The sequence below is a fragment of the Equus asinus genome, chromosome 21 (assembly GCF_041296235.1).
Source record: "Equus asinus isolate D_3611 breed Donkey chromosome 21, EquAss-T2T_v2, whole genome shotgun sequence".
NCBI lineage: Eukaryota > Metazoa > Chordata > Mammalia > Perissodactyla > Equidae > Equus > Equus asinus.
This window is the reverse complement of record NC_091810.1, coordinates 58,295,378-58,415,073: the sequence shown is the minus strand read 5'-3', so window position 1 is coordinate 58,415,073 and position 119,696 is coordinate 58,295,378. Positions and strand designations below refer to the sequence as shown.

Genomic DNA, 119,696 nt, shown 5'->3' with positions numbered 1-119,696 from the left:
ACATCAGCCTTGGAATTCCTGCTCCTGCCTACCTTCATGCCCAGCCTCTCAATACAGCCTGCTCTTTTGGTCATCATTCATGGAGATTATCCATTAGGGGATCCAGAGCTTCTTTTTCCAGTCCAGCCCACTTCCAGGGACCAACCCTCAGGTCATCAGAGAGGGCCAGGCAGGGTGAACCACACTTTGACTTGGGCCTATATAATTTATAGCAGTGGGGAAATGGTGGTAGGGGGGCTTCTCTTGTGTTTTTGAACATGCCAACATGGCCTAGTGTCTGGTCTGCCCCTGAGTGCACAGTACCTCTAGGGGTCACTGTGGCCTAATGCCATACTGCAAGACTCAGAATCTCAGCTGTGACCCCACCTCAGCACAACCTCCAGCTCTGTAAACTGCAAAAGACGTAGTCTGCCTCAGACATCAGGCTCCAGGCTCTTGACTCAATGGAACAGCAGAGGTTATCGTGTCTGGTGGGCCTCATGTTTGGCTCACATCAGAATAGCCTAGATAGCTAAGTTTCCCCCCCAATTTTATTTTGAAAAATTTCAAACCTACAGAAGAGTTGAAAGAAGAGTGCAATGAATGTAGTCTCTGTCAATATTTTGTCTTATTTGCTTTCTCTTTTTTTCTTGAACCATTTAAAAGTAATTCATTATTAAAAAAAAAAGTTATAGACATGACACCTCACTTTTTATTACTTTGACCTGTATCACCTAAGAATAAAGACATTACCCTATATTTCCAGAATGCTACTATCATATGTAAGAAAAGTATCAAGAATTGAATATCATCTACTAAAAATCTCTATTAAAACTTGCTGACCAGCCCTGATGGCCTAGAGGTTAAAGTTTGGCACGCTCTGCTTCAGTGGCCTAGGTTCCGTTCCCAGGCAGAGAACCACAACCACTTGTCTGTCAATAGCCATGCTGCAGTGGCAGTTCACACAGAAGAACTAGAAGGACTTATAACTAAAATATACAACTGTATACTGGGGCTTTGGGGAGAAAATAAAAAAGGAAGATTGGCAACAGATGTTAGACTCTCTTGGCAAAAAAAGGATTTTGATTCAGCTATAGCTGGGTTTGCTCCTTAAAAAAAAAACTTGCTTAGGTGTTCCCAAAATATCTTTCATCCTTTTTTAAAAAATCCAAGTTTTAATCAAAGTTCACATATTGTCTATTTTGTTATTATTTCTAGTCTCTTAATCTAGAACAGTCTGCCTGGTAAGCTTCAAAAAAATATAGATTCTCCAACCCCACCCTTGAAGATTTTGATTCAGCAGGTCTCATTTGAGACTGGGATCTATATTTTTTAAACAAGCAACACTGGTAATTCTGTTGATTAACCAGGATTTGGAACCAGACCATGCCCTCTGCCCTCACTCTCCCACAGCACATGTTGCCTAGACAAGAGTCCTCTGGGGAGAAGATGGTCTTTGAGCTTGTGAATATCGAGAGAACTTTGTCCCATTCCTTTGGGCCCCCAGGTACCCAATTTCCTTTATAATAGAGCTTCATAAAATTAGGCTGAAATCTTCCGAGTGACTCCTACCTGTCAATGACAGGTCCTGATGGCCATTCCAAGCTACACAGAACTGGCTGCACCCGCTTTCACCTGATAGTCCTTTAGAGATAGGAAGCTCATAAAGGTATTAGGGCATCTCATTTCATGCTCAGGCACTCATGGATTTCAGATCCTTCCTCGTGATTTTATGTGCCCTTGTGGTATGGCAGCTACATCTGGGCAAAGCACTCAGGATGCAGTGATAGCAGTGCTGAATTGAGTGGAGGGGTTGACCTCCCTTGTAAGGGACACTCTACTTTGCTCACTATACCATTGGTTCATCTGGAACTTGCTCCAACTAACTGCTCTAGGTCTTTTTCACGTGATCTACTGTCACATCACTTTCCCATCATGCTCTTACGTAGTCAATTTGTAGAACACAAATGTGGGATTATGTGTATGCCCAACTGTTAAGATTTCATTTTATTATAGTTTCTACCCATCTTCAAGTAAGTTGACGTTCTTGATGATCCTGATTTGGCCATCTGACATGTTAGGTAAGCCTCCCAGCTTTGAGGTTGCAGATTGGATAAACAAGCCTTCATTGTATCTGTTAAAAACATGGAATGTCTGAGACAGAGCTAGAGAATTTCCCTTTGGTAGAAAATTCATTTTACATGGCAACCTGCTTCACACACTCACGCAAAAAGTTTCATGTGATAATGTGCTCTGATATTTTCTGAGTTCAACTCTATTTCTTTAAAAAGGAAAACAGCACTAAATTGATTGCACAATGCAGAAATAGGTCTTCATCACAATTTGCCTGTAAGTCACTCTGGGACAGGGAGAGTGCTTGTTGCATCTCTGGGTCCACATAGCATAGCTGGACCAACGGTTTGAACACCTGCAGCACGTGGGGAGGTACACTTGGGTCCCCATTCCTGCCTTCCTACTTACCAGCCAGGCAGCCTTGGGCAATTGACTTCATACTTCTGAAAGGTTCCTCATCTGGGAGCAGGTCAAGAATGACCAGCAAGATTGAGGATTGAATAACATATGCACTTTGGCAAACCCTTAATAAATGGTAGCCAGTTACTGTGAATTCTTGGGAAGCATTATCAGAGACTACCATCGACAGTCTTTAAGTCCCCCTAAAATTCGAATGTTGAAACATACTCTCCAGTGTGATGGTGTTAGGAGGTGGGGCCTTTTGGAGGTGATTAGCTCTGCCCTCAGGAATAGATTAGTGCCCTTGTAAAAGAGACTTGAGAGCGCTACTTTGCCCCTTGTGTCATGTGAGGATACTGCGGAAAGGTGGCTGAATCAGAAAGCAGGCCCTCAGCAGACAACTAGATCTTGATCAGCGCCTTGATCTTGGACTTCTCAACGTCCAGAACTGGGAAATAAATTTATGCTGTTTATAAGCCACCCAGTCTATGGTATTTTGTTATAGTAGCCTGAACTGACTAAGACGGTGACTGACGAAGGTCATCTTGTCCTGAGAAGAAGGACAGAGCCTGATCTTAGTATGGTGTAAAGCTCTGCACAGGACCAGGTGGAAGCAATTCTGTTTCTCCCCAACCCTAAGACTATATCTGTTGCTACTAACCTTTTGACCATGTCAGTGTTTTGTAGTTTACAAAGTGCTTTCACATCAGAGCTTATTCAGTCCACCATTTGAATTGCTGCTGTTCATCCCGTCTCACAAATGAGGAAACAAACTCCAGGACTTTATGACTTATGAAGGTTTCCTGGCTCCCAGTCTAATTGCCCTCCACTGGCCAAGGTTGTTGCAGTTATTTTAATTTGCTTTGTAATTCAGTCATTTGTGCACTTACTCATCTTAGCCTTACAAGGCCCTGCTAACTTCCTGGAGGCAGAGAAATAATGGAGTTGACTCCCTTCCGGGGCCTCCAGAGGGATCTGTAAATAATACTTGCTCAAAAAATGTTTTGGAGTTACCAACAATTCAGAAAAGTTGAGCTTGTCTTGCTTGAGTCACAATGTACTCATTGTCCCTGTGAGGGACCCCGGAAAGATGGGGACTAGGGCCCAGCTGGTGGCTCAGTCCCCCTACAGGGACCATTTAGACCAGCTGAGGACAGAGTGAGAACTGCTGTGAGGAAGGCATCTCAGAGGAGGAAGGAAGGCATGTGTTGGTCTGTAAGTGTCCCGCTAGGGCCCTTGTAGGCCGGCCCGGATGAGTAGGGCCCGGATGAGTAGAGCGGTACCAGAGGTCCTGTGTCTCAGATAACCCTGGGGCACTGAGCATTGCTTCCAGCAGGCTTGAGTTCCAGGGCAGTTTCCCTAGAGCACCCTTCATCAGGCCCTGCAGGGTGTGGTTTCTGGTCTGAGGCAGCCTGCCCTGGTGCGAAGATGGGAACAAGGAGGTGGCAGGCAGAGAGTGCTGAGCAGGGGCTTTTGTGTGTTTGGCCCTCAGGGAAACAGAGCTAAAATTAGGTGTTCCAGCTGTGTGCAGGTGTGGAACCTCGCCCCCTCCCCTCCCCCCAACCAGGATCTTGGAATTATTTCTGTTCCCCTCCCCCCTCAGCCCCAGTTCTTTCACAGGCACAAGATGAGCTGTGCTGCCTTTGGTAATGCCGAGGTCCTTTCCACCCAAATGACCTCTGTGGCTGTGGACCTGGGGACAGTGGCAGGCAGTGGCCTTGAGTTTGCTGAGCCTCCCCAGCCCCTCTGAGGCCTCAGCACAGCTGGGGCCCAACTGGCTCCTCCTCAGGCCACTAGGCAGGACAAATGTTTTAGTTGCCTACCACCACCCATGATGGGCTGCTGACTTCTCCCACGAACCTGATTTATGTGCTTTGTGCCCCTCTCACCTCTCTGCCCTCCCTGCCCACCACTTCAGAAGGAACATTGACCCCTTGCCATCTTAGCATTCAGACGCTGGCAGGAGACTTTGGATCTCATCTAAGGTCAGTGGAGCCCAGGTCAATATGATGTGTTTGTGTACTCTCTCCCTCCATGAGGCTGAAACTTGAGTAGACTGGCGCTCCTCAGGGATAAATGTCCCCCTCACTCCTGCTTCACTATGGCCCTGGGACTCTGCCTCAGGGGTCCCCAAGCTGAGGCTGAGACCCTTACATGCTCTGGTCTAGGTTCGGAGCCTAGCTGGGGCTCCTATGTGTACTTGCAATATGATTTTAGGTAAGTGGCATCGCCTTACTCCTAGTTTCCCTATCTGTAACATGAGGGTTGGGCTAGGCAGTCTCCAGGGTCACTCCCTGTTTGGTGTCTTTTAACTGTCCAGGGCAGATCACCTCTTCAAGAAAGGCAGCCTGCAGGGGTGGTTTGCCGGGGAAGCATGCTGGAGCCGGGTGGAGGCCACAGGGGATAAGTGGGCTGAGGGGCCTCTGAGGAGGTGTGAATGAGGAAGGCAGAGCAGGCCGGTGTGGACAGCCCTGTCCCAGCACTATCTCCCGTCTGTGACACCCTCTCCACACCCCAGCCCTGATAAGCAGGTGTGAGCCACGGCCGCCTTGTGACAGGCCCTTCAGCAGGGAGGGGATGGTGGGGGTCCACTCCGCTTCTGAATTCAGACGTCAGCATCTTCCTCCCCTACCCCATTTCCCATCGGATTGGACAGGGCCAACGAACTGGACATCCTCCCTGCCACTCAGCCCCTGGATTTGAGACTTTGTCTCCGCTCCTAAGGCCTTAACCTCCTTAGGGGTGGTAGGGAACAGACCTCCCTCAGTCCCTTCTGGCAAAGTGCCAAGGAGGAGGATGCCCCTCCATCCCAGCCTACTCCTGCAGTGACTGTGGTGCTGGGGCCTGGCATACCCACTGCTTACCACTGGGTACACCTCAAGGCCAGTCCTCTCGTCTCCTCTCCTCACCCCATCTCCTCCAGTCCCTGTGGCCATCAGCTTTCAGTCATCCTCCCTCAACTCTGGCTTTGGGGCCATTGCTCCATCTGGGCCCACTGCTTTTCTCTAATGCCCCAACCACTGTTCACCAGAAGGCCAAGGCCAGAAACCCCTAATTCTGAGTTTGTGGTCATGGGGGTAGGGGGAGCAGGGAAGGCTGAGAGGAAGAGAAACAGTTTGGAGCTCTAGAGAAGTGGGAGGGGTGGATAAATAGGGCTGGACCAGAGGCTATAGGAAACCTCCTGGGGAGGAGAGTCTTTGCCCAGGCCTCCAAACCTAAGGTACTAAACTCAACTGCCTGCTTTCTCAGTCTCTTTTCTGTGTTCAGATCTGAAGATTATTTTGATTCTCAGGCTGCAACCATTCTGCACCAGGCAGCCCATTCAGTGGGTGTAAGTGTGTGCTCATCCTCTGTGTTCTTGTCCATGGGCCCATTCTCAGCCTCTGCACAGTTTATGAGGCAACAGAACACACTGGCTAAGAGCACAGACTCTTAAGCCAGGCAGATTAACCTGGAGTCAAATCCCAGCTCTGCCATTTTATCAGGTAGGGGGGCGTGGGCAAGTTGCTTAACTGTTCTGTGCCTCAGTTTCTCCATCTGTAAACGAAGATGACAATGTGGATGATAGTACCATATACCTTGTAGGATTGTTTTAAATATTAAACGAACACATGTAAATTAAATTAATTTACATTAAATTAATACATGTAAATTATTTGAATAGTGCCTGGCACAGAGTAAGCTCCATGTAATTGTTGGGCATTATTATTATTTATGTAAATTTTATTTTAATGTAATTTCAAACTTACAGAAAAGTTGCAAGCAATTCTCATCCTTTATGCAGATTCACCATTTATATTTTGCCCATTTATTTTATATTTCTCTCTCTCTACATATGTGTGTGTATAATACACTCTATGTTCAATATTCTATATGTATACTATACATCATATATATATACATACACACACACTTATTTTTTTTCTGAATCACTTAAGAGTAGTTGAAGACATTACCTTTTTACTCCTAAATACTTCCATGTGTATTGGTAAAGACAAGGATATTGTTTTACAAAACCACAATAGAGTTATCAAAATCAGGAAATTTAACATTGATGTACTACTATTATCCCAACCTGTATTTAAATTTCATTGATCGCCTCAATCACATTTCTTTTGTGTCTTATTTGTCCCTGTTCCAGGGTCACCCATTGCATTTAGTTGTCATGTTCCTTTAGCCTCCTTTAATCTGGAAGAATTCCTCAGCCTTTCTTTGTATTTCTTGAACTTGACATTTTTGAAGAGTTCAGGCCAGTTATTTCATAGACTGATGTCGCTCAAATTCTGTTTGCTGTTTCCTCATTATTAGCTCCAGGTTATGCGTTTTCAGCAAGATCACTACAAAGGTGATGTTGCGTCTTTCTCAGAGTGACATCAGGAGGCATACAGTGTCCGTTTTCCCATTTGTTAGAGATGTCGTCTTTGATCACTTGGGCTAGGTGGCCTGTCCCACTGTACAATTGCTGTCTTCTCTTTGCAATTAAGAAGTAATTGTGGGGAGATACTTTGAGACTACGTTCCTCATCAAACTTTTACCCACTAGTTTTCATCCATTGATGATTTTCAGCCCCATCATTCCTTCTAAACTTACCAGTTGGCCCATTCAAGCTGGCTCCTGCGTCTTTGACGTGTCTCATCAATCTTTGAGCACTCTCTTACTTTCTGGCACAAGATGTTCCAGGCTCATCTTGTATTTTCTCTTGTATTGCTCTAGCAATGAATCAGCCATTTCACCGAGTCATTTCACTTATTTTTTTTTTAATGGAGAATGATATTTAGAAACAATTGGTATTTAGAGACCAGATTTGGCTGCTGCATGTGCTCATTGATACTGGTATATATATACTCTGGTGCTTCTAGTTGACCATTTTATATCTGTTCACTTGGATGTGATGGTGTGGGGAGCACTGAAGAAACTGCAGCTTAGAGATGGAAGGGGGAAAAGGAGTGAGATGACCTGGATAGAGAGTCCCCTTTCCCTCTCTAGCTCTCTGGGTCTTTCCCGCTCTCTCTGTCCTTCCTTTCCCTCTTCATCATGACCTCATCTCCCCTTTCTTGGTCAGAATTCCTCCGCAGATTCCAGCTGTGGGAACCTCTGAAACCATTTCCCCAGCTACATGTGTGATATCAGAGGCAGACAACTATGTGACCTTTGTGTGTGAACAGCCAAAGGCAAAGATAATTTATGAGAAAGTTTTTGCTTAGAACAATCTGGTGACAAGGTGATTGGGGAAGACACATTTGGAAGATTTCCACCTGGAAACGTTCCTTTTTCTACATGAAAAGCACTCATACCAAAGCCTGTGTTGAGGTTGGGGATGGGGCACCGTGAGAGGTGTGCTCTCCAAATAAGCCTCTTCAAGGCTCTGGGGATTCATGCCCAGGACAGCCCGCTTGCCGTGGCCACAGGTAGCAGGTACAGGGACGATCTGAAAAGAAAATGCCTGGAGTCCAGTGAAGGCCACTTGACTGGCTTTCTTAGTTATGCAAATATAGGGTGAGTGGGTAGCCTTGGTTCCCCCCTTTGGAGCTGGTTAACTGAAACTAAATCTAAGGCTTCCTCTCCCTAAGATCCCTGGTACGTGAAGCTGGCTCCTGGAGGAAATGCATCAATTTACAAAAGGCACCGAGAGCCTCTGGGAGGGAAGAAAATATCCAGCCACTTCCTGAGATGTAAAGGGAAGGAGATCTGTTGGCGCGGAGGGGGCTGGCCACAATAAAGACCTTGGACCAAGGGCTTCTGAAATGAAATTTGAAATTATGTTGAGGGAAACAGGAGTCTGGGGTGGTGACAGTTTTCCAGTGAGGGCCCCCGTATGTTTCCCGGGGCAAGGCTGACTTTAGCGCAGAGTAAGGTGGCTGTGTCAGTTCTAGAGACTCGGCCGCGCTGACTGCCTGTGCTCTCGGCTGGGACTGTGGTGATTTCTGCACAGGACTGTCACCTAGAAATGAGTCCAAGTGGTGGCCCCAGGCGCCCCTTGACTTTGAGGAATGGTGCTGTTTTCTGGTAGCCTCGGCTGGACTCTGAGGCGTCCAAGTGTCCTCAACAGTGACGTGGCAGTGCTATGCAGACCCCAACCCCTATTTTGTTTTTTAAACAATTCAAGCAGAAGGTGAAGTTCTCTCAAGGGAGGAACTGGATGTGGTATGTAAATTCTTACTTGATTAATAGAAAAAATTACAAGTGGCCTTTGTGCTCTGTGCTCAGGGGACAGTTCATACAGCTGCATTCCCAGTGACCAGAGAAGCCCGTGCCTGCCCATCACCAGCGCGTGTGTGGAGGGCCTCCAGCAGGTACTTGGAACTTGCTGTCTTTCGGAGCTCGTGCTGCCCGGGGTAGATGTAGGAGGAAGGATTAAGGGAGATGGGACCTGGAATTTATTCCCCATTGGGTCATCTATCCTGCTAGCCAAGTGCTCTTGGGGCAGATGTAGGAGGTCTGAGGGTCAGCCTGGGAAGTGACCTGAGGAGGCCTCTTGTGGCACCTTCCCCACTGTGCTAGCCAGAGACCAGAGGAGCCTCCTCATGCACTCTTGGATGTTCTCTCTACCATTTTGTGTTCTAAATAGCTCCCAATTTTTTCACTCTCCACTGTCCCCATCCTGCTCCAAGCCACCATCATCTCTCCCTACAGAGGCCACCTGACTTGCTTCCCCTCATTCATTCTCATCCCCCACAAACATTCCCCTCAGAGCAGGAGGTGGGATCTTTCTAAAGGACAAACTCATTTAGCAACCATGCCCCTCCCCACAAATAAAAAAAGTACGTACGACAATAAACCTCTTCAACAGCCCCACAGTGTCTCAAGGTCATGTCCAGACTCCTTTTCTGGGCCTTGCCAGGCTGGGCTCCCCCTCACTCTCTGGGTCCAGCTACATGGGCCAACATTCCCTTCTGGAATGGGCCACGTCCTTTCCACCTCAGGACCTTCACACCTGCTCTTCCCTTTGCCTGGAAACGCCCACCTCAGGTCAACAAAAATGCCCTATCTTCAACAGAGGTCTTCCCTAGTCCTGCATATTCTTACTCATTGTGCTTGGTACTTCCCCCACATAGTTTTCTAAGTACAAACAGCCCTTGTCTGTGGATTTAGATGTTAATATCTGTCTCCTCAACTTGACTGTGAGTTACATGAGGGCACGGACTTTGTCTGTTTTTGCTCATTATTATAACTCGAGAATCTGTAATTCTCAATACATGAAATTTATGCTCAATACATGTTTGCAAAAGGAAGAATGGACAGATGCCTCAGTTTCCCCAGTTGGTCCCATGTGTAGGCTGACATCACTTAGTGGGAATGAGTGAGGAAGGAGACCCCTGTGGCTCTGGGGTCTATGGCCACTCACTCCTGGGGTGTACCGCTGGTGTCAGCCCTGCTGACTGGGCTTTGGCTCCACTTCTCAGCTTTCATTTATCCTGCAAACATCATAGTCTCCACAGGAGAGAAGGTAGCTGGATCACGGATGTGGCAGGTAGGGCTGGCGGGGGGGCAGGTGCATGGCTTCCTAGTGAGTTTATCCTTGGGGCTGGGTGGTCGTCAGCTGGGGCACACAGGAGTAGAGAAATTGGCTTGGGGAGCTGTATGGCTGGGGCCTAGCAGCAGGTGGGTGGTAAGGGCAGCACTGAGGTGGTGGCTTGCCCTGGGGAGAAGGCATGGGCTGTCAGGGTGCCAAGGGAGTCTTGCTGGGGCCTGGAGGCTGGGCAGGCTGGGTGGAGCTGCCCACAACAGAGGAGAGGCAGTGAGCGTGAAGGGCATGCTTAGTGGAAGTGAAGGACAGGGAGTGTGGGATGGCCAGAGCTTCATCTCCCTCCCTGACCTAGCGATTCTCCTTGCCTCTGATCTCCCTCACCCTTCCTGTACTTCGGTCCCCCAGTGCCTCCTATTCTCCCTGCTCTGGGCTTCTAGAACCTCCAGGACTCCAGCCTCTATAACCCTCTCAGCTCTCCCAGCCTCCCTACCCCTCAGCTCCCCTAGTCACCACCCCTAGCCTATCCTGTCAGTGGCCTGGGCCCTGTTGGCCTGTCCTTCTTTCATCAGTTCCTCCTCACTCCCTATGGTACCCTGGCGCCAGCCCAAGATCCACGTGGACTGACTTCCCAACACTCCTGTCCTCCTCCCTACCCCACTGCTGCTGGGGGAGGGGATCCCTTGGGGATCCAGCTTTCCTATAGAGGTCAGGCAGGGTGAGAGTAGGGCTAATGGAGGGCCTGGCCCACCCCAAGCTGTGGAGCTGAGCTGGGGGAGGCCATGAGGGAGAAGTGGGGGGAGAATGCCAAGTCACTGCGGGGCAGCGAATGGGGTCCCTACAGGACCACACTACTTTGTCCAGCCTCTCAGCTTCCATTGGTCTTGCCTAGTGTCATCTGCCCTTCCCAACTCTTCCTCAGTCTCTTCTGTCTCCCTTGGTCCTTCTAGTTTCTCCAGGTCCCTCTCATTGGTGACTGAGGAGCTGGGTCAGGAGTTGTAGGGGAGCTTTCTGCTGCTGTTGTATGTATAACTAGTGTCCTGGGGGTGGTGGCTGTCAGAGGGGGTGCCCCTAGGTGGAAGAAGGGACCTGTAAGGGCTGTGTAAGTAAACAGAGAACAATTCAAGAAATAGTGGATGTTACTGTAGAAGGGATTTAGAGATTGTCCCCAACCATTTACAGTTGGAAACACAGGGCTCTGAAGAGGGAAATGGTATTGACAGGAACAAGTCACATAGGGGTTAGTAATAATAATTGTCATCATCACACTGGACATTTATTAAGTACTTATTTACTATGTATCAGGGATTATTGTAAATTTTCTACATCTCTTAATTTACACACCTTCACTACCCTAGGAGGTGAGTATTGTTATGCCCATTTTACAGATGAGGAAATGGAGAGATCAGTTTCTTTAGATCATACAGTAAGCCAATGGCAGAGCAATGGCATATTTTCATACTGAACAGGGAGTCCTAGTCCTTCAAATGATGATGTAAGTATATAAAGCATTTGTTTCGAGCTCCTTAAAATCAGTAGCATACATTTCACCAAAGAAGATGTAAGAATGGCCAATAAGCACATGAAAAGATGTTCAACATCCTTAGTCATCAGGGATATGTAAATTAAAATTACGGGGTATGCCCACTCGAATGGCTAACATTAAAGGAAAAATAAAAAGACTGACAATATCAAATGCTGACATGTCTATAGAGCAACTGGAACTCTCATGGCTGGTGGGAATGAAAAATGAACACCACTTTGGAAAACGTTTGACAGCTTCTTAACATTAAACCTACACTGGGGGTTGGCCCGGTGGCTCAGTGGTTAAGTGTGCACGTTCTGCTTCGGCAGCCCGGGGTTCGCCAGTTCAGATCCTGGGTGCAGACATGGCACTGCTTGGCAAACCATGCTGTGGTAGGCATCCCATATATAAAGTAGAGGAAGATGGGCACAGATGTTAGCTCAGGGCCAGTCTTCCTCAGCAAAAAAGAGGATTGGCAGAAGATGTTAGCTCAGGGCTAATCATCCTCAAAAAAAAAAAAGTTAAACCTACACTAATCATATAATTCTGAAATTCAATTCCTGGGTATTTACCCAAGAGATAAAAACATATATCGACACAAACACCTGAACACAAATGTTCATGGTGGCTTTATTCATGATAGCAAAAAACTGTACACAACCCAAATGTCCATCCACTATTGAATGGAAAACAAACATGGTACATCCATATAATGGAGTATCACTCAGCAATGACAAGGGACAAGCCAACACATGGAGCAGCATGGATGAGTCTCAAATGCATTATGCTGAGTGACAGCAGCCAAACACAAAAGGCTGCAGTTCATTTATATAATTATTCTATTTATATAGTCTCTCCAGAAAAAGCAAATGTATAGGAATGAAAAACAGCCCACTGGTTGCCAGGAGCTAGGGTCGAGGAAGACGTTGACTACAAAGGAGCACGAGGGAACTTCGTGGCGTGTGATGGAAATGTTTGCTATCTTGATTTTGGTGGTGGTTATATTGCTTATACAGTTGTCAAAACTCATCAAACCATGCATTTAAAAAGGGTAAATTTTATTGTATGTAAATTATACCTCACTGCACCCGATTTAAGTATAGAAACAGTGGGCTGAAGAGGGTAGGAAATTGGATGGTCATGGTTGCCTCACTGCAAAGGTGACATTTGAGAAGACTTGAAAGAGGAAGGAGGGGAGCCACGCCACTCTCTGGGGGAAGAGTGTGGCAGGGTTAGGGAACAGCTGCAGAAGTCCTAGGGCGAGGTGTGCTCAGCCTGAGCAGGGACCAGCAGGGAGCCAGTGTGGCTGAAGTGGAGTAAGAGACGAGGTTGTGGAGCGGCTCAGACAGGCACCGGGGACTAGGGCAGATCGTGGGGGCCGCATAGGGCTCAGGCTGTTCTCCAAGTGAAAAGGGGCCACTTGGGGGGTGGTTCTGAGCAGGGCAGTGGCATGCTCCAACTTCCCTTTTAATAGACCCCACTGGCTGCTGAGTTGACAGCAGTTAGGAGGACTTTGCAAGAATCCAGGCAAGAGATGATGGTGGCTCAGACCAGCATGGTGGCAGTGGAGGTGTTGAGAAGTGGTTGGACTTGGGATATATTTCGAAGGCAGAGCCAACAGGATTTCCTGCCGGCTTGGATGTGGGGTGAGAGAGAGAGGAGGCAGGGATGATGCCAAGGTTTTTGGACTGAGCAGCTGGAAATCCAGCTGGGCACCGGTGTGGGGCTGTTGACGGTTTTAATGTCTGCAGGGGCCTGTGGCCGAAGTCAAGACAGAGATAGAAGGGAGGGGCTCAGCCCTGCTCCTGGCTCTGGGGCTCAGGAGATAGACTGCACATGCTGGCTGTTCCATTGCTCTTTATTTTTATTGGCCTTATTGGCTTTTGTCATTTCCTCGTTGTCTCCTGTCTGGAGAGAAGGCTATAAATGTGATGGATTGATACAGGATACAGGAGGCCCAATGATCTCTGTTCAGCCGGCCTTGCTTCTTGCAGCTTCTCCCACAGTCTTGCACGCAGAAACAGCCTGGCCTTCCAGGAAGAAGGGGTGCAGTCTGAGAGGGTGAGTGGCAGAGAGATGGTCCCCCAGGAGACAGGGCTCCAAGGACTAATACTGGAGGCAAGCTCAGCCCCCTGGCCAGTCACACCTTAAATCCCAGCACCCACTCCCCCAGGGCTGTGTCCACAGAGGCCAGGCACGGAGCAGGGCGGGAGGACAGGACGTACCACCTGCCGGTCAGCCCGCATCCGGGCAGGGGGGCTCTGCTTTGACTTGCATGCCTTTCTGGAGCGCAAGCTGGCCTGTCTCTCCACAAGCTGAGATGATGGGGTTTCTCTCTCCGGCAGCAGGTGCCTGGCAGCTGCCTGGGGATGCCAGCCCCGTGAGCTGGCATGCGAGGAGGTGCTTGTCAGGGTGGTCATTACACGTGCTGAGCTCAGGCTGGACCAGCCTCCACCCCTGGCATTCAGGCTGACTTGGGACACCCGCAAGAGAGTGATGCCCCTGGCAGGGCACCCAGGGTCCCCCTGGAATCCCCCCAGACAGAGCTTGGCAGCTGCTAGTCTTTGAGTGTTATTTCTGAATGAAGTCCCTCAGCCACCCCCTCTGGCCTGTCTGACTGCCCCTGTCCCTAGGAATGTCCTGAGGCCCCTGATCCAAGGGAGGTTGGACAGGAAGCCTAAGGTTCATTCCTGGGATTTCAGGCATCTCCCAGTGGTCATGTCCCACCCCTCTCCCCGACATGGACCCTGGTTACTGTGCCTTGAGCGTGCACTTGTGTGAATCTGTAGTGTCTCTCCACGTAGGTGAGAATCTCAGATGGCCGTGTGTCTGACCTCTTTCCAGGAGAACGAGGAATGGAAGCTGGGACCGCTGGTGAGAAAAGGGGCAGGAGGATTCAAATGGAGGAGAGGATCCTGGTGAATTCAGCAGACTGAACCACTTGATTGATTGGTTGCCTCTTCAGCAAAAATTCCCTGGCTCCTAATCTGTGCCAGGCATGGAGGTGGGGGCTGGAGAACGTGGTGTGAATGGACCGGCCTGGCCTGGCCTTATCCAGCTCTCAGACTCATGGGCCGGCTACACAATACAGTGTGCTCAGAATCCTGGGAGGGGTCTGCAGGCGATGCACCAGCATAAATGCCCCGAGAAGCAGCCCGGGGGGCAGGAGACACCAGTCCTGAGGCTTCCCTGAGCCCATCAGCGGCTGCCTTCAGTGTCTCCTTGCTTGCGGTTGCTGCCCGTTCAGTCACTGCCTGTGGGAGTGCCTGTGCTGTCTCCCCCGCCCCTCCCAACCTCTGGGCACCGAGTCTCGTGGCTGTCAGGGCTGAGGGTGGAGGAGCTGCTGGCACAGGCGCAGGGGAGCTGCCAATGCCATGGCCCCAGGGTGAGAGCTGACGTCTGTCCTGGAGCATCTCTATCCTTGCCAAGGGTTGAGATCCCTGGGCTGCATGCCTTCCCTCTGACACAGGAGCCGGCATCCGTCCCTCATAGAGCCGGCCGCTGCCTGGACCCCAGCCTCACCCCAGAGTGGCCCGGCGACAGCTGCAGCGTTGTGGCGAGCACAAGGCCCCACTTGTGCCTCCCTCCAGATCCCAGGCCAGGTGAATGCCCACCTCAGGGAAGACCTGGTACAAGGGGCCCAAGAACCCCACACTCCAAGTCTTGGCTTTGAAAACAATGGGGAAGCCACCCCACTGGCCCAGACCTAGTGGTGGTGTCCTGGACCTGGTAAGAGTGGAGGCCTGACTCCATCACAGCTCATGGTGGGTGTCACAGCCTCCTTCCCTCCTCCCCTCATGCACCCCACAAACAGTTATTCAGTTTCTGCCATTTGCCAGCTTCTGAGCTGGGTCCTGGCTGCAGTGGTGAGTAAAACAGACACAGACCCTGTCCTCATGTTGCTTTCACTCTTTTCACTGGAATTTCCAGTAAGAAATATATTTTCCATCACTACCCAGGGTCTCTATATATCTGAAATAATAGTTTCACAAAACAACACTCGTCCTTACCACCTGGGAGACACTGCTATTTTAAATTCTAATATTATTTTTTAAAAAGCTGGTCATGGCACAGTACACTGGGATGTGACCTGCCTTTGAAAGCCCTGGTCTAATTGGGGAAAGATGATTAAGCAAGTGTCACAGAAGTGTCCCTGCTCCAGTTTTGACCAAGGGACCAAATACCAAGGGTTTCAGGATTCCAAACCATGTGTCTCTCACATGCAGATGGTTTACAAAGGAAATGTGGACACTGAGGCCTGCAATCACATGAAGGATATAAAAAGGGGTACAAGAGAGCGGAGGGCTGAGGGAGCCTGTGAGTGGGTTTCTTTGGAGAGAACTGTGTATGTTGTTTCTAGGAGCTGTGGCCTTCCCTTGGGGGAGGGTTGTGTGTGTGGGGTGCCATCTTCTAACCCAGGCCTGCTGAGGGGGCTTCCAGGGCCTTCTTGGAGAGCTTTGAGATGTTGGAGGCTCAAGTGGATGGGTCACAGGACTCCTGACTCCTGCCCTGGGACCTGGAGGGAGGGTGGCGGCCGCTGCTTGAGTGGTGGCTGTGGAGCACGCTCCTGCCAGGGCATGGCTGTACCCAGAGTGGGTGGGGAGAGTGCTCTGAGTGCTTCCCGAGGACCAGAGGTGGCAGGAGGAGAGAGGGCAGGTGTGTGCCACCACGACAGGGCCACCTGGAGGGTCACGGGGCTTGGCAGGAAGTGACTAGGGGTGGATCCATAGGTGCCCATGGGCAAAGGAAGGGATCACAGGGCCACCCGGAAGGAAGTGCATCTCCTGGGCTGAGGAAACTGCAGGGAGAAGGCCCAGCAGGGAGTCTCCAAAAGCCCACAGATAAGCATCTGAGAGTCCCTGCTGGTCGCCTGCCTGGCATGGGGAGGAGGAGCCACTCAGCCACCCCATCTCCGCGTGTTCTTGGGACTGGACACTCTCAGGACGAGGCCGAGACTGTTTACAGTCTAGAGGGACTGTAGGCTGCTGTTTCACCCAGGACTGAGCTGAAAAGCCACAGGATGAGCCCGGTTTTCATCCAGGGCCAGGGAAGATTACCTCCACTGAATAAAGCTGTGAGGGCCGGGGAGAGACAAAAATAAAGGTTGGATTCGATGACACTGGGCGTCATGTTTGTTCACATACCAGCTTTGCAGGTATTTGCAATGAGGAGCGTTAAGTCCTGTGACAAGGGAAGTACCAAGAGTGAGGACAAGTGACGGAGAAGGGGGTTGGGTGGTGGTCAGGGAGGGCTCCCAGAAGAGGTGACAAGAAGGAGGCCTGAAGGCTGAGTGGAAAGAAGAATAGTGTTCTGGGTGTCGAGAACAGCAGTTGGCAAGGCTGAGAGGAGGAAGAGCCTGGGACCTTTGAGGGGTTAGAGAGATGTGGTTACAGAAGCTGGCAGGCTGGAGGCCCTGGGAGGGGTTTGCCTTGATCCTGAGACAACAGGAAGCCATTGAAAGGTTTTATCCAGGAGGCAATGATCATGGGTTGAAATACTCAGGTAGCCGAGTAGTTTGGAATGCATGAGGTTAGAGGAAGGGAAGCCAGTGAGGAGCTAGCCCTGGTGCTTTCCATGAGGCAAGATGCTGGCCTCAACCAAGGAAGCAGCAGCAAGATGGAAGCAAGTGGTGGGGCTTGAAAGATGCTGAGAAGGTAGCATCAACAGAGCGTGGACTGGGCACACGGGTGAGGAAAGCCTGCGGTTGAAGATGGCATCTGCGGGGGTACCTTCACCAATAGGCTTGAGAGCATGACAGATCAGCTCAGTGTTGGGCAGGTTGGGCTTGAAAGCTTTCGAGATGTCCCAAGTAGGCAGCTCTATGTGCTGGCCTGGGGCCCAAGGGCCTGGGCTCCAGATAAAGACTCAAGACTCTTCTTTAGAGCATGGCAGGGTATGAGAGGGTGTTTCCCACTCTCTTCCTGGGAGAGGGCCCTGGGCCTAAAGAGCTTGATCATTCAGTCCGACACTGGAGGATGTGCCCCCGAGGGTGGTGGTCCCAGAGACTGGAGGAAACCCTGGAGAGGGTGGTACCACAGAAGGCTGAGGAAGAGAGGATTTCCAGAAGAGGCTGTTGTCCACTGAGTTAAATGCTATAGAGGGGACCTGCAAGACGAGGACAAAGAAGGCTCTGCTGGATCCAGCCAGAAGGAAGCCCCTGCTGGCCAGCAGAGCACTTTTGGTGGGGTGGTGGGGCAGCAGTGAGGTGTACTGGACTGAGGGGTGAGGGAAGGTGAGGGCTAGGCAGCCAGTGTCAGGTCACAGGTCCAAGCCTGGCTTGACACACAGGTGCCACCACCTGGCTGTTTTCCATGGCAGTTGCCCCTTCCTGCTTCCACCTTTCCAAACCCTTCCCATTGTGTGAGCCCCAAATTGCGGTCCTCCCCTCCGCAGTGCCCCAGACTGGGAGTCCTGGAAGGCAGGGCCTGGGTATCCTCTTGTGGAGGACAGAGTGGTCTGCCCACACCCACTTTTCCTGGATCAGCCCACACTCCCGGCTGTCGTCCTGGGAAGACAACTGGAAGTCCCGCGTGGTTCTTGGGATGTCATCCCATGCTCCCGCATTGTCGTTCTCCAGGTTTGCTCAGGGTGAGGCCTCCTCACAGTCTCCTTGGGCCTGCCACCACCCTTGTCAAATCTCGGCACAAGAACAGAGCCCAGGCCAGCTCATGTAAGCCATTTATTGGTTTGTTTTAAAAATATGTATCTTATTTATACACGAAGTTTGGTGAGAAGTGCTCCATTAGTTCAGACAGCAGCTGGCACTTGATGCTTGTCCTTCCCTCCTTTTTCCTACCTTCTGCTGGTCACTGTACAGTTCTGGGGAAAAAAAAAAAAGAGAGAGAGAGCGAGCCACGCTAAAAGCTAAGAAGTCGGCTCTAACTCATCTCTGCCCTTGGCCACATGTTCTGCAGCCACCGGCCAGCCCTGGGCACCTGTCTCGAGGCTCCTGGGCTCTCCACATACACAAAACCACAGTCTCCTTCCGGCCAGTTGGGCTGGCAGCCCGGCCTGCCTCCCAAGCCGCATTCCTGCCCGTGCAGCGGGCGCTGAGTGCCAGGGAGGGGGCACCTCTCCAAGCCTTGAGAGCAAAGCACAGAGACCTACAAAAATAAGATTTCCACTCAGAGAAGTGTTGCTGGGACAGTTAAAACCACGTCCCACACTGGACTCAAAAGGAACAAGGAGAAGAGAAATCACTGGGGGGTGGTGGGTTGGGGTCTGGGGTTGTCACCAAGGGAACTCGGGGTGACAAGAAGAAATGTAATACTTTACTGGCCAGCAATGCCCCCTTAGCAGTGCCACGAGCTCGCGAATGTCCAGCCCTCTGACAGCTCGGCGAGGTAGGTTAGGAGCAGCCAGTTTCCAGCTTCCCGGGCTGCCCTGTGAGGTGGACGCCTGGTAGAGGGCGGCTTTGCTGGAGAGCTGGAATTGGGCAGCCGAGCCCCTGCCTGCTCAGGCTCCGCCAGCCAGCACTGCCACTTTCAGGTGACAGTTCTATGCATTAAAAGATTTGCATATGCTAAATAGGACTGTCAGCAGCTGAAGAGGCCCTGGGGGTAATTGGACTAGAAAAAGTATTTTTCCCTGAAAAGGCCTTCTCACAAGACCCATGGGACAGCCTGGACCCTGCCCCAGGAGGTCCTGCATGAAGGTATCACTAGGACCCTGGGCTGAGCTGGAGGGGCTGGTCCAGGGCCACATTACTCCCTTTCCCAAGGGGGCCTCCCAGGGCACAGGAACCGGGCCAGGTGGTCCCGAGGCCCCTTCCCTGCACAGGGCCCAAGCTGCCCTCCGCATTCCCATGACACTGCATCTGGAGAGGAGCTAGGGATCATATGGGAATCCCCTTCCTGTCACGGTCAGAGGCAGAAATGTCCAGAGAGAGAACCCTGGCAATGACGACAGGGTCCCTTCTTCAGATAGGCTGGGGGCCACCGCGGCTGAGACCTGTCGAGCTTCTTAGCCCCAACCCCACAGGACTTCTCTTCCCGGCCTGTGGCACAGGACCTGCCAGGTTTGGGAGTGAGGACAAGCTGGGTGCCAGGCCGTGAGTGGGGCTGGCTCCCTCATGCCCTTCAGTTTAACGTTAATACTCTGACAGAAGGTCAAGCTCTCCTGGGAGGAAAAGGCAACATCAGTGCCTAGGACCAGCCCTGGGACCCAGGTCACTCTCTTCTGGAAGCTTTTTAATTTTGTAGAACCAACCCAAGTATGGCCTAAAACACAGAGGAAAAACGGGACTCTGGGGACAAGGGAAGGCCAGAGTGAGCCCCTGCTGACAAGAACCCCACCCGTGGGGGCCAGGAAGAAAGGACTGTCTCCCTTAGGCTGGGCAGAGGTGGCTGCCTGACACTCGCCTGAGAGGAGCCTGGGCCACACGTGGCCTGTGTCTGGCCTGTGTGTGTGTGAGAGTGTGTGCACACGTGTGTGTGTGTGTGTGTGAGGGAAGGGGTCCAGCTCTCCTGGCACCTCAGTCCAAGCGGCAGGGGAACCCCACTCTGCCCCTGGGCAGTGAAGGCCTGTGGGAGCCAATGGATTTCACTTTTGCTTTGAGAACAGAGTTCCAGCAGCTCCACAGACACTCTTTTCAGAGTTAAGAAGAGGCAGCATGAATTGCTGCCGACGTCCTGGAAACGTCAGTTCTTTGCTCAAGTAAAAAAATATCAAATATAATAAATTTATGAAAGCCCATTCACAACATATACAGTCTCAGTTTTATATTTTGCCTCAGCAGCTGGGATGGAGTTGCTTTTCAGAGCCCCAGGGCATTGCCTGACCAGACCAGGCCACTGGTGTGTATGAGGACTCCAGGGAAAGGCCACCCTGAACGGTTGGCTCAGCCAACTGCTTCTGGCTGTCAACATGGGTGCCACAGAACTCTGCCTTGTCGCTGCATGGGGCTGAGGCTCATCTCACACTCCCGAAGCCCAGAGCAAGGAAGACCCAGCGGAAGCTGGTTTGTGGCAGTGTTCAGGTTTGCCACGATGCAACAGCCTGCCTTTCGGCGTCCTGGCCAGCCCGAGTGAGGCTCACACAATAGACTCACGGTCTCTGTCTGGGGAGGGGGGGAAGTCTGCAAGATCTTCACTGCGGCTGTAGTCAGACACCCTTGCCTGGAGGTTATCGCTGGTGGCCCTGGTCACACTGTCATAGGAGGGTGGGAAGGACGAGGAGGAGATGGAGGAGCTGGAGGGTGGGCCGTGGCGTCGGGAGAAGTTCTCATTCATCATGTAGGCAATGAGGCCCTCTTGCTCAGGGGCATCCTCTTCGGAGAGGCCGCTGCTGCCTGCCTGCTGGCGGAAGAGAAAGGAGGCATGCTTCATGGAGCGCTGCAGCAGGTGCCTCCGGAAAGCCCGCTGGATGATTGTGGCCGACACCTCCTCATGCTTGCGCCGCAGTGTGGTGGTGATGGGCTCATAGGAGATCTTGGATGGGTTGGCCGCCATAAACTTCTCCTCCATCTGGATCTTCAGAGCATCCATCTCCCCAGACTCACCCAGAACCCTCTTGGTGAAGGCAAAGAGTATGTCCATGCAATGGATACGGTCCCCGCTCACCATGGGCAGGTCCATATTGATGAGGCTTATCTGGTTGGGCTTGGCGATACGGAGTGGCTCAGACAGGGCATCAGCAAAGTCGGACAGGGCCGAATACTCAATGAACTGGGTGGCCTCTGGGTCAAACTTCTCCCAGATCTCATAGAACATGTCAAAGTCATCCTCACTCAGGGGCTCGGTACTCTCTTCCGTGGCCACGCTGAAGTTCTCCAGGATGATGGCAATGTACATGTTGACCACGATGAGGAAGGAGATGATGATGTAGGTGGTGAAGAAGAGGATGCCCACGGCTGGGCTCCCACAGTTCCCCCGGGAGCCATTGCTGTTGGGCAGATTGGGGTCACAAGAGGGGGGTCCCGTGTTGAGGATGGGGCTGAGGAGACCATCCCAGCCAGCCGATGTGGTGATCTGGAAGAGGCAGAGCATGCTGTTGGCGAAGGTCTGGAAGTTGAACATGTCATCAATGCCAGCCTCCCACTTGACATAAGCAAAGTTGGCCATGCCAAAGATGGAGTAGATGAACATGACGAGGAAGAGCAGCAGGCCAATGTTGAAGAGGGCAGGCAGGGACATCATGAGGGCAAAGAGCAGCGTGCGGATCCCCTTGGCCCCTCGGATCAGCCTGAGGATGCGGCCAATTCGTGCCAGGCGGATGACTCGGAAGAGTGTTGGGGAGAAGAAGTACTTCTGGATGATGTCTGAGAGCACAGTGCCTGTGGGAAACAACAGAGACTGTGGCCACCAAAGGCATCTCTGTCCTCCTTCTAGCCCAGCATCACTGGTGGGGTCTCTGTACAGTAAGGAGCCAAAGAGAGGAGGTCCTTCCAGGAGGATTGGGTCAAGGGGCATGAAAGGTCCCTGCCTCTCCCCTCTCTCTGTTTCCATTTCTACATCTATGATCCAGAAAATGAGGACCACAGTACCCCCATCCTTTGCAAAGTGCTTTCTCAGCCCCTTTGTTCCTTAGTCTTCTGAGAATACTTGCACAATAGAGCTGTACTAGGCCCATCTTCTAGATCATGGGTCTGATGCCTGAGCGGATTTGCTCAGCATCTTGGTGGCCTACTTTGGACCAGAACTTGGGCATTTTAGCTCCTCACTACTCAAAACATGGTCCAAGGGTCAGAAGCCTTGGGATCTCCTGGGTGCTTATCAGAAATGCAGAATCTCAGTTCCACCCCGAGATCCACTGTATTTTAACATGCCCAGATGATTCATATACACACTGAAGTGCAAGAAGCACTAGCCCAGAAGTCAGCGCGCTCCCCTACACCACACCACACCTGTCACAACCCAGCCTCTCTGAGATGGTTCCTATCACTCTCCCGACTCTGCTGGCTTCCAGGGCTTCCCCACTCCTTGGTCTCTTTAACTACCCTGGGTTTGGAGTTTTAAAGAGCAGGGATATATGTTATGGTAGAGAGAGTGAAATAAACTTGCCTCATATTGGCCCAAGTGACCTCTCCAGACTCTTCATATAATAACAATGTCACTGGCTGACAGGAGTCCAGTGTTTACTGTCAACAAGGCACAGGGCTGAGCACTTTATATCCATCCATGAAGCCCTTCCAGTCACCCTAGGAGGTAAGCTGATACCATCATCCTCATTTTCCGGAAGAGGAAGCTGAGAAGTGAGGTAACTTACCCAAGTTGCCACCTAGTCAGTGAGAAGCTGGGATTTGGCTCAGACACTCTGGCTCCAAGTTGACCTGTTAACCACGCCTCCCCGGTACGGCCAAGCACCGGGACCAGGAGGTGTCCCCGAGGTATATGCCGCACCTTCTAAGCCTCCCAGACTGTCCCTCAATGGCTCCATTTCTGCTGCTGACCTCCTACATTCTCTAAGGCCTCTCCCCAGTGCCACTGGGCACACTCTCGCCCTCACCCCTGCCTGGGACTTCCCAGAGCATTTCTTCACCCTACCTCCAGCTGCTAACCATCTCCCATCACTGAAGCCACAGCAGCCCCTGCCTTAGCCCCTGTACTTTCCTCTGAGTTCAGTGAAGGCAGGGAATGTACATGTGGAAAGATGACAGTCACCCCAAGGCAGAGTTCCATGGGGACAGGGTCAAGAGTTTGGGCTCTGAGCATCAGTGACAAAAGAAAAAAATACTGATAAATTAGATTTAATCAAAATTAAAAACTTTCTGCTTCAAGAGACAACCAAGAAAGTGAAAATACAACCCACTGAATGGGAGAAAATATTTGCAAATCATATGTCTGAGAAGGGACTGGTATTGTATAAAGAACTCTTACAACTCAAAAATAAAAACATAAATAAGCCAATTAAAAAATGAGCAAAGGACTTGAATAGACATTTCTCCAAGACATTTCTCTTCTTATATATCAAGGAAAATTACCAATGAGCGCATGAAAAGATGTTCAGCATCATTAGTCATCAGGAAAATGCAAACCAAAACCTCAGTGAGAGATCACGTCCCACCCACTAGGGTGACTATAATAAAAATACAGACAGTAACAAGTGTTGGCGAAGATGTGGAGTAATTGGAACCCTCATATATTGATGATGGGAATGTAAAATGTTGCAGCCACTTTGGAAAACAGTTGGGCAGTCCTCAGATTTTTAGATTAATAGTTTCCAGGGGCTGGGGAGAGGGAAAATGACTGCTAAATGGGTACAGAGTTTCTTTTGGGGGTGAGGAAAGGTTCTAAAATTAGATAGTGGTGATGGTTGCACAACTCTGTAAATATACAAAAGACTATTGAATTGTATACTTTAAAGGGTGAATTTTATGATATGTGAATTATATCTCAATAAAACTGTTATTAAAAAAAGAATTTGGGCTCTGAGGTAAAACAGGCATGGGTGTGTGCTATGGTCTGAATGTCTGTGTCTCCCCCAAATTCATAGGTTGAAATGCCAACCCCAAAAATGATGGTATTAGGAGGTGGGAACTTTGGGAGATACTTAAGTTGTGAGGGTGGAGCCCTCATGAATGGGATAAGTGCCTTATAACAGAGGCTCCAGAGAGCTCCCTAGCCCCTTCTACTTTGTGAGCACACAGCAAGAATGTGCTGGCTATGAATGAGGAAAAGGACCCTCACCAGAAAACATGACCATGCTAGTGCCTTAATCCTGAAATTCCAGCATCCAGAACTCTGAGAAATACATTTCTCTTGTTTATAAGTTACCCAGTCTGGCAATTTGTCCAAACAGACTAGGCGTGAATCCTATCTCTGCTCCTCTCTAGTTGTATCATCTCCCTGTCTCTGTGCTGACTATATAATGTGAATTGCATGAGGTGGGTGATGTCTGAAGGAGCCTGGCACACCCCTCGGTGGCTGGACTTCAAAATTTTCCATCTCCAGGGAAAACTTCTACCCTGGAGGGCCACCTGCCTCCCAACCCTGGAGACTCAGCTCACCCTGAGTGAGCCTCTTCCTCCTTCAACCTAAGGTGCAGGCTTTCCCTTGGAGGGCAGGGAAGCCCCCACAGCCCCAACTCCCTTTCCCAGGCTCATCCTTGAAGCTCTCCAAGCAGAGAGCTCTGTTCTAGGATTCCACAGAGGGTAGAGCCAGGAAGGAGTGCTGGGTCTTGGCCAGGTTGGTCCCCTTGGCCTATGTGGACCCTCACAAAGTTCTCTCTGAAGGGGTATGTGTGCATGTATTTGTGTGTGTGTATGCACGTGTGTGACAGAAGGACAAGTGAGGAATGCAGAGAGAGAAGAATGTAGGAGCCCAGTGTACTTGGCATTAAGTATGGACCCAGGGCTGGAGGAGAGGCCTGGCCTGGAGAAGGCTTCTCTGTTCAGCCGACTTGCATACCCACCCACGATGGAGAGGATGACAACCACGAAGTCGAAGATGTTCCAGCTGTTGGTGAAGTAGTAGTGGCGCAGGGCAGTCATCTTGATGATACACTCGCCTGTGAAGATGGCTACAAAGAGCAGGTTGATCTTGGCCAAGATGTTGACCTTCTCAGGGCTCTGGTCATCTGTCTCCACCATCATGGTCACCATGTTCAAGCAGATGAGAAACATGATGGTGACATCGAAGGCCTGCTTGGTTACAATGTCGAATAAGAAGCCCTGGTACTTGTTCTGAAAGGAAGGGTAAAGGATAGACTCAGTAGGGACCTAAGACAGGCTAGCAGACCCCCTGTTGCTGCCTCTCGGCTCAGACCACCAATCCTCCTACTCCACCCTCTGTGGCCAACACACCAGCTAGACTGTCATGGTGAGAGGAAGAAGTCAGGAGGCTGAAGCAGCCTGACTTTCCTGCTTAAACCTCCCTGGGCTTCGAGGCCCAGCCCTGAGGCTCCTTCTTCCCTGAGGCCTTCTCTGATGGATCTTCAGGAAGGGATTTCTCCTACCCTCAGTTTTGTTAGCACATCATACATTGTGCTTCTCTTTTTGTTCCCACTGTCTGAAGGCTAAAGGCCAAATTTAAAGTTTAATCCTAGTAATTGTACCAGCCCTCAGGTTCTCCACCCCTTTTATGGAATTGATTTTATTTATTCCACTAACTATATTTATATTTGTCTTCAATTGTACGCCACTCCAGATTATTTTAGGGAAAAGAGAAGATTATAAATAAGTGAAAACACACACACACACACATTTTTTTTGGAGAACGGCTTGATGGGGCCAAGGGAATCAGCCTAGCAAAGAATCCAGCACCCCTCCTGGTCCCACCCATCAGGTGACTCTACTGCTCAGGGGGTTCAAGGATGAGGTTATGAAGGGGGAAAGGGGCTGTGAAGACTGCCCTGCTCTCCTGGGGAAAGCCTGCACCCTTGCAGGGGAGGAGGGGGCTCACTCAGAGGCAGATGGGTTCCTGATTGAGGGGAATATCCCCCGGTTGCCACAGCTGTCTCCTGCCTTCCTCACTATCTCCATGAGACTGAGACTGTGTGTCAGAGGTCCCTCCTTCCCTGGACTGGCTGAGGGCCCCAGGCTTGGCTTAAGACTGTGAAGAGGCCCCAACAGCTGATTGTGCGGCATGGGGACATCCCAGGGACCCCCAGAAAATCCTCCTCACTCCTGGTGAATAGCAAGCCTGGCTCACCAGGGGCCTTGGGATGGGCTTCTGGGGCTTCTTGGAGCCCAGCTTCTTCATGGCGTTGTAGTACTTCTTCTGCTCCTCTGTCATGAAGATGTCCTGGCCCCCTAAGTGCAGAGAGACAGGCACCAGCCTCATTTTAGGGTTCTCAGGGGCTCCAGCAGGGGGGGCAAGGGATCTTGCCTCCTTGATGAGGGTGCCAGGGTTGGCCGCTTCCTCTCCCCGTGGAGGAAAGTATGTCCCTATTCTGCACCAGAGATTCCTCCTCAAATCTGCTTTACCAGGGTCCCTGTCCCCATTCACCTTGAGATCTTTCTGGCTTTGGGACCTGCAAATCCAGTCCACACGCACCATGCTCTCTCCTGCCCAGTTCAGCCAGGCTGGAGGTTCTCTCTTCCCACTTGGTTTGCCTGCAACCCAATCATGGCCCATCCGATGGAGCTCTGGGAAGACCCTAGCCTCTACACAGGACCCCCTCATTGTCCCTGATCATGGACTAGGTCAACAGTCCCAATCCTCACCCCTGCTTCTCAGGAGCCTCATCTCTCAGGTAGACTAGGGCAGGTGTGGGGCCCCTTGTTACACTCTCACAGGCCAAGGCATGTGACATCATGGACACACCCCTCTCCACTCTATTCCAGCAGGAGCGAGAAGAGGACCATGCCCAACAGGAAGACAAAATGGGGCCAGGAGCCAGAATGACTCCTCAGTGCCCTGCACCCTGCCACGCCATGCCAGCCCAGGGGGAGGCTGTGATCTACGTATCTTTTTCTTCTGCTGGTTGAAGTTGTCAATGATGACACCGATGAAAAGGTTCAGGGTGAAGAAGGACCCGAAGATGATGAAGATGACGAAGTAGATGTACATGTAGAGGTTGTATTCCCACTGGGGCTGCTCTTCAAACTGCGGGGGGCAATCAGACAGCGGCGTCACACAGGCAGGATGGGGGGGGGCGGGCTGGGGGCCCACTCTGTGGGAGAGAGGGTGTGTCCAGAGGAAGGTCACTAACACAGGGGTGTGTGTCTGTGAGCACAGAGCAGGGCCAGGGATGGGTGGGAATGGAGTTGAGAAGAGTGCATGATGACAGTTGAGGAGAGGAGGCATGCTGGGCTCAGGGCTGGCATAGCGTCACTGTACGGCTTCTGCCCCGGGCCATTGGGAGGTTTGAGTATATTGGGCATCTCCCAATCTTCAATGAACTGTCAGTGTGACTGGGTGGCATACAAGGACAAAGAAGAAACTTGACTTGCGTCTCTGTTGCTTCCACCCCATCCTCCTGGTGTAAGACTTTAAGATTCAAGTAAATTATAGTGAATTTAATTTGAAAGATATTAGAGAATTTTGGGATTCCTTGGGAGACCACACAGTCTTGCCCCAGGGCCAGGCCTGGGCATTCCAGAGAGGCTCAACTCCAGGTTGACACAAGGGATCTGGCCCCTATGGGGTGGGCTTTCAGACGTGGACACTGATTCCCTGGCGGCCCAGCAGCCGGGAGCCTCAGGTGCTTGACTTGGTGGGAGAAACCAGTGAGGCAACGTACCCCCCTGGAGTCCACAGCCGCATACATAATGTCCATCCAGCCTTTAAATGTTGCCTGGAAAGAAAAGACAGGAGTAAGAAAATTATTTAACTCGGCACCTATGGAGCTCCTTAGGGTTCCTGTCTGCACAGATGAGGCCAGGAAATAGCCTCCTACAAGAAGCAAGCAGCCCACCCCACCCCTTCAGCCGTGTCCGAATAGCTGGGAGTCAGGGAAAGGCCTTCTTGTTCAGGGCAAGGGGTGGAGGGGAAGCCAGCAGAGCAGATACCCCAAGAAGGCCACACAGTGGGGGAATAAGCTTCTTGATGTCGGCCAAGAGACTGATGAGGTCTGCCCTTCAGATCCACATTCATTTCAGATTCTAAAATGATGAGAATCCTATAAGCAGGTGTCAGAGCCAGAGAGGTGGGGTTTGAGCTCTCTGTTCTGGCTTAAGGTGGATCCCAGGCTGACCTGGTCCCCTCTGTCATGCACCTCAGAGAACCTTGTGGCTTCTGCTCCATGGCCTTTTAAAGGAAATCCCTGAAGAATTCCAACAGTCCCTGCACTTAAGGGGGTCCTTTGGCCAGTGGTGTGTTGGTAAATAGCTAACAAATGGCATTCCAGAAGAGAAAAAGCCCTGATTGTTGTGTCTGCCAACTTCTCTGAGTAAACAGTCCCACCCTGGCTGGTTTTAGGTGGCCAGTTTGTCATCACTGAACACGGAGTTGGGAAGAGACGCCTCGGAGCACGGCATTGCAGTATTTCCACTGTATGGGTACAAAAAATGTAAACAACCTCAAGAGCACAGATAGTAATAAACGGGAATGATGAGTTGTGATTTTGTTGTAATATTATTTAGTTAATTTTAAGTTTATAAAATCTAATTTTTAATAATGGCTTGCAAAATATCTGAAAATGTAAGAATCAGCTCTTGTGAGCCCACACAAGCTGGCTCTAGCACACCACACCAAGGCAGGAGAGAGGGAGGTGGAATGCGATGGTGCTGGCTGCACTGTCTGCCCGTCTGGGCTGCTGTGAAGACTCAGAAAGAGCCTGAGAGTCATGCTTGGTGGTGAGACCAACTGTCCAGTGGGTCCCACTTGTGTCCTTGGCAAAATCCAATCCTGCCCCGAGCCTCCTTTCAGGGCACAAGCTCGTCCACACAAACTTTCCATGTCTGAGAGTTTTAGGAGGCAGGCAGGGCACATGGGGAAACAGAAGCTGCTCCAGAGAGCGCAAGCTACTTCAGCTCCCTGTGCCACGGGGCCCTCACCTGTAAAGAGAGGCCTGGAAGTGCTTTGGAAACTGCTGGGGAGCCCCAATGTCACGAGGTATTCGTGACTGAAATCTTTCCAGCCACTGTGCGGTTCTCAGCCTACGAAGGGGCCTTTCCTTCCAAGTTCTGACATTCAGAGGGACAGTCACAGGGATGGGAGGCTCTCTCGGTTTGGCTCTAATCCTGTTCTCCACGAGGCATTTCAGGGAAGTCTCTGGAGAAAGCTACTACTGGGATTTAAGGGGCAGGTGGAAGTGGAGTGGATCAACATTAAGTTTTCAGGGAAGAGTCCACTGAGTTTTCCTTTGCTTTGGGGACTAGCGACAGACGCCTGGGTTTAAGATTGGGAATGCAAGAAAAGCAAGCCGCAGCTTTGTGCGTTATGGTTCTGTTTGCATTTCTGTTGTCAGGGATATTTGTTGGTTAATTTTATGGCATGTGTTATAATCACTGAAGCCACCATGCTAACAAATCAATGGAAACTCTAAAAAGACTAGGTAGGGCTGTGTGTGTTTAAAGATCACGCATCTTGCACATCAGAGTTGGAAGTAAATATATTCTTTTAAACAACGCAGGAGGTATCACAACCTTTTATAAAAGAGGGGTGGCCAGAGTCACAATTTGCTACTAGTTCAGTCTCTGGGTGGCTATGGTCGTTCATTTTTAACCTGTGTCATTACACTGCCAAACTGAGAGCGTGAGGAGGTCAGCCTGACTCCTGGCTGCGGAGCTGGTTCTGCCACAGTGCTGACCCCCATGCCAGGCATCCTGGAGAATGTGGCATCAGCTCTAGAACGGAAGATCTGGGGACATCCCAAGCAGCCAAGAAGCGTCTGGAAAATTCTTAGCCTCCTTTGGGCAGTGTGACTCTGTTGTGAGGATTCAGAGTGGCCTCACTGTCCCCCTCCTGCCCACACCACGAGGGAAGGCGCCTGTTGCTGGAGAGCCAATGGGAGGAAGCAAGTCCCTCCTCTCCAGGACTTACCACCTGCAGAAGGGCCAGGTACCCGGCCCCCACGTTGTCAAAGTTGACTTTCACCTTGGTCCAGTACAATTCGCCAGTCACGTTGAAAGACTCACAGTCGCTCTTATTGTTCACGATGGTGTAGTTCAAAGGCAGGTCTCCCTCAGTCTGGTTGATGCACCTCCCAAACTTCCCTGCGAATAGGTTCACGCCCATGATGCTGAAGATGAGCCAGAAGATGAGGCAGACGAGGAGGACGTTCATGATGGACGGGATGGCGCCCACCAGGGCATTGACCACAACCTCAAGTGGACGGAGAAGAGGCTCAGTTCTTGGGGGTGCCCAGAGCATATGCCCTGTGTAAGAACCCCCTCCACCTGCTGAACTCCCTGGCTGCAGGTCCCTGTGGGGGCAGGGGTATAGAATACTTCCTGTCCCCAGAGAAGGGCAACCCATGGCTGGAAGCCGTGGTGGGGAGTGAGGGGAGTCAGGGAGAACACACAGCTTTTTCTTTGCACCCTAAAGTCTGACACAACTCCAGAACATCTGCCTTTCCCTTCTTGGGCCTGCCCTGAATGCATGACATTCAAATTTAATTTTCAACTGGGTCTCTGCTGCTTGAGTATGCCAGAAACTGATGGGAATGCCTCTGGAGACACATTCTCTGAGCTAAGTCTCTGGTTTATTTTGGGGCTGCTGCTACCAGGATGGATGAGCGTTTTTCCCCTAAAGTATGCCCAGGGGACCTCATGTGTATGTCTGGAGGGTGCTGACAGTTCTTCAACGCTGTGGTGAGAGCAGAGCTGGGAGAGCATGTGCTGTGGGTGCCCCCCTGTGCCTCTGCCCTCCCAGGGAGTGGCTCTCCGACCCCACAGAGCCACAGCCTCATGCTCTGCATCTAAACTCACAGCACCCAGGAGAAGCTTCCTTGGCAAAGGCATATAGGGCGCTCTACTCCACTGAGGAACCAAATCCCCAGGTGTCCAGGAGCCAGGAACATGTTTGCCATGCAGACTGGAAGTGAAGCTGGTGTAGTCTGCGTGGTAGGCATGGTGCCAGGACGGGTAATGCCGACACAGGCAAACAAGAGGGGTTCCTGGTTCCCCGGCAAGCACGATGAACCCAGAAACGAAGTGGGAATCCCAACTCTCAAGTTTGCCCTTGGCTGGCTCTGTAGCCGAAAGCCATGACAGAGGCATTCCTGGCAATGAGCATCTCCCCCATGTCCTTCTGGAATCAAATAGCCTTGCTCCCAAAGATACATTTAACTTGGGTCAGACTGTTCACTTGTGAATGATTTTCTATGAGGAGTGAGCGATTCGTTTCTCCATGAGTTGGGGGTGCGGGCAAAGTTCACAGCCATCAACCAAATGGGGGCTGCTGAAGACACAAGAGAACTGTGGACATTTTGCAAAAACAAAAATAAAAAATGCACGCACACAAACACACACACGTTTGTTTTCTTGCTATAATTATGAGTAATGTTTTTTCTTGGTGGGCTTTTAAATTTGCTTTATATGTGCACATTCTTTGGTAAAATTTGGTGACATGAAAAATGCATAGGGCTCTGCACTTAGAAAATAGTGAAGAAGAGTTTCCTAAGCAAATGCAAACTGGTATCTGACGGTGAGAATATAGCTTGCTCCTTCCTTGCTCCCTTTGCCCTCACTATCACTCCTGCATCGCAGACAACAGGAAAGTGGCCTGGAGGGCACGCGGAGCTGGGCACACACAGAGACGAGGCCCTGCAGGAGAGCAGAATCAGAGGGGCCTGGGGCCAGTGGGGCTGGGCTGCAGCTGAGACACCTGCACCCAGCGCCTCACTTCCTCTCTTTGATCCACCACTCTCCTGGCCTCATGGAGCCCCTGGGGCTGGAGATGACAGGCCTTGGGGGAGGGTTCTCATAGCTCTCCAGCCTCTCAGTGCCTCCAAACTCACCTGTGCCTCTCCAGCAGATGCTGTACCATGTTCCTATCAAGTCATGGGGGCCCCAGACCCAGCTCCAGGCTGGGCCGCTTGCTCAGCAAGCTGAGACCGGGGGTCCCCTCAGTGGAGTCACCTCCTGCTGCCCCTGCAGGAAGGGACAGCTACTCCTCTTACCCTCATGCCCTCAAAGCGGGACAAGGCTCGCAGGGGTCGGAGCGCACGCAACGTCCGCAGCGACTTGATGGGGCCCATCTCAGCAAAGCCCAGGGTGTTGGCCACCAGGCTGATCAATGAGACCTGTGGGAGGCAAAGTGGGGTGAGGACATCAACATAGCTCCCGAGACAGGTAGTGGGGCTTGCGTGAGAGAGCCAGCAGGCCTTCCCCATGTCCAATCTTTACCATTCCTGGCTGGATCGTCTTCACAGGCCGTCATGCACTGGGCAAGCTTCCTGGGGCCCAAGAGGCTGGGGGTGAGCCAGTGCATCCTGGCTGTCAGACCTTTACCGAGAGCTTGCTATGGGCACTTCACATGCTTGTCTGCAATAGCCCCACTACCCCCCAGGACTAGGAATGCATCAAACCTTTTCCACAGGTGAGCAAACTGAGTTCCGAAGCCACCCACTGGTGGGGAGGGGCAGGGACACAAAGTCTGGGTTTCTGGTCCCCACGTGCTTCCTTTCAAGTCAAACTTGTGCCTTTCCCTTCCCTCCCCACAAAAAGCCTCTTTTTGGAAGAAAAGATCATCTTGGTTGAGTATGAGCAGACAATTTCCCCAAAGCTGGACTTCGCCACATTCCAACATGGTCAAAGAAGGGAGACACAGGGGAAGATGCTGTTGGTAACGGGAGCCTCAGCTCTCTGTTCCCTCTGTCCCATCCCCACTGGGGCATTTCCACCCCGTGAACTTTATCCTTCTAAAGCTCTGCGGGCATCCAGTCCCCGCTTCCTTCACTGCTGGCCTGTGATCAGAGGCTGGAAATGGCCTCCTGCCTGACCTCCCCTGCAACCGCTGTTAACACTACCCTGGCACTCAGGGCAGCCTGGGGGTGGAGAGGGCGGGCAGGGACCTGACTTCCACAGCCTCCTCCCAGGCTTAAGCTTGGAAGCACTGCGTTGGGAGAAGGCTGGGCAGAGGGGCTCAGAGGAAGACTCCCAGGATCAACTTCTGTGCTGCCCCCACTCACCCCTCGAGGATGCTGGGTTGGTGGTCCCCATTCCTAGAGAGGCAGAGGGACATCTCTCAGAGACCTCTTCCTGAGGGCAGGGCCCCAGAGACCAGGTCCGGACAGTCAGCCTGCCTAGTTCCCAGCAGGCCAACCTTGTCATCTCCATTCTTTCCAGAGCTTCCCCCACCTGCTCCACCCACGGTCCCCCCATCTCGGTTGATGGCAACTCCATCCTTCCAGCTGCTCAGGCCACAAGCCTTGGCGTCATCCCTGCCTCCTCTCTGTCTCTCACACCCTACATCCAACCCATCAGGATTTCCTGTTGGCTCTGCCTTCAAAATACATCAGAAGTCCAAAAATTTCTCACCACTTCCACTGCCACCATGCTGGCCAGGCCACCGTCATCGTTCCCTGGATCACTGCCACAGCCTCCCAACTCTTCTCCCTGCTTCTGCTCGAGTCCCCACCGCCACCTCCCACCCCCACCAAGGATTAAAAGGTCACCCTTTAATAACAGGAGTCAGTTGATGTCACTCTTCTGTTCAAAGCCCTCCAAGGGCCCCCCATTTCATGCTCAATAAAGGCCCATGTTTTCCAAAGGCTGCACCCTTCTGCCCCAGGCAGGCCGGCCTCATTGCCTGCACTTCCCTTCCTCATTCACTCTGGCCTCCTTGCAGCTCCTCAAGTATGCCAGGCAGGCTCCCACCACTGGGCCTTTGCACTGCTGTGCCAACTTCTGCTTGGAATGTTCTGCAGGCATCTGCCTGGCTAACCCCAACTTCCTTCAAATCTGCTCAAATTTGGCCTCAGCAGGCCCACCCTGGCCAGTCTATTTAAAGTCGTAATGGATACCTTCCCCTTCCCCTGAGTCTGGGCCCTCCTAATCCCTTCCCTTCTCCAATTCCTGTTGCTCCACGGTTCACATCACCTTCTGACTTAATAGAAGACTAGCTTATGACGATCTGACCGTTCGCAGTCGCCTTCCTCCCTGCAGGCAGGGGCTTTGTCTATTTTGCTCCCCAACACCCCCGGCACCGACAGCAGCGCTTGCACACAGTAGATGCTCAATAGTATTTATTGAAAAAGTGCCTGAATGGATCCTGGAAACACCCTTCTCCAGCCCGGAGGCCTGGAGTCCACCTTTCCCACCAAGTGTGGGGTGGGGGGGGCAGCGTGGCCAGCATCAGGAAAGCTGGATTCCAGCACCTACTTCCTTCTGCTTGACCCTGGGCAAGACCCTTCCCTACTGTGGGCCTCAGTTTCCCTCTCCACAGCCTCGTTCTCTGAGATTGGGACTGGGCAGGACGCACTGACCATCTCCTTTGCCCAGCCTCGGCTCTGAGTTCCGCAAGGTGGCAGGTGGTGGGGTGTTGGTGGGCTTCCCCCGAAATCTTTGCAAACTCCCTCTGGACTGCCTGGGGGAGTCCCTCCGCAGGCCCAACTTCCAAAGAAGCTGCAGGAACAGCTGGGTGAGCGGGCATCGGGGCGGAGATGCCAGGATCCCAGGCCTCCCCGCAGTCCCTCAGCAGGGAGGCCTCAGGGGTCCCTCCTTCATCTCAGGGAGACTGGAGGGCTCCAGGCTGTCAGGGCATCTAGAGCTCCCTCCCTCCCTCCCTGCCACCCAGCACCCCTCCCCCCAGCATTAGCATCCTCTCAGCCATTTGCGGTGATAGAAGGAAGCCTGGACTGGAGACCCAATGATCTGGCTCTGTGTCTCCATGCCCATTCTAGCCCAAGGAGCCTCTCCTGCCACAGCCACTGATGGTTGACCTCCCACCCAGGCCTAGACCCTGGCCGGGGCTCCTGGGGGCTGAGCTCCTCCCTTTGGCCTCTGAGTGGGGTGTCGGGACTGAGCACAGGCCTGAGCCTGTTATATAACCACAGGAAGGACAGCCCCTGCTGGTGGGCAGAGCCTGATGCCAAGCCTAGAAGCCATGGGCGCCTTCTGGAAAGCTCTTCCCAGTCTGCAGATCCTGACCCACATTCTGTTCTGCAGGACCCACCACAACCTGATGGTGAGCCCTCACCTGAGCCTTTGCCCTTGCTGTGCTCCCTCTGCCCTCCATGAGTGCGCACCTGAGGCTGCTCCCCATCTGGAGTCTCACTTCTTCCCTCTCTGGCTGCTCTCCCACTTGACCGTGCTCAGGAACCCCGCTGGACCCTACACTCACCCTGCTTTGGCACCCAGCAGTGTCCTGGGGTCCAGGAAGCTGTGGGGCAGGGCCCTCCCACTCCATCTGCCAACTGGGTAAAGAGAGGACATGCCAGCCTCCTCCCCAGGCCCTCCCCGGACACACCCCGGGCAGGCAAGCCCTGCCAGCTACCTGGTTGTCCAGGGCAGCAATCCAGAACCCCTCAGCCAGTGTTCATGGCTTTCCTCCTTCCCTCCATCCCCTGGCTCATCCTCCCTAAGTGATATCTTCCACCTGAGCCAGGAGGCTCTCCCCTGCCTGCCCAGCATCCCCTCACCAACCCTGTCCCCTCTGGCCTCGGGCTCACCCTCTGCGCTGTACAGACAGCCTCCTCCTGGGTGTGGGCATGGAAGCTCTTAACTGGCCATCTGTCTAGTGGGCCTGGCAGACACTTCACAGCACACCGTGGTGAGTGCTGCAGCACAGGCTTGTCTGCTCCCCGCTCTTCTGGCCACCCTGAGATGGTGAGCACCCATTCCTGCCCTGGCTCACGTGCCTGCCTGGACTGCTCTTCATTGTCCCCCATGGTGGGTCTAGTCTCCCCCAGAAGCCTGGGGGCTCCTGAGGCAGGGCCCAGGTGACCCCTGCTCCTCCATCTCCCCAAATTGGGGTCTTGATGGCAGGGCCCAGGCCTCTCCTCTGTGATCCCAGACTCCAGGCTCCTTTCCTTCTGCCTGCCCCATGACACAGTTGAGCGCCTCCACTCCAGCCTGCTGACTCCTGCCGCCCCGTCATTCTGTCCTTCTGTCCCTCTGCCTCAGCTCCCTCTCGCACTGGCAACGGGTCTCCCCCCTCCTCTCTTCCCTTCAGGGCCCCCCACTCACATCCACGATGAGGAAATCGAGCCAGCACCAGGCGTTGGTGAAGTACTTCTTAAAGCCGTAGGCCACCCACTTGAGCAGCATCTCGAGCACGAAGACGTAAGTGAACATCTTGTCGGCATACTCGAGCAGGACTTTGATGGTCTTCCTCTCCTCCAGGTAGATGTCCTCAAAGGCCTGCAGACCAGGCCGGACAAGGCGGACATGACACCCTGACCACTGCCAACCCCACCCTGCACCAGCTTCATGTCTAACAGTAAGTGCCACCCAGGAGGGTGGGGAGCAGAGGCGAGACGGGTAGTGGAGGGGGTCCCTCCACGGTCAGCACTGGACCACCTCAGCCTGCTCTCCAAGGAGCATGTGCACATGTGGGCCGTGAACACATCTTACGCGGGATGTGGACAACAAGGCAGAATGCCAGTGAGACTGGATCTTCCTTCACATAAAGAGCAAGTCTCAGCTCTGGGCTAGTGCATCTTTAAGACCTTTCTAAAACTTGCTCATCTCCCGCTTTAACAAGGAGCGAGGTCGCGCAGGCTCCGCTTGTAGCCTGCTGCTAGGAACAATACAAAACATTTTTTTGTTTTCACTCCACTTCGGTTTTACTCTATTTACTTAATACAGTTACCTACTTTTCATGGGAAACTATATTCGCTTGCCATTATAAGAATCATTAAAAGTTTCCCTTTACGACAAATTTATTTAAACAAACAAAAAACCAATGAGAGCTGATCTAAAGCTAAATTTTAAATAAACGATGGTATAGGCAGTCTGTAGACAGGAAGTTCAGCAAACACAGGACTAGATAAAGTCAAACCTCCTGCATGCTCAGAATCTAGGGGTGGACGTTTCTAAAATGCCAGTTGTCTTTCTCCAGCTCGTTGTTCCTGCCTCAACCCAAATTCCTGAGCCTACAGAGAAACTGATGGCTGCCAGCTGCCCTCTGCCACCCCAGTCTTCTGATCTGTACCTGCTTCTCCTGAGTTACTTCTCCCTGTCAGAGTGTGCTCTGAGGCTCCCAGTCTAGGCAACTGAACACGTCACAGAGGGCCCTGGGGGGCTGCCTCCACCTGTCGCTCTGGGCCTCCCTCTCTGACTGCAGGGCCTCTGTGAGCTGCAGGGGTCCAGGCGGCCCTCGCTGTACACACTGCTGAGGCAGACATATGCTAATCTGGTCAGTGTAGACGGGACAACAGGATAATTCAGGTCCCCAATGGACTTTGGGAGTTATTCAAGCTAAAAAGTAGGTGTGTTTTTTCTGATTATAAAAATGTGTGTTTCTTATTAAAAAAATTAAATAATATAGAAATTATAAAAAAGAGAATAAGGGGCTCCTCCAATTTCATGACACTAGAGTAGCCACTGCTAACATTTAGATGAATATTCTTTCAACACTCATCTGTGTGTGTGTGAGCACAAATTTTATAACATATACTAAATATTTTGCTTTGAAATTTCTTTTTCCACTAAACAATCTTTTGTGAACATTTATCTACTCAATGATGTGACTACACACAATATCATTCTTTTTAAAGGCTACATAATATTTCATTATTTGCATATACTACTGTTTATTTAGCCCAATAATCCGATTAATGAACATTTCTGGTTGTTTCCAATTTATCCCTCGTAGTAACAACATTGCAATGAATAATGTGTCTGATTATCTGTTGAAGACAAATTTCTAGAACTGAGAGGCCAGGTCAAAGGTATGCTTTTGGTACAGATTGGGAACAGGACCTCCAGAAGGGGACACCAACTGACATTCCCCCAACAGTGCACGAAGGTGGCTCTTTCCCCACCACTCTACCCACACCGGCGGGTGTTTCTCCTTTGTCACTTTTCCCAGCCTAATGAACAAAAATTGTTTGTTTACATTTTTATGTATTTTATGACTAGCAATGCTGACTTGGATACTTGTGGCATTCCTTTTGTGACTTGCCTGTTCATCTCCTTTGCCTATATTTTTACTTGAGTGTCTGGTTTATTTGGGGACATTAACTCTTTATTTGATACACTTTATTCTAGCCGCATGCCTTTAAATCCTGTTTACCATACTGAAGTTCTACACTTCATTTTCATTTATTGTTTTTCATATATTCATTATATGAATTCATTGTATTTCATTTATTTATTATATCATTTACTATGATGTCATTATATAGTTTATTATGATTTTCATTCAGTAAAACATTTGGCATCATGTTAAGAAAGTCTTCGCCTATTCCAAAGCTAGAAAAAAATGACCCTTCTTTTCTTTTCTTTTCTTTTCACTTTCTGGTTTCATTGTTTTATGTTACAATTTAAAAAATCTAAATATATTTTGGTAAAGAACAAATGTCACCTTGACTTTTTTCTTTTTTTTTGGTGAGGAATATTGTCCCTGAGCTAACATCTGTGCTCATCTTCCTCTCCGTTGTATGTGGGACACTGCCACAGCATGGCTTGATGAGTGGTGTGTACGTAGGTCCGCACCCAGGATCCGAACCTGCAGACCTCAGGCCGCCGAAGCGGAGCACCCGATCTTAACCACTACACCACCAGGCCAGCCCCTTGACTACTTTTTTCAGAGTAGCTTGTTAATTGTCCCAACACTTTATTAAAGAATCCACTTCAAATCACAGTTTGAAGTCAATGTTATCATATACTATATTCCCACATTTACTTAAATCTATTTCAGACCTCTCTATGTGGTTCCACTGTTCTCTCTCTCTTTCTGAATTAGTATCATATGAATTTTCCTCGCCATGTTTAATAATATTCAAGATAATCTTTAGCAATACTTTTCAAGTTCCCTCAAAAACAGAAATTTACTGTTATTGCATGGAATATATTAACTATTTTGGGAACTAATCATGTTCCTACCTAAGATCAGAGTATCTTTATCGTATGTTTACCTATTTGTCTTCTTTTACATTCCTGAGCAAAGTTTTCAGTCTTCATGTACCTTTCACACATTTCATGTTATATTTATTCTCAGTTATTTTATGTTCACAATGCCTGGCATGTAAGGAATATTCAAGAAATGTTACCTGTGGCTAAAGGGCTTCTGTTAGTATAAAACAAGAAGAAGAGCAATGATTACCTGTACATTTATTATATAACTGGCCATGTCACATTTTTAACAGGTTTTAAAATTTTTCTAGGCAATCATTATCTACAAGTAATGATATATTTCTGTTATTTTTTAACTCTTGTTTTACACTTGGGTATACTGACTTCAATTCTTCTATTTTCCAATTTTCATACTGTATGTTTAATTTTCTTGATTAACTGCACTGGCTAGTACTTCCAAATTATTATTAAATAATGAACAATAGCTAAAAAGTAGTTAAATCATCCTTTTTCTTATTCCTGACCTTAATAGAAATGTTTCAAGTGCTTTACTACTAATGATGAGGATGGAAGTTAATTTGAGAGTAAGTTTTTCACTAAATTAAGGAAATGGATTTATTTCTATTCTTAACAAAGTTTTAAAAATTAGGCATTCATTGAGATAATTGTATGGTTTTTCATCTTTGTCCTATTCATATAAATAGACTTCCTAATATGGCACCATTCTGACTTTTTAGAATATACTCAGCTATGACTTATTTCATGTTTTAAATATATTGCTGGATCCTATTAAGATTTTTGCATCACTGTTCATAAGTATGGAGTATGAAAACTGGTCTATGGTTTTCCTTTTGGTATATTTAAGGTTTCAAAAATCAGCATTATTTAGCTTTCAAAAAAAGAATCTGTACACTTTCCACCTTTTTTCATACACTAGAATATTTTAAATAGGATCGGAATTATCTTCTTCCTTGAGAACATGAAAGAATCCACTCTTGGAGATGTGAGAAATTAGATTAGTTAGTGGCTTATCTATTTGATTGTTCTAATTTTTCAAGGAATCAGCTTTGGAATTTTATCAGTTTCACTATTTATTTCCTAATTCATTAATGTTTTTATTTTATTAATTACTTCCTTTGCTTTCCTGAAGATTTTGTTGTTATATTTCTAATTTCTTGAGTGAATTTATTAATTACTTTACATTCTTTCTATTTAATAATAAAAGTATTTAAGTCTATGAATTTTACTCTTATTACAGTTTTGGCCGCATCCCATATGCAATCTTCTCAATATTGTTATTTTCTAGTTTTTTCCCCCAGTCACAGTTTTTTCTCTACTCCTATTTTTCATCTCTTATTTTTCTAGGTTTCAGGTGGATAGAACTGATTGAATCATAATCTTTGACTTATGACACACTGTCATCTTTGGTCCATGAATAGACCATTTTATTTACTTGCTTACTTATTAATATAATAAACACCCATGAGCCTATTACAAACTACTTTCTGTTTGATTTAAGGTTTAAGAATGACTTTTATATTTCTAAAGGTTTGTTTTTAATTTTCCTATTTTTGCTAGATCTAGCAGTTTCCTTATCTGTAAAATAGGCTTAATAATAATACCTATCTCATAGGGTAACTGTGAGAATTAAACGAATTAATGTTTGTAAGATATTTAAACATGGTCTGGCACATAGCAAGTGTTAGCTATTATTTTTATTATTATTAACTTAGATAAAATTTATTAATTCTATGTATGTTTTAGATTTTTCACTGTCTGGTTCTTTCTATTTGATTTGCCAAGAAATAATGTAAGTGTGGTAAAATCTCCCTGTACTATTACACAGTTGCCACTTTTTAATGTTTTTTCCCCCAATGGTTCTTGCTTTATATAAGTGCTATGCAATCCCAAGCCAATATGCTCATAATAGTTATATTTTTATTATAGGTTCGACCCTCTTTGTATTATCTGAAGCTTTTCACCTTGAATTTAATGTTGTTTAATATTAACAGACAAAAACACTATGATTTTTGTTGCCATTGTTTGCATTTGTCTGGTATATCTTATTATTTCACATTTTTTTGAGGAGGAGGATTAGCCCTGAGCTAACAGCTGCGGCCAATCCTCCTCTTTTTGCTGAGGAAGACTGTACCTGTCTCCCTCTACTTTATATGTGGGATGCCTGCCACAGCATGGTTTGACAAGTGGTGCGTAGATCTGCACCCGGGATCTGAACTGGTGAACCTTGGGCTGCTGAAGCAGAAAGTGAACTTAACCACTGTGCCATTGGGCTGGCCCCTTATTATTTTACTTTTAATATTTCTGAGTCACATTGTTTCAGAAAGCACATGGCTGAGAGGTTTTTTTTTTAATCCATTGAGTCCTTTTCTTTTAAAAGATGAATTTTATCCAATTACATTTATTATTAAGACACCTGTTTGATCTTGCCTGTGCCATATTGTTTTTTGTTTCCTGATTTAATGTTTCCTTGTTGCTTCTTTTTTTCTCCTATCTTTTGCTGTAAGATCGCTGTTTTCTCTAAAAACTTTCCCTTCAGCAATTTGGAAGAGATATATAATCTGCTTTCTGTTAAACAAGTTTATAACTTTAAATAACACACTCAGACTTCTTTTTCTCAATATATCATTGACATGGTTTTTTTTTTTTAACAGTGCTTGGCTGTCTATCCTGATTAGATTCACCACTTGCTTGCCAAAACTCCTCCTCACTTATGCCAGGCTGAGCTTTTCCTCTGCAGCCCAGACTAAATGGCTCTGGCTGCCCTTGTTTGTGGCTGTTTAAAAACAAAACTCGTTAACATATTGTCAAATCATCCTTCTCTGAAGCCTACGGAGATTTGGCTCTAGCTGCCGATGGTAAAACAGCATGCAGCCTGCAAATCATGGCTCCGGGCCCACTCTGGAATAGGGGTGAGGCAGCACAGGGTGGGTGGGAGGCCCAGAGCTTTAGAAGTGACGGCCACAGTGCCTCCCCATGGCCTGCCCCTACAGGAGGCAGCACAGACTGGAGGCACATAGCCTCGGATCAAAATGGCCTTCTCCCACTCTGTAGTCCAAAGCATTCCCTATTACTTGCTTATCCATGGAGTTCTCACCTCCCCAAAAATATCAGGTGCTTACTTCTCCTGGGCCAGAAAAGTTTGTTTATTCTGCCTTCTTGATCACCCCTCTCCTGCTCACTAGCACCTTCCAGAACCCTCTCCAGGGTTATTCCATCTCTTCTGAGAAGGGCTCTGAGAGGTCACAGAAGGGTGCTTGGGAGCCAGATAGGGATCCCTAGAGGGGCTCACTGCTCCTCTTGGCCTCAACAAACCTCCCTGTTCTCCACAGTGCAGCTCCATGTGCTTCCTCCAGAGAGTCTTCCTGGTTGCTCCAGTTCCCCCTGATCTCCCCAAATCCTGAGTCATCTCCGTTCTTGCTCAACTCTCTTGAGCTGATCTCTGACTATCTCAAACCTGCTGAACCTGGTGTTCCCAACTAGACTGGGAGCCCAAGGCCAGTCTGGGGTCTCCTCCTCCTATTGCTTCCCCGTGGCTCACAGGACTAGATACAAGAGCTTAGAAACGACCTATTGAACAAAGGGAGGGTCAAGACAAAGGACTCTGGAATTCGACTGTCTGGGTTCAAAGGCCACATCTGCTGCTTGTGAGTGGTGGGGCCTTGGGTAAGTTACTTAATATTTCTACAAAGGGTTGTTGTGGGGATTAACTGTGATAATGCGTGAACTACATAGCTTGGCCTCTAGCTCTAGAAGACATGGGATAAGTGGAGCTACCACTGTAGTATCAGCCAGCATTGTCAATTGCATTGAAACGGTCTGATGGAGCGCCTGAGGCTGTGTGCAGGTGGGTGTGTCACCAGAGCTCAGGCATGGGAGGTTGTTGACCTGCAGCCTATGCCAGCTGTGCACTGTGATCTGGGGTAAATCATTTTCCTTTCGTGGAACAAGGGAGCCTGGACAGATGACCTCTGTGAGCCCTTCCCTGCCTCCCTATTTGACCTTATCTGACCTCCCTACCTGCTGTGGGTGTTGAGAGTTTGTGAGCTGATCCCTGATCTGGGGCCCTGGGGAGTGCATTTTCAGCAGAGGCTCTGCCCCAGTCTCTGGCCTGGCTTTCCAGCTGGAGACCTCCTTTCCCCACTCTCCCCGGCTCCTCCATCCCTCCCTGCCCAACCCTGCATCCCCAGGAGGGTACCAGTGCTCCACTGCTGAGCAGGATCATGAAGATGATGAATGTCTCAAACCAGCTGTGCTCCACAATGCGGTAGCAGGTCTTGCGCAGCCGCCACCAGACCTTCCCTGGGCCCTGTGTGGTGTCCACAGTGCAGCAGGGACAGCGTCGGACACAGCCTATGAGGGATGGTGAGGGGTCAGGCCCAGATCAGGGCCTGTGAATGCCCATGTCTGATGGTTGAAGGAATGACTAAGAGGAAGAGGTTACAATGATGGGATAATGAACAGGGCAACATGGTGGGCAGGGCCATGGCAGGGGTGGGGGCGAGGAAGACTGTGGGTGCTGTGCACTTGGGCCCACACTCAGCAGGGACTCTGTGGAGAGGCTGGATGGACTAGGCACCCAGTGAGTGGGTGAGGGGCCTGGCAGGTCTGAGCAGGGGCAAGGCTGGGGTTGTGATGGGCTCCAGTTTGTCCTCTGCTCATCTGGGAAACCCTCCCCACCCCAGAGAAACGTTCCAACTGTCTTCTGAATATACCACCAATTCATAAAAGCTACAGATGCCAATCACCAACATGGCCACATGCTACACCCACGAGTATTTACAGAGGGCCTACTATATGCCAGGCACTATGCCAGGGCCTGGGTGAACAGGGGTGACTAGGATGCAGTCCCTGCTGCTGTGGGGGCACAGAGTTCTGTTACCACCCCACAAATGCAGAGTCATGAGTCCTCAGTGCAGCTGACCCATAGCTGTCCAATCCAGCACACTGTGGGCAGACTCGCCATGACTCATGTCACGGGCAGATGGAGGAGCTCCCAGGGTGATGAGGAATTGGGGAGGGAGGGTAGGCATTGTGGTCAGGGTAGGGTGCAATATGGCTGTGTGCCCCATGGACCTGCTGGTCCTCCTGCCCCTCTGGGCAGGGCTGAGGCTGGGGCAAAGGGCCATCCAGGGCAGTACCTTCGGTGAAGCAGTCCTCCGGATCCTTGACGTCCTCACCGAGGTCAGGGATCTGCTCCATAAGGTCAGCAGTGTTGGTCATGTCTGCTGTGCTCCCTTCAGAGTAACTGTCCTCTTGGGTCTGTGTGCAGGGGTGTGGGGACAGGGTGGGCAAGGGTGTGAGTCTGGGCCATGTAGCCTCCAGCCTCGAGCCCAGAGGCTTGGGAGCACACCCTGGGAATCTGAGCTTGGGGTGGGTGGGTGGGAACTGCCGTGGAGCCCACAGAGGGCCAGTCAGGGCCGAGTTGAGGCTGGACCTCAGGGCTCCTGGGTCTGTGGTTCTGATCTGCTGGAGTCTAGAGCAGGGGTGCAGGGGGTGTGATGGGGTTCTGGGAAAACAATGGGGATGGGGACTACATCCAGGAGGAAATAAAACAGACACAGGGCAGCACCATGGACACACACTGGGACATAGACACATACGGTAGCTTAGCACATGCAGAGGAAACAGGCATGCCACACCCAGAACAGTCTGAACCAGATTCACAGGCACACATAGGTGCAAGGTCAGACATGCAGAGAACAGGCCAGCGACCCAGCCTACACTTCTCGCTCAGTTCATATGGCTGCTGCTGTGACGCGCGGAGCCGGGACTAAGAGTAAGAAGATGCCGGAAACTTCCCTGCCTGGCCATGCAGGGTTCTGCTACCCTGATCTCACGTAACCTGATTATAAAGAGGCATGCGTGTGTGGCGTGCCCTTGTCTGTGTGTGTCACGTGTGGGGCTAGTGTCGAGGGTGCTGTAGTGACCACAGCTGGTGCTCTGCCCAGTTCCCCTGTAATAGGCCAGGGCACCTGTTCCCAGCCACTGTGAACACTGGCTGCTTAGCCAGCCCCTTCTCCAGAAAATCATCTTCAGACAGGCAGCCACCATCCTGGAAAAATCATCTTCAGACAGGCAGCCACCATCCTGGAAATGGCTTGGAGGTTACAATCCAAGCCAGGGATGACTGACACCCAGTGATGCACTGAAACGGGAACATAAAAGGCCAGCCCCTGCCTTGGGTGGGGACAACGCCATGGTCAGTTCATGCTCCAGAGCTCCCCACGGGACCAGGCTGCGGCTAGAACGTGGCTGCCACGTCTGCAGGACCTTCTTCCTCTGCCTCATCCCGCTTCTTTCACTCCTTATCGCTTTCCCAGGAAAGCCCTCCCTCAATACAGCAGTGGCACAGGAAGCCTGTCTCCAGCTCTGCTTCTAGAAACCCACCTGAACACAGGTGTGGCAGGGGGTTCTCCGAAGGAAGGGAAGCCTTTGTGGGATTCAGGTCACACCTAAACCCCCCAGCTCAGCTGGCCCCCTTCCCACCGCACGGGCTCAGGCTCCATTTAGAGACGGCTGATTTGAGTTCTTGGGCATGCCTCTGCTCCTAAACTTGCCTTCTTTTCTTTTCCTTCCATGATTTGCTCCACTGGTATCTCAAGTCTTCTTTAACTTTGAGGTTTGCGATGGGGAAGGCTGGATCCCAGTGGGAAAGCAGAGAGGGCCCCTCTGGGCCCGGTGGAGCCATGGCCGAGGGGTGAGGCTCTGCCTTTCAGGGTCCCCAGTGGCCTTGAGGGTCCCTCCCTTCTCCTCCTGGCTTTGCCGTGAGGCACTGAGCTGGGAAAGGCACAAGCTGGAGGAGGTCTTCACGCTGCTTTTCTTACCAGACACTGGAGCTGCCTAAGGTATGCGGGGCCATCCTGAGGGAGGACCCGTTCTCAGGATTCCACTGCAGGAGAGATGAAGGCTCTTTCTCCTAGGAAAGGCTCACCCACCTTGCTCTCCCTTCTAGGTCCCGCCGTGAACTGATTTGAATGGAGGAAGGAGTTTCAACATTCCAGCATGGGAGCCCCTTCTCCCTGTGACTTCCTGCCCCTCCTGTGTCTTCCTGTTCCCATGTGCCTTCACGTGTCAGACCCACCAGGGGGAGAAAGGTGATCTGCGCAGTCAGGACGATGATTCCACTGGGCCCTGCTCCAAAGCTGGCCATGATCACAAAGCCTTCCATGAACCCATCCCACGAAAGGGAGAAGGCAAAAGAGAAATGTTCCTTTGGAGCAAGTCACCACGGCTGGACTGAGGGCGGAGATCAGGCTGCAGGACAATGGCACCCCGGCACCATCTCTGAACACGTGACCTCCACCTTCCACGGTGCCTGGTGTGAGCTGGTGTAGGGGTGTGGGCTGGAGGTGTAGTCAGCAGTGCTCTCATCCGTTGGGTTGGGTGTTGCAAACTCAAACGCTTATGGGGGCCAGGCAGGTAATGAATGGAATGAAGTCAGGCAGGTGGGGTCTGTGGCAACTGGACAGCTCAGCCGGCGTCAAGGGGGCGGTCACCACCTGTCTCCAGTAGGGTGGCTTCTCTAACTTCTTTTCAAGAGAAGCCAGAATGCAGACTTTTTATATAAAATCTCCTGGGTTTTAAAGGTTGGCAGCTAATTCAAATTAAAATCCTTTTGTGGCTGGAACAAAACCCTACAGTAGGCCCCCTGTTGACTACCTCTGCTTTAGTCCAGGTAAGAAGCAGCTGGAGGCCAATGTACCAAGAACTTGTTCTTAGAGCTCCCCCAAGTCCCCTGGGATGGGGTGATCTACAGGACAAACGTGTGCCAAACAGGACCGAAGCACAGGAACCGAGTGAGGAGGGGTGAACACACGGAGATGTCAGGTTAGTCCTGCAGCAGGGCCCTGGGCTGGCTGCTTCCAGAATCTCCCCGTGCTCTGGGCCCCAGGCATCCCTCTCCTGTCAGGCCAGGGCTGCCCATGCTCCCCTTTGCAGACGGGCCTCCCCACTGCCCGTGACAGCAGCTGTGACTCCCAGCAGCAAACGCAGGCGTGTGCCTAGGACCTCTCCCGGCCTGGCTCCAGCCCAAGCGGCAGTGCCTACTGGCTTCAGGGATGAAGGTGTGCGTTACCTCACTGCACCCTGGGGCTGGGGGCTCCGCTTGCCGCTGCTGCCGCCTTTCTGCCGGAGCAGCTCTGGCCTCATAGGCCTCGGAGGAGGTGGTCTCTGATACCTGGCTCCAGGCCCTGGGCTCCGGGAGGGCCTCTTGGCCGCCAGACACAGGATGGGATTCCTGCTGAAGAGACCCCCCTGCCCATGAGCTACCTGGCCAGAGCGTTTCCAGGGCCTTGGCTCTGCTTTGGGCCCTGCCCATGCACTGCAGCCTTGTCTCCCGCCCTCTTCACGGGGCCTCATCTCACCGAAGACCCCTCTCTCGGGGGCCCTGAGTGGGTGGATGGGAGGCTCCTGGTAGGTCCAGGCAAAGGCCCTGTAGCCAGACAAAGCACCTGACCAGCCTGCCATATATCTCCCCCTCTTCCTACTCCATGGAAAGGTGCAGCTGGGTTGCGATGCCCACCTCCCAGTACTGGCAACTCCACTTAGCAAGGACATGCTGACTTCCCCCATGAGTTCCCATGGCACCCTCCCAGCTTGCACACACACACACACACACACACGCACAGGTCCCAGGAAGCCAGAGCCACTAGGCTCAAGGGAAGAAAAGGAGAAGAAAAAGGAGGGGCAGCTGGAATCCCACTCCTGTGCTGGGCATGTCCTGAGATAACTGGAAGCCACGGTCCTGGCAATGCCAACACTCCCCTCCCCCAACACACACCGCCACTGTCCCACAGCCTGACTAAAAGGGCCGAAGCTGGCCTTTAGGACCATAGCGAAGCAGAAGGATGTGGAACCAAGCCTGGAGCCTCAGATCAATTTCCATGCATGGGGAGCAGCTGCTCTTCATAGCCAGACCCACTCGGTGCTGCCCAGAGGAGGTGGCCAGGACGGGCCCAGCTAAACGGAGAGAACCAGTCCTCATTGTTTGACCTAAAGACCTAAGGAGAAGCCATTCGAGCCTGGCTCAGGCCATGGGGAATGGAGGGAGCAGGGATGGGAGTGTGGGGGTGGGGGGCAAAATCTCTTTTGTCCAGACTCTGGTTCTAAGTGTTAAAAATAACAGGTTGGGAGATAAGATAGTGCTGTCTCTGACACCTGCCACCACCTTAGGAAAGCTTATTTTTAAATCTCAGAATCAGCCTGGGCCTGGGAGGAAGGGAAGTCCCCCTGGCAGTCAGGAGGTCAGGGGACTGCACTCCTCCCTCACCAAGACAGCCCACCTTGGTAGTCCTGGAGGGGGACAACGGTCCGAATGGAGACTGGGGACCAGGGGTCCTGGGTCTGTCCTAGATGCACAAGGAACTCCTAGCAAGTCTCTCTCTTGCTGTGCCTCAGTTTCCCTTTCTGTACAAATAGCTGCCCATGACCAGCCAGGGGATGAATGACGGACAACAGCCCCTCCCAAGATGCCCTCCTGGGCTGGGTTCAGGAGAAACGGTTGAGAGCTCGTCTCAGCACCCTTCTTAGGCTGGCTGTTGGGGGACGGCCTGTCATTGGCCTCCACCCCATCCCTGCTGTGGTAGTCTGTCAGGAGCAGCTGCTCTGAGTGAGGCCAGGTCCCCTGGACAGCAGAGCCCTGGGCCTCGTACAAGGAGATGCTGCATACACGTGAAGGGTAAGGGGCTCACCTGCTTGCTGGACTCTTCCTCTGTGCCCAGGCTATTCTCCTCTTCCTCCTCTTGGTCATCCGTGTCTGATTCAGCCATCGCAATGGGCACACACACAGGCTCCGGATCCCCAGGGGTGCCCTGGCCTGGCCGATTGCCTTCCTCAAACCGTGTCTCCTTGCGGGCTGGAGGTGCCTTCTCTGTCTCTGGAGGCTGTGGCGAGCCGGAGGTGGCAATGCAGCTGGGCAGCTCGTCGCGGGTGGCAAGGGCTGCAGGCTTCTGAGGCCGCTGCTGCAGGAGTCCACAGCAGAAGTCCCAGGTGGTCCGCTTGACAAAGCGCAGGCCCCGCTGGATGCGCGCCAAGGCCAGCTGGAGGTTGTTCATCTCCCCGTCCTCGTCAGGGGCTGTGAGGTTGTCTGCACTGAAGGAGCTGAGCAGCAAAGCCAGGAAGAGGTTCAGGACCTGTGGAGGTAACAGATCAGGCTCACCAAGGCAGGCACCATGCCATGGGCACTCAGCCTTGGGTCCATGATGGGGAAACTGAGGCCCAGGGACCTTAAGGACTGCCAAAGGCAAACAACTCTAGGTTGAACTCTGGGCCCTGGCCCCTCATCCTAACTCTCCACTCTGTTGAATATAGAGAGTTTGGCTATAAAAGGAAAGACAGATTCTTATCCCTCCTCCCAAGGGCTCAGACACAGTCTGAGTTGAGGGTGGTCAGACCCAGGTCTCTTGTGTCTTGGCCCATGTTCAATGAGAGAACAGTGGGTTCATCCAGTGAGCAAGCCTACAGATGGGGCCTGCTGCCTTGGGAGTAACAGGGGGCAGTGGGGAAAGGATGAGCACAGGGCCTCTCCCTGGGAAGTGGGGTCCAATCTGCGATCACCAGGCACAAGACAGGATGCCACCTAGAAGCAACCCAGAGCTCTTGGGGCTTTCCTGGAAAGGGCCCTCTGTGTCTGTTGGTGAAGGAGGGGTAGTGATGGGCCTCTGAGCTCCCCACTAAAGCTGGCTAACCACTCGAAAATCTGGGGCTCCTGCTGTGGAGCACACTCGATCTGTGTCCCCATATCTGACTATGCTTTCCAGGTGAGTGACATGGGGGACTGAGCAGAGAAGGGGGCAATGGCAGGAAAAGAGGCCAGGGGGCATTTGAGACTAACTGCAGGGTCAGGCCACGGAGAGGTGGCTGCATCGGGGTTGGGGGGGCAGTGCTTGTATGGGTGCTGTATACAGGACTAGACAACTGGGATGGGGTGGAGGGACCTGGGCCTGGAACCAGGGCTGGCCCATTAGGCTCCAGGGAGTCAGGAGAGGGGCTGAGGTTTCAGAGGTACCTGAAGGCACAGTACTTTCCATAAGTTATTCATCAGGAGTTAGGGACTTGGGACCTCATAAGTGGGGGTTGCATAATCCTTCTGTCTTTGGATGGTTCTGGGCTACCACTTGTTAAGCCATCCCGTGAGTGTGAAGTTTTAGCTTTTGTTAAAAAAGAGGACTTTAGCTGAGTGACAAGGGGCTGGGCTTGGGTCCACTTCCCAGGCTCACGGAGCAAAATGAAGATGGCCATGCGTTCATGCTCACATGGGTCAGACAGACGCATGAGCATCACCAGGCCGACAGGACAGAGACACACCTCCCTACCCTCGGTTTGGTGTCTCCTCCCAGCCACCCCGGGAAGGTAGTTTGGTTGAATGGGGGCCCCTATGGCAGGGTGGTGTGTGAAAGTGGGTGCACAGTTCTCACTGGAAACCAACTCTGAGCCCCTGTTCTGTCTTCTCACAAGCCCCCAAGACATGCCTGTCAGAAAGCTGGGAACAAGAATTGTGATGAAAGCAGTGGGTAAGGTTAGAGTGCCAGGCCTCAGAAACATGCCTTTGATTTAGAAAGCAATGCACATTCACGCAGACAGCATGGAAAGGTTAAGAAGTAGGAGCCCCCACACTATCTCTATGGAGAGAGGGTCACTGTGACACCTGGCAGCATTTTTTATGTCGTCACTGGGGGGTGAGGCACGTGATGTGATTCAGAGCTGCTGTCTACATTGACCTCTGGCCTGGCCCCTGGCCTCTGTCTACACTGCCCCAGGCCTGGCCTGCCTCTGTTCCTGGTTGCCCACCCTGGGTCCTCCCCACAGCCCTCAGCACGCCTAGCCCCACATCCGCTGACCTCCAGGCGTCTGGGGCCCAGGCTAGGGGCAGGGCAGGGGGGCGCCTGGGCAGCCCTGTCCACCCACACAGGACCTAGGGCCTCCCTTGTCGCTGGCTTCAGAAGATCGGCTTCTTCCAGTGCTTTCCCCGTCAATCATACTGCTGCTCCCCAGCCCCTGCCTGATCATCACTTCCCATTTCAATGGCAATCTTGCTTCCACCCACGCCCGGCAGCGGCCCAATTCCTGAGGCGGCCAGGGAGGGGGCTGCGTGGGCTGCGTTAGCTTCCCTCCTCCAGCAGCCTCTAATCTTCTCATCCCCAGGCAGATCTGCTCGGAAATCACAGGGCTGCGTGTGTGAGCGCAGCTCAGCCTGGCCCTGGGCTGAGAGCTTGGTGTACTCACATCCTCCTTGGAACACAGAGTCTGGCGGCTCCCGGGCTGGGCCAGGGGCTGAGGGAGGCTCCACCCCAAGGGGCAGCCAGTTTGAGGGATGGAAGGGGGGTTGTGGGGGCAGCCAAAGAGCTGGGTTCTATTGGCACTGTGCACTGATCCCTTGCTTCCTCTCTGGGCTCCACCTGTGAGGCCCGAGGGAGACTGACCCCAACCTAGCCTGGTTAAGGCACACGGAAGGAGAAAGCAGGCAGGGTTGAGGAAGGGATCTGGCATCCGCGGCCCACAGTACTGGCGCCACCTAAAACCCCTCTATGAGCTGATGTGAGCCTTGCTGCCTACTCCAGCAGGAGCCAGACCATGCAGGTGCCATATCTGAGCATGTGTGGGCTACCTGTGTACCCAGGAAGACGGCTCCACGGTGGACACTGACTTCTTCCTGGACCACTGACTTGCCTCAGCCTTGCCTCTTTCCAAGGCCCCTTCTCTGGCATTTAGATTTTGATCTCTCTCAATTCCAGAATTCCCTACATTGTAAAGACACAAGGCAAGATGCACCTTCCCTAGGACAGAGAGGTGGCCCTGGGAGCAAAGGCCTGGGCCCCTCATGACAGAACAGCAGGGACTTCCACCACAGCTACCCAGGGTGACATACAAGGCTCTCCCGGGCCCTGCCTCACCTGTACCACCACCTGCCTGCACCTGTGCTCTGCTCACCTTGCTCCTTCCCTCTCTAGCATCACCTGTCAATCAGGTCATCTCCAAACCCTCCTCCATGAAGCCTTCCTTGATTTCCACAGTTGGAAGGGATCAGCACCCCTGGGCTTGCCCTTAATGGCTCTGATCATTCTGACCAGCTTAAGAGTTGTTCCATGCCTGTTTGAACTGCCCACCTTTCTGCTCTCTCAAGTTGGTGAGCAATGTCAGGGCCACATTCACCTCTGTATCCCCAACAACATCTGGCACAACAATTTGCATACAATAGGGGCTCAGCAAATGTCTGTTAAGCTGAACTGGAAAACCGTGTGATAAATCATTGAAGTGAATGTCTAATAAAATAATGGGTAGATGAGTAAATAAATAAATCATTGAATATAAAAATGAGTAAATAATGAATAAACAGGTAAATAAGTGGGTGAATGAATAAATGAGCAAATGAAGAGTGATGTGAATGAATGGAGGGGTCAATGAGTAAGTGAGTAGATAGGTGGATGGATGAGTAGATGAATGGGACTGGTAAATGAGTGACTGGATGAGTGGGCTGATATATGGATGTGGGGGTGGATGAATGAGTGGAGGGATAGTTGAATGACTGGAAAAATGGGTAATGGATAAATGGATAGATGGATGGGTGGGCAAGTGAATGGATGGGTACACAGATGGATGGGTAAATGGATGAATGAATAGGGGTGTGTGTGTGTGTGTGTGTGTGTATGAATGAACGGGGAATGATGGATGGGTGGCTGGCGGACAGATGAATGGATAGGTGATAAAGCGATGGATTGGAAAGTGAACAGGTAGATAGGGGTTGATGAATGGATGAATGGGTGAATGAGTAGATAAACGGATAGGAGGATTGGTAACTGAGTAGAAAGATTGATGGAGATGGACAGATGATGGATGGGTGAGTTGGTGGGTGAGTGATTGATGATGGATAGATGGCTGGATAGGTAGATGTATGGATGAATAGAGGGATGGAAGAATGAATGGGTAAGTGAACAGATGGATTGATGATAAGTGCATAGATGAATGGGTAAGTGGGTGCACAGGTGGGTGAATGCGTTAGTAGATAGATGGAAGGATGGGTAAATGAGTAGACGGATGGATAGATGGGTAAATAGATGGATGGAAGGATGGGTAAATGAGTAGATGGACGCATAGATTGGTAAACAGATGGATAGGTGAGAGACTGATAGGTAGACAGATGGTTTGATAGATAGATGGCTGAGTGAATGAACAGATGGATGGAAGGAAGGGTAAGCTAACAGACAGACAGACGATTGGATGGGTGGGTAGATGGGTGGATGAATGGATGGGTAGGTGAGTGTGTATGTGAGGCCACTGGCCAACTTACCACAAGGTTACCAATGACCATAACAAGTAAGAAGACCAGCAGGCACAGCGACTGCCCAGACACCTCCATGCAGTCCCACATAGTCTCGATCCACTCGCCACAGAGGATGCGGAAGATGATGAGAAAGGCATGGAAGAAGTCCATCATGTGCCAGCGGGGCAGCAGGCCTGAGTCGCTGATGCGGTACCTGAGCTCCGAGTAGTTTTTGCCAAAGAGCTGCATGCCCACCACGGCAAAGATGAACACGATGATGGCCAGCACCAGTGTCAGGTTTCCCAGTGCCCCCACTGAGTTCCCGATGATCTTGATGAGTGTGTTCAGGGTGGGCCATGATTTGGCCAGCTTGAAGACACGCAGCTGTGGAGGCAGGAATCCTTGTGAGGGGCTCTGGCTCCTGCTGCCTATGGACACCCTCACCCCGTAGCTCCTGCCTGAAAACCAGGGGGCCCTAGGAGGTCACTGACACCTGTTCCTCCAAGAGGAACTATTTCTCTCCACAGCCTGAGGGCAGCTTCCTTGGGCTCTCCTCTGGGAGTGAGGACAACAGCTCCAGCATCCTCTCCCCAACTCAGCTCTTCTCTTTGTCCCCACACTAGCCTCCTATCCACCTTGGTCTCACTTCTAGGAACTTCCCCGTAGAATCCCCCAACATGGAATGTTCTTTCTCTTTCAGATTCATCTTCATCAGACATCCTTCCGGGCTGGCTCAAACCATCTCTGACTTGTCCAGTCACCTCCATCTTTCTCTCCTCTCAGTTATCATAGAGAAAGGGAGCCAGCATTTACTGAACACCTACTCTGCCTTCCTAGATCCCAGTGAAGCCACCAACAGAGCTCGGCCCTCCTCCAGGAAGCCTTCCCTGGCCTACCTCCAGCCCCTTCTCTGGACCTCCCAGGCATTTTGAAATGCCTTAAAGCATGGGCCACGGACCGGAGCTTTGGCATCACCTGAGACCTACTGAATCAGCATCTGCAGTTTAACAAGATCCCTAGGAGATCTGTGTGTGCATTAAAGTTTCCAAAATGCTGATTCCAAAACCAGCAGGCAGAGCCCCAGATGGGCTGTCAGTAGACCTGGCTCCACCTGTTACTTGCCATGTGGCTTTGGGAAACTGTTTCGCCTCTCTGAGTCTTTGTCTCCTCATCTGTGAAATGGGGATGTGATAACACCAGCCCCACTCCAGGGATCCTGAGAGGACTGGAGGAGTCATGGTGAACCATAAAGGGCTTGGCCACCCCAACTGCTCTTCTGGAGGGATTTCTCTTTGTCTTGCCCACCTCTGAGCCTCCACATCACCAGCCGTGGGCCTGGTACCCAGGGGTACCTAGCAAACAGCAGTTGGGTGAAGGCACGACGGATCAAAGTTGGGGTGACTAAGTGGTGATCTCAGAGAGGGTGTGCTCAGTGCCCTGGCCCACCCCCCACACCCCGCCGCCCCTGCGGTGGGCCCAGCCAGGTACCAGGCGGAAGGAACGCAGCACCGACAGGTTGCCCATGCGGGACAGGCCCAGCTCCATGAGGCTGAGGATGACGATGATGCTGTCGAAGATGTTCCAGCCCTGCTGGAAATAGTAGTAGGGGTCGAGAGCGATGATCTTGAAGGTCATCTCTGCTGTAAAGATCCCTGTGAAGACCTGAGGAGGGAGTGGGAATCAGGGGTTCCTGACGTTTGAGCTGGAAAGACCCGCTGGCCAGGAGGGGCACCCTGCCTCCTGACTCTTGCTCTAGCAGGGGCCCCTTCCTGGGCTGACAGCTTTGACTGTACCCAGGCTCCCAGTGGGTGCTTGCTGGGCCATGGCCCAGTCCCTTGGGGATACCTCTGACATGATGTCCCCAGTCCTCTCTACTGCTCACCAAGCATGACCCACCGGCCTGGCCCTCAGAAACAACTGGGCCCATTGCAGGCTCTGCAGGGATTCACAGTCTAGGAGCCACCCGGGGTCAGGGGAGGCTGAGGTGGGAGGTGACACAACCCAGCCCCAGACTCCTTCAAGCCCATGTCACCACAGGAAGTGCCCTCGCTCCACATGTGCCAAATACATGCATTTCCACCAACACCCATGGCTCTCACGGCTCAGGGCCTTTGCCCACGCTGTTTGGCTCCCTCCTTGTCCACATGCTGAACTCTTCTCCCATTGTTTCTTGAGGGCCTAACCAGTGCCAAGAGCTGGGCTTGGCATATGTTGTTTCTTTTAATATGTCCAACAACCTGATGAGGAAAGTGTCATTAATCCCATCTCACAGGTAAGGAAACTGAGGCACTGAGAGGTTAAGTAACCTGCCCTGGGTGAAGTAGCCAGTAAGTGTGAGAACCAGGAGATGAACTCACTGCTGTCCTTCAAGATTTAGAGCAATGACCTCTCCCTTCTGGAAACATTCCTGAGGTAGGCAGAGGCTGGGCTTCACCTGGTTCACTGACTTGAGTCCTAAGCTGCCCAGCCTGGGCCAACAGAGCCGTGGGCCAGGAGCCCATCGTGTGGCAGGCCAGGAAGCTGTGACCACGGCTGACTGCTCCGGGTTGTGCCACTGCTGTGACGGGAGCATGGTTCTGAGAGGAGGGGATACCCGGGGAAGGGTTGGCTGGGGGAGGCTGGGGGCTATATACAAGGCCTTCTTGGAGCTGGGGGCTTATCCTGAGGGCAGTGAGGAGGCCCTGAGGTCTTCTGCAGGGGAGGGCTGAGGTCAGAGCGCCAGGTTACCCCTGGGGCAGTGCTTGGGCTGCAGTGGCTGTTGGGGAGGTGGAAGTGAGAAACAGTGGCCTGCCTGAGATGCAGCACGGCTGAGATATCTCGCCAGGGTCAGCAGTCAGGAGGGGAGGGCACCCACCCTGAGAGGACCCTGTGAGGAAAGGAGAGAAGGAAAGGCCTCTGCCTCTGTTGGTGGCCATAGCACCAGCCCTTCCCCACTCTGCTCAGATGAGGCCCCGTGGGGATGGGCTGGGTGCAGGGGATTGCTGTTGGCCCTGGGGGCGGGGTAAGGAGGGGTGGCACCAGGATGGCACGTGGATGGCACCTCTGCAGTGCCATCCCAGGCACCAACCATCAGCCTGGCCCTCAGGACTTCAGTGGTCCCTCTAGTGATTGTGTCCAGAAGGAGCTGTTCCTCTATCATCTGGGGTCTTGGGGAAGGGTGAAGCCCCCGAAATTCTCCAGTCTCAGCTCAAATTCCTGGGCTGCCTTCACATGTGGAGAGGCATCCTCGGGTTCTGCCCTTTTCTCCAGCACCCAAGCCTGTTGCTGGGTTACGTACCCATGACTTTTGCACCCTCTGACCCTATCTCCTACTACTCTTCCAGCCCTGCTTGCCTCCTTGCTGTTCCTGCCTCAGGGCCTTTGCACCTGCTGCTCCCTTTTCCTGGATCATCCCCATTCCCTGATTCACAGGACTCACTCCCTCCAGGTCTCTTCTTAAAAGCCACCTAGTCGATGAAGAAGCTTCTTGACACCTAAACTCCTGGCCCCTCCCACCAAACTCCTTATCCCTCTTCTTTGCTTTACTTTTCTTTCCCTCATATACCACCATCTGACATACTATATACATAGCTATATGTGAGATACTATATGTACTGTGCCTTGTGTGCCCTGCTAGGAGCGGGTCCACCAATATTTGTTGAATAAATGTACAAATGGTTGGGCCTTTGACCTTCAGTGCCTGGTGCCCTGCAGCACCCAGTTCCACTTCCCCATCCTCTGGGAGGCCTTCCTGATGCAGACAGAGCCCTCATGTGGTTGCACTCCCTGCACCGGGCTTCCCCCCGAGAGCCCCGAGGGGTGGGGCCTGGGTCGCCCTTTCCTTTGACCCCAGCCTCTGGTCTCCCCTGGCCCATGCCCGAGCAGGCCAGGGTGGGCGTGTTCTTAAGGCCTGTTTGACAGACCCACGAGTGCCAGCACTCATTTCTGGAGAAAGGAGCTCAGGAAAGATCCCCGGCCTCACTTTGCCCGGGATCGCAGGCGGTGCTGGAAGTCTGGGAGAAAAGACAGCACAGGCTCTTGGGGCCTTTGGGGAAGTGATGAGCAAAAGAACCGACAGCCTCACCTGGAAGCTCTTTTGAAATGCAGACAGAATCTCAAAGACCCCAGACCCGCTGAATTAGAATCTGGATTTTGACTAGATTCCCCAGGCGATCTTAAGTTTGAGGAGTGCGATTTTTGAGCACTGGTTCTCAAACTTGGTGCACTTTGGAATCACTTAAGGAGCTTTAAAAATACTGATGCCTGGGTCCCACTCCTAGAGATTCGGTTAAATTGGACTGAAGTGCCCAAGCATCGAGATTTTTAAAAATGTTCCCAGGTGATTCTAACATGCAGCTAAGCTTGAGAACCACCGCTGTAGAAGTCTGAATTTTGGTGCGACTTCTCCTTGCATCTCTGGCTTTTTACCGCCATCTGATCAAAGCTGGATGGTTTAAGATGTGCAGAGAATGGCAGCCAGACCTGGTTTCCAAAGTAGCGTCTGCCACTGTGTGATCTTGGGCCAGTTTCCTCATCTCTCCGACCTTGAGTGTCTCCATCCATAAAATGGGGATAATAATAACTCCATAGGAGGTTTCTAAGAATCAGAGCTAACGGATGTCAAGTGGACGCTCAGTGTGAGAGGGCGATTATTGCTATCATCAGCAGCATTTATTACGACTGCTGACAGCGGCTGAGAGCTCCAGGCCCGGGCAGGGGCTGCCTGCAGATATAAACAAATTGTACATTTTACACACTCACTTGGATCTAGCAGACAGAGGCCATGAACATGCAGAAACATGTCCCAGGAGGTCCACTGAGCCATCAGGGCAATGGTGGCTTCTCGGAAGTTGGGGGACTTTTGGGAAACCCCAAACTCTCCTGACCTTGGCATTTGTCTTTAATGGAATCATACTGTTTATACTGTAAGCTTGCTTTTAAAACATAATACCAGTGAACATCCTTCCATGCCAATCGAACATGATCTACAGCATCATTTTCTTTCTTTTTTTTTAAATAGTCGTGGGATATTCTACTGGACAGATGTGCCATAAGGTTACATTTGCCTATGATGGGAATTCTTTTGTCTCTTAAAAACATTGCAATAGTAAATATCCTTTCACATACATGTTTTAAAATAATCTGCCCCATTCTTTTCTTCGGATAAATATCTGGAAATGGAAATGGATAGTCATTGAGCATTTTTACAGATTCTGATATACACTGCTAAACGATCCTTAGATAGGTTTTAACCAAGTGCACGAGCTCCTGTGAGTAACTGTCTCCCCACAACCATGCTCAGACTGGGTACTCGCGTCCCATTAACCTTTCCAATCCAACAAGACAAAGGCCATAGCTTACCGTTGTTTTATTGGACATTTCTTTGATTTTTGTATTTCTTCTTTTGTGAAATTGCCTGTTCATATCTTTTGCTTATTTTTTTATTAGAGTGTTTGCCTTTTTCTGCATGTCGTTTATAAATACACTTTATACATTAAGGCTATTATCCCTTTATCTACATATTGCAATGATTTTCCTGGTTTGTCATTGTATTTTTAAAAATTATTAAATATTTTAAGCATGTAGAATAGTATAGAATAATATAATGAGTGCCTTTGTACCCACCACCAAACTCTGCCAAATATTAACATTTTGCCATATTTGTTTCAAACCTTGTTTTATTTTTCCTTACAAAATAATGGCAAAGACGTAAAGAGCATTTACCATATGCCAGGCACTGTTCTACTATTTTACATACATTAAATCATTTAATCCTCACAAGAATCCTAGGAGATACGTATAGTTGTCATCCTCAGTTACAGACAAACTGAGATACAGGCAGGTTAAGCCACTGGCCCACATGATGGAGCCTGATGTTAAACCTAAGCTGCTGGCTTCCACCACGAAGTCTTAACCACCATGTGTTGTCACAGGTAAAACTGAAGCCGCATGGTACTACATTCGCTCCAAGGTATTCACTGTCCTGAATTTGATGCTTATCGTTCCCACGCACGTTTTTACAATTTTAATGTATATTAACAATATATAGTATTTTTGCATTGTTTAAGGTTTATATAAATGCGCCATGCTGTATGTATTCTTTTTTGCAAGTTCCTTTTATCTTAACTTCAAGTTTTTGAGATTCACCCATTTTGATGTGGTTGTATTTATGCTAATTGTGCACAGCAGTTCATTGTATGAATGCAACACAATTTATTTATGCATTTCTTTAATGTGTGGACGGACAGTTACATTGATTCCAATTTTCCCTATGACTAACAGTGCTGCAAAGAACTTTCTTGTACGTGTCTCCTTGTACAGGCATGTGGGACCTTCTCAAGAATATATATCTCTGAAATTGTTGTTATAGGGTAAACACATCTGTGATTTGCCAGATAACTGTACAATTGCTCCCCAACATGGTCATACCAAATCCACACTCGCTACAAAGCGTGAGTTCCCACTGTTTCACATCCTTGCCAACACAGAGAGGTTTATTTTTGATTCTCTTACGGGTGAGAAAGAATATCCCAGTGTTGCTTTAATTTGCATTGCTCTGTTTCTTTTCATTTGTTTATAACCATCTGAATTTCCTCTTCTGTGATTTTCCTGTCATTTCCTTTGTCCGTTGTTGTGGTCATGTTTTTGCCACGGGGTTGTCCTTCTTTCCCTGATTGATGTGTCAGCACTCAATATATATTCTGGATTCCAATACTTCTCATAACATCGATTTCCAGTTTGTTGTAGTGATTTACTTTGCTCATCATATCCTCTGTTATACAGATATTACAAATTTTAACATAGGCAAATTGATCAATCTTTTCTTTCATGGTATAAACTTTTTGTATTGTTGAAGAAAGCCTTCCCAACCCCAAGGTCTTAGATATTTTTTCCTATTTTTATTCTAAAAGATTTAAAATTTTGCTTTATCCAATTTAGGTATTAAACCCAGCTCTCCTGCAACGAATTTGTGAGTATGGTGTGGGGAGGGGTCTAAATTAATTTTCTTCTGTAAACACATAGCCATTCTTTCCAGTATTGTTTATTGAATAGTCTACGCTTTTCTGCTGATTTGTAACGCCATCTCTGCTTTTTAACAAGACTCTGCATGTGCATTTCCTATTTCTAAGTTCTCAATTCTGTAGTACTGGTCCATTTTGCTATCTTTGCACCAATACTATGTTTTAATTACTACAGCTTTGTAATATATCTTAATACATGGTAGGGTAAGTTCCCCATTTTAGTACTTAATTTGTCTTGACAGATTCTGCTTTTCCATATGAAGTTGAGGATTATTGTGTCAAGTCCCAAGGAAAAAAAATGTGTTGAGATTCTGATTAGAATTACATTCAATTTAAGGTAATTAAAGTTAATTTGGGAAGAACTGATATTTCTACAATATTGAGACTTTCATCCATGAACCTGGCATATCTCTTCACTAATTTACATCTTCTTTTATGTTTTTCAATAGTTTTATAATTTTTTTCATATAAAATTTACAATCTTCTGGTACCTTTATTACTAGATTCCTCACAGTTTTTTATTGCTCTTTTAAGTGTTTTTAAAAATTACTCTCTCCAAATGATCACTGATGGTGGCTAGGAGCAGAATTAATTTTGGAATATTGGCCCAGTGCCTACCAACATTGTTGAACTCTCTTATTAGTTTTATTAGTCTTTGTGTAGATTTTCTTGGATTATTTATACAGATAACAATATATCTGGAAGATAATGTTAGATCTGCTTTCCTCCTTCTTCTCTTACCATGCTGACAAAGACCTCCAGGATAATGTGGAAGCAGGGAGATGGCACAAAGCTGGTGCCACCCAACCTCAGTGGTGATCCCAGGAGCTCCTTTCAGAGGGTGGTGGGCTCTTTGCCAGGCTTGTCCTAGGATCCCCTGGAGAAGGGCTGACTCTGTGTTTACCTGGATGGAGCCACCAAGGCCTGTCTCTCAGAGTAGGGAGACCGTAGCTACATTCCCAGCTCTGCCACCATTATGTCACATGGCACATAGCTAGAGCTGTAGCATAGCAGTGTAGCACACGGGGTAGGGCATGGGCTCTAGATACAAACTGCTTGGATTTGAATCTCGACTCTACCACTTCCTGGCTGTGTGACCTTGGCTAAATTATTTGACCACTCTGTGCCTCTGTTCCCTTATCAGTAGAACAGGGATAATAATAATAGCATCTCCATTACTGGTTGTTATCAGAAATTAAGCGATTAAGAAGTACTAGCTATGATTACCACCAGTTTCATCATCACCATCTGTGTTTGTTCCCGACCAACAGGAAGGCTGCTAACATTTCAAAGTTCAGGATGATATTCACTGTCAATTTTTGTAGATATTTTTGTTAGATTATTTTAATTTGCTAAGAGTTCATATCACAAAGCATTTAATTTTATTAAATAATTTTCCCACATGTAAGAAAAGATCATATGTACCTGGAATAAACCCACCTTGATCATGAAGAGCTTTTTCTTTCTTCCTTTCTTTTTTTTTTTTTTTGTGAGGAAGATTGTCCCTGAGCTAACATCTGTGCCAGTCTTCCTCTACTTTGTTCGTGGGACACCACCACAGCATGGCTTGGTGAGCGGTGTGTAGGTCCATGCCCAGGATCCGAACCTGTCAACCCCAGGCCACTGAAGTGGAGCACATGAACTCAACCACTACACCACCAAGCCGGCCCTGAGTTTTTTCTTTCTTTATTTGATTTTTCTTAATTATACACTGCTGGATTTGGCTTGGTTAATTTTTTTCTCTTTCCTTTATGGTCTTAAATCTCTTCTTGGTGATCTATATTTTTCTAGGAAAATTTTCACTTAGTCTGTTTAAAATTTGCTGGCATTAAGTTTTTTATAATGTCCTTTTACCATGTTTTAATCTCTGCTGTTTGTGTAGTTATGCCCCCTTGTCCATTCTTAACATGATTTACTTGTGCCTTCTTTTTTCCTCTATTTTAATCTTGCTGAAAGTTTATCTATTAGTCTTTTCAAAAAATGTTTTGCTAAAAAAACTTCTCCCTGATGAATCTTTATTATTTTATTAATTTCCTGCTCTTCAATTTTCTTTGATGTTTATACTTATTCTAACTATTTGAATCAAATGCCTGGCTCATTCATTTTCAACTTTTCTTTTCTAATATATATACTTTAGGCTATAAATTTCCCTCTAAGTACTGCATTTGCTGCAACTCAAAAGTATTTTCATTCTCTTTACATTATAAGCTTTTATGCTTTCCATTATAACATTTTCTTTGACCATGAGTTATCTGGAAGTATACTCTTAAAAATTTAACTTGTCTTCTTAAAAAGTTACTAATTTAATTGTACAATGCACAGAGAATGAAAGATACATGATACCCTGTCTTTGCTTAGACTTTGAGATATAAAATGCATTCATTTTGTAAGTGTTCCATGTGTATTTTCTTTAATTGTTAGGTGCTTGGCTCGGCACATTCATAAACTCAAGTTTTTCATTTCTGTTATTCAAATCCTCTATATTCTTGCTAAACTTCTGTCAGCCTGACCCATCAATTATTGAAGGTGGTCTCTCACTAAGATTGTGGACTTGTTAAATTTGCCTTACTGTCTGCTTTACATATTTAGAAGCTATGTAACTTGGGACATACAAGTTTAGAGTTCTTATATATTTCTAGTGAATCGTTCCTTTTATCTGTGCATTTATCCCTCAGTAATACTTTCTGTTTTAAACTTTATTTTGTTTGATATTAATACAGCTCCATCAATTTTCTTTATAGTATTTTCTGGGATATTGTTTTCTGTCTCTTTTTCTTCAACCCCTTTTGGGGATTTGGGTCCTCATATTTTGGGTATTTTTTTTGTAAAAAACGCATAGCAGAGTTTTATTTCTTTATCAAAGTGACACTCTGTCTTTTAAGTAGTGACTTTAACCCACCTCTATTTACTGTGATTTCTGATATATTTGTATTTACGTCTACATCTTATTTTATGTCTTCTATTTTTTGGTTTCTTTTATTTTCTCCTTTCCTTCCTTCTATTGGATTGAATTTTTAAAATTCTCCACTTTCTTCTCTACTGGTTGGGCAATTAGGACCCTCCACTTCTATCCTCTTAGTGGTTTTAGTGGTTACCCAAAAAATTTTAACACAAGGCTCTAAGTTAATTAATTTTTCATAGCGTATATGAACTTTAGACTTCATTACCTTCAATCCCTGCTCCATGCCTACCTTACATGCTACTGTTGTCCAATATTTTAGTTCCTACTTTTTATACCCTCAAATCAGTCATCATCATTATTATTGTTGTACACAGTCAATGCTTGCTTATCTTTACCTACGTTCATTTCACTGCTTGCTCCATTCTCAGAATCTTACTTCTGCAATCATTTTACTTCTTTTAGAAGTACAAATTTTTGTTGTTGTTTCAGAGAGAACTCTCAGTGTTTGTTTAGTATCCTTCTTAAGTGGTAAGATGACTGGGTATAGAATTCTAGGTTGTCCAATATGTTCTCCCAGCACTTTGGAATTATTATTCTACTGTCTTCTGGGTTCTATTGAAGATACTGGGGAGTTTGCCATCCATCTGACTATTGCTCCCTAGTAGGCAATATTTCTTCTTTTGGTTGCTTTATGATGTCTTTGCTTTGATGTTCAGCAGTTTCATCATGACATGTCTAGAAATATTTATTTTTATTTATCCTACACAGGATGTATTATGATTTCTGAATTTAAGGTTCATTTATTTCATCAATTCTCAGTCATTCTTTCTTGGAATATTCTTTTGCCCTCATTTTCTCCTTCTCCCTATTTCTCCTTCTGGAACTCCTCTCATTTGTATGCTTGTTCTTCTGAATCTGACTACATGTCTTTAAAGCTTTATTTCATATTTTCTGCATCTTTATCTCTCTGTTCTACATTGTGGGCATCTTTCTTAGATCTAAATTTATACTCATTTAATTCTCTCCCAGCTGTATCAATGTGCTATTTTATTTGTACATTGAGATTTTAATCTCAATGACTATGTTTTCCATTTCTAGAGATTTTATTTAGTTCTTTTCCAAAGCTGTCTTATTCCTTTATTATGTTTCTAATTCCTTCTTTTATGTCTTTAGTTATTACAAACATTCTTATTTTATCATCTCTATCCAACAGTTCTATTATGTGGCATTCTTAAGGGGATAAGTGTGCATGCGTGCGTGTGTGTGTGTCTGCTGACTCTTGCTCATGGTGGAGTATTTCCTTGTGTGTTTTGTAATTTGGAGAATCAAACTTAGCTTGGGTTAAAGGTGTGTCCTTCCAGAGAAATTTGTGTTTGCCTCTTTCAGGGACCCCAAGATATCATCCCAGGATCACTTTATGTGTCAAGTTTTTAGGCATAGATTCTAGGAACACTCAGGTATAAATCTGAACTCCAAATGTGTATGAAGCCTAATTCATAGTGACAAGTTTCCAGAGGTTACTCTTTTTCTTTTTTCCTTCTGCAGCCCTGGCTGGGACTAACAAGCTTCCTTCTTTATCATTTCCCAGAGTGGATGTGTGGATTTTTTCTGGTTCACCATTTTACTGAAGGTAGGGTCCTATTCTTATGGGGCAACTCAGTTCCAACCCCTATTCGCACTGCCCCAAAAACATGTCTTGTCTCTACATGTTCACTGAGATCCAAGCTCCCAGATTACCCAAATCAGCAACTCACCCTTCCCAGGGCAGCTACAGAACCATTTCAGATGTTCATCAATACAGTTTTTAAGTTACTCTTTGTTCTTGACACTTTGAGATTTTTGTTACTTTCTCATGAACTTTCCCTGCATGTCAAAGGATGTTTGCTAAATTTTTAATTGTTTAATTGTTGAAGACTTTTCAGGTTTTCTCGTCCACAATATTACTAGGAACAGAAGTTTCTGTTTATATTTACTTTTGTTTATATGATGGGCTAAAAGTTAGTTAAATCTATCGATCTTCTCCTTTATGGAATTTGTCTTTAGTGACATGCTTAGAAAGGCTTTTCCCTTACCAAGATTATTTATCCATGCTTATTTTTGTGGTTTTGTTTCTTTACAGTTAATATTTAAACCACCTAGAATATATTAACTGCAAGACAATAAAAACCTTACATACTAGCAATAAAGCCATCCAAACAGAACAGAATATAGCTATAGTCCAACAACGTGACCTATTACTAATAACTGAACTGTAAGTTTAAAACAACTGCAACCCAATCACAACTCAAGGATCCAGTGAAGCCACTAGGGCTCTTCATCACCTTGACTTGCTGCTCAGCCCAACCCAGTGGCCACATTCCAATAAAACTGCATTCAACTGAAACCCTAATAACCACCAACACAAGGCAGGCACAATTTGCCAAAACACTGCTACAGACAGATATACCTTTCCCTTCTGTTTGCATATAGAAAAAAGAAATAAAAATAGAATTACAGCAAAATGGACTTACATTTGTAAAAAAAATTTGAATAGATCCTATAGAGAACTGTCTAGAGTCCTAGACAGGGAATGTAATAAGGGAAGAAAATCTCCACACTCCACAGCGTGGGAGACCTGCCTGCCTCTAGGGGCTAAGACAGGGCTGGGTCTGCAGTAAGACAGAGCTTGGGCCAAATGAGCCCCTCCCCCCACCCAGCCTCAGTGGTGATCCCAGGAGCTCCTTTCAGAGGTTGGTGGGCTCTTTGCCAGGCTTGTCCTAGGATCCCTTGGAGAAGGGATGTCTCTGTGTTTACCTGGATGGAGCCACTAGGGCCTGTCTCTCAGAGTAGGGAGACTGTAGCTACATTCCCAGCTCTGCCACCATTATGCCACCTCTCGGGCCTCAGTTTCCCATCTTTAGAGTGAAGAGGCAGGATTTGAATTTGGTTTCAAGAAAAAAAATCAGAATTAGAAACTAGACATTCTGGCTTCCAGAGACAGTCTCTTTAATAACAACAACAATGATAATAACCACCGTGATCATTCATTTTGAGTGCTTATTGTTTATCAAACTCTGAGCCAAGCGCATTACACACATTATCTCATTCAATCTTCATCAGCTCCCTATGAGGTTGATATTGTCATACTAATTTTACGTTTATTAAATTCAACAAATACTTATTGTGCCAATTACTGAGACTAAGTAATTTGCTTGAGGTCACAGACTTAGTAAGAGCTGAATCAGAATTCAGATCTGGCCCTGCCTGATTTTACTCACTACATCCAGCTATCCATCCATCCATCCATCCATTCATCCATCCTTCCCCATCCAACAAACACTGATGCTCACGTACTCCAGCTCTTCCCGTAAGAGAACTGCCTCTTTCTGCATGCACTCCCCTCCTCCATCTACTAAGTGCCAAATCTCACGTCCCCACGCATTTCAGGCTCACCTTCAATTCACTTTTGTTTTCTAGCCTCTGAGCATCTTCATTAACCTTTGTCTCCAACCTCTCACTTCCAACTACATCTCTCAGTTACTTCAAAGCTGATCCTGAGACTCCCTCCTCCAAGATGTTCCATGATGACTCTCACCCTCAGAAGATCTTTTGTGCTCTGAATCCCTCCACCCTTACCCATGAAGGCTGTGACAGCTGGCCGAGAGCCCTTCACACCAGGATGCCCATTTGAGAGTCAGCTACCAGCGGCCCTTACCAGGTTTCCGACTTGCAGCATCTCCTCGAATTCAGTTGTCATGTTGTAGTGCTCCAGCGCCATGAAGAGCGTGTTAATCACGATGCACAGGGTGATGGTGAGATCAGCAAATGGGTCCATGACCATGAACTTCACTCTCTGCTTGATGGACATCCACAGGGGGCAGCACTCCCAGATCAGGTAGCGCTGGGCGAAGCGGGTCCAGCATGGTGGACACTTGCGGTGAGACTCCTCCAGCTCTGGGGGGACAGCCAGTGAGCTGGTTTATTTTTGCTGACTCACTCCTGTATAACTCATGATATTCCAGAGAAGACGTATGACTTACCTGTGGAGACGACACGGCTGCTACAAGGCAGGGGACGGTTAGAGGGGCAGGGAAGGCTAAGGGAAGGGGTGGCCTGTGTCCTGACTCTTTGCCCGGGAAATATGAGAGAAGAGGGCCAGAGGGACAGGAGGCCAGGATGGATGTAGGGAAAACCCGGACAGGACAGATCAGGACAGAAGTGGGCTCTCTTGAGACAACAGTCCCACACAGATCTGGGGACACTCAGGGACGGATAGACTTAAAAGGATGAGACAACATCTGAGATTTGCAAGTTCACGTATAAGGACACCCATGACAGAACAGGTGGGAATAGATATGGATACGTGGGACATGTTAGGACAGGTGGAGGGTGGCTGGGACAGGCTGGAAGGATGTGAATCCATATGGGACAGGAGGGAACAAGATGGGGGGGTGCCAAATTCAGACTGGAATGGATGCGGGGTTGCCTACCGTGGGACTGGCTGGGACAGATGTGGGAGGCCTGGAATAGCCTGTAGTAGATACAGGACTGGCTGGGAATAGGCTGGAACAGGCACGCTTGGGACAGGATGGTCCCAGGCAGATATGGCGATACTTGGGAGAGGACAGTATGAGGCTGATAAGCACCTGGGACAGGCCAGCACGGCTGTAGGAATGTTTGGAAGAAACACAAACATGGCTCCTGAGGATGCCCAGGAAAGCACAAGCTGAAACAAATGAAAAGACCCCTAGGACAGGCGACACAGACCAAAAAGCGTGGGACAGCTGTGGAGATGTCCAGGGCAGGCCAAGCAGATGGGGGATGCCCGGCTCAGGGCGGCATAATGGTGAGCGTGCCTAGACCAGACGTGGGGAATGTTTGGAGGGCACCGGGTGATGCTGACCTTCCAGGACGCTGGTGAGGACACTGACAGCGCTGAGGGCCCGTTGCCGCTCTCCTGGCTCCTCGAAGCCATCCGCACACGGAGCCTGGGGGCTCAGCATCTGGGGCCTGCCTGGCTCCTCCGACGGCGTGGTCTGGGTGCAACCAGGAGATAGTGTCAGCCTGGGGACGGGGTTCCTACTGGACATGGGGCAGCTGTTGGACCTGGGACAGCTGGCCCACGCTCAGGTCAGGGGGGTCAAAGGGGGACAGGATGAGAGTCTTGATGAGACACTGGGGGCTGGGCTTCTCTGCTCTCAACTCCCTCTCAGTTAGTGACTCCCCTCACCCTTCCTACCAGTCATGATCTCCTCGTTCTCTTTTCTTCTTCACCGTCTCTCAGCAGTGGTGATTCTTGAGGGTGGACAGGAAACTCCATGTATCAAGTTCTATTACCCAGATTCTTTCATATACATTAGTACATGCAAAAACGATCTGGGAGTCTAAATTGACCACAAGCTCCCTAGAGTCAAGAGCATAAAGAAGCTAAAAAACATCTCCCATGCTCTAAGGTGACATTAGTAGAAGAAGAAAGCACGATGCTTAGACATAGCTGGTGGGAGCTTTTGTGGGGCAGTTTGGCTATATCTACCAAGAAAATTTTAAATTGGCCCTGCAAGTCCTCATCTAGTAATGTAACTTCATAAATAATTATACACATGCACCAAAAATAGACACACAATAATGTTCATTGCAGCATTGTTCCTAATATCATAAAAAAGAAACAGCTAATCAATAGGAAGAATATTAAAATCAATTATGGACACAATCCAACTCTGGACTCTGATGCAGACAATAAAGAGAACGAGACAGTTCCACGTGTGTTCTCAGGAGCGCACTTCCAAGACAAACCTTTTGATGAAAACATAAGGAAAAGACCTGGAAGCTCCACCCCGAACTGTTCACGTGGATGTATCTGGGGAGTGGGCTTGTGAGGGAGGGGAAGGAGAGGGAGAAGCTCCTTTTGCCTGGTTGGATTTGTTTCCAATGTGCTTGCATCATTTTTGTAAGTAAGAGACCCAGGCCTGCGAATGGAGACGTGGCGTGTCCTGATGGAGGGAGGTGGCACAGGTATTCTCTGGGCTTACTGAGAGGCCCTGCGGAATCAAGGAGGGCCCACAAAGGCTTCAGGTCAGCACGGCCCTGCATGACCCCAGTCCGTGAACTGGAGCCGGAGCTGCTGAAGACAGCACGCACGCTCGGTGTGCAAGAGCAAGGCTCTATAATCTCTGTAGGTCAGAGGGGAGACGGACCCAGACTACTCCGGGTGGCAGAGCCAAGGCCTGTGGTGAGCACCAAATCGATCTGGGCTCAAGGTAAGCTCAACCTTTGCAATTGGTGAGAATGCCCCCAAAATGCTGCGTAGGGAGGCAGTGAGCTCCCAGTCATGGAAGTATTCAAGCAGAGGCGCCTGAGGTGGCTGGTGTAACAGCAGTACGCTAGATCCAATGCAACCACAAATCTGGCCAGCTTAACTCACAAGCATGTCTTAAATTCTCCCACCTTCTCTCCTTCACCATCTGTGATCGTTCAGGTTATCATTTAGCCAATATTTACTCTTTTCTCTCCCACTGTGAGTGAAGAAAACCTCCCTGTGCTATCGATGACCCACTTGCTTTGGCCAATGGAACGTTAGTGGATGTGATGTGAACAGAAGCCTTAAATGTGCTTGTGCTATTTGTCCTGCTCTTGTACTTCAGTGATTGGCCATGAAAAGAGCTTCCCCAGCTAGCTGCCATCCTTTCAGACTGGGCCTCAGAACAAAGACAAGTGAGGCAGCCCTGAGCCTAACCCACAGGGTGGAGCCAAGCCAATGTGCAGTCTGAAGCACAGCTGCCCAGCCCACCCAACTGAGACCAGCCAAACCATGGTCAACCTGCAGAGAAGTGGATGTGAGAATAAAGGCTTGCTGTTAGCCATTGGCTTTGGGGGTAGTTTGGTACACAGCCTTATTGTGGCACTAGCTGACTGATACACCATCCCGGTGCAAGCCATCGTCATCTCTTTCCTAAAACTACTGCAACAGCCCCCTCACTGGCCTCTTCTTCTTTTCCCTCTATTCTCTACACAGCAGAAAGGGATTCCCTTAAAAAGTAAATCAGGTCACGATACACCTCTGATCAACAACTCCCCTACCCCACAGCTCCCCATCTTACTCAAAGTAAATCCAAACTTTCTATCACCTACAAGGCCCTGCATAGTCCAAATCCTAACTCATCAACCTCATTTCATATATCTTTCTACTGTTTCCACCATATCAGGCCTGCCCTGCCCTTTCATTCCTTGAAAGTCTCGTGCCTGTTCCTCTTCGGGGCCTCTGCACTTGCTGTTCCCTCTGCCTAAAACACTATTCTTTCAGATCTTCGTGGATGGCTCCCTAAAATCATTTGTCTGTCAATTTTAATGTTACTTCTGCAGGAAGGACTTCCCCGACGATTCTAACAGCCCCCATTCCCAACCCCACCCCTAGCAATTTTCTACCATGCGACCCTATTGCTACCTGGAATATTGACCCGTTTACTATCCATCTTCCTGACTACACTGTAGGCTGCACGAGGGCAGAGCTGCTGTCCATTCTCTTCACGGCTATAACCCTGGAGCCTCAAACACTGCCCGGCACTCGATGCAGCTGGCTGGTGCTGGGTAAATATCCGCTGGATGGAGAAATACTCAGGAATCAGGAGGCTTGGGTGATGAGTTCCAGCTCCGCCCCCTAACTTGCTGGATGGCCAGGGGAAGGAGGACAAAAGTCGAACACATGGAGGGAGAAGGGCGGTTGAGTGGGCCTCCCTGCCCCCATCCGGCCCTCGGGGTCGGCGCTCACACAGACAGCCGGCAAAGAAAGTCTTCACCCTCCACGCTCAAACTTGATAAAGGAGATGTGAGCTGTCAGTCGGGTTGGCCCTTCCTGCCCCCACCACCACGGTGTTAAGCCCCCGCTTTGTGCCAACACTGAGCTTTGTTTTCAGAGAACTGGGCAGAAATGTCTCACTGGGGACCCAGTGGAGGCAGAAAAGGCATTCCCGGGGCGACAGTCTGCTCATCTCTTCAACTTTTCAAATGTCTCCATCTTGGTTGCTAATTCCTTTAACTTTGCAAATGACCCCCTCGACCTGCTAATCCCTTTAAGGTTACAAATGGGCCCCACAGAAGTGCGAATGAGTGAAGTCAGAGTTCCCAGTAATGAAGTGTTTGAACTTGGATTCCTCCTGACATGTGCAGCACAATGAGATGATTTTCACCCTAATGAGATTAGGAAATTCTATTAGCGCTCTGTGGCTGACCTGATTCCACCAGACTGGGGCTCCAGGGCTGGATCTGTAGGGGGTTCTGCAGGCACCGGCATTCGGGGTTCCTGGCAAGCCAGACACCCACCCTCCCAGTGATGGCCAGGGGCCCTCCCCAGACCCCCGGGAAGCTGCGCTCTGCCCCAGATGGATTCCCAGGACCCTTCCCTTGACTCCCTGCTCCAGAGGGGCCTGAGGGCCCCAGGAGCTCTGCCCCAGGAGTCTTTACTCCTTCCTGCTCCATAATAACAATAATAAATAATAACAGCAATTACTTGAACATGAGGCAAGTACTGGTCTAAGCACCAGACAGGTCAGAACTCTTTTAGTCCTCACCACAACCAGCTGATGTGGATGTTAATTTTATTTCCACCTGAGAGATGAGGAAATTGAGGCACAGAGAGATTAATTAACCTCTGCAGTCCCAAAGCTAGAGCAAGTGTCTGAGCTGGAGCAAAGGAGGCCTTTCGGCTGTGAGCCCCACTCCACCTTCCTGCCCAAGTCTCCCTGGCCTGGCCCAGCTCCCTCAGGAAGTCTGCCCCCCTCCATCTTCCTGCAGGCCTTGGGGTCTGAGCCCCACGTTGGCACTTTCTGGGCACTGTGTTGGGAGGCAGGGTCAACAAGGACACCTGATGGCTAATTGGGCAGTCACCAGTCTGTCATCATGGGATCAGCAGACTGAGTGATCAAAACTGTGACTGGCCTTTCACTATCTGGCCGTTCCCTGCCACCTTTCTGAGAATAACTCCAACTCCTCTCCCCTTTGCTCCCTGGTTTCCAGCCATAGTGACCTCATAGCATTTCCTCCCATAGGCTAGGCATGCTTCTGCCTCAGGGCCTTTGCACTTGCTCTTCTCTAAGCCTGGAACATGCTTCCCCCAGATCACATAATGACGGTATACTGTCATGACATCATCACAACATCAACATAGTCATGCAATTCCTGATTGCTTTACCCATATCAGCCCATTAATCCCCGCAACAATCCTGAGGTGGGTAGTTTAAATCCACTTTACAGATGAGAGACCAAGGCACAGAGAAATAAAGTAACTTGCCTACAGCCATCCAGTTGGTAAGCTATGAGGCAGGATTCGAACCTAGTTTGTCTCCATAATCTGGGTGCTAAGCTGTGCCATACCACCCTCACAGTTTCAGAAGGCAGCCTGGCTCCCACCCTCGCCTCCTCCACGTCTTTGTTTAAATGCCCCCTAATGAGTGGGGTTCCCTCTCCCCCTCCCTGTTTTGTCCTCCCACAGCACCTGTTACTTAGGCTCATATTGAGTTACCAGTCTATAAAGTACTGAAATATTTCCAACTGGATGAATAATTGATGCCCAAAACCCCATAAACATCCCCTTGTCACTCTGGCCCTTCTCCTGGGACCCCCTGGATTGTCCAGATCCAGTGACTCTACAGGGCTAACACCTGGCACACACAGGACCTCTAGGACAGGTCCTGAGCCACCACAGCATCTCTGTGCCCATGCCTTACCAGTTGCTAAGTATTTACCTATCATTCTCATTCCTCACCATTACACACCATGTACACATATTCTCCCTTCTTTCTCTGATTTGGTCTGTCTGCCCCCACTAGCATGGAAGCTCTTTGAAGGCAGAGATTTTCTGGTAGGTTTATTCACCCCCTAACCCCAGCACACAATAGGTGCTCAGTAAACACTTGGTGAGTATTTTTGGACCTGGCACTGGGGACCAGTTGTGGAGTCCAGATCTGCCTAGTGCTACATCGCAGGGCTGGCTCACCGTGTCTGGGGGGCGCTCCAGCATTATAGGGCGGAGGAGGCGGCTTCCTGGGGAGGTGGCCTCAGGGTCGCCTGCCCCCAGCAAGGAGACCACCCCGTTGCAGTCCACGGTGCTGTTCCTTTTGCCATTGAGGGCGTGGCTGGGAGCTGAGGTCCCGGGACTGGGTTGTCCCAGGGCACTAGGCCGGCGCAGGGGCCAGGGCACCAGCAGCGATGTGCGGTGGCTCTCGCTGTCCCCTGCTGTGCTGTTTTCATCATCTGCAAAATCAGTTTCGGAGCCCAGGTCTCGCCGGCGAAAGGTGAAAATGCTCCCCCGGCTGGAGCGTTGCTTCATGGAGGTCCTGCTGAGCCCGTGGGAGATGCTGAGACGATTCTGAGGGCGTGCAGAGAGGGGATATGACCAAGACAGCTCTTCACATGCCCCCCGCCTACCTCTTGTGGCATCGGCCCCCGTTCAACTTCTTGGAGCACTGAGGGCTTATTGCCCGCCACACGGGAACTGGATGGGCGCACCAGGGGGTGTTCAGGGAAGAGGTGTGGTGTTAGAGGAAGTCTTGCATCTTCTGGGATCTCTGCTCACCTGAAGCCTGTGCCTCTGAGGCTTTGAGATTGAAGCTTACCTGGGCCTGAAGGTGGGGCTAAGGCTGGGCACGGGGGCAAGGAGGCCAGAAGGCTCCTGGTGGTGCAGGCAGGCCTGGCCCAAGCAGGACCTGGGGCAGTCAGCCATGCCCCTCACTCCTTGGGCTCCTGCCAATCCACACCACGGGGTGTCCCCCAGCCCCAGTGCTGGGGACTTAGCTGAGCTTGGGGATATTATAACACTCAAACCTACTGTGTCCCTCTGCCCAGGGCTCTGCCACTCCAAGAATGGCCATGGGAAACAGGAAGGGCTAGGAAGGGGCTTGGAAGGGGCTCAAGGATGCTGTCGTTGGGGAGCACCCAAGGGGCTGTGACTGCCCCAGGGGCCTAGCATGGTGGCTGTGGTGGATGCCAGAGCCACGGCCAGGGATTACCATTGCTCTGGGACCATCCTCCGAGTTGGACTTGGGGAACCTGTCATCCCCACACTCCTCCGTCCCTGAAGACATTCGTTTTCTCCTCTTGCTCCTTCTCTCACGGGTGGTTACTGGGGCCAAAGGGGACATCTCCAAGGAGCTGCGCGACACAGTGTCCACACCCCTTATGGTGAGAGCCTGGAAAAGGGTGGAAGAAGGGATGTCTTGGTTATGGAGACTGTGCAACCTCAGGCTAGGGCAGGCCAGGCAACTCTCAGTGTCTTGGTTTTCCCCATCAGTATGCGGACTTGCACACCTACCCCCAAATGGGCATCACAGAGAGATGAGCTCAGACAGACCCAGAATGTTCTGAGAAAGATCAAGATCCAGGGAGGAAGACAGGAGTGGCTGAAGTGAAGAGGAACTTGTGGGAGAGAGGAGGGAGGGGGGTGCTGATGAGTAGAGGAAGTGACAGAACTAGAGGGCAGGGGATCTTCTAGAAGGTTCAGTTGGCCAAAACAGGTGCTGGGGGAGGTGGCACAGGGCAGTGAGAAGAAAGTGGATGTGCACAGCCTGGCTTCTAACAGGCTTACTCTTAGTTAGCCTCCAGCACCCGCTGTGTGTGGAACTGCTAGTAGCCAGGGCAGCATCGTCAGTGTTTATTCTCTGAGTTAGGTCAGGCCTCCGACCCTGGACCTTTCTCACTACCCCACCAGAAGGCATCCCTGGAGTAGGGAAACTATATCCATGAACACAAAGATCTCTTTGATCCAGCATGCACTATGTTCACAGGGTCACCTTTACCCAGCAGGCACCACCTGCACCTGGCGGACACCACGATCCTAGGGAACAGCTTTCCCCCGCAGGTACCACATTCACAGGGCCCACCTTTACCCAGCAGGCACCACTTCTCCCCAGCAGGCATCTCACCAACAGGCACTGTCTTAACCTAGCAAGTACCGAATTTTTACCTAGCAGACACCACATTCAGGTGAAACGTCTGTACCCAGCTGACACCAGCTTTACCCAGCAGGCACTGCCTTTTACCCAGGAGGTGCCACATTTACAGGTACCAGCTTTACTCAGTAGGCACTAGCTTTACCCAGCATGCATCATCATGTCTCCAGGCACCCGCTTTACCCAGCATGCACCATTCTCCAGGCACCCACAGTCAGGTGAAGGCTGGGTCTGGAGGCTCCTTGGCTGCGTCCTGCTCACCCACCTCATGCTCTTTCTTGAGCATCTCCATGGCTTCCTGGAAGCGCTTTTCCTTCTCCTCAGTCTCAGCGATGGTGGCTTGGTTTTGCTCCTCGTAGGCCATGGCAACCACAGCCAGGATCAAGTTCACCAGGTAGAAGGAGCCCAGGAAGATGACAAGCATGAAGAAGATCATGTAGATCTTCCCTGCGGACCTCAGGGTCTGGGGGAGCAAGGGGGCAGAGGTCATTCTCACTGGGGCCCCTTCTGGGTCACGGTCATGGCGTTTCCAAGCTGTCCAGTCTGGCTGTGCCAGGGTCTCAGAGGACCACAGCCGGGGGAGGGGGTAGAGCAAGTCCCACCGACAGAGGGAGGTAGGAGGTCTCAGCCAGCTGGGGAAGTGTTGCACCCACAGAGGGACTATTCCCTCACAGAGGGTGGAGGAGTGTCTCCTCACAGAGCAAGAGGTATCCTATATAAAGGGAGAGGTAGTAGGTCACCAGCAAAAAGAAAGGTTCTTTGCTTGCTGAGCCCCTATCCCTCAGATACAAGGATCCCTGACCCCTGCCCCTCCTGAGCTCTCGCCAGTGGAGAAGCTCCTGGGGCCACCTCTAGCTTAGTCACTCATGCAGCCTTGGCCCTTGAGGGGCCCTGAGTCCCATCCCGGTGTCCCTCTGCTGGCCTCACGCACCCACCTACCTGCTGGTAGAGACGCTCCCAGCAGTCCTGCGTCATCAGACGGAAGAGTGCAAGGAAGGCCCAGGCAAAGGAGTCGAAGCTGGTGTAGCCGTGGTCAGGGTTCTCGCCTGCCTTGAGGCACCGGTAGCCCTCGGGACACGTCCTGTGGCCAGACACGCAGACTCTGGCTCACGCTGTAAGGGATCCTCTGCCCCTGAGACCCTGGCTGAGCCTGACTCATCTCTGGGCAGCCCAGCATAGTCCCCACTGCTTCATGAGGCTGTGCATCAGGAACCTAGTGCCGCACTGCTGGGTCCCACCTCCATGACTTTTCATGCTGTGTCTCCCACCTGGGACATCATCTTCTCCTTTTCTTTACCCTTCTGATTCTGCTAGGCCTAAATGCAGCTCCTTTCTGCCCACATGACACACCATTCCAGCTGCTGTCTGAGTTGCCTCTCCCCTCACGGAGGAAGCACCGAGGGCCTGGCTTGCATCTCTTCCTCTGCCTGCCTACCCCACGGGGAGTTGAGCAGAGTGCAGGCATGCAAGGGGAGCAGTGAGGCTTGGCTGAGCTGAACAGGATGAAGCCCAGGGCAAAGGCTGGGCCAAAGGGTTGATGGATGATTCCGGGATAAACGGGCTGGGGCTTGGCCATTGCTGGAGAATGTGCCCATTTGCAGGACTGCGCACACAGGCACAGGGAGGCAGACCCACAGCTCACTGAGTTTGAGGGGATAGCCTTGTTCTCAAAAAGGAAGCACTGGGCTTGATTCATGCATGCGTGTGTGTGTGTGTGTGTGTTTGTGTGACAGAGGTTGAGGGAAGGGGGACTTAGTCAGTGGGAGGATGCAGCCAAAGGCCTCTGCGCATTGCTAACGTCCTAAGACCTTCTAGACAATCTCTTTAGCGACAGGAAGGGCTCTGGAACTTCATACTCAGAGATGTGGGCCTCAGAGCACCTCCCCTACCAGGTGAGCTTGTGGGCTCCCTGCCCCTAACAACCTATGGCACAGTCACACTGACCCAGACCCTGCTGTGCACAGAGCCCTAGAAGCTGCACATGGTTACTGGGCGTCTCTGGGCACCACACTCAGGCTGCAGGTACAGGCCCTGCTTGTCCCGGAGGAAAGTCTCAGAGGCTGTTGGGGGAACCACGTTCACTCTGGACCTGACGCACAAATTGGCAGGGAGGAAGGAAAGACTGGAGTAGGACAAAACCACCTGGGGGGCTTCTGGAAGGGAATGCAGCCAGGGTTGGGCTGTGGGGAGCCCTGCAGGGCCTCCTGAGCTGCCCCCAGTCCCTCCCTCCAGATCTGTGCCCCCATCCCTTTCTTACCCCCTCTGCAGCTGTCACCCCTGTGGTGGGGGTGGGGGTGGGGGCAAGCTGCCAGGGGCCTGGAAGGGCCTGGAAATGAGGCAGGGGGAGGCCTCAGTGTCCCTGGGGTCAAGGGCATAAACTAAAAGCACAGTCAGTTGAGAAAGCACTGGGAGACTCCCCTGGCTGAGTGAGGTGGCTCTGGGTGGGGGGCGCCACATACCCAGCATCAGAGCTGTTCCCACACAGTAACACGTCAGAGGTGCCATTCTTGAGCAGGTAATTTTCTGGAAAAGAAACACCCAAAGGTGAGGGGCACGTGTGGCCGACTCCTGGGGTTCCCTCTTTGTACCCAGGGCTTTGGGGCGGTAGAGACATCTCTGGCGGTCTTCCCTCCTCTTCTCTGTCCCTGTCTGACCCCTACCCTCCGCCTGGTCAGCCCTGAGAAAACTCCAGCTGCTTCCCTGGCCTTCCTCCTGCTCCTCTTCAGATGTTCAGCTGCCACTGTCCCCTATACTCTCAGAAGAAACAGGAAGCCCTGTGGAGGCCCTCAGCTGTCCCCACAGGGAACTTGTGCACCTTGCCCCAAACCACTCAGGGGGCCAACCAGAGCCAAGGGAGAAGGCAGGGGTCTGAGCAGAGTTCCAGCTTGGCTGCTGACTCACGTGTGGCCTTGGCAGCTACTGCCCAGTTCTGGAACCACTTCCTTGTGTATAAGGTGGTGGGTGAGGCCTGCCACACTGATGGTGCCGATGCTGGGGCCTGTCCAGATGGGGCTGGGGCTGGACCAGATGAGAAAAGAGACACCCAGTCCTGTCCTCTCCTCTCTGTGGCCATCCATCAGCCCCCAGCACTCACCACCACCTGCCTTGGTCTTAGGCAGCAGTTCTCGAAGTGTGGACAGCAGTATCAAGCAACAACTGGGACTGGTTAGAAATGTAACTTTCTGAGTGCCACCCCAGGTCTCCCAACTCAGAATCTCTGAGGGTGGGGCCCAGCATCTGCGTTTTTTGGAGGCTTCCAGGTGATTCTGGTGCACACTGAAGTTTTAGAACCACTGTTATATGGCCACAGCTGAACCATAAGCAAATTTACTCACTGAATTTCTGTTTCTTTTCCCAAAGTGGATTGCTGGTGCATGTAAGTGGCCCTAACTTCCAAATGGCCCTCGGGATTCTTGTGGCCCAGAACATGGCCTTGCACCAGTGTCTACCTTTGGTCCAGGCCGACGGCACTAGTTAAGAGAGCTGCTGGCCCTCAGCCTGGAGACTGGAAGTGTACACCACGGGGCAGGGAAACAACAAGAGGGGCTCACGTGACCTTGTTCTGACCCTCTGGCGGGGTTCTGGGGTGCGGGTGTATGGAACGAACATCTTGGCAAAGAACGATGAAGTCAACTGAAAAATCTCATGCCAAGCAGATGGGACCTGTGAGTCTCACAAACTACTCCAACTCCATAGCTCACGCTTTCCCAAGCTAATACTTCTCTCTCTGCAGACAGGCCTGCCTCCTCACCATTCCTGACACTCTAGGGTCAGTCCTACCTCCAAACGTCGCAGCTGCTCTTCCCTTGTCTGCCTCTCCATCTAACTCCATCATCCCTGTTCTTCAAATGTCGTCTCCCCATCTAGCCTGAGAATTCACGAGGGCAGGCCCTAAGTCTGTCCCCTTCTGTCCTCTCTTGTGGAACCCCAAAGGGCAGGGGCAGGGATACGTGAGCACACAGCAGGGTCTCTAGGGGATCGGGTAGGGCTTAAACGGCCCTGGAGCGAGGCTTGTCCTCTGGCGAGGCCTGTGTGGGAGATGCCCCCGTCCTGGTCGCCTCACAAAGCCCTGCTAGGGCCACAGAAACAGTCGGCACCTGGGTCGTTGAGGTAGAGGTCCAGCGATTCCCAGACCAGGCCATCAGCCTCCACAGAGCCGTTGGTGTCGTTGAGCGCCGTGAAGTTGCGCACACACTTGTGCCTCAGGTTACCCATGAAGAGCTGCAGGCCAATGAGGGCAAAGACGCTGAGGCAGAAGACTGTGAGGACCATCACGTCGGCCAGCTTCTTCACAGACTGGATCAGGGCCCCCACGATGGTCTTCAGGCCTGGGGAAGGCGAGACAGAGCACAGGTCACCCACGGGCACCACGCTCCCTGTTCCAGTGGGCGGGGGCCGGGCCTGAGGGGGTGCTGGGTCAGGTGGGCAATCACGAGGTGGGGCAGAGTGAAGGAGGCCTCTCTTGGGCTTTTTAGACCAAAGCCCCCCTTTCTTCCGCTGCCGAGATTCCGTCCTGACTCCCTTGGGGCAGGAGTCCAGTCCGGCCATGTATTTTCAGAGGGGCCAAGTCCTCTGCTCGCCACTAGCCAAATACATGAAATGGGTGCGGGAACTGCTGTTTTCTTGAGGACGCAAATGCTCAAAGCCTGTCCCTGCTGGCTGGTCCCGAGGTATGCCAGGCCGACCCCTTTAGATGTAGCCCATGGAGAAGAGCCTGGGGTTAGGCCCATTCCAGGGCGATGGAGGGGCCTCAGCCTTGATCCTGAGATGGGGAGAGACACAGCCATTCCTGGTGGGGGAATGTGGTGCGTGCACTGGGGGGCCGCAGGGGAGGTCTGGCAAGGCCATGGCAGGTAATGTCCCAAGGGGCCTGTTCTGGCTTGGGCCTCACTTTTAGGAAAGGTTCAGGGGTAGGGGAGGGGTTGACTTATTTTGCATTTTCCTCCTCTGCCCTGTCCCTCTGGGACCCATGCCCATCCACTCCATTCCCCAAAGCTGAGAGGCCGTGATCTGTTAGTGGCACAGCCCAGCTCCCTGCAGAAGCCAGCACCACACAGCGAAGTAACAGAAAAGCACGTGTAGATGCATTCAGTCTGACACTAGCTACTGTCCTACAAGTTCGAGCAGAGCAGGGCAGCGAGGGGCTTCTCTGCCAACAGCAGGGCCCTGCCCCCACCCACACCGCGCTCCCATCGAAGCGGCCAGATCTCAGATTAAGCTCCATCCATCCACTGTCCAGCCGGTTAATGTGTTAGGAGCACCTGTGGCTACTGTGCCCGTGACCCAGAGACAGGGAGGCAGCGATGGGCAAGCGCGTGGGGAAGTCATCCCCACAGACCTGCTAACGCTGCTGCCCGCCCAAGGCTCAGAGGCACTCCGTGGTCTATGTGGAAATCATCCTGGCAGATGTTGGCAACTGCCTGGGCAGTGAGGGGACCTTGCAGGGGTCTGGGCCCGGAGTGGTAGTGGCGGGATTCATGAGCCCCTCCTAGTCTAGAACTCCTCATCTCCAGCGGAGGTTCTAGGACCCCTCAGTGGGCACACTCTGGTTCTGCACACCAGGCCTGGAGACCCTGCCCAGACTGTGGGGGATGGAGGGATAAAGCGAAGGGTGGTGGGCAGCAACCCGCATACCCAAACTAGACTCTGCCTCAACCGTTAGGCTAAAGTATCTTTGGCCTAAGCATCCAGCTCAAGGCCCAGCAAAGCACTTCCTGGTCTGTGGAGACAGCGTCTGTGGGGACAATCAGTTGGTGAGCACAGACCCATTCCTTTAGAAGTTTTTCATATTGATGACAGAGTTCTCTTCTGGCAAGAATGATCCCGGGAAAGTAACAAGATTCTTTCTGAAAAGACCCAGGAAGCAATGAGTCCTGTGGGGTCAACTGGGAAATTCTCCAGCTGCTAAGTTCTAACAGGCTAGGTGAGGAGCCCTTGGAAACCAACCATTCTGATTTCATTCCCATTTTACGGGAAAGGAGCCTGAGGTATAGAGAGGGTCAAGGCTATTAAGACTCAGCTCGGGACACCTCCTCCAGGGAGCCTTCCACAATGCTGACCATAATAGCATTTTTCTCATGTCCAATTTCAGGGTCTGCTGTCTGCTGCTTCACTGGGTTGCTGGCAGCTTGAAGAGACCGAGTAGGGCTGGGTTGAGGTTGGTGAGCTTCCTCCTTTTCCCCAGGACTGAGAAATATTTTCCTTTGTCAACCTTTCTTATAAAACAGACTGGAACGTGCCTTTTCTTAACTGCTGTGGTCAGTGTGCTTATCTGCTCCCGTGAGGTGTATGCTGAGAGGTTGTCCCTGGGCCCCTGGAGGACAGACCCTGAGGCTTCAAAGCACGTATGTGTTGGCCAAGGCCAACGACGTCTGTCTCAAGGGGGGTGGCTCCATGGGAGCGGCTGGGGGTGTACTGCCCGACCAGCTACTGGCTCTCAGCAGGGGTTTGGGCCACTTGTGGGGGCAATGGCCCTGTGCACATCCTATGGGGGGTTCAGATGCCTGGGGAATATTCTGGCTCAGTGTGAACACAGCATAAGTGGGGGCTCCTCTATAAGATAATTTAACCCCACCGGGGGGAGTCTGAACTCCTCCAGGGAGCTCAGACAAGGCCCCTACCTCCTTGGGGGCAGCAACAGCTAAAAGCAGGCCAAAGGCCCAGGACCCACCAGCTTTCCAACTCAGCAGTGGATACAACCATCTGGTTCACCTAATTCTTCCCTCAGCCTTGACACCTCCCCAGATGGGTGGCACACAACCTGGATCCAGCTGCCTTTTTGAAAACAGTGCCTTCTCCAGCTCTGAGTGTGGCTGCATTCAGAAAAGGCTCTCAAGGGAGCCTCTGGGCACTGCCGTCTGGGCCCTGAAATCATCACAAGCCTTTGGAGAGCTTTCCTGGATGGACGGGGTAGACCGGCTTTCTAGAGAGGCTGTCTGGGCTTAGAAGATTTCCCGGGCACAGTTGCCAACATCTGTGAAGGAGGATTTCTTCCTGAGGCTACCATGCATGGTTTGCTAAACCTCTACCGCACCATGCAGCAAGGACTGTTAGACGCCAAGGCCCGATGCCACCTGTCCACAGAGTACGCGCCGTTTCACACAATGGGGTGTGGCTCCGGCTGTGCAGACGTCACGAGAGCGGGCACAAGGCCGGGGCTGGGCACTCAGTCTCGAAAGACCGAGCCACAGTTGTCCTTTTTCGTTTTGGGTGTGTGTGTGGATGATGCTTCAGGCTGAAGCAATTCACACACAAGCTTTTAGTTAGTCAAATAGCTGAGCTCAGTTTAAGAAAGAAATCACTCTCTTGGGAAGATGTTGGGTTCAATCCAGGGCCTGCCATGGGGTGCTCTGAGCCCCCCTGGTGTCTGTGAGAGGGGGCTTTGCTGGGGTGGGCAGCCGGAAGCCCATTCTGAGGCTTCCAGGGGACAGCCGTGTCCTCTGCCTGACAGACCCCACACCCGGAGCTCTGGGAAAGGTATTCTGGTGACAGGCACATTCGAAGGGGCCTTCCCGAGGCTCGCCTCAGCTCCCCGGTGGCTGGAAAGGCCGGAGCATATCCTGGCAGCCTTGGCGTTTAACCTGATTTTCACCTGAAATGACTGATATAGTTTTCAGGGCCCGGAGGACTCGGAAGGTGCGTAAAGCTGAGACATTGCCCAGGTCCACAAATTCAGTGGTGTATCTGTAACAAGGGAAATTCACACACGAGACAGTGACAACACGCCAGGAGGAGACACACGGTCGGGGGTGGGGAGGGGGAGACAGAGAGAGAGTCACTTGTAGCTGAGATCTGAGAGGCAAACTGGCATCTTACCTGGGATAACTGAAATAGTTTTTAGAGCTCTCAGGACTCTGAAAGTTCGAAGAGCCGACAAATTGCCTAGTTTTATATTTTCTGATACATACCTGCAGAATCAAACCACAGTTATTGGGAATTACAAAGCGGCACCTCAGCCTGCCCTCCCCGACCAGCCCTCTCCCTTCTCCCCCTCCCACAGGGAGGCTCTGGATGGCCTGGGATCTCTGCCAGGTCTCCTTCCTGATCTCAACCCTCCTGACACAGGGACCTCAGTGTGGGTGCCTTAAGGATGTCCACACTGGTTCTCCCAGTGATGGCCCCGTGAACAACCTGTGCCAGGATGTGCCGCATTCTCCATGCCACTGGGACGGTGGCACAAAACCATGTGGCAGGGTCTGAGGCTGGGGACACAGCAGGGTGATGAGAAAAATAGTTTTCCAGGAGGCTCAGGCCGGGTGATAGAGGAAGCAAGTGGGTTTCTGGTCCTAGTTTTGCTCTTTCTTCTGCAGACTGTGGTCGACTCGTGTCTGGCTGCTCTGATCTGGGGGACCCTAAGCCTTGGCTACTATCACCACGGAGGCATGGCTGGGTCTGCGAGGGCTGCCCTCTTGCTCCTTCCAACCAGAAATCTCTGTGCAAAGAGTGGCTCAGGAGTCCCTGAAGTCATGAGGTGGAGGCGACCTGAATCGTCCACGGGAGAAGCAGAGTTCACTAGACGATGCTTTGGGAGATGGGAAGGGAGGCTGCCTGAATACTCAGCTCTTCGACTACTCACGGGCAGCGGCCAAAAGAAGAAGAGAAAAGAGCAGGATGAGGGGGTCCTAGAGAGATGCTGGCCCCTACCCCATGAGTCTACTGCAGTACCCTCTGTGTCTCCCAAGGATGGCCCTGGGTCTCCACAGGAGGAGTGACCTCTGGACGTGAGCAGCCCTCCTTGGGGTCTATCCTGCTTGGGTCTGAATGGTGCTCAGCAGGGTTGAATTGCCGTGGGGCTCCAACCTAGAACTTGGACACTCATCCATCTGTGGCCTTCACAGCCATAAGAGGAAGGAGTCGGTCTCTGGTGGGTAGAGACCTGCCCAAGCAAAGCGTGAGGACATGCATGGTTGGGCCACATGACCAGGATGTCTGAGAGGAGGATCAACAGTGTGTGACCAGGACCACTGGGACAGTGGCAATGACCTGTGATATTTAACCAAAGGCTCCGCATCCAGGGTGTCTGACATTTAACTGAAGGTGTCTGATGTTTAATAAAGGACAGCGGACTCAGGATGTCTGATGTTTAACCAAGTGTGTGTGACCTGGTGTCTGAGTGACATCAGACCTAGCACATCAGCCCAGTGACACCGGCTGAGTGCCAAGGGTGTGCTTAGAGTCCACTGGACTCATTCTGTGGTCAGTCTGGACCTCCAGGCCTCTCCACTCTGCTCAGAGCTTCTGAATCTGCCTTCAAGCTGGGGGTGTCTACAGGGAAGGACTTGGCAGGCTGTGTCAAGGGACTCAACGTCCTGGGATCAGCTGGGCCCAGCCTGGTCCAGCTCTAACTGACGCTTGACTGACACCAGCTTCCTCTACGTCCACTCATGGGGCCCTTCCATCTTCATAGGGCCCTGTGGACCATGCCTGCTCCCTCCTTACTCACCACATCCCTTCAGAGGTGGGAAGTCAGCAAACACATTCTCAGAGCTTTCCTTCTGGCTATACCAAATCCTTTCCTGTGGTGTAGTTTCCATTCCATCCCCCAGATTCACTTCAGCTAGCAGATTTTTCTCTGGTACAGCAATCAGATGCAGCCCCATCTTCCAGTGGGGAGCAGAAGTCACCTCCCTTGTTCTGGCTCATATACACCTATTAATTTGGTCCAAGCTCCCTCTCAACTTTTGATGACTACTCCATTCTCTGTTATGGCTCAGACCCTCAGGCCTCTGTCTCACATTCTTCTCTCCGGCTTGGACTCTCCATCCAGACATGGTGCTGCCACGGGCCTCTCAGGTGGAGCCTGGCCCATTGCCAATGTTGCCATCACACGAAAGCCATGATTCCAGCCTGCTGGTGGCTCTGGGTCCCATTTCCTGCTGCTGGTCTAGCAGATGTGGCCTGGGACAACAGCTTTTCTTGTTCAGGACACTGATTTCAAGACTGCCTCTTCTGGTAACAGAGTGTGAGTGGAGCACTGTACAGATCAGAGAGGGAACCAACTGTCCTTGCTTTTCTCCTCCTGTCCCTTACAGACCCTGTGTGTCTCCTGGCATCTCCAGTGAAGACCTGCCTGTCTCTAGCTCGAATTCAGCTTGTGTCTGCCCGTCCCAGTGTAGAACCTGCCACACCTCGCCCTTGCACAGACAGTACCCGCCCTCCATTCCTCGTCCGCCTCCTCAGCTGCTGGTGCCGGGCACAGAGAAGTCAAAACCCCAAGGCGCGTGCTCCCGACAGGCTTGCAAAGTCAGCTGAGTGGCTGAGAACAGGATTGGGGCTGGTGGTTGCGTGTCTGTGAAGTCAGGACACGCGTGGGAGCGCAATCCATAGGGGAAGGAAGTCTCAAAGGTGGGGTGCAGGGCTGCGTGAGGGCACGGTGTGTCTGTGACCATGTCTGTGACATGCGAGCTGTTGCCTCTTACTCGGTCCAGAGCCTGGTGCCTGCCTGCTTCCCGTGCTGGGGCCCGAGACCCCATCAAGTCCTCTCTTGGGGCCCTGGAGTGTGGCAAGCAGGCAAAGGGCCAGCTTCCGCGGTAGCAGGGGTACGGGTCGGGCTCCGCCCCTGTGAGGTTGGCACAACTCTCCTCCAAGCCATTCTTCTCCTTCTGCTGTGGCCAAGCTGCTGGGCAAGGGCAGACAGCTGTGGCGGGTGGTGCCATGGGCCCCCCCACAGGAAGAGCAGAGGGTGGTGGGTGAGAATCCCTTCCCCATCACACCAGCAGCAGCACAGCAAGGAGCCTTTTGGGAGGCTGAGGAACCAAGAGGAAGGGCAGACCCTGGCGTTCTTCCTGCTCCAGCCCTACGCTGCTGTGCAGCCCTCCCCTTCGATGTAGACGGCCCCTCATGGGGCTGCTGGCAGAAGGTATAGCCAGCACCACAGCTACCGCACTGAATGCCACCCTCTCCTCTCTGCCCTCCCTCCCTTCCCCTCCAGGTTTGATTTCCATAACAACCCCAGAAGGTGGGAGGGAGGCTGTGCTAACTAGCAGGTAATGCCCAGCTGGGAGGGGGCCCCACGAAGAGCTCCAGCTGGAGGGTTGCCTGGCAGGCTTCCTGGCACACCCCCCTGACCCTCCCACAGCCCCTAAATTGGGGGTGGGGAATCAGAAGCATCAGACTGCGGGTGCCTCTCCTGGTTACAAGTTAGGAGACTTGGTTTTAGTCCCAGTGTTGCTGCTAACTCATTCTATAACTTTGGGCAAGTGGTAGGCTCTCTCTGAGCCTCAGTTTCTCCATCTGTAAAACCAAGGGTGGGAAGGGGAATTTCATCGAATAGAACTTTTCTGCCACTCAAGGCTCCTCTGATTATCCTAGGCGTCCCATGTTATTGAACTGTTTTGGCTGTAGCATGATGTGTTTCACTGCATTACCGTAGCACTAATTCATTGTGTTCATAAGGCGGAATCTCTGTCAATCGGAGCTGCCAGGCAAGCCCAGTCCAGAGCACAAACCTACATTCCAATGGGTCCATGCGGCCCCCGGGGAACTGAGTGTGACATTTCTGTGAGATGCTCAGAGACGTGGAAACAGTCTGGTGGCCTCTGAGGCCCTGTTCTGCTTTGTCACCCCTGGTTCTGGTTCAGAGCGAAGGCAGGCAGGCCAGCCGTGGTGAGGATTACACACCTGCTCTGTGATGCTGAGCAGAAGGAGCGGGTCCCCACAGGATCTCATGGGGACTGAGACTGGGATTCTCTCCCCAAGCAGGACAGGAGGACGTGCTAAGGGCCTGAGGTCATGCAGAGCATCTCCCAGAGACATGGGCTGAAGACGGGCCGAAGCCTGGCCTCTGCTGTCAGACAAGGGGCCCAGCGCGACCCCTTTCCTGGGGTCTGGGAGTGTCACTTTTGTGACACAGTCCTGCTGAGGCTCCAGGATGGGAAGGTAGGGATGGATCAGGCAGACGCTGAGTCCTTTCCTGTGGAAGCTCCCTTCCTGTGACACCAGGCCCTCAGGGGCCCAGGGATCACAGCCCCCCTCCTCGAGGGCCCGGCCAGCAATCCTACTCCATTTCCAAGTCAGTGCAATAGCTCATGGCTCCGACATGAGAGTGCTCCCTCTCTCCTCAAACCTCAGACATGCCTCCCTACTCTGTGTTCTCGGCTGATGACCCTGCTTCTTATCACTGAGAAAATAGAAGCAATCAGAAGAGAAATTCCTTCTCTCATCATCTACTCTATCCAACACCACCTGAAATTCTGCCTGCCCTGCTCTTAAGGTCAAGGTTCCCCCCAGGCCCTGGATTCCCACCCCTCGGGACAGCTCAAGGGCTTTGCTCTGCAATTTGCCCCTCCTCCATCATCAGACTTCCCTTCTCTACTGGATCCTTTCCATCAGCCCGCAAAGATACCTCCAGATGTCTACACTTGCTCCACCTCGCCTCCTTCCACTCTCTCCAGCCCTGTCTAATCAGACGTATGTCCCTCAACCCACTGGAACCTGTCTTGTCAAGGTCATCAATGATCTTCACGTTGTCCACTCCAATGGCTGGTCCATTCTTGGTTCTCACCTTCCTCGGTCTCCTTGCCGTACCTTTCCAGTTGAATCACTCTGCTCTCTCCTGGTTTCCCTCCACCCTCCCTGGCAGTTCCCTCCAGTTTTCTTCACTCAATCCTCCTTCTTTCCTGACCTCGAGACCCTAGAGCATCCTTCAGTACAGTCCCCAGGCAGCTTCCCTTCTCTGGCTACACTCACTCCTAGGTGATGTCTTTCCAGTCTCCTGGCTTTAAATGCCATCTACATCCTGAGGGCTTCTAAATTTCTATTTCCACCTCGGACCACTTTCCTGAACTCCAGACTAAAATATCCAGACACCTACTCAATCTCTCACACCAGGTGCTTTCAAATTTAATACATTCCAAACTGGACTTTTGATTCTCTTCCTCCCTCAGCCAGCTCCTCCCACCTTTCTCCGTTTCAATGGGTGGTAACACCATTCACCCAGCTACTCAAGCCAAGAACCGCCTGGGGGTCTCCTGCCTGACCCACCTTCAAAGTACATCCAGAATCTGACCATGTCGCTCACCTTCTCCACTTGGACGCTGGTCCCAGCCACTGTCACCTCCCTCCTGGCTACTAAAACAGGCTCCTAACTGCTCTGCTTCCACCGTCACCTTCTACAGTCTCTTGTCCACACAGTAGCCAGGGCGAACTTCAGAGAATGTAAATCAGAGCACGTGACTCCCTGCTCTTAACCCCCACCTGGCTCTTACCTCCACCTCTAAGGCCGCACAACCTACCCCACCACTTTGCATCCTCATCTCCCACTGCTCTCTCCCTTGTTCACTTGGCTCTGCTTGGGCCTAAATCTACACTGGATTGGGGGCAAGTGGCAGCCTCTCTCTGATCCTCAGTTTCCCCAGCTGCAAAGTGGTGGGCTGGAGTCAGCTCACAGGGTACCTAGAAACAGGTTCTGATGCATTTTCTAGCCACCAGGTTCACTATCTAGTTTGAAAGCATCCCATGAGCAGGGCCCAGCTTCCCCCTCTGCTCTCTCCCTCACAGCAAGGCTGAGCTCACAGCAGGGCTGCTCATGTCTGGGTTAAATAAAGTCTTTGTCATGAATGGGTGGATTCAGTGAATCTGAGAGTCCTAGAAAGGAAGAGCTGAACTGAACCTCTTATACCACCTGGCCCAGCACCATCCTTTCACAAGTGGGGAAACTGAGGCTCTGCAAGGGCAGGGAATATAACCCTCACCATCTCTGCCTCTTGCCAAGGTGTGGAGCCCAGTCCTGCACACACTGGGTTCTCCACACACATCAGGCTTCCAGAAAGAGTTTGATGGCTCAGCCCTGACCACGAGTCCTGCACAGGAGACCCTCCCTGAGCAGCTGTCCCCACTAGAACACAGCAGCCACTGCCCGAGACAGCCGGAGTGCAACGCCTCAACCCAACCCCCCTGCAAGGGACTCCTAGGCAAGGGAGTGAGGTCTCAACCTGCACAGACCAGGCTGCGATGATGTTCACCTTCTGGCAGACTCAGTGTGTGTCCTTGGCCTCAGTTTGCTCATTTGGAAAATAGGGATCAAGAATCCCTATCCAGCCTACCTCCTCTGCTGGTGTGAGGACCCAATGGATCATGTCAGTGATCAGGTGCCATAAAATGTGCCAAACGTGGAGTCTATGAGCAGAGAGAGTAGACATGCTGGTGTGCCCGGCATGAGTTCCCAGGGAGGCCTGGTCACTTCTCCAGGCCCCTTCTCTTCCCTGCAGTTTCATCCTTAATCACCTTGGAGTCTGGTTACTGTTTCACAGTGGTCCAGAGATTTCAGGCCATAATACTGATTTCCCTTGTCAGAAAGGGCAGAGGATGCTAAACCAGAATCTTAATGATGTCCCTTGAGCACAGGGCTGCTGGAAAGCCACAGATGAGCCAGTGGACCTGACCACCGTGACCCACCTGAGCCACTTTGGACCCATCTCTCCCACTAGGATGAGCTGAGGGCCTCCATCCTGTCTCCTCCTGCTACAGCAGTCAGGAGGGCTGCCCTAAAGCCCCGAGCAGAGCTGCACGTGGACTGCCCCAGGGAGCTGAGAGGGCTTGGCAGCCCGGGGCCGAGAGTGGCACACACGCCCCTCAGGGTGGCCTGGGGTGGCACAGCATGGTGCAGCGAGCAAGGTACTTACGCCATGACAATCACGCTGAAGTCCAGCCAGTTCCACGGGTCCCGAAGAAAGGTGAATGCATGCAGGCAGAAGCCTCGAGCCAGAATCTTGACCAGAGACTCAAAGGTGTAAATGGCAGTGAAGGTGTACCTGGGGAGGAGAGACCGGCGGGGTTTCTCAGGAGGCCGAAGCCTACAGGCCAGGTTCGCCAGGTTCCCCACATGGCATGAGCCCCATGCAGCTCCTCTCTCAAGAGGCCCTCAGACCCCCGGAGGCTCTCTGCAACATCGCCATTGGCAGAGCTGGAGTTGGGGGCTGGAGCTTTATTCCAAACATCTGGCTAACTAATGCATCTTCCCCCTTGGTGATTTAGCATTGTTGAGTGCCTGCCATGAGCCCATCTGAACCCTCCACCTTCTCTCTCCTGGCTGTGTTGGTGTAAGAAGATGTTCCATCTACCCCCTCACCCCAGCCCTGGGGGTCCATGTACATAGGCATCTGGTGGCCACCGTGGAACAGTAAGGACACTCAGAGTCACGGCCCCTCACCCTCGTTTGTGGGTCCTCAGGCAGCTAGTGATGGGAGCATGGTCTGTCCTCAACCGCCTACAGGTAGGTGTGGGCACAGCTGTCTGCCTTGGGCTTGGAAAGGGGGTTAATGTTCTAATACTGACGGCTGGCTGGGGGCCTTTTCTCTCTGCCCGGGATGGGCTGAAGAATCCCAAATGCCTGGATGCCGGGACTGTGGCCCAGAGGGCTGGAATGGGAGAGGGCCACACCCACACTGCTTCCCAGGTCTCAGCTGCTGGCTGTGGGCCCTGGTTTTGGTAAGAGAGGCTGTCCCTAACATTCTGTCGGTCCTCTCAAGACAGGAGCCAACTGCACCAAGGGCCTCTCAGCTCTGCTTAGAACCTGGGGGTGAGGTACTTTCATTTGGGAAGAGAGGACCAGAAATAGTTCTCTAAAACTGCACAAATGGTTTGAGGCGGGACTTGGGGACAAAAAGGCAGCAGAGTGTGGTAAAAGTGGGGAGATCTCTGGGCCTTTCTCAGTGGCCACACCTCCTGGCTGCATGGTTTTGGGCAAGTAACTTCTCCAGTTCTCAGTCTCTTCATCTGTCACATGGGGAGAGTGGCTGTGCCTTCCCTGTGGAGCTGCCGTGAGGGTTAAAGGAGATGCTGCTTATTGTTCTATGATCGCGCTGGCATGCACTAAGGGCTCAATAAATTATTATTATTTCAGAGCCTTCTCCAAGGTCATCAATACTCTTTAGAGTGTGACAGGGAGACATCCCCACTTTGCCAACCTAGAGAGCTTCCTCCCCTGAGGGCACAGCTCAAAGCCAGAAGTTGGCAGGCCTGGGAGTAGAGAAGGAGGGTAGGGGCTTGGCCAAGGGACCCCAGGTGGGTGAGTCCCTGGGCCTCTTTTGGGGTGACTTTAGGGGCTACAGTATGGAATGGAAAAGGGAGGACAGAAGGGGCCAGCTGGAGAGGCCCTAAAGATACTCACTCGACATACTTGGTCCAGGGTGGAGGGTCGTGCTGGGCCATGAACACGCAGTTGGTCAGGATGGTGCACATGATGAGCATGCTGAAGAGCGTGGCGAGGGTCAAGGAAAGCTGCGTGTAGGGGGCCAGCTGGCCACTGCTGCCAGAGGGGCCTGGCCCTGGGGTTGTCACTGCCAGGCCAGTGCTGCCAGATCAATGCAACAGGGGCTCCAAGGAGACACACTTGGGCTGTGCCAACCTCTCCCCACCGAGGCTGGCCTCTGTCCCCTCCCTGGCACTTGCAGCTGGACAGCTGCTCTGCTCCACAGCCCCTGGCAGGGACCAGATACCTGAATTCGCCCCTTTGGCAGGGTCCCCTGGAGGGTCCATCCTGGAGGGAAGGGAGGAAGGGCCGACCCCCAGACATCAGAGATTTAATCCTGGAGCCACACAGGAGTGCTGTCCTCAGCCACAATGGAGGGAGAGGCATTTATAAACTGTTCCTCAGGGGCCAGTGTGGGAGAGGAAGGCCATGGGGCAGGGCTCCGAGTCCCCTCCCCACTTCTTTAGGAGCCACTCAGGCTGAACTCTGGCTTAGGACTTCTCTGAAAAGCTGTTCTCCTGCCAAAACTTAGACATCTTGTGAGAACACACTGCCCCTGGGGGAGGCAGGTGCTGCTTCCTGACTTTGCGCATGCTCCTCACGCCTGTCCTCTGCTCCACCTGATGTACTCCTTCTCTTCCTCCAAGAAACCCCTCAGCAGAAGCACCCCTCAGCAGGAGCACCCCCAGCAGGAGGATCCCCTCCCCGAGCAACCTGCCCTGACCTCGGTTGCTGCAGCCCCTGCACCCCCAGGGCACGGGGCATCCCCTTCTCATTGCAAGGTTGCTCACTGAATGGCAATGTCCACCTGTCCCTCACCAGCAGGGGAGCTCTTCAAATGCTGGGACTGTCTTGGGCATCCTTCTGGGCCTTTGACCTTGAATTGAACTACCCGAGGCCTTGTCTGACCCCTGACTCTTTGGCTACAAGTCCTAGCTGCTGCTTTTGGCTGGACGAAGCTCTGATCTTCACAGCCTCCTTCACCTCTGCAAGGCCTGCTGAGAAGCAAGGGACAGACGCTCAGTCTCTTGTGGGCTGGGATCCCCCAAGGGCTTGGCTGAGAACAGGGACACTCTGTTGCCCTCACAAATCCCCTCCCCAGCCAGAGAGGAGAGGCTGGGCCTCCCAAGCCCTGCCTGCGGCTGCCCCCAGGCTCACCACACCACCCCAGCCTCAACCCCAAGCGCAGCAGCAGCCGCCAGCTCTGTGATCCCTCAGGCTGCCCGGGAGCTGCAATAATTGAGCTCCAGGGGCCTGCCTCTTTCCTCTCTACCAGAGCTCCACCCTCTTCCATTGCCTGGCTCAAACTCAGGCCCGAGGGGAGTCAGCCTGGAGACTGGGCTGAACTCAAGTACTGACTTCTAAGTAGGGGGTGCCCCAGCTGGGGAGAGACGTGAGGCCTCTCAAGGAATCCAGGTGGATGTCCTCCATACCTCCAGGCCTACTTCTAGGCAACCAGGCAATAGCAGACCAAACCCAGCCCCCAGTTTATAATAAATTCTCTGAATTCTCATCTGACATTGGGCTTTGGGAACCCCTCTTAGTCAAACCAGAGTTGCTCAGCTCAGAAACCATGGCCCCAGGAAGCCTTGATTTCTCCCTGGCCAGAGAGACCTCTCCTGGCATCGCGGTCCCTCCCTCAGCTTGGCATCTGCCCATCCCTCTGGGGGTCTCCATGGCAGGTCTCTCTCCTTCTCCAGCTTTCAAGGGCAGGATCAGATACACATCTCAGTATCCCTTCTCCCTTACACACACACACGTTCCCCACACCCGGGCTCTGTGCCAAGGCTTTCCTTGCTGGGCAGACAGTTAACGAACCCCTCAACCAGCCTTTATTCATCCCCACAGATCCATTGCTAAATCATCTACTGAGGATCCCAGATGATTCCTGAAATATGAAAGTAATGATGCTAAGAGCAAATATTTACTGAGCCCTTCCCAGGTGCAAGGCTCTGCTCTCCATATCCACTAACTAATTCAATTCTCCCAACAACCCATGAGGGGGGACTTCGTCTCCATTTCACAGACAAGGAGATGGAGGCACCGTGAGGTTAAGTTAAAGGATACTATATTAAGAAGAATAACAGCCCCCCAAAGACGACCACATCCTAACCCCTGGAAACTGTGAGTGTTACTTTACACGGCAAAAGGGACTCTGCAGATGTGATTAAATTAAGGATCTTGAGATGTGGAGATTATCCGGGATTATCTGGGGGGGCCCAATGTCATCACAGGGTCCTCAGAAGTGAAAGAGGGTGGCAGGAGAGTCAGCATCAGAGGGACGCACGTGAGAAAGACTCCGCCAGCTGTTGCTGGCTTTGCAGACAGAAGGGGACCATAAGCCATGTAGATTCCAGAAACTGGAAAAGCCTAGAAAACAGTTTCTTCCCTGGAGCCTCCAGGAAGGAAGGCCTGCAGACACCTTGACTTTAGCCCAGGGAGACCTTTTTGGATTCTGACCTCCGGAACCGTGAGATGCTAAATTTGTGTTGTTTCGAGCCACTAAATTTGTGGTCATTTGTGACAGCTGCCACAGAAAACCACTCCAGGTACAAAGCTGGCCCATGGCAGAGCCCGCTCTGAGCCCTGGATGACCCAGCGCAAGCCTCCACTCTGAGCCCTGCTGTGGCACTGTCTGCACGATGACACCCAAGGTCGTTGGTCCATTCCCCTGCCTCCAGACTGAAGGGCCTGCGTGAGTCGCACTGCGCAGGCTCCCATCTGCCAAGTGGGAATGCGATCTCACACCTGGACTCTGCCACCCACGGGACAGTATGAAAACCAAATGAGTGAAGGGCTCCGTAAAGTGTGAGCAGACTGCCACCCAGGAGGAGGAATGGAACTGTCATTTTGCAGAACAAACCTCACCTGAGCGTGTGTGCCTGGCCCTGTGTGAGAGACAGGGAGGCATCTGAGCCACTGAACTGCTCCCAGATGGGATGTTATGAGAATCCAGACCCGCCTCTGGCTGGACTGGGCAGGAAGGCTTCCCAGAGGAGGCATTTAGACAGGCACTGAAGGCCAGCTAGGGTTCCTCCAGCAATCAGTCAGCCCAGCTGGTCACGGCGAAGCAGGCTGGGCTGAGGACTGGGGAGACCCCCTCCCTGTGGAGTCAAGCCTCTCTGGGCTGTAGGCAGAGTGCTCACAGCTCTCATTAGAGTAAAGAAAAGGCCCCTCGGCAGAAAGCAGTGGTGTGGGCAGGCTGCCTGGGACCAGAGGACTTGGCTGGACACAGACAAGGTGAGCTGAACTCTAACACAGAGACTTAGGGAAGAGACACAGCAGACAGCCCTTCTGAGTCCTGAAAGACAGGGCCTGGGTTGAATGGTGGGAAATAACAGGAGCCACCTGTCTGGGTTTTGGCTTTCCAGACATAGCAATGGCTTAGGGTGAGATGCGGCAGACTCTAGTCTCTGCCACTTGGTGTCCAAAGCCCTGCCTGGCTCTCCTGGCCTTGAGGACAGCCCTTCACTATCCCCAGTCACTCCTGTGTATGTGTGTGCCCGTGTATATGCATGTGTGTCATCTCTTCCTCCCTAGACTGAACCTCTAGTCCTTGTGACTCTCCCCAAAGCGTCCCCAGGTGCCCCATGGAGCCAAGCACACAGCCAATACCAGAGAGATGAGCCAAGTGCACTCCTGGCCAGGGCACACCTGTTTGCCCTGCCTGGTAGTTTCAGACTGATGACTGAGCGGGTCCCATGTGTAGGCAGAGGCAAAGGCCAGCTCTCCAGGCCTGAGCTCAGCTGAACATCTTCGATCTTGTCGTGTCATTGTCCCCAACACCCACTCCCAGCCTCATAATTAAAATGCCAGCAAGGACTGCCTGCATGGTTTGTGGGGAATGACTGAAACTTGGCCTGCCTGTCTTCACTCCCCAAGAAGTGAAAAAACTCCCAAAGAGAAGGGAATTAACTGTGGGGGGTACTTTCAGATATTTGTGCTATTAAATGAACATGCACACATATACACACACACACACACACACAAACATGTGGTTTGATTGCCCATTTGAATCTGCTAGAGGAACGTGGGAGGATTTTGTGAACAGATCCTGCGCACCCAGGAAGGCACAATGCTTCTCGGCGTGAGCGTGAGGCCTCTGGATGTGACTACAGCGGAATGGGGAGTTCAGTTGGTTCCTTCTATTTAATCCTGGCAGGAACACGTTCTGCAGGATTATAACAAAAATATACAGGAAAAAATAATTCTGCATGCCCATATTTACTTTTTAGGCAACTTCCCAGGGATGCATTGCAAGCGTGGAGCACAGAGCAAAGCCAACTGAATTATCCTGCACTTGCTGGCATGTCACTGTGAACGTGTGGATGGTGGCAAGTGAGCAGGTTTTCTTTCTGCCTGGTGGCAGATTTCTTGAGAGCAGGGACTGCATTTCCGCCCCCTTTTAAGGTTGTCTTCGCCCCTCCGGCCCTTTTGAAAGGGCCTGGCACAGAACTGTGCATGTGTGGGAACTCAGATGTTTGAGTGGATATAAAAATGTAAGCCAACAATGAGTATAGACTTTTGGATTTGGAAGATGAAAAAGTTCTAGAGATCTATTGCACAACGAGCATGTGGTTAACACGACTGTACTACACACATAAAAATGGTTAAGATGGCTGGGGGCTGGCTCCATGGCTGAGTAGTTAAAGTTCTGCACGTTCCACTTCGGTGGCCTGGGTTTGCAGGTTCGGATCCTGGGCACGGACCTGCTCCACTCATCAGCCATGCTGTGGTGGTGTCCCACATACAAGATAGAGGAAGACTGGCACAGGTGTTAGTTCAGGGCTAATCTTCCTCAAGCAAACAAAGAGGAAGGTTGGCAATGGATGTTAGCTCAGAGTGAATCTTCCTCACCAAAAAAGAAAAAAATTGGTGAAGATGGCAAATTTTATGTTACGTGCTTTTTATCACAGTAAGAAAAACATGTAAGCAGAGTGAAAGTTCACAATTCACGACTCAAAAAAGTTCATAATGCAACATGAAATCTGTGTGTGTTAGCAAGGCATAGTGACTACTTATGGGCATGGAATTTCTTTTTGGGGTAATGAAAATGTTCTGGAATTAGATAGCAGTGATGTTCGTGCAACTATATAAATACACTCAACTCCACTGAATTGTAACTTTAAAATGGTAAATTTTATGATATGTGAATTATATCTCCATTACAAAAGAGAGAAATGCATGGAGAGCGTGTAGATTCCTACACTGATGATTCTGGTCTGGACAGGGCTAAGAGTCTGCATTTTTAACAAACTTCCCAGGTGAGTCTAAGGTGGCCTTCACAGATGACACTTGGAAACAACTGCCCTAGGGCAGTGTGCGCACAAATCATGGGGACCTTGCTGAAACCACGTCCTGGGGTGGGGTCGGAGATTCGGCAGTTCCTACAAGATCCTTGTGATGCTGATGCTTCTGGTCTGTGTACCACACTTTGAATGGCAGGTTCAAGGGCACACAGGAGGCTCCCAAACCCCACAGATCTCGGCCCTTCCTCTCCCCCAGTGTCCCCTGAACCCACTAAGGGGCGCTGTTGAGGGCCCACAGTATGCTCCCATCCCCAGGCAGTGGAGTGTCAAGGCAGCTGCAGGCAGCCCAGCACAGGGCCTCACTGAGGCAGAGCCACTTCCCTGGGGCAGCTGCCCTGGGGGACACAGGCTGGCTCAGAGTCCTCAGGGACTGTGGGTGAAGCCAGCACCTCACAGCCTCAGAGCCACTGCTTAATGGACCCCCTGGCCAGGCTGGGGACTCCAGTGCCCCCACCGCCTCCCTCGACCACCTGCCTCGTGGCCTCATCCGCCCCATGGCGCAGTCCAGGGTCTTGCAGGAACCCTGGGGCTGCTGCTGCATCCCTGGGGGCCGCTGTGGCTGCCAAACAGTGCTGGGTTGGTTAGATACGGGGAGGAGAAGCCCCAGGTGGGAGCTGGAGCATGCTTTCACGGAGGCCATGCCCCTGGAGTGCTGCCGGAGACAGGCTCAGAGTGAGAAAGGAGGCTGGCCTTTCCTCCTCCCGCTGCACAGCTCTCACCAGGCTGTGCCCACCCGCAGGCAGGAATGACAACTACTCATGTGGCTGTCTCATCACTCTTAGGGAACTGTAAAATTCCCAAAGGGGTAAGGACAGGCTCTTATTCAGCTCGATACCCCCAAGGTGCCCAGTAAAGTGCCTGGCACTTACAGGGAGCTCGGAAACAGTGTCAGAATGGCTCAAAATTAAATATAGAACCACTGTTGCTTCACAAAGTAAGATGCGGCTGTGAATGGCAGGCTGCCCCCTCAATGGAGCCCCTCCCTAAGGTATCTGCCACCCTAGAAACCACTCTGCTGATGCCACAGCCACGAGCTGTGGGGGGTTTTCCCGGACACACATGTTTCTCAGGAGCCCCTGAGAAAAGCAGCAGTGAGCTGGAAGAGGGAAGAGAGCATCTGCATGCAGAGAACACATGCAGCACCGAATGCCTCCAATTAACCCCTGGGGTGAGGATCAGGCCCTGGGGCCCAGGGGGCAGAAAGTGGAACCAGGAAGGAGCCTCCCTCATCCCTGCCTGGACAGAAAACTTCCTGAGCATCAGCACCGGTCTCGGTTCCTCAGTCCCTTGCTGGGCAGCCGTTTTCCTGAAGCCTTCTTCCCTGCCCAGAGGTTGATGGCTGAGGTCTCTACCTTGGCCTCCGAAAAGGTTGGTCCAGAGTAGGCAATTGAGGGGTGACCCCGGGAAGCCCTATCGGGCCAGCCACACACACACAACCAATCACACGGCTGAGCCCAGCAGCACTGATTCGATTAACAGCAGAGCCAGCTGCCAGCCAGAGGAAGGGCTGCCCAGGCCGTCACAATAACACACAGATGCCTGACCCTACAGCTGGACACCAGCCCGCCCTGAGAGGCTCCATCTGTGGGGCCCCTTTCCTGAAGTTGGGAGGACAGCTGTGATTGGGTCGTGGCACACACGACCTGAATGAGGCCCTCTAAAGCCCAAAGACCAGGACTGTCCCTTATTACACTGCTGCACCCCAACTGCTCTCCTCCGCAGCCTGCAGCTTTTTTAGCTGTGATTTATATAATTTAATGCTAACCAAAGTTCTCTGAGATACTCTGAAACTGCAAACATTTTGTCAACACTTAATCAAAAAGCAAGTGTTTCCACCCGTGAGAGATGCCCATGTCTGAATAAGCTGAGGTCTTTATTGGGAGGTGGTTTCTCCTTGGCTGAGCCCCCGCGACCTGCTTGAGGTCCCCCAAAGTGGGCAGGGAGATGCAGGGCCAAGCCGGCGCAGTGGGAGGGGACATCTGGAGCCAATATCAGAGCCAGGGGACACTGATAGGCTTCATTTCTTCTGGAGTCCTCAGTAGCTTAACCTCCATGACTTTCTCTCCTGAAGAATCAGAGCAGGGTTTCCCAAACTTGCATGTGCCCAAGAAGCCCTGGGATCACGTTAAAATGCAGATGCTGATTCGGCAGGTCTGGGGCGGGGTCTGAAAGTCTGCATTTCTAAGCAGCTCCCTGGTGATGACTGTGCTGCTTGTCTGAGGACCAGCCTGGAACTGGCACCACCCTTAGCCCTAAACACCCTGCCCATACCCACCCCAAACCCCATGTGAGGCTAGAGGGTCCACACAGCATGGACTCACTGCAAAGGATATGAATGGACCAGAATCTTCACGGCCGCTCTCCGGATGGGGTGGAAGGGACTGAGGACATACAAGGCATTGGTGGCACTGAACCGGAAGATGGTCTTGCCTTTATTCAGCACGATGAATGTCTGTGGACAGAGGCCTGCTTTAGGTGGGAGTGGCAGCCCCAGGGCCCTGATGGGGAGAGGATTCTAGGGGACAGCTGTTGGCTCAGAGCCCTAGAATCCTAGTCAGAGTTCCCTGGCTAAGGTGTGGGATGGAAGGAAGTGAGAGACTGAGGGAGCGGTAGGGGTGGGGGTGGGGGGGGGGCAGCCAGCACATTCAGCAGGTCAGTGGACCCTCGATGGGTGGCCCATGGCTGGGGTGGGATGAGGTCAAGTTTAGGGGAATGTCAGGTTGATGGAATTTAGTTTAGTTTTAAAATTACAGTCCCAACAAGAAGGGGCCTTTCGTGATTGTCACAGCAGAGGCCAGGACCCAGCTGATGCCCCCTTCTTCCCCTTCTCCCTTCTGACCGCTCCCCACCCTGTGTAGCTTCCCCACCAGGCCCAGTGGGGAGTGAGGGAGCTGGGTAAGCCAGGAAAACTAATGGGTAAGGAGCAGAGAACAAAAAAATGTAGACCCAAGCCCAGGAGAAGCTTTCTCTGGGACCTCATCTCTTGGAGGGTAGGACAGATGTCAGGTGCATACCACCTGAGAGTAGACAACCTAGTATCTCCCCCTGGAGGGATCATGAGCAGCCCAAGGTAGACCCCGTTCCCAAGCTTCCAGATGACACTGCCTACACAGCACGAGGGGGCATGGGAATGGACAAAGAGTGCTGGAGGCTGAGCCATGTGCCCATCAAGTGGGCCATGTTTGGGCCAGATGCAGCCCCTGAGGACAGCAGTTGGTCCTCCTCTGCCCAGGTTAGGGTGCGCACAGCCGAGGTGGCACAGCTCTGGGGTCTTGCTTCTCCGAGGGTTGGGCTGGTGAGACAAGGTTCTATTTAATCTGGGCTGGGGAGACAAGCTGACCAGACCTATCAGGACCAGAAGTTCTGCTGTGGTGCTTGCATCACCCGGGGGGACTGCAGACAGTGTGGCCCGGGGCCAGCAAGGAGAGACAGGTTAGAGATAGAATCATACCTGGGCCATGGTTCAAGTACTCTCAGACCCAGGGACAAGGGAGAGTCTCCTTGACTCCTTCCATGCTCAACTACCACCAGCCCCCAAAAGCTGAGCCCAGCCCTGACCTCACCCTCAACCGGGTCCCCCTGCCTGGCCCAGTTAACTCCAATCTAATTACCACTTTGACTGGCCGCTGAAACCTTGACTTGCCACCAGCTGTAGCTCTAACTCCAACCCTAATTCTTACTTCCAGCTCTGACCAACCATGACCTAGGCCCACCCATCCTGACTAATCCCAACTTTCAGCCTAACTCTGACCCCAACTGTGGCCTCAGCTGCCGACCCTGACCCCACCTGAGTCATGTGAACCAGGGGTAGGAAGCAGGACCAAGTTCAAGGTCTCCTCTCCCAGCTGTGCAGAGAGACTGGGTGGGTTTTCCCTTCCCCCACTCACCCACGTACGTGCACACACACACACAGACAATTGTGCACCACGCCCACTGTCAGACTCTTGGTCTCCTAAATGCACAGTCACACACACACTCAGGGGCCTGGTGACACAGACACACAGCACTCCCACCTGCCATATTCTCACACGCGCCCTGTGCACACTGAATCCGCCTGCCCTCCAGTGTGTCCTCAGCCCTGGTACTGACAGCAGTAAGGTGAGCAGCCACAACCTCCTGAGTCTTCTGGGGAAAGGCCTCGTCCAAATCAAACCCCCTTCCTCCAACAGCGAGGCCTGACACGTGGGCAGTTGGGTTGGGGACCAGGCCTCTGCAGGAGCCCTGTGTGCCTATGGTCTGGCAGCAGGTGGGGCAGGGCACACAGTCCTGAGAGGTGAGGCCAGGGCAGGGGACCCAGATGGGGGAATTACCTCCGGGGTAGAAATCCATGCTAGGAGGAAACCTGAGTCACCCTGCTCGAGTGGACAAAAGCCACTTCGTCTCCCTACACTCAGGAGGGACAATGGCAGAACAGCCTCCCTCCCCACCCATCTCAGATTTCCCATCGCCAGCCTGCAAGGCCCAGGGAGCTGCCGCCGTGGCCCCTAGCCTGAGCCAGCCTGGCACAGCCAAGGCCCAGCAAGTTCTCCGGGGCGGGGGTGGGGGCTACACGCTGTCTCTGGTTAGGAGAGGGGATCACATGCTGTGCTCTGGGGCCCAAACTCCTCTCAGGAGAGGACTCAGGGCCTGACTCCGATTCACACACACCATGGGACACAGGAGTCCTCCAGAGGTGAAGCCTAACCACAGATGATTCCCCAAGGAGGTACTCCACAAGGAGGCAGGAGATCAACCACGGCTGCCCTCTTTCTTTCCTCATACCAAACCTCAGGCTGCACAGTTCTGGCCTTTTATTCTGGAGCTCTAAAATCAAGGTGACTGGAATCTAGAGCACCAGTGACTCACTTCCCAAAGCCCGGAGAGCCCACCCCAAACAGAGCCCCACGTGGAGGCAAAGCCCTCTCCCCGTCTGCTGTGTTGACAGGGGGTGGGTGGCAGTCACCTTTTGGGTGCTATAGAAGGGGTCCAGGTCCTCCAGGGGCTCCCCGATGAGTTCTCGGGGCGGGTTGCCATAGAGATCAGGCAGCTTTTTGGAGGCCTGCAGGTCCAGCTGGGGCCGGGGAGCCTCCTCCTCGGGCAGTCCCTCACGGCTCTCCTGTGAGGCGGCCAAGCCCCGGGCTTGCTTCTCTGCCATGCGCTTCTCGATGGCTGCCAGGGACTCCCGGGTGAACCTTCGGAAGCTGCTGGTGCCCCGAGGTAACAGGAAGTCTGCCATCTTCTCATCCTGCTTCTGGGGCACAGGCTGTCCTCACGCTGCCTGTGGGAAGCTGGAAGACACAGACACCCAGCCTCATGCTCCTCCCAGGGCCAGAGGGCAGGGTGGCCAGACCTGCTGGGGAGGGGCTGTGCTGGTAGAGGGAAGGACACGGCTCGCAAAGATGCTCTGGGACCACAGGTTCCCAACCTCTCCGCAGGCAGACCTGGCCGATGGTGGCCTGGGTAAACCCAGACCCCTCTGACTGCTGGGTATGCACGGAGACCCAAAGGAGGGTCACTGCTCCCTTTCCCATCCCAACGAACATGTCTAAATTCGAGTAGGCAGGAGTGACTGTGTCATCAAGGCCCCTTCATTCTGTCCCCCTCAATGCAAAAGGGAACACTTGCACCTATTGGTTCCTTAACCAAGCCCACTCTGACACTTGAGACACTTCTTGAGATGGGTGCCGACACACTCTGGACTGAGAAGGACTCTCTGTGGGGCAGGGATGGGGCCTGCCATCTTTTTATCCCAGATCCATGGCATGGCTGGTCCTGAACAAATGAATGATGGAGTGAATGATAAAGAATATGCGGGCGAGGGGCAGGGCATTGGAAGGGACCTCGTGCCACCCCATCTCAAGCTTGTCCCTTCTCTAGGAAACCCCCGGGCGCTAGGGAGGGTGGTCAGAGGCCTCCTGGGCCAATGAGGAATTCTGGGCTTCTTTTCTGAGCAGATCCCCAGTCTGGGTGGTGGGGCTCCCCTCAGCGCCATGCGCCTGCATGGGGGAGGGTGCCTAGACTTCACATGGAAGTGCCAACATCTGGCAACTGATGGGGCATGTGTGTCTGCCAAGCAAGACCCAGGAAAATCCTGTAGGGTTTTGGAAACAGCCGGGCAACAACTTTGGAACTGTCATCTAGATGTTGGCACCCGGGTGTACAGAGCTGCAGTGGAGCCCTGCTGAGAGGATCTCAAAGAAATCCCCAGGGTGAAGCATCCTTCCCAAGACGGGAAACACGGACGGACGGAGCATCTCAGGCTCCTCACACCTCCACTCACTCGCCTCCGCTCCAATCTGAACAAATGACAGCCGATTCCAAGTGACAGCAGCACCGGAAAACAGTGATCGCTCATCCACCAGGACGTCCAGCCGGCACAGGCGTGTGACATCAAACCGGGAGAATGTGGCCCCCAGTGGCCTCAAATGATCTAGGACCTGGTGCAAACACGCTCTGCCTATGACACGGAGGCTGAAGAATGTGCTCCTGACTGCCCCACCAAAACAGGATGTGGCCGGCACAGCTCCTGATGGGGACACCACCAGGACGGGGAGGCCGTGTCACCAGTTACCACATCAAACCCGGGAATGGCCGGGCACCAGCTCAAGGGGGCAGGGTGGACACCTGTTAGAGATCTCTGCCAGGACAGAATCCCTTTCCATCAACCAAGGGTCAGCTTTGCCTTGATTTTACTCCTATGAAACATGTCATCAATGACCCACTGAGCTGCTGCCACACCAACCCTTGCACACAGGCTGCAAAGGGCTGAGCCCCAAGCACCACGGATTGCTGTGAAGGAGGCACTTGGCCAGGTGACAGGTAAACAGTGAGCAAACACAACACAGCCAGGCCTCAAAAGGGCGCCTCTGGTCCCTGGAGAAGTGCATCATGGAATGTGCGAAGGAGGCTGGAGGAGAGAGGTCCTAGGACCCATGCTTTTAGGAACCACCCCTTCCTTCAGCATCTTGCTCCTCTCTTTCATTCAAGTAAAGTGAAAGGACTACCTTTGTTAAAAATAGCAGATGACGGAGTAGGTTCCCATTTTATAAACGCATGTCCTTGTCTACCTTCCATCTTTGAGTGAACAAAGAAAGGTGTCTGTAATACTCATCACCAAATGTGAATGGTGATTTTTTTTTTCCTTAGCTCGTGGATATTTGGGTAATTTTAAACTTTCGTCTTTGTACTTTTCTTCATTGCTTGAATTATTTATGATGATCTTGTATTATTTTTACAAAAACAATAAAATCACTGTTCTTTTTATTTAAAAAAAAAAAAAAAAGCCAGCCTGGATGACAGCAGCCTTGCAGGGCAATCCTCTCCACATGAGCAATCGCGAGTTCCGTAAATCAAGAAGCCTCCTCTTTTGCTTGGAATTATTTCCTAAAAATAGTGTTCTCTGTCTCACTGTATCCATCTGTGTCCACACGCCTGCAAGGGTTCTGGAGACACGTGTACGCCCATGGACCTGCAGAGGCTCACCAGTAGAGACCGACGTGTGTGTGTGTGTGTGTGTGTGTGTGTGTGTGCGTGTGTGCGTGCCCGTGCCCGCAAACTGACCCTACAGATACATCTGTTCTAGTAAAGGTGTTTTTAAAATTTGTATTGAAATCAATAATTCATGCATATTGGTGCACATACCCTAAATGCACAAGTGGATGAATTTCCACAAACTGAACGTACCTGGGAACCAGCACCCAGGTCAAGAAATAAATTGTTCCTAGTCCCTCAGACCTGGGTTCCCCTCCAGTCACTAACCACCAGGGATAACCACTCTCCTGACTGCTAACAGCATAGATTAGCTTTGATCATCCATATCATGCAGGGGTTCCTAACAGGCCTTTTGGAGGGATGGGGAAAGAATTCAGGGGGAAATTGCGTCTCACTCTCATGAACTCTAACTGAAATTTAGCATTTCCTTCAATTATGAATGTAGGCAGCAAAATGGAAGTGTCAGCAGTACCCTATCCCACCACAGGTGCTGCAGGGTCCCTCCATGGCCAAGTGGTTAAAGTCCCATGTGCTCCGCTTCGGGGCCCAGTTTCCCAGGTCCAGATCCTGGGTGGGGACCTACTCCACTCACCAGCCATGCTGTGGAGGCATCCCACATACAAAGTGGAGGAAGATTGGTGCAGACGTTAGCTCAGGGCTAATCTTCCTCAAGCAAGGAAAAAAAAGAGGAGGATTGGTAATGGATGTTAGCTCAGGGTGAATCTTCCTCACCAAAAAAAAAAAATTACAATACTCCTTAGACCCACTGCTAGATTGTATTATTTAATACATCAATAAAGAAGCCCTGACAATGGGGCCCTGGGTCCTCAGAAGCTTCTGTCCCAGCTGGCCTCCAGCAGATCACCCAAACCCTTGGGGCTTGGTGGTTTCTGAAACCAGATTCCAGATGATGTTCCCTGCTCCCCAGCAGCCAGGCAGCCTCAGGTTCCAAAATAAACCGGCCAAGAGTGTCCTTTGTCTCTGGGTCCCACAGGCGGCTCACGGTGGGCGGGCAGGATCCTTTCCTCCCTTGTTCTCCCGCTGCCTGCACCTGGCTCTGGCCCTGCCCTTCCTTCAGCAGCTCAAGGCCCACGCCCTGCTGTGGTGGAGACTGGTTGAGCTCTGGCTGCAAGGTTTCCGGGGATGCCAGGGAAGGAGGGGTTGGGGGTGGTCTAAGGATGCTCTAGGCTCAGGCCCAGCCATACCCCTAAGACCTAGGAGGTCAAGTCCCCAGCTTTCCAGGGAGGACCCACCCCTAGCTGGGGAAGAGCAGGGGACCTCTGCCTTGCACAGCTCCATCATGCGGGGTAGCCTGGACTTGATCTGATTGAAAGAGCACAGCTCCTCTTCTAGACGCCAGCATTCCGTGACTCTCTCCTCTCACCCAGGACAGCTTCTCCATCTGCACCAGCCCTGCTGCCGCTCCCTGGGCTAGGACAGCTTCTTCCAGCTGACCACACTCCCTGGGCCAGTTTCCCCTATCCTGTCAGCTTCACTCGAGCTCTAGGGACCCGCTACTCCATCCTGTCCCAAGTTCATCAGCTTCTGCTTACTGGGTGCATCTCTCCCTACATTCTGGTGGTTCCTGAGAGTTAATGGGAACAAACTATGAATGCTCCTTTTCAAACTGGTTCCTCCTGACGTCCCTTCCTCTGACACTGGCTACAACCCCACACCCCCACCAAACTTCACAGCCCCCATCCCCAATGCCACTGCCCTGGGACAGGCATCCTCGTCCCAGCTGGGACCATGCTGATCCCACTACCACTGGCCTCCTCCCTTTTACCTTCCATCCTCCACGTGCAGCTCCCACCACTCCCTAGCCTACACATTCCCAAACACTTCCCCAGCCCTGTGCGAGGGCAGAGTGACCTCAGGCTCTCCTCACTACCCCATCTCCTCCAGGATACTTCCTCTGACTGCCCACCCACACTGACCTCACTCCTCTGGGCCAGGAGGCTGAGCCCCACCACCAGTCCTTGCCCCCTTCACGCCTCAGCTGCTCTCTGACAGGCCATGGGGGCAATTCTGGTCTCCCCAAACAGCCTGAAAGCTTCTCGCGCCCTCCTCTGAGTCACTGGCCTTTACGTATGGATGTCCACATCAGGGCAGAGATGTTGTAGGGAAGAATATTGACTGTTCACACCAGACTGGACTGTCCTGGACGGTCTCCTCTTTTTGTTTCTTCAAAAGGCCTGCTGGGCGGAAGATTTCCTGAATGCACAGGGCAGAGAGCTGGTGCTCAATCAATGGTGGTTACAAAGCTATGGCACAGAGCATGACAGGCTGGCAGCCCAGAGTGCAACTGTGGGTACTGTCTGGGATGGGGCGGTGATATTCAGGATTTCCCCTGTTTTAGCAGTAGAATTCCTGTGTCTGAGATACCTTCAGTCCCAGACAAACCAGGACGGTTGTTCATCTGAGGGGTGAAGAGGGACTCCACTCCGGCCTAACCCCTCCTTGCAGCCCCTTCCTGCCCATTGCCCTCCTGGATCCTGAGGGCAGGCACACTCCAGCGTCCTGAGTCACGTCTGGCATTTTGGTCGCCTTGGAATCAGGAGCCTCTGGAACACAACATGCAAAGAATATTCTTTGCCATGTAAATTTATGCAAAACGCTCGGTGGAAGTGGTTCCTAGGCTTCCTAGAAAATCTCTGCTGGCTTCCTCTGCTCTGGGCTCCTCTCTCTCGCCCTGCAGGCCGGGGTGACCTGGGGCTGGAGCACCCACCACCCTGGGCACTCGTTCCACCTGTGCCCCGGCCCCGTGGCACTGCCTCCCGCTGCCCCTCCATCCTAAAGCAAGAGGCTCAGGGAGAGGGTATGGGTGCCCTTGAAGCAGGGGCTCACTCCCCACAGGTGGAGGGGAGGCACCAGGAGTGACTTCATTTCTTCCTTGAGGAGAACACGTTAAAACTAATTAACACAACTCATGGGCTCATTTTATTAACTGAATGATTCAGTGAACATTTAATCAGCACCCACTGTGTACATAGTCCCACAAGTGACATCATAGCATATTTTTCTTCCCAAGGCAATGGATCCCAAATCAACAGGTGACGAAGGGGGAAATGAGGAACAGTCATCAGCAAAGAGACTCCGTGGTGGCTTTTAAGGAAATTTCCACTCGGTCTTGCTGAGACTGGCAATGAGGAAATGCCCTGGGCCAGAGAACCCAGCCCCTGTGTCCAGCTCCGCTTCCCCTCTGCCCTCTTCCTCTCCCCCCCTCTGGAACACTTCCTGTTCCTACGTGGAATAGGGAAGGGGTTAGGGCTGTGGCTTGGAAGCCAGATTGCCGGTGTGAATCTGGGTCCCTGCTACCTGCAGTGTGTTCTTGGGAAAGTTAATTGATGTTTCTCTACCTCAGTTTTCCCATTTGTAGAATGGGGCTAATAACAGTGCCTATTTCACAGGGCTGTTTGAAGCATAAATGTATTAATACTTGTACGTGCTCGGCACATGGAAAGTACTCAATGAATGTCAGCTGCTATTATCATTGTTCTCATTATTTTCCTCCTAAGAGACCCAGCTCAGAGGACCCTCTTCTGACACCCTCCTGGCTGCCCACACCAGCCCTCCCTGACCGGCTGGCCCTTCCCTTCTCTGACTTCCTGACACCCTTGTATGCCTACATTAGCTTTATCACAGGGTAGAATAATTTACTTCCACATCTGCCTCTCCCTTTGGCTGTGTCCTGAGCTCCCAAGGCATGGTCTGGCCCCACACAGGTGCCTAGAAGGGCCTGGTGAATGAATGAATGAATGAATGAATGCCAGATTAACCTTCCTATTGTCCAGCCACTAACCCACACTGTAACCCTGGACAACGTCATATCCCCCCCCTTTCTACACCTCAGTTTCCTCAACTCTGAGCTGGGGCGGGTCATCCCAGCGGTATCATGGGCCCATTATGCACCCAGGACTGCAGAAGCACTGTTTGTGATCACCTTATTGTACCCTTGCAACAATCCTAGGAGAGGGGTTGGTGGTTTATCCTCATTTTACAAATGAGAAATCTGATGCTCGGAGATTAAGTCAGCAAGACAGTCTGTCTGAAGCCGGCCTGTGAGCCTAACTACTGCACTACATTGCCTCCGACCTCTGAGGTCACAGAGAGCTGGGAGGAAGGGTCATGGTCTATCTGTGGCCCACCCACCTGGACTGAGTGTGTCTGTGATCCCTACTCCAAAGCTGTGAGTTGGCTCCGTCCGCCTCCTCTGAGGCTGGTCCTCCCTCTCTGCAGCCTGGCAGGGCAGGCTTGCCCAGGCCCACGTGTGGGCAGATGCTCCCAGGGAGACCCGGCTCATTTCTGCCCTTGCCAAAGACTCAGCAGTTTCCCTGACAGAAACGACTCCCCAGCAGTTCTTCTCTCCAGCTCAGGCACCTTAGAGCTGCCTCAGCCAACAGGGTAGTCGGCCACTGGGCACACACGGCTCGGGAGCACTTGGAACCTGGTGAGTGCCGATTGAGATGTGCTCTTGCAAAATCCACACTGACTCTGAAGGCTTAGTACGATCAAGAACGTCAACCATTTCATTTTTAACTTTTGAATATTGATTACAATTTAAACTGGTAATATTCTGGATATACAGGGTTAAATAAAACATGTTAAAATTAATTTCACCTGTTTCTTACTGCTTTTTAAAATATGGCTACTAGAAAATTTAAAATTGCATATGTGACTCGCATTTGTAGCTCACATTATATCTCTATTGGATGGCACTGCCCTAAATTCCAGCCACCAGGCCCTAAACTCTGACTGAGCGCCACTCCTCAGAGGCTGGGCGTCAGGCCCGCCTGGGGGTGGGGGAGGGGAGGAGCAAGAAATGGACGGGGAGGAGGGGTGGGATGGTTGAAGAGTTGTCCTCACCAGATCAGAAAGTGGCCACCCCAGTTTCTGGCAGTGGCTGTGGGTGGTTCTGCAGGCTTAAGCCACAGGTTGGGATGGTGGGGGGGAGGGGCAGGGGGGCGGGTCGACAGCATGTTTCAGGCCATCCCTCCCGCCCAGGCAATTATCTGCAGAGTCCTGGCTCTCCCGGGGTAACGGCTTGGACAAAGACTCGGCGGGGGTGCCAGCTGGTGCTCGTGGCCTGTGCATTCAGGTCCTTGCTCCCAGACCAAAGGCACATTGGCACGTCCTTGTGCGGGGCCTCTGCTAACCGGCTCCCTGCAGGCTCCACTCCTTTGAGGTTGCACAGGCATTAACCCTGTCCGGTCTAGAGCCTGGTCCTGGGGAAGGGGGATCTTGAGGGGTTCCCTTCTCTAGTCCCTATCCCAGCCCCCAGCAATCTGGGGAAGTCCTGCAGAATCATCCCCGTCCCTCCCAGAGGCGAACACGCCCACCCCAGAAGCCGGGGATGCCCTCATTTACATACATTTGCATCTCATTTATTCCAACGCTCAGGCTGGAGCCGCGGCTAATTTAGCTGACAGGAAAACTCCACCCGCGGGCTCTGCCGAAGTGATTCCCCAGGCAGGGATGAAACCGGGGGCCCTGAGACCACGCTGCCCTCCGGAGTGGGAGCTGAGGGGAGAGCCGGTATGGGGGGAGGCGCATCTATGGCCTGAGCCCTGGATTCAGCCCAAGCCCCCTGCCTTCTCGTCGGTCTCCCCCACAGTAAAGACAGGGGTCGGGGGCTTGGAAGCTGCCCATTCATTTCATCGAATGTTCGGTGGTGTTTCGGTGCCAGGCCACAGGAACTGCAAACTCCCCAGCTCGTTCAGGGCCCCCTCCACAGGGCACACGGCATCCCATTCCCCTCAAACCTGAGCTTTCCTTCTCACCCCCTTTACTGCTTCATGCATAGGAGATCTATTATACCGTGCTGAGCGGCACTGAGCTGTCAGTCAAGGCCTAGAACCGCCCCGCCCTGGGGTCTCCAGGAGGGAGCCCGGAAGATCTACTCCTGGGACACCACAGTCACCTAGGCTCACTTGCGCCCCAGACCCCGACCATCTACACCCTCACAATACACACAATGGGGCCAGAAAAGTGCCCACCTGGGGCCAGGAAATGCCTTCATAGCAAACAGTTGCCCACAAGACAGCAATCAGCATCCTGTCTCTCTCCAGACCAGTTTCTTCCAACTCATTTTTCTCAATACCTGGGCTGAAAAAAGGCTTCACAGGGGAACTGTGCACCGATGCCATGGCAACCAAGGCATTTATGGGGCACCTACTGTGTGCACTGAGGGTGACAAAAATGCCCCCAGAGAAACCTGGGAGGCCCAGGCTATAGGGCCTCTTCGTCCTCAGAGGGAGAAAAGCCAATCCACCAATACACAAAATCTACGCCACAAGAGTGTCCATGCCACAGGACAGCCAAATGTGCAACCCTTTTTCCTTAATACTCTTTTAAATTGAGGTATAATATATATACAAGAAAATACAGTTTTTAGGTGTACAGTTGAACGCCTTTCAACAAATGTATAAACCATACCTGTTTAACTACTACCCCAATTAAGATAGTAAACATTCTGATCGTCCCCAAAAGTTCCCCACTGCCTCTTTTCAGTCAACTCTTCTGATTTCTATCACCGTAGATTAGTTTTGCCTGTTCTGGAACTTCACATACATGGAACCATACCGTACGGGCTCTCGTGTGTCAACTGTTCCTGCTCAACATAATGCTTTCGAGATTTTTACTTTGTTTTTGTTGGTGAGTGGCATCTAATTACCTGTGCAATGCACTGAGAATACCAGTGACCCATCTGGGGACAAGGCCTTAATTCAATCATAAAAGGCGAGGGCTGGAGGGGACCTGAAGTCCAGCTATCTTCGGGGATGGTCAGCCCCAGGGGATCCTTCAGGAGTGTTTTTCTCTCCCTCTCTCAGACATTTCCTGAAATGGAAGCTCAGCAATTATACCTCTAATAGGCACCCAGGCAGGCAAGCGCGGAGTGGGGGCTTTCCCTGGGTTTGCAGTTTTGTTAGCAACTAGCTGTCGCTTTGTTTAACTGGCAGTCTATGCCGCATCCGATGCAGCACAGCGGCAGGGCCGGTGCTGCAAATGGCCAGCTGAGCTCTGGTGCCTTCTTCCGCTCAAGTCTGCCTGTGGTGAGCGAGCCTCTGACCCTCGGCCTCCCTGCACCCCAACACCAGCTGGGTGTCCCTTGGGTGGGGCCCTGGGCCCAGCAGGGAATGGACTGAGGGCTGCGATTCTTCCTGGGAGTAGGCCCAGAGGGCGGGCACTTTGGCTCTGAGGGGTTCCTCAGGACCACTGTCCTGCCATCCACCCGGGGCTGGGGCTTTGATGGCCAAGCAGGAAGTAGTGATTGGGCTGGGCTGGTCCCTCCCGTGTTCTGATTTTTCCCCCCATCTTAGATTGTCCAGGGCACCTCCCAGCCCGGCCTGGGGGAGATGGCTAATGCAGCCTGAGAATGGATTTGGTGCCTCAAGCCAGATTACCTCTCCCTGCTCTGCCATCCCTTTGAAAACTGCCTCTTGAGCCAGGTTCTTCCCTCACACAGAACTTCGAGGAATCAATACTTGCCAGAAAGACGTTTACCACCCTCCTGATGCCAGGAAGAGCCTTTCTACTGTTCAAAATCCATTCCCAGAAAGCACAGGGACTGCCTGGGCAAGGCCTGGGTGGGGCCAGGGAGACACGGCCCTGTGCTTATCATCATCACCTGCATCCTGTGTGACCTTGAGCCTATGGGGTGACCAGCACCGGCCCGTGGCCTCCCACGGTTGTAAGCAAGGGAGCGAAAGCCCTTGGAGATGACAACAGCAGGATCTCGAGCGGGTGAGGGACCTCCCTGAGCCCACACAGATGCCATAAGAACAGCTCCATCCTTCCCCTCGGTTAATACCCCTGCAGGGACTCAACTTTCCACTGCCTCCCTGGGAGACTTAATCAGGAGAGAAATTGAAGAGGAGAGAAAGAGAAAGTCCAGCCTCAGAGCATAAACATTCTCTTCCCACAAAAGGCCCACAAACATGATCTGATCCCTTTCACCTCTCCAAATTCTGCGCATCTTCCATGGCTAGGCTCCAATCCTACCTCCTCCAGGCAGCCTCCCCTGGCTGCTCTGGGCCACAGTGACCTCCCACCAGGGAGGCTGAGCTCCTGCCTCCAACCTTGCATTTTCTCTGTCCTGGGCAGATCTCTCTCTGGCCCAGGGGGTGAACCTGGGAGGTGCTGAGGGTCCTAGATACCCCCTTCTGCCCATCCAGCGTAGTAAATAGAGTGAGGAATGGAAAGGAGAGATTGATGAACTGTGCCACTGGACTCTGGCTTCAACAATCACAACTAAAACTTCTGTTGGGCTTCGGCACACCGGATGCCCCTCCAGGAAACGAAGTTAGAGGTGGGGAGGCTGTGGACACCCAGCTCCCCAGCCCATGGCTGTGACTGCATGGATGGGGTGAGGGCAGGCCCAGCAGGGGAGGTGATACAAGTTTCAAAGTGTCCATGAGTCAGATGGTTCCAGTGCGGTGCCAGCCTCAGTACCTGGCCCACAAAGCCTGGTCCTCACCTCCCTCCTCCATTTGAGGGTCCCAGACCCCAGGAATTGATGTGGAGTCCCATAAATAGCACCCATTCCATATTGATCATCTTAAAAAGACACGGTATGTTCTAGGCCCACAGAGAGGAGAGTTGTGTCTAAATATAGTCTCATCCCCAGGATCTGCTGCCAGCCTGAGGAGAGTGGTGTAAGCCGTGCACAACCAAAGGGGCAGTCTGAAGGCGCAGACAACGGAAAGGGTTGGGGGTGGAAATAGAGGCTAGGAATCTCTCCATCCCCACCCTACTCCCTCTGCTTCAGCCACAGCAGCCAACCCTGCCTCAGGGCCTTTGCACTTGCAGCTCTCTCTTTATATGATATTTTTCTCCCAGATCTCCTCAGGATTGGTTCTTTCTTATTACTCAGGTCTCAGTTCAGTTTCTCCTTCAAGAGGCCTTCCCTGACCAGCCAGTCTAGTCAATCCCATCTCTCCATCACATCGTCCTGTTTTATTTCCTTCATAGCACTGCTCACTATCAAAAATTATCTTTCTTATCTATTTGTTTAGTAGTATCCAATTGATCTTTCCCCAATAGTATGTAAACCATGTTCATGAGAGCAGTTATTGTATCTGAATTGTACACCTTCTAGAATCTTCCATGGCACAGAGTAGGTGCTATACGTCCTGTCCAGGCTCTCCTCCACCACCGCAGGCTGAACTCTGCCTCAGAGAGTTCACTCACTCCTCAGGCCAGTCTGGGCTGGCAGAGGGCAGTGGGCATCCAGTCCGAGGTTCACTGCGGGACCCGCCTCCCTGTGACTGCTCTGCTCCCTGCGGCGTCCGCGTCCAGCCTCTGTCCACAGGCTGCCCCCTGGCTTCACCTTCTCTCTCTGCCACCTTCGTGGATTCTGCCACAGGCCTCTTACCCAAGCCCCTCTACTCCTGCATACCTGCTCTAGATGACCTCATCTTGTCTCCAGACACCGCTTTCTGGAACACTTTCTCTCCTCAGAGTAAGATCTCCCTCCCTTCCAGCTCCCGGCCCCCAGCAGGAATCACGGTTCCTGCCATCAAAATCTCCCTCTCAGAGATTCACAGGAAGAATCATTTCACCCCGGGTCTTCCTGGCTGGCCCACTGGACAAACCAGAGCAACTGAGACCCCATGGGCACAATTTTAACTCACAGACCTCCCGCCCTCACTGCAAGGGAGAGGCATTTTCCCACAAGCAGCCACACGTGGACGCACTGCATGGACACGCACGCCTCCAGTGTCCACTCCAGGCTCTCCCTACAACTCTCCGCTGACCCCACCCCTCACCAGCACCCCTCTATCTCTCTCCTCCCTCTTAAATCATCAAACTCTTTGAAAGAGCTGTCTACACATGCTGTCTCCACGTCCTCACCTTCTGCTCACTCCTCAATTTACTCTGAACTGGCTTCCATTCTCACCAATTCATTCATTCATTCATTCATTCATTCATTCATCAATGACCCCTCTGTGCCGGGCACGCATTAAAAAGGAAATTTCTGTTGCCAAGGCCACCAGCACCCTTACTCTTGTTCAGTCTAGTGGACACTCGTTTTTGAATGATGCATTCTTTTTTATCTATCCATGAACTTCTCAGAACGTATTTTTTCTCTCAGCAGAAAGACATGGATGACTCTCCTTCCTCCTGGGATGTGTCCTCCTTGCTTCCTGTGACACCTCCTGCTCCTGGCTCTTCTCCCACCTCTCTGACTGCTCCTCCCCAGCCTCCTTTGCAGAATTCTCCTGCCTCAATTGTTGGAGTGCCTCGGGTCTCCGGATTCAACCCTCCTCTCTCTCACCCTCTTCACCACATTAGGATCATCCGGGTGCTTTTAAAACTACTGATGCCCAGGCCTTACCCCAGAGTCAAATGAATTAGAATCTCTGGGCGTGGAGCCGGGACATAGGGTTTCTTTCTTTTTTAAGCTTTCCAAGTGATGCTAATGTCGCCAGCGTTGAGAACCACTGGTCTGCGCTCTTGCTGGACAATCTAATTCACTGCCATGGCTCCAATGACGAGCTTTCACAGACGATTCCAAGTTCCCACCTCCAGCCCACATCTCCTTCCTGAACGCTGGACCCCTCCCTCAACTGACTGCTGGATGTTGGCCTCTCTCCCGGCAAGCCCTACAGGTTCAAATCAGAACCTGAAAGAGCCATCGCTTCTCCTTTGTTCTCCACCAAGCTCGCCAACGCAGCTTCCCCTGCCCATTTGCCCCTCACAGTGTGATCCGGCGCTGTGAACATCACTCAGTGAGCAATCGAAGTTAGGGATGGGAGAGTGGCATGGCCCTTAACAGAGAAGAAAGCTGGGACGCCACAGGTTCTATTCCCTGTGGCAACCTGTCTGTCCCTCTCCTTCAACGAAAAGACCTTGGACGGCACCCATGGTCTGCCCTGGAGAGGTAGTACAGTGAAGAGCGGATGTTCCGACCCCCGCGCTCAAACTCAAGTCCTGCTACTTAGCAGACGTGTGATGGTGAGCAAGTTACCTAACCTTTCTGAGACTTCAGTTTCTCCATCTGCCAAACAGTCATTATTATGGTCCCTACCTCCAGGACTGATGCAAGGATTCAGTGAGATGAGACTTATAAAGTACTTAGTGGCCAGCAGAAAGCACTCAGTGAATGTTAGCTATTTTTAGTACCATTACTGAGGATAAATTCCCAATTCCTGAGCAGAGCTCATAAGGGCTTCTGTGACTGTGATCTTGGCTTTATCTTCTGCTCTTTCCTCCCTCAAACCATGGGACCCAATGGGTCACTGAACTAACAATTATGCTGTTTCACATCTCTGTGCTTTTGTACATGCTGATCCTGAGGGCTGGACCGAAACTTCGCCATCCAGAAAACTCCTATTCATCCTTCAAAACCTGGGTGGAAGGTCATTTTTGTTAGACAGATACCCTTGATTCTCCTGGCCCAAGGTAATCACTCCTCCTTCGAGTGGACTATGGGGACACATTTCTATCATTGCACACCTTTCCAATAAGCTTCCCAAGGGTCAGCAGGAACTAGCTTCCTGTGAACAAAACAGAGACTGCCAATTCCCACTATCTCAGGCTGCCCCCATGACTCCCTTCTCCTTGGGTTGCCCAAGCACCAGCCTCCCCTGCTCCCCAACTCCCAGCTGTTTCTGGTGTCCCAGCTTCCCACCACTCCTCCAAGCTCAGTCTTCATGCTGAGTGAGTCAATATTGGAATTTTTCCAGAGGAGCTTCAATCACCACACAGAGACAGGGCCAAGCACCCCAGAGGCACAGCAGCTGCCCATGCCACATTGGGCTGGATGCTGGTTCTTGGTATGCCAGGGCCAATCCCTCTTCTGCTCAGATCCTCTTGGGTCAGTGCTAGACCAGTTTGGCTCCCAAGAAGTAGATCTCAAGGAATCTTCACCCTAAGTGGTGCCTCAAATTCACTCTCTCTCTAGGTGACCTTGGAGAAGTCCTTGACCCACTCTCAGCCTCAGTTTCTCCTGTACAATGTGGTGATGATAGGGTTAGACTAAAAGTTCAGTGAGGCTTATTTCAGCATGGGGCTGGCCATTCTAGCATGAAATTTGTATTCTTTGCCCTGGCTGTCCCCTGACCCTGCTCTCCCCACGGTCCTGTGACAGCAGCATGGCATAAGCCATCAGCCTGTGCCACCCTCATTCCACCTTCCAGCTCCATGACCACCTGCTCACGTGCACCTGCCCAATTCTAACTGGGAGGAGTTGAGGGCAGCAGCAAGGGCCTGGGCTCCTGGTCGCCTGGGCCTCTGCTGCTCCATGTCCCTTTGGATCCTGGGGGACAGTGGGAATCAGGGAGAGGGCTGAGGTGCTGAGCATGGTGGGGTCATTTGGTGTGCCTGTCTCCACCGTGCTGTCTAGGCCCACTGTTGGAGGTGCTTGGGGTCTCAGCAGGAGGCGAGGAGACAGCTGGGGAAATGGAATGCCAGCCCAAGCCCCCAAGAGGAGACTGATCCCACCACCCCAGGCTGCTCTCAAGGCACTAAGGAGAGAAGATCAATTCCTTCCTTACACAACCTCAGTCATGGTGTCTTGATTCGCGGTGCACTGGCCTCCAAAAGGTGTTTGCAAGGCGGGCCTATGGCCAGGGCCTTGTCGCCAGCAGCCCCCCCACCACTACCACTCTCCACACCTCGGCCCCCACAACGATAGGCACCTCCACTTCTTCCCTGGGCGCCACCAAAGACCGTCAAATAACAGAGGACAAGAGCTGCCTCCCCGCAGAGCGTGTGAGTCTGCCCGGGTCAGAGGGGTCAGAGCAAGGAGGGCAGAGAACTCTTCCCAAACCCAGCGCACAGGCATCTCCGCTGTTGAGAGCACACGAAGATCTCTCCGCCTTCCCGGCGCACAGAGACGAAATGAGGCCCCATTAGGGCGTCAGAGGGCACAGAGATCTCTGTGGTCGGAGCGCGCAGAGACAAGACACACACACACACAGATCTCTACCCTCTCAGGGCGCACAGAGATCTGTTCCCGGTCAGGACAGGCAGAGATCTCGTCCCAAAGAGGACACCCCCAGCGGACGGCTCCGCCGGCCCGGAGAAACGGGGTGTTTGGCCCCCTCCCCCATTCCCAGCCCTGCTCGGTCAGCTTCCCCACTCTCTGGAACCACACTCACTGCGCGCCTAGTCGCCGCTCTGACCTTGGGGTCTCCGGCCTCGGGAATCCGGGTCCCAATCCCAGACCCTCCCCGAGCGTGCGCCAGGGTCGGCCGGGAAGCCGGGGCCGCAGCTCCCCCCTCCCCCGGCCCTCGACAGCGCACTGGGAAACCCGGAAGGAAAGGGAAGGGGAGGGGGCGCACGGCGGTTAGAGACGACCCCCCCCCCCGGGGGGCCCCCTCCAGCCAGGCTGATCTGCGCCCCTTCTTCTCCCCCTCCCACCCTCGGGGACAGTGACGGGGGAGGGAGCTGCCGGGCGGACCCGGAGCAGGGGAGGGGGCGCGCAGGGGCTGGAGGCTCCGACCCTCGGGGAGGAAAGTTGGGCGGCGGCGGGCGGAGGGGGCTCCGGCCCGGCCGGGGCTGCGGGGCGCGGGGGCGCTCGCTCACCTGCTGGTCCCCCGGCCCGGGCCCCGGGATGGGCGGCTGCGGCTCGGCGCGGACTCGGCTCGGCGCGGGGCTCGGGGCACTGGACGCAGGCTCAGGGGCCCCGGGGGTGCGATCCCCGCATCCCACGGGCGCCGCCGCCGTCTCGGCTCCGCCGCTCGGCTCGGGCTCCGGGGCTCGGCGGGCGGCGCGGGCTCGGGCTGGGGGCGGGGTCGGGGGCGGGCCCCGCCTGGGCTCGGCCTGGGGCTTGGGGCCCCGGGCTGGCTCCGCCTCAGAGCGACGCGCCCGAGCCCGGCACGTGGCGCTCCGCCCGCTCGGAGGGTGAACCCCTCGGCACCCGCCGGGGCGCACACCCCCACGCGGACCCGGGGGCGCCCCGCCGCCGACAGCCGCCCACGCGGGCACGGACAGACACACGCAGACACGGGCACACTCTGGGGTACACGCGCAGCGACCCAGGGACGCTTCGCCACACATAGCCACCCACGCGGGCACAGATAGGCACACACCGACAAACATTGGCACACACCACGGCACACGCCGCGAGTATACATGCACACATCCTCACTGACTTGGAGACCCTACACCAGACACCCACCCCGTGGACACGGACATACCCTGACACTTGCACACTGACACACAGACACCCGTGCTGAGACAGACATACCAACATATGCACACCTGCACCGACACAGACACACACCTTCACACTGAGACACATACACGCAGACACACACACAAACACCCACATGGACACAGGCAGACACATCATTGACAAACACTGGCACTGAGGCAGACACACTGACAAACTAAGTGACACCCACATGATTCAGAGACACACATCCAGTGACAGACACACACACACACACACACAGAACCATATTCTCCTAGAGACATACACACGGACAGCACACAAGTCTGCACAAAGGTAGACACCTATACTGACACATGCACTGACAGAAACACACCCCGAGACCAGAAACAAGGACACAACCGACAATCACAGAGACACCCTCACTGAAACAGACACACACTCACATTCACCCTCCTGAGCTACATTCAACCTACACCTTAACACACAAGGAGACACATGCTGACACTGAGGTGGACGGATAGACACTGTCTGTCACTCACAGACACACAGATATGTACACTGACAAACACAGTCGCTCACACACCCAGGCTGACCCACAGGGAAACATACCCAGGAACACACCTCTTTGTTTAAACAAACAGGCCACCAGCTTTTGCCCGTAGGCCAGTAACATCACTGGAAGAAACAGAATGCTTCACCCTGCACGGTGGCCATGGCCCAGAGTGTCACAGGAGCACACGTAAGTACACACACAGACACACACACACACAGCCTTTGTCTTCTTTCCTAGCAGCATTGTACTCTCTCCTGACACATTTTCAAGGCTCCCAGAAGTAAGAATCACTCTTGGAGGGCAAAACGGCTGCTGAGGTGTCAGAAGGCACCAACGTGCTGTGCTTGGGAGCTCAGGGCTGCGACCTACCCCTCCATTATTGGGATCTTGGAGAGGTCACCAGGGGACTATTGTCCCTTTGAGACCTGGCTCTGGAGCTCCAGGGGTCTCTGGGTGCCTTACACATATACTGAGAAGCTACCCATGCTTTCAGGAGGGGCCTGGACGGCCAGCCCAGGATGGGGGAATCAGTAAGAAAATCAGTCTACAGGAAAGTTCAAGACACAGGACCCTTTCTGGCCCTGGGTCAGGTAGGGTGGCTGGCCAGAGGACAGATGAACCATGTATGGGCTTCTAGCCCCTGACAGGGCTCAGGTTGGCCAGCATCTCCCACTAGCGGCCAGAGCAGGAAGAGCAGGCAATGTCAAATTTTCAGCCTGAGGTCAGGGGACCCGCCTTCCCTGGGCTCACACCTCCTGAGGTGGGAGGAGAGGGCAGTAGAACGGGAGTCCTCTCTGAGGTCTTCCACCACCAGCTTCTGGGCCCCAGAATGAAGATTCAAGCTTGCAAACAGACATTGGGACAAGCAGGAGACTGAGCTAGAACGGAGGCTGCTGGGGGTGGGCATTAGAGGGCCCCCTGCTTCATCTACCTCTAGAAGAGGTGGGATTTTCACATTCCTCCTTAGTGCTGGGCACTTGGATGTTGCCAGCAGGAGGCGTGAGCTAAGCCCCATGAATCTACATGCAGCCCAGATTGATGGAGGGGAGAGATGCCCGTGAGAGGGACAAGCCAGAGCTGCGACGCTATGGAGATTCAGCCAACATACCTGGTGGTCTGAGAGAGGCCACGGAGGGCAGGAAAGGGCAACAGCCCGGAGACGGGGCACCTCCTCCAAGGAGCTCTTGCCAAGATCTGGGCGACTCCCTTCTCTTCGCCAGACCTCGT

General features: G+C 52.0%; 1 protein-coding gene across 3 annotated transcripts; it reads right to left on the bottom strand.

The window, feature by feature from the left end:
- Nucleotides 1-18,107: 18,107 nt before the first annotated feature.
- On the bottom strand, nt 18,108-117,486 carry SCN5A (sodium voltage-gated channel alpha subunit 5). Of its 3 annotated transcripts, none has more exons than XM_070492266.1 (28): nt 117,325-117,486; nt 101,267-101,591; nt 98,659-98,776; nt 90,935-91,025; nt 89,448-89,576; nt 82,642-82,733; nt 78,924-79,154; nt 77,286-77,349; nt 75,766-75,907; nt 75,092-75,289; nt 73,888-74,067; nt 72,876-73,247; nt 67,791-67,923; nt 66,603-66,841; nt 54,494-54,667; nt 53,033-53,389; nt 48,438-48,878; nt 46,823-46,987; nt 43,887-44,007; nt 42,944-43,098; nt 35,896-36,069; nt 31,887-32,009; nt 29,807-30,088; nt 27,564-27,617; nt 26,785-26,926; nt 26,030-26,130; nt 24,792-25,062; nt 18,108-21,714 (listed from the first exon to the last, which is right to left on the bottom strand). In XM_070492266.1, exons 2-28 carry the CDS (start codon nt 101,537-101,539, stop codon nt 20,474-20,476), a joined length of 6,063 nt encoding a protein of 2,020 aa, XP_070348367.1. In that variant the 5' UTR covers nt 101,540-101,591; nt 117,325-117,486; the 3' UTR covers nt 18,108-20,473. The 3 variants fall into 3 exon arrangements, with proteins under 3 accessions (XP_070348367.1, XP_070348366.1, XP_070348368.1); XM_070492265.1 differs by lacking the exon at nt 82,642-82,733 and adding an exon at nt 82,418-82,509; XM_070492267.1 differs by lacking the exon at nt 82,642-82,733 and adding an exon at nt 82,418-82,509 and having other exon boundaries at nt 46,823-46,984.
- Between the last annotated feature and the right edge of the window lie 2,210 nt (nt 117,487-119,696).

Bases quoted from the DNA above. Each gene is read 5' to 3' on its own strand.
- SCN5A (XM_070492266.1), bottom strand. From the start codon at position 101,539: ATGGCAGACTTCCTGTTACCTCGGGGCACCAGCAGCTTCCGAAGGTTC. The intron at 48,879-53,032 runs GTAAGTTGGCCA...TTACCTCCACAG, and splicing joins TGGTCATTGGTAACCTTGTG to GTCCTGAACCTCTTCCTGGC. The intron at 46,988-48,437 runs GTGAGCCCCTTA...GGGTCTCTTCAG, and splicing joins AGGAAGAGTCCAGCAAGCAG to CAGGAATCCCATCCTGTGTC.